The 144,179-nt window shown below is 40.6% G+C and overlaps 4 protein-coding genes across 4 annotated transcripts in view; 1 reads left to right on the top strand and 3 right to left on the bottom strand.

Annotated features, from left to right (window-relative positions):
• Window positions 1–30,857, top strand: part of LOC133419720 (1-phosphatidylinositol 4,5-bisphosphate phosphodiesterase delta-3-A-like) — a 46,253-nt gene extending 15,396 nt beyond the window's left edge. The window contains exons 4-16 of the mRNA XM_061709121.1: window positions 6,148–6,376; window positions 7,695–7,824; window positions 12,391–12,616; window positions 13,582–13,783; window positions 15,073–15,217; window positions 15,914–16,066; window positions 20,431–20,550; window positions 20,661–20,811; window positions 22,017–22,133; window positions 22,243–22,421; window positions 25,374–25,509; window positions 26,586–26,735; window positions 30,598–30,857. Coding sequence (XP_061565105.1) covers window positions 6,148–6,376; window positions 7,695–7,824; window positions 12,391–12,616; window positions 13,582–13,783; window positions 15,073–15,217; window positions 15,914–16,066; window positions 20,431–20,550; window positions 20,661–20,811; window positions 22,017–22,133; window positions 22,243–22,421; window positions 25,374–25,509; window positions 26,586–26,735; window positions 30,598–30,857 — 2,198 coding nt within the window. The remainder of the gene's footprint in view (window positions 1–6,147; window positions 6,377–7,694; window positions 7,825–12,390; window positions 12,617–13,581; window positions 13,784–15,072; window positions 15,218–15,913; window positions 16,067–20,430; window positions 20,551–20,660; window positions 20,812–22,016; window positions 22,134–22,242; window positions 22,422–25,373; window positions 25,510–26,585; window positions 26,736–30,597) is intronic.
• A 5,477-nt stretch (window positions 30,858–36,334) lies between these two features.
• On the bottom strand, window positions 36,335–85,557 carry LOC133419852 (ribosome biogenesis protein BMS1 homolog). Its single transcript, XM_061709314.1, has 21 exons — window positions 85,311–85,557; window positions 84,162–84,352; window positions 64,665–64,744; window positions 64,236–64,424; window positions 62,805–62,947; window positions 62,141–62,262; window positions 61,837–62,030; window positions 61,110–61,252; window positions 54,115–54,605; window positions 52,814–53,070; window positions 50,503–50,584; window positions 50,323–50,405; window positions 50,030–50,218; window positions 47,701–47,889; window positions 46,884–47,064; window positions 45,107–45,165; window positions 44,833–44,955; window positions 44,472–44,619; window positions 38,923–39,098; window positions 38,122–38,283; window positions 36,335–36,617 (listed from the first exon to the last, which is right to left on the bottom strand). Exons 1-21 carry the CDS (start codon window positions 85,481–85,483, stop codon window positions 36,393–36,395), a joined length of 3,600 nt encoding a protein of 1,199 aa, XP_061565298.1. The 5' UTR covers window positions 85,484–85,557; the 3' UTR covers window positions 36,335–36,392.
• Window positions 85,558–104,998: 19,441 nt separating this feature from the next.
• On the bottom strand, window positions 104,999–117,587 carry LOC133419719 (muscarinic acetylcholine receptor M3-like). The gene is given in 8 exon segments (XM_061709120.1): window positions 104,999–105,019; window positions 106,280–106,609; window positions 106,611–106,664; window positions 108,783–108,793; window positions 108,864–109,375; window positions 113,290–113,585; window positions 114,771–114,916; window positions 117,584–117,587. Coding segments are annotated over 8 exon segments (1,374 nt in total).
• A 24,439-nt stretch (window positions 117,588–142,026) lies between these two features.
• ryr2a (ryanodine receptor 2a (cardiac)) overlaps window positions 142,027–144,179 on the bottom strand; it is a 267,704-nt gene continuing 265,551 nt past the window's right edge. The window contains 1 exon segment of the mRNA XM_061709313.1: window positions 142,027–142,151. Coding sequence (XP_061565297.1) covers window positions 142,056–142,151 — 96 coding nt within the window. The 3' untranslated portion in view covers window positions 142,027–142,055.

Raw genomic sequence — 144,179 nt, 5'->3', positions numbered from 1 at the left:
AGACATTAAGGTCTTCTTTAATATCTCACCGAGCCTCTTCATGCAGTTTTGATTTGATTTTTATAGACATTTTTATTGAGTCAGGACTAAATCAGGAGGAACCTTTTATCCTCATGTAGTGTTGTTTTTATCAGCCTGTTTCAGTTTCAGTTCTAGTTTTAGTCTTTGGGTCCAGCTGTCATTTTAGTTTTTATTAGTTTTAGTCACGTTTATTCTCCTTTTAGTCGTGTCAAGTTTCAGTCGACTAAAAGTCTGAGCATTTTAGTCTTATTTTAGTCAGAATTGTCCATTTTAGTCTAGTTTTTGTTTTTGTATTTAACATTTCGTCTGGTTTTGGTCAACGTTTAAATTTTGTGCATACCCCGACTGTCAAAGTCACATTTTATGAATCCCAACACCTATGTCTACATTCTGACCAAAAACTATTGGTCTCCTCTTTAATTCAATTCAATTCAATTTTATTTATATAGCGTCTAATACAACAGAGTTGTCTCTAGACGCTTTACAGAGACCCATACCCAGAACATGACCCCCGAGCAGATATTACATAAACAATGGCAGGTAAAAAACTCCCCTAGTGGGAGAAAAACCTTAAGCCAAACAGTGGCAAGGAAAAACTCCCCTTTAGGAGGGAAGAAACCTTGAGCAGGACCAGGCTCATCAGGGGGGACCCTCCTGCCGAGGGCCAGACTGGTGGGTCAGGGACGGCAACAGCACAGCAGGCAGGTGGAAGCAGCAACGGGATGACCGGGGGTGGGGACCGCAGGCCAGCACACAGCTCCCGAAGCTCCGGCCCAATCAGCAAGTCCCAGGTTGGGGTGCAGGGTCAGGAAAAGACTTGTGCTCCGTAATGCAAGCTACAAGCCACCCATGGCCACCTGCAGGACAAAAGAGAGAAAAGGGAGGAGAAGGGGGGGGCAGCAACGGGATGACCAGGGGTGGGGACCGCAGGCCAGCACACAGCTCCCGAAGCTCCGGCCCAATCAGCAAGTCCCAGGTTGGGGTGCAGGGTCAGGGAAAGACTTGTGCTCCGTAATGCAAGCTACAAGCCACCCACGACCACCTGCAGGTTCCGGTGTCCGGCAAAGGATGCTGCAACATGGACAAAAGAGAGAAAAGGGAGGAGAAGGGGGGGCCAGCACAAGAAACTACAGGAGCGACTCTGACACACTAAAGTTTACACTACCTAGAGATTTACCAACACCAGCTAGAGGTTTACTAAACACTAACTATAGGCTTTACTAAACAGAAAGGTTTTAAGTTTAGTTTTAAAGGTGGAGGTGGAGTCAGCCTCCTTAACCCAGATTGGAAGTTGGTTCCAAAGTAATGGTGCCTGATAGCAGAACGCCCGCCCTCCAAATCTACATTTAGATACTCTAGGAACTACGAGTAAACCTGCACTCTGAGAACGGAGAGCTCTGACAGGAACATAAGGCACTATCAGGTCTTGCAAATAATGCGGAGCTAAGCCGTTTTGGGCTTTATACGCAAGTAATAAAATTTTAAATTGGATTCTGAATTTTACGGGTAACCAATGGAGCGACGCTAACACTGGAGAGACGTGGTCTCTCCTGCTAATTCCTGTCAGTACTCGTGCTGCTGCATTTTGGATCAGCTGGAGCCTATTCAGCAAATTACTTGGACATCCTGCTAACAACACATTACAGTAATCTAGTCTAGAAGATACAAACGCATGAACTAGTTTTTCTGCATCACTCTGTGAGAGGATTTTCCTAATCTTTGCAATATTACGGAGATGGAAAAAGGCTATTTTACAAACCTGATTGACATATGGTTTAAACGACAAATCCTGATCGAAAATAACACCAAGATTTCTCACAGTTGCACTGGAAGCCATCGCAACACCATCTAATCCCTTCCTAAGATGCTCTGGACCAAGAATGATAACCTCTGTTTTATCTGAATTTAGAAGCAGGAAATTTCTGGACATCCAGTCCTTGATGTCCCTAAGACATGCCTGAAGTTTAACTAACGGTTCTGTTTCATCCGGCTTCATAGACAAATAGAGCTGCGTATCATCAGCATAACAATGAAAGTGTATGCCGTGATTCTGGATTATACTTCCCAACGGCTGCATGTATAAACTGAACAAGATTGGCCCTAGCACTGAACCCTGCGGAACACCATAACAGACCCTTGACTGTTCTGAAGAAACCTCATGTACATGAACAAACTGGAACCTGTCAGATAGATATGATTTAAACCAACATAGAGCTGTCCCTTTAATCCCAACAACATGCTCTAACCTGTGCAGTAAAATGCCATGATCTATAGTGTCAAAAGCAGCACTGAGGTCCAGTAGAACCAGTATGGACACTAATCCCTTATCTGAGGCCATAAGGAGGTCATTCGTGACTCGAACAAGTGCTGTCTCTGTGCTATGATGCATTCTGAACCCTGACTGAAAGACTTCAAACAGATCATTTCTATACAAATAGTCACATAACTGGCTTGAAACTGCCTTTTCCAGAATTTTAGACACAAATGGAAGGTTGGAAATTGGTCTATAATTAGCTAAGGTGTCCGGGTCAAGAGAAGGTTTTTTAAGTAAAGGTTTAATTACTGCGACTTTGAAAACCTGTGGTACATATCCTAAACTTAGGGATAGGTTAATTTGGTCCAGTATTGTCGTACCAATAAGAGAAAAAACATGTTTGAATAGACGAGTCGGGATGGGGTCTAACATACATGTGGTTGACTTAGCTCTATTAACGAGTGAGGTCAGCTCAGGGAGGTCTATAGGATCAAAACAGTCTAGAGACAAGTCAGAGCCTAGGGAAGTCGCTAAAGCTGAAGAAACACCTACAACCGGCTGGTTGATTTCTTCTCTAATTCTCGCGATTTTACTGTTGAAGAAGCCCATAAAGTCCTCACTACTGAGAGCTGCAGGAATGCACGGCTCAACAGAGTTGTGACTCTTTGTCAGCCTGGCTACAGTGCTGAACAGAAAACGTGGGTTACTTTTGTTATCCTCTATCAGCGTTGAATAATAAGCTGTTCTGGCTTTGCGAATGGCTTTTTTATATACTATTAGAATATCTTTCCATTCACGATGAGAGTCTACAGACCTACAAGAGTACCACTTTCTTTCCATTTTACGCACGTTTTGTTTCAACATGCGGATATCTGAATTATACCAGGGAGTTAAGCTCCTGTGGCTAGAAACCCTCCTTTTCAAAGGAGCAACTTCATCTAAAGCTGAATGCAACAAATCAGCAGTGTTACTAGCAAGGAAATCAACATCTGCAGAGGTAGAACCCAGGTCACTGGCCTCGACTACATCACTATTTCGCACTGTCGTAAGATAAGCAATGGCCTCCCTAAATTTAACAATAACTTCATCAGACAAACATCTGCTAAAATAATACCTCCTATTTTGCACTTCAACATCAACAAAATTAAATTCAAACGTTATTAAGTAATGGTCGGATAAAAGGGAGTTTACAGGTGACACCAACAGACCATCAGTTTCAACACCGTAGGTGAGAACGAGATCGAGAGTATGATTAAAACAGTGCGTCGGTTTATCCACTTTTTGTGAGATACCCATTGATTCTAGAAGAGAATCGAAGGCTAATTTAAGATTATCGCTTTCAACATCCATATGAATGTTAAAATCACCCACTATGATGAATTTATCTGTGCTGATCAATAATCCAGAAAGGAAATCTGAAAATTCAGACAAAAACTCCAGATACGCACCAGCAGGGGGCCGGTACACTACCACTAACACAACTGGCTTCTCTGATTTCCGGCTCGGAAATTTCAGACCAAGCATGAGGCTTTCAAATGTATTATAGTTGCACTTGGGTTCAATTTTTGTTTGGAGACCGGAGTTATAAATTGCTGCGACTCCTCCGCCTCGGCCCGTGCTTCTAGGAATGTGATGATTAAAGTAGCCGGGCGGAGTTGATTCATTCAAACTAACATACTCTTCCTCCTGTAACCATGTTTCTGTTAAGCAGAAAATATCACTCCTGCTCTCTGTAATTATATCATTTACTAACAGAGACTTAGAGCTTAATGATCGTATATTTAGTAGTCCGCATCTAATTTTTCGGTCTGTAATTGGTACCAAATGTGCATTGGTTTTAATTTTTACAAGGTTATCTTGGTTAACGCCTCTATAACGCTGCACCTGGTGAACTTTTGGAGGGCGGGGAACTGCAACCACTTCTATTTTGCTAGGCACCTGGCCAGAGTCGCCAATATCATGTAATCCTACAGTTTTAGAGTCGCTAATTACATAATGCAATCCTACAGTTTTGTTGGCAGGCGTTGGTCCTTGAGAAGCAACAGATGTGTCGCTGAGCCCTTTAAGACTACCCTTCCTCCGAACCGTCACCCAGCTGCCCTGCCTGGCCGGCTGCCGGGGAGCTGCAGGGGAGCGGTTACGCTCAGCTGCTACGGGCCGGTCCGCAGAGGATTCTATCGGACTATGGTCTAGTTGGCCAAACCGGACCTCTAACTGACTAAGCCTCGCCTCCAGCCCTGTTAAACTACAGCTCTGCATCCTGGCCTGGACCCTGCATTGTCAGGGGGAGTGTCTAATAACATTGGCCAGATTTCTAGACATAAGAGCTGCACCATCCCGGGTGGGATGAATGCCGTCCCTTCTAATCAGACCGGGCTTTCCCCAGAATGTCTCCCAGTTGTCAATAAAGTCCACGTCGTTTTCTGAACACCACTGAGACAACCAGCGGCGGAGCGAGAGCATGCGACTAAACATGTCATCGCTGGTCAGATTGGGGAGGGGGCCAGAAAAACCTACGGAGTCTGACATGGTTTTGGCGAAGTTACACACCGAGACAATATTCATTCTGGTTACTTCCGACTGGCGAAGACGGGAGTCATTAGCTCCGACATTGATGATAACTTTACCATATTTACGATTACCCTTTGCCAGTAGCTTCAAATTTGCTTCTATGTCGCCCGCTCTGGCCCCCGGGATGCACCTAACTAAGGTCTCTGGAGTCGGCTTCACATGTCTGACTATGGAGTCTCCAATCACCAGGGTCGGTTTCTCAACAGATGTGTCGCTAAGTGGGGAAAATCTGTTAGACACATGAAGCGGGTGGTGGTGTTCCGTGAGCCCTTTAAGACTAGTCTTCCTCCGAACCGTCACCCAGCTGCCCTGCCTGGCCGGCTGCTCGGGAGCTGCAGGGGAGCGGTCTTTACGGTTTGGCCGTGAGCTCGAGTTACAAATAAAAATCCAGGTTATTTTTTTACGGCTTCTCCCACTCTAGAAACAGACACCCGCACTCTAGATTTGACAAAAAAGTGATTTCCAGTCCTCGCTTGAGTGCTCATATTTTGAAAAGTGTACATCTTAGTAAAAAACGGTTTGGAGTTTTGGAGAGAAGAGAAGTTTTCCTCCGTTTTGAAGTTTTAATCACATTTCTACGTGCAGGTATGAGAAAGTTAGGTGACTCAGAACATTTTTTTTTACCTCCTCCCACTTTGAATGGGTTTTTTTGGACTAACTTTGGTAGCCATGCACATTAGTGAAACCATCATTAACTCTGTGGAACAAGCGCCAAATTTTGCACAAAGTTTGTTCTAGTTCTACTTTTTCAAAAAAGCCTGTTAGCCACGCAAAAAAAACAATATGGCTGCCGTTTTCCAAAATGGCCGCCACAAAAGCCGTTTTTATGTGTTTTTTGACCTCACAACGTATTTTATTATATTATATTTTATTTATTAAGCATTATGAGCTTGTAGATCGGCGATCATCATAAACAATTTTTATAAATGTGTTTTTTTTTAGATTTTAATCCGGTTAAAATTTAGAAACTTCATTTCTGATCGATTTGCAACAGAAAACAGATAATATTAGTCAAAATTGGCGCACCATCTTGAAAACTGGAAGCCATATTTAATTTGTATTGACATCATAGAATTTGTTTTGCCAAAACACACGATACAGATTAAAATATGTTCAGCAATTCAAGTTCTACACCGACAACCTTGTTTTAGTTTCATAAGACCGCCATCTTGAAAAATGGCCGCCATCTTGGATTTTCAGGCGGCTAACAGGCTTTTCTGCATATGTAGGTACTAGGAAATGTTCATGCAAAATTTGGTGGTTCTGGTTCTGACCCTGTTCTGGTTCTGGTTCTGTTCCAGTCTCGGTCACCGAGGTCCAGTGCGTGCGCGAGGGCTGCCAGTCGGAGACGTTCCGGAAGATGTCGGGTTCGGTTCCGGAGAACCGCTGCCTCACCGTGGTCTTCAAGGGGGCCCGGAAGTCCCTGGACCTGGTCCTGCAGAACCAGGACGAGGCCCAGACCTGGACCCGCGGGATCCGGACCCTGCAGGACCGGGTCAGCAACATGACGCAGACGGAGAAGCTGGACCAGTATCCTTCAGAGGCTAATGGGGCTAACGGGGGGGCTAACAGGAAACAGGTAACAGATGAAAATAGACGTCGTCTGAATTCCAACCTAAAAACTAGAATAATTTCCTCGCAGAATTTTCAAGAGTGCCGGGGGGGGGGGGGGGGGGGGGCTGCTTCCCATTTGTGTACATTGCTGCATTTTTCAGTCTCCATTTTTGAGGCTTTAGTGACTGAGTCATGTGACCAGTTCTGGCTGAATGAGTCAGCAGCTGAGCTCTGGTTGCCCCGGCAAAAAGAACCTCGACTTCAGAACCTTCCGGTTTGGCTGTGAGAAAAACCCAGATTTTGGATTCTGACAAGGTCTCAAATAACTCCGATTTGTGATCAAACCGTAGCTCGTAGCAGAAAAACTAAAACATTGTGAGAGACACAGAACCCGGCAGATTCTGACAATCTTAATTTTATTCAGATATTCCTTAAAATGAGTGAGTAAGCTCAGTGCGAAGACAGAGTGAGATTCTTTTGAAGAAAACGTTTGATTACATTACAGTCAATGGAGACTGAGACAGGTATTGGCGCCGCTTTACCTTGTTTTTGTATTTAACATTTCGTCTGGTTTTGGTCAACGTTTAAATTTTGTGCATACCCCGCCTGTCAAAGTCACATTTTATGAATCCCAACACCTATGTCTACATTCTGGCCAAAAATTATTGGTCTCCTTTTTACAGTTTGGCCGTGAGCTCGAATTACAAATAAAAATTCAGGTTATTTTTACTGTTTCTCGCTCTCTAGCAACCGACACCCGCACTCTAGATTTGACGAAAAAGTGATTTCCAGTCCTCGCTTGTGTGCTCATATTTTGAAAAGTTTACATCTTAGGAAAAAACTGTTTGGTGTTTTGGAGAGAAGAGAAGCTTTCCTCCGTTTTGAAGTTTGAATGACATTTATACATGCAGGTATGAGAAAGCTAGGTGACTCAGAAAAAAGGTGAATTTTGTTTTTTCCCATCCACTTTCAATGGGTTTTTTGGCCGTTTTTTTTGAATAACTTTGGGAAAAATGGGAATTTCAACACCAAAAGTCATAGCACACTATTCCCGATCGAGCCGCACGTGTTGATATATGATTTGCCTGGGTCCTCCGAAATCTGTAGGAGGAGTAGCGAACTGAAATTTGGCCGGAAAATGAAAAATAAAAAACACGCAGGGTAACAATAGATGTACCCGTGGCACTAACTAGTATCTAGTACTAGTACCAGTATTAGTACTAGTTCTAGCACTGGTACCATTAGCTCTGGTCCCATCCATTGTCCAGTTCTGTTTCCTTAGCCGCTATGCTAGCTGGATCCAGGCCTACCTGAGCCGGGCCGACCAGAACCACGACGACAAGATGAGCTACGAGGAAGTTCAGACGCTGCTGCAGATGATCAACGTGGACGTGAGCGATCAATACGCCCGCAGCCTCTTCCAGGTAACAAGTGATCAATACGCCCGCAGCCTCTTCCAGGTAACAATAATAATCAATGAGTGATCAATACGCCCGCAGCCTCTTCCAGGTAACAATAATAATCAATATGAGTGATCAATACGCCCGCAGCCTCTTCCAGGTAACAATAATAATCAATGAGTGATCAATACGCCTGCAGCCTCTTCCAGGTAACAGTAATAATCAATATGAGCGATCAATACGCCCGCAGCCTCTTCCAGGTAACAGTAATAATCAATATGAGCGATCAATACGCCCGCAGCCTCTTCCAGGTAACAGTAATAATCAATATGAGCGATCAATACGCCCGCAGCCTATTCCAGGTAACAATAATCAATATCTGACTTTAGGAGCTCAACGGTGGGACGATAAAAACCCGGCGAGCCGTTTGTTTATGCCGACTTGAGCCCGAGCTAGCTGGTTAGCAGGGTAGCAGGGCTGGTTAGCATGTTAGCAGGGCTGGTTATCAGGTTAGCAGGGCTGGTTAGCAGGGTAGCAGGGCTGGTTAGCATGTTAGCAGGGCTGGTTAGCAGGGTAGCAGGGCTGGTTAGCAGGTAGCTGGGCTGGTTAGCAGGTTAGCAGGGCTGGTTAGCATGTTAGCAGGGCTGGTTAGCAGGTTAGCAGGGCTGGTTAGCAGGGTAGCAGGGCTGGTTAGTATGTTAGCTGGGCTGGTTAGCAGGGTAGCAGGGCTGGTTAGCAGGGTAGCAGGGCTGGTTAGCATGTTAGCAGGGCTGGTTAGCAGGTTAGCAGGGCTGGTTAGCAGGGTAGCAGGGCTGGTTAGCAGGGTAGCAGGGCTGGTTAGCAGGGTAGCAGGGCTGGTTAGCAGGTTAGCAGGGCTGGTTAGCAGGGTAGCAGGGTTGGTTAGCAGGGTAGCAGGGCTGGTTAGCAGGTTAGCAGGGCTGGTTAGCAGGGTAGCAGGGTTGGTTAGCAGGTTAGCAGGGCTGGTTAGCAGGTTAGCAGGGCTGGTTAGCAGGGTAGCAGGGCTGGTTAGCAGGTTAGCAGGGCTGGTTAGCATGTTAGCAGGGCTGGTTAGCATGTTAGCAGGGCTGGTTAGCAGGTTAGCAGGGCTGGTTAGCAGGTAGCTGGGCTGGTTAGCAGGTTAGCAGGGCTGGTTAGCAGGGTAGCAGGGCTGGTTAGCAGGTTAGCAGGGCTGGTTAGCAGGGCTGGTTAGCATGTTAGCAGGGCTGGTTAGCAGGTTAGCAGGGCTGGTTAGCAGGGCTGGTTAGCATGTTAGCAGGGCTGGTTAGCAGGTTAGCAGGGCTGGTTAGCAGGGTAGCAGGGCTGGTTAGCAGGGTAGCAGGGCTGGTTAGCAGGGTAGCAGGGTTGTAACGAGCTAGCTCTGGTTTCACCTTTAACATCCAGGTGTTTCCGTTTCAAACCGGCCCGGTTGCACAGGTGCCTGATATTATCGGGTGTTAGCTCATGCTAGCTATCAAAAAGGAAAGAACCAGTTAACGAGTCCAACTCCGTATGAAGGGGTGGAGTCTAAGCTGAACATGTGATCTCCCAGGGCAGGGACAGTTCAGGGGGGCCGGGGCCGGGGCCTTCCTTCCTGCTGGGCCGTTCTGGACCTGGACCCAGTTCTGGACCCAGACCCAGGATGCCTGAGGTCCAAAACACAAGTGATTCATTAACTAAAAGAATCCAAAACAAAACCAGGAGCCAGAATTTGACAAAACCAGAAACAAGAAACCAGAAACGTGATGGTGGAAACAGAACGGACCAGTAGGGAGGACGAGACACAGGACCAGAGAGACACGGGTGGAACAATCAGACAGGAACGAGGGAAAACGAAGGACACAGACTTTCAAAATAAAACAGGAAAAGACGGAGCTCCGTTGCCACGGTGACGGAGCTCCGTGGTGTTAGCTAGCTCAGGGGTTCTTAACCTTTCTGACCTTGGGGCCCAATTTTTTCAGTACAGAGTGGCCCGGGGCCCGTTAAATATTAACACTGTATAGCAGGGGTATTCAACTTTAAGGAGGTCCATTTAGAGATAATTTACTCAAGCGAAGGTCCAGAACATCATAATAAATATAAATATATATATATATATATATATATATATATATATATATATATATATATATATATATATATATATTCAAGTAGCCTCATAGTTGTATCAACATCTGCATCTGACTGTTATATTAAAAAAGTACATATTTGCCCATTAACATGTTTAACTTCAATTACACATATTTTTTTCTCTTAAAAATAAAATAGATTTTATTTTATTTTTCAAATGCTATCTTATTTTATTTCTTTACCAGCAGTTTGAATTTCCCCTTTTCTTTGTTAATTGTCTCAACACATTTTTATACTAAATTAATATAAATACATCTTAACAATTGAACAGTTTTGCAGTTTTTCTTTCTTCCCCTCTTATAATCTTATGCCCCCACTTTCTGTCGTTCAGTGAGAGAATTGAGCTCTAACTTCTCCTGTCAGGACTTTAAATCTGGGCTGGATGGTGTCAGGTTCTCATATGCATGTGGAGGTGCTCATTGATGAGCCTGAAACGATATTTAGTTTTATTTAGCTTCTCATCTCTGTAAGAGTCAAGCTAATTACTTACTAAGTAACTTACTAAGTTTTATTTACATTAATAAATTGTCAGGATTTCATCCGAGCCTGATCAGCTAAAACGGGCAGAACCCGCAGCTCTCTGGCCGCTGCAGCCGTGTCACTTTCCGATGCTTTTGCAAGCCCGAACAACAGTCCAGTCCAGCAGACACATCTACATCTACCATCCTTCAGCAGTAACGACGGAGCCGCCCGAGCGGCACCGACCTCCCCGGCCGCGGGGACGCGTCAGGATAAATGATCACGCCGCGCTCGCTCGCTCTGGGCGCAGACCCAAGTAATCGATCCCTGATCCTGGCGGATCTAAACCTACTCTGTGCAAAATGAAGGATTTTCTCTATAAATACACACCATTTCTCTTACTATTACACGTACAGCTAGCTGAGTGTCTTCTTCTCCTCATTTGGTCGGGAGTTGTTATGCAGTCCCGCGGCCCCGGCGGCCCACACGTACAAAACTGAATTTTTTTTGGCGGCCCACTAGATGGCGCTCGCGGCCCAAGTGTGGGCCGCGGCCCTATGGTTAAGAATCACTGAGCTGGCTTGTTGTAGAAACCATCCTGTGGAACAGAAGCTGGAGCCTGGAGCGCCAGACCAGAGAAACAATACATCTGGTTGCTATGACGACCAGAGTCCAGGATAAACAATAAATCTGGCTGTTATGAAGTTCTGATAAACACGAGTCTCGGCCGCGGGACAGAATTATGGGATGCAGATCGGCTCTGGTTGGTTTGAGGACAGAAGTGTTTAGATCCGTCGTCCTAGGGAGTTTAAAATACCGTCTGTCCTTTAACTCTGGATGGAAACGCCTGATGGAAACGGATCTGCTGAAAATAGATTGTCTCTCTGTCTTTATACATGCTAATCTAATGCTAATCTAATGCTAATTCAGCCCAGATCGTCAGATAAACGTGTAAAACCGAGGTTTTTCCACAACAGAAGACCAAACGGTTGTAAAAATCTAATCAGGTTTGTAAGTAAAGTGAAACTAAATCCAGCTGAAACTCTCCATCGCTCGGTTCTCAGCTTCCAAATGTTGAGAAGGAACGATGTTCGTGAAATGTTAGAAGCTTTATCGTCCCGTTTCTTAGCTGTTGCAGGTCTGAAATAGAAACGGGTGTAGATGAACCAGCAGGAAAAGATGATAAACCTGATCTGTGACTGAAGTTTACGGAAGAGAATCAGGGCCAGTAAAAATAAAACAATATTTCAGAGGGGAAGATTTGCTTTCATTGTGCACTTTGAAATGTCAAGAAAAAAGTTGAAATGTCGAGAATAAAGTTGAAATTTCGAGAATAAAAGTCCAAATGTCGAGATTACTTCAACATTAATCTCAAAATTTCGCCTTTTTTCTCGACATTTCAACTTTTTTCTCGCAATGCATAATGAAAAAGAAATCTTCCTCCTCTAAACTATTATTTTATTTTCCTCTAAACTATTATTTTATTTTATTTATAGAAGGTTAAACTTAGGTTAATTCTAACATTAATCTCAACATTTCGACTTTTTTCTCAACATTTTTGACTTTTTTCTTAACATTTTGACTTTTTTCTCAAAGTGCATAATGAAAAGAAACTCTTCCTCCTCTAAACTATTATTTTATGTTATTTATTTTGTATTATTTGATGTTATTTCCAGAAGTGCGACCGCTCTTGCGACGGCTCTAAACTATTATTTTATATTTTTATTATATTATTTTATAGAAGTGTGACTGCTCTTGCGACGGCTCTAAACTATTATTTTATATTTTTATTTTATTTCCAGAAGTGCGACCGCTCTTGCGACGGTTCTAAACTATTATTTTATATTTTTATTTTATTTCCAGAAGTGCGACCTCTCTTGCGACGGCTCTAAACTATTATTTTGTATTTTTATAATTTTATGTTATTTCCAGAAGTGCGACGGCTCTTGCGACGGCTCTAAACTATTATTTTATATTTTATATTTTTATTGTTTTATTTTATAGAAGTGCGACCGCTCCTGCGACGGCCGCCTGGACCACGAGGAGATCGAGGTTTTCTGCCGGGAGTTGCTACGGCGACCGGAGCTGGATAGCATCTTCCTGCGCTACTCGGCTAACGGCTGCGTCCTGTCCACGCTGGACCTGCGGGACTTCCTGTTGGACCAGGACGAGGACGCGTCGGGGACGCACGCCGAGAGCCTGGTGCTAAGCTACGAGCTAAACCCCTGGGGTAGGTCACCTAGCCTAGCCTAGCGCTAAGCTACGAGCTAAACCCCTGGGGTAGGTCACCTAGCCTAGCCTGGTGCTAAGCTACGAGCTAAACCCCTGGGGTAGGTCACCTAGCCTAGCCTAGCTTAGCCTGGTGCTAAGCTACGAGCTAAACCCCTGGGGTAGGTCACCTAGCCTAGCCTAGCCTAGCCTCAGCTACGAGCTAAACCCCTGGGGTAGGTCACCTAGCCTAGCCTAGCCTAGCCTGGTGCTAAGCTACGAGTTAAACCCCTGGGGTAGGTCACCTAGCCTAGCCTAGCCTGGTGCTAAGCTACGAATTAAACCCCTGGGGTAGGTCACCTAGCCTAGCCTAGCCTAGCCTGGTGCTAAGCTACGAGCTAAACCCCTGGGGTAGGTTAGCTAACCTAACTAGCTAGCTAGGTTTCAGGTAGAACATTCCTCTCTGTTCTGCTCTAACGGCGACAATCTTTGTCTCCATATTTTGTCTCCAGCCCAGCAGAACCGGCTCATGACTAGGCTAGGCTAGGCTAGGCTAGGTTAGGTTCCTCCCTGTTTTGAGCTAAATGTTGGTGTTTTTGTCTCCAGCCCAGCAGAACCGGCTCATGACTAGGCTAGGCTAGGCTAGGCTAGGCTAGGCTAGGTTCCTCCCTGTTCTGAGCTAAATGTTGGTGTTTTTGTCTCCAGCCCAGCAGAACCGGCTCATGACTCGGCTAGGCTAGGCTAGGCTAGGCTAGGTTCCTCCCTGTTCTGAGCTAAATGTCGGTGTTTTTGTCTCCAGCCCAGCAGAACCGGCTCATGACTAGGCTAGGCTAGGCTAGGCTAGGCTAGGTTCCTCCCTGTTTTGAGCTAAATGTTGGTGTTTTTGTCTCCAGCCCAGCAGAACCGGCTCATGACTAGGCTAGGCTAGGCTAGGCTAGGCTAGGTTCCTCCCTGTTCTGAGCTAAATGTTGTTGTTTTTGTCTCCAGCCCAGCAGAACCGGCTCATGACGCCCAACGGCTTCACCATGTACATGCTGTCCAAGGAGAACCTGGTCCTGGACCCGGACCAGAACCGGGTCCACCAGGACATGAGCCGCCCGCTAGCCGACTATTACGTCTCCTCGTCCCACAACACGTACCTGAGCGGAGACCAGCTAACGGGGGCTAGCAGCACCGAGCCGTACATACGGTAAGACCTGGTCCTGGTCCAGGTCTCTGGGGGGACCAGGGGGACCGGGACTAGGACCGGGGTTAGGGGGCACCAGGGGGACCAGCTAACGGGGGCTAGCAGCACCGAGCCTTATATACGGTAAGTCCTGGACCAGGACCTGGTTCTGGACAAAAAAACAAAAAACGCACGCACGAAAAAAATGTTGAGAAAAAAGTTGAAAGTTTGAGAAAAAAGTTGAGAAAAAAGTTGAAAGTTTGACAAAAAAGTTGAGAAAAAAGTTGAAATGTCGAGAAAAAAGTAGAAATTTTGAGAAAAAAGTTGAGAAAAAAGTTGAAATTTTGAGAAAAAAGTTGAGAAAAAAGTTGAAATTTTGAGAAAAAAGTTGAGAAAAAAAGGGAGAAAAAAACACATCTTCACACTGAGTATAATGCAGTGCATACAGTGCACCCGGCACGGTGCATCCAAGTGATCGCCGCGGCTTCGTGGCGCTCGAAACCCGGAGACTGCGTTGAGAAGGGGGGCCGAGGAAGGCGTGAGGGAGGTGTGTTATCAGTAAGTGTGTGTAGCGGTAAGTCTGTGAAACTTTGCCCCAGAGCTGCTCTCAGCCAACGTCCTTGATGTTATCAGACGGCTCGGTCAGTTCTGAAAGCAGTCCACATATATTCCTGAGAGGGGAGGGCTGGTGGGGGCAGTCACCTTGTTTACATTCCACCAGGGAGATTGTGACCAGAGCGATCGGCCAAACTGCCCTGTCAAGGTCAGATTATAGAATCAACAATTATATTGAAAACAGACAGACTCAGTAATTTTCCGTCTGCCTTCAGTCTCTGGTTCATCAATGGAGACTCCAATCAGACAAATTTGTGAACAATTCCCGCCAAGCCGAGCTTCCAACTTCTCCAGGGTCTTCTCCATCTTACCAATGAGCTCAAAGACGCCGCCAGCCTGAGATTCTGTTCCAGAATCACATCCAGCTTACGGCTTTGCTCCCCCAGCGTTAAAGTCTGAGTGTTGATCACCTTGCTTGATCCTTCAGCCACGTCCGGCAGCTCTGAAAGAGCCAGAACAGCTGTCGACGACTTACGCGTTTGTCGGTAGACCAGGAATCCCCCTCCTCCGATCAAGAGAAATCCTGCTATCATAAATCCAATTATGAAGCATCTTCAACATCCTCGACAGACAGAATCACCAAACACAACGGTTTCCAGTATTTGTAGGAATCCATTGTGTATCCAGCAAAAAAGGGTTGTGGGGTCAGTTAGCAGGTTAGCAGGACGACCCCTGACCTCCTGACCTCTGACCCCCAGGGCTCTGAGCCGCGGCTGCCGCTGCGTGGAGCTGGACTGCTGGGACGGAGACGCAGGAGAACCGGTGATTTACCACGGACACACGCTGACGTCCAAGGTTCCCCTGAAGGACGTCCTGGAGACGATAGACACGTACGCCTTCAAGGTAACGGCTAACTGCTAACTAACCCAGTACGCCTTTAAGGTGAGCTAACCGCTAACTGCTAACTAACCCAGTATGCCTTCTCTGTGAGCTAACGGCTTACCGCTAACCAACCCTGCTAACATGATAACATCGAAATGTCCAAAAAAAGTCCAAATGTTGATATTAATAAGGAAAGGAAAAAGGAAGAAAAAACAGAGAAAAATGCACGCACGAAAAAACGCACGAACGCACGAAAGAACGCACGCACGCACAAAAAAACTCACGCACGCACAAAAAAACGCACGAACGCACGAAAGAACGCACGTACGCACGAAAAAACACGCACGGAAAAACGCAGGAAAGAACGCACGCACGCTCGCACGAAAAAACGCACGCACGCACGAAAAAACACACGAACCCACGAAAAAACGCACGCACGAAAAAATGCACGCACAAAAAAACACACGCACGCACAAAAAAACGGACGCACGCACGAAGAAATGCACGCACGAAAAAACGCACGAACGCACGAAAGAATGCACGCACAAAAAAACGCACGCACGCACGAAAAAACGTACGCACGCACAAAAAACGTTCTGGTTCTCCAGGGTTAGGGTTCTGCTGGTCTGGGTGGTCCTGGTCCTGGTCCTGGTCCTGGTCCTGACCTCTGACCCCTGACCCCTGACCTCTGACCTCTGACCCCTGACCTCTCCACAGGCCTCTCCCTACCCCCTGATCCTGTCCCTGGAGAACCACTGCTCGCTGCAGCAGCAGGAGGTTCTGGCCCGACACCTGAGGTCCGTCCTGGGGGAGAAACTGCTGCTGGAACCGCTGGAGGAGCAGGACTCTCGCTGGCTGCCCTCTCCTCAGGTAACTCACCTGGACACACCTGTACACACCTGTACGACCCAGGTAACACTCACCTGTACTCACTTGGAGGAGCAGGACTCTCGCTGGCTGCCCTCTCCTCAGGTAACTCACCTGGACACACCTGTACACACCTGTACACACCTGTACGACCCAGGTAACTCACCTGGACACACCTGTACACACCTGTACACACCTGTACGACCCAGGTAACTCACCTGGACACACCTGTACACACCTGTACACACCTGTACGACCCAGGTAACTCACCTGGACACACCTGTACACACCTGTACGACCCAGGTAACACTCACCTGTACTCACTTGGAGGAGCAGGACTCTCGCTGGCTGCCCTCTCCTCAGGTAACTCACCTGGACACACCTGTACAGGTTACACTCACCTGTACACACCTGTACACACAGGTACAGGTAACTCACCTGGACACACCTGTACAGGTAACACTCACCTGTACAGGTAACACTCACCTGTACAGGTACAGGTAACACTCACCTGTACTCACAGGTGATAACTGCAGCGTCCTCATACAGAACCCTGTGGAACTCCTTCCTCCATTATTATTATTATTGATTATTATTGGTGATTATTGATGATTATTGATTATTATTGGTGATTATTGATGATTATTGGTGATTATTGGTGATTATTGATGATTATTGATGATTATTATTGATTATTGATGATTATTGATGATTATTGATGATTATTGGTGATTATTGATGATTATTGAAGATTATTGATGATTATTGATTATTATTATTATTGATTATTATTGGTGATTATTGATGATTATTGATGATTATTGATTATTATTGATGATTATTGGTGATTATTGATGATTATTGATGATTGGTCATTATTGATGATTATTGTTGATTATTGATGATTATTGATTATTATTGATTATTGGTGATTATTGATGATTATTGATTATTATTGATGATTATTGGTGATTATTGATGATTATTGGTGATTATTGGTGATTATTGATGATTATTGATGATTGGTCATTATTGATGATTATTGTTGATTATTGATGATTATTGATTATTGGTGATTATTGATGATTATGGATTATTGGTCATTATTGATGATTATTGGTGATTATTGATGATTATTGATGATTATTGATTATTGGTCATTATTGATGATTATTGGTCATTATTGATGATTATTGGTGATTATTGATGATTATTGGTGATTATTGATGAATATTGATTATTATTGATGATTATTGAAGATTATTGATTATTATTATTATTATTATTATTATTGGTGATTATTGATTATTATTGATGATTATTGGTGATTATTGATGATTATTGATTATTGATGATTACTGATTATTATTGGTGATTATTGATTATTATTGGTGATTATTGATGATTATTGATTATTATTGATGATTGGTGATTATTGATGATTATTGATGATTATTGGTGATTATTGATGATTATTGATTATTACTGGTGGTTATTGATGATTATTGATGATTATTGATGATTATTGATTATTGATGATTATTGATTATTATTGGTGATTATTGGTGATTATTGATGATTATTGATGATTATTGATGATTACTGGTGATTATTGATGATTATTGATTATTGATGATTATTGATTTTTATTGGTGATTATTGGTGATTATTGATGATTATTGTTGATTATTGATGATTATTGGTGATTATTGATGATTATTGATGATTATTGGTGATTATCGATGATTATTGGTGATTATTGGTGATTATTGATGATTATTGGTGATTATTGATGATTATTGATTATTATTGGTGATTATTGATGATTATTGATTATTATTGGTGATTATTGATGATTATTGATGATTATTGATTATTATTGGTGATTATTGATGATTATTGGTGATTATTGATGATTATTGATGATTATTGATTATTATTGATGATTATTGATGATTATTGTTGATTATTGGTGATTATTGATGATTATCGATGATTATTGGTGATTATTGATGATTATTGATGATTATTGATTATTGGTCATTATTGATGATTATTGGTCATTATTGATGATTATTGGTGATTATTGATGATTATTGGTGATTATTGATGAATATTGATTATTATTGATGATTATTGAAGATTATTGATTATTATTATTATTATTATTATTATTGGTGATTATTGATTATTATTGATGATTATTGGTGATTATTGATGATTATTGATTATTGATGATTACTGATTATTATTGGTGATTATTGATTATTATTGGTGATTATTGATGATTATTGATTATTATTGATGATTGGTGATTATTGATGATTATTGATGATTATTGGTGATTATTGATGATTATTGATTATTACTGGTGGTTATTGATGATTATTGATGATTATTGATGATTATTGATTATTGATGATTATTGATTATTATTGGTGATTATTGGTGATTATTGATGATTATTGATGATTATTGATGATTACTGGTGATTATTGATGATTATTGATTATTGATGATTATTGATTTTTATTGGTGATTATTGGTGATTATTGATGATTATTGTTGATTATTGATGATTATTGGTGATTATTGATGATTATTGATGATTATTGGTGATTATCGATGATTATTGGTGATTATTGGTGATTATTGATGATTATTGGTGATTATTGATGATTATTGATTATTATTGGTGATTATTGATGATTATTGATTATTATTGGTGATTATTGATGATTATTGATGATTATTGATTATTATTGGTGATTATTGGTGAGTATTGATTATTATTGGTGATTATTGATGATTATTGTTGATTGTTGATTATTATTGATGATTATTGATGATTATTGTTGATTATTGGTGATTATTGATGATTATCGATGATTATTGGTGATTATTGGTGATTATTGATGATTATTGGTGATTATTGATTATTATTGATTATTATTAGTAATTATTGATGATTATTGATGATTATTGATTATTATTGGTGATTATTGATGATTATTGATTATTATTGGTGATTATTGGTGATTATTGATTATTATTGGTGATTATTGGTGATTATTGGTGATTGTTGATGATTATTGATGATTATTGGTGATTATTGATGATTATTGGTGATTATTGATTATTATTGATTATTATTGATTATTATTGGTGATTATTGATTATTATTGATTATTATTGATTATTATTGGTGATTATTGATTATTATTGATTATTATTGATGATTATTGATTATTATTGATGATTATTGGTGATTATTGATTATTATTGATGATTATTGATGATTATTGGTGATTATTGATTAATATTATTGATTATTTTTGATTATTATTGATGATTATTGATTATTATTGATGGTTATTGGTGATTATTGATTATTATTGATTATTATTGATGATTATTGGTGATTATTGATTATTGTTGATGATTATTGATGATTATTGGTGATTATTGATTATTATTGATGGTTATTGGTGATTATTGATTATTATTGATTATTATTGATGATTATTGGTGATTATTGATTATTATTGATGATTATTGATGATTATTGGTGATTATTGATTATTATTGATGGTTATTGGTGATTATTGATTATTATTGATGATTATTGGTGATTATTGATTATTATTGATTATTATTGATTATTATTGGTGATTAATGATGATTATTGATGATTATTGATGATTATTGATTATTATTGATTATTATTGATTATTATTGATGATTATTGGTGATTATTGATTATTATTGGTGAGTATTGATGATTATTGGCTCCTGACTTGCTGTTAGACTCGGTTTCTTGAGCTTTAGGCCCTGACGTTTCGTGAGGAGACTTATATTCTTATCCCTCCTCCTTTTAACAGCAGTGTTTCAAATATTTTAAATAGTTTAACACGTTTATGGAGGAAGTTCAGATGATCTAGTTCTCCTGTGAAGCTGCTGAGACGAACATGAGGAATGTCGGGTTGATTTCAGTCAGTGACTCATCTCTCTCTCATTTATAACAGAACAAGAGCTTTATATATAAGTCTTTATATCTTTATATGTCTGTTTCTGGGGGTGTCAGGACCTGACACAGATTTATCTTGTGTATATTTAGTTTATTTATGTATTATATTTATTGTCTCTCCAGGACCTGATAGAGATTAATCTTGTGTATATTTAGTTAGTTAGTTTATTTATGTATTATATTTCTTTGTCTCTCCAGGACCTGATGGAGGTTTATCTTGTGTATATTTAGTTAATTTATTTATGTATTATATTTATTTGTCTCTCCAGGACCTGAAGGAGGTTAATCTTGTGTATATTTAGTTAGTTTATTGATGTATTTATTACATTTGTCTCTCCAGGACCTGAAGGGGAAGATCCTGATCAAGGGGAAGAAGAAGACGGAGGAGTTTCATCCGTCCAGCTCTGAGGACCTGAGTTCTGATGATGAGGAGGGACGGGAGAGGAGACCCCCCAAGGAGGTAGGTGGGGGGGGGGCTGGTCCTGGTCCTGGTCCAGGTCCTGGTCCAGGTCCTGGTCCTGGTTCTGGATCTGGTTCTGGTTCTAACCCTGGTTCTGCCCCCCCCCCCAGGGCCCCCCCGGTCTGAGTCCGGCCCTGTCAGACCTGGTCTTCTACACCCGCTCCGTCGCCTTCAAGAGTTTCCAGGAAGCAGCTCGGAGACCGGCGGCCGACATGTGCTCCTTTTCTGAGAGCCGAGCTCTACGATTGGTCCGGGACCAAGGTAGGAGGGGGGGCTATGGGGAGGGGCTGGGCCTTAGGGAGGACCATGTTGTTGTGCGTTTGTGCGTTTTTTCGTGCGTTTTCCCTGCGTTCGAGCGTTTTTTCGTGCATTTTTTCGTGCGTTTTTTCGTGCGTTTTTGCCTGCGTCCGTGCGTTTTTTCATGCGTTTTTGCGTGCGTTTTTTCGTGCGTTCGAGCGTTTTTTCGTGCGTTTTCTCGTGCGTTCGGGCATTTCTTTGTGCGTTTTTCCGTGCGTGCATGCGTTTTGCGTGCGTTTTTTCGTGTGTTTTTGCCTGCGTTCGTGCGTTTTTTAGTGCGTTTTTTAGTGCGTTTTTTCGTGCGTTTTTGCCTGCGTTTTTGCCTGCGTTTGAGCGTTTTTTTATGCGTTTTTCCTGCGTTCGTGCGTTTTTTCGTGCGTTCGTGCGTTTTTTCGTGCGTTTGTGAGTTTTTTTGTGCGTTTGTGCGTCTTTTCTTGCATTTCTTCGTGCGTTTTTCCGTGCGTGCATGCGTTTTGCGTGCGCTTTTTCGTGCGTTTTTTCGTGCGTTTTCCCTGCGTTCGAGCGTTTTTTCGTGCATTTTTTCGTGCGTTTTTTCGTGCGTTTTTGCCTGCGTTCGTGCGTTTTTTCGTGCGTCCGTGCGTTTTTTCGTGCATTTTTGCGTGCATTTTTGCGTGCGTTTTTTCGTGCGTTCGAGCGTTTTTTCGTGCGTTTTCTCGTGCGTTCGTGCATTTCTTTGTGCGTTTTTTCGTGCGTGCATGCGTTTTGCGTGCGTTTTTGCCTGCGTTCGTGCGTTTTTTCGTGCGTTTTTTCGTGCGTTTTTGCCTGCGTTTTTGCCTGCGTTTTTGCCTGCGTTCGAGCGTTTTTTTATGCGTTTTTCCTGCGTTCGTGCGTTTTTTCGTGCGTTTGTGAGTTTTTTTGTGCGTTTGTGCGTCTTTTTCTTGCATTTCTTCGTGCGTATTTTCGTGCGTGCATGCGTTTTGCGTGCGCTTTTTCGTGCGTTTTTGCCTGCGTTTTTGCCTGCGTTCGTGCGTTTTTTAGTGCGTTTTTTCGTGCGTTCGTGCGCTTTTTCCTCAAAATTTCGACTTTTTCCTCAAAATTTCTACTTTTTTCTCGACTTTTTCCTCTACTTTTTTCTTCACCTCTTCCTCACCTCTTCTTCACCTCTTCTTCACCTCCTCCCATCTCACCGTTCTCTTCTCCGTTTTCAGGGCTGAACTTTGTTCGCCACAACAGCAGCCACCTGAGCCGGATCTACCCGTCGGGCCAGCGGCTGCAGTCGTCCAACTACAACCCTGTGGACATGTGGAACGCCGGCTGCCAGATCGGTGAGTGTCCTGGTCCTGGTCCAGTCCTGGACCAGGACCAGGGTCCGGGACCCAGACCTGGACCCTAACCCTGGTCCCAGACTCTAACCCTAAACCTCCTCCCCCTCAGTGGCCCTGAACTTCCAGACCCCCGGGGAGCAGATGGACCTGAACCAGGGCCGGTTCCTGCAGAACGGCGGGTGCGGCTACGTGCTAAAGCCCCCCTTCATGCGGGGGCCCGAGACCCGCTTCAACCCCGAGAACGTGGGGGGGGGGCCGGGCCACGCCCCGGTGCTGCTCACAGTCCGAGTAAGTGAGAGGGGGGACCGGTACACTACCGCTAACAGAACTAGCAGGGATCCGGTACACTACTGCTAACAAAACTAGCAGGGATCCGGTACACTACTGCTAACAAAACTAGCAGGGGGCCGGTACACTACCACTAACAAAACTAGCAGGGATCCGGTACACTACCACTAACAGAACTAGCAGGGATCCGGTACACTATCACTAACAGAACTAGCAGGGATCCGGTACACTACCACTAACAAAACTAGCAGGGGGCCGGTACACTACCACTAACAGAACTAGCAGGGATCCGGTACACTACCACTAACAAAACTAGCAGGGATCCGGTACACTACCACTAACAGAACTAGCAGGGATCCGGTACACTACCGCTAACAGAACTAGCAGGGATCCGGTACACAACCGCTAACAAAACTAGCAGGGGGCCGGTACACTACCACTAACAAAACTAGCAGGGATCCGGTACACTACCTCTAACAAAACTAGCAGGGGGCCGGTACACTACCGCTAACAAAACTAGCAGGGGGGCGGTACACTACCACTAACAGAACTAGCAGGGATCCGGTACACTACCGCTAACAAAACTAGCAGGGATTCAGTACACTACCACTAACAGAACTAGCAGGGATCCGGTACACTACCACTAACAAAACTAGCAGGGATCCGGTACACTACCACTAACAAAACTAGCAGGGATCCGGTACATTACCACTAACAAAACTAGCAGGGATCCGGTACACTACCACTAACAAAACTAGCAGGGATCCAGTACACTACCACTAACAGAACTAGCAGGGATCCGGTACACTACCACTAACAGAACTAGCAGGGATCCGGTACACTAGCGCTAACATAACTAGCAGGGATCCGGTACACTACCACTAACAGAACTAGCAGGGATCCGGTACACTACCACTAACAGAACTAGCAGGGATCCGGTACACTACCACTAACAGAACTAGCAGGGATCCGGTACACTAGCGCTAACATAACTAGCAGGGATCCGGTACACTACCACTAACAGAACTAGCAGGGATCCGGTACACTACCACTAACAGAACTAGCAGGGATCCGGTACACTACCACTAACAAAACTAGCAGGGATCCGGTACACTACCACTAACAAAACTAGCAGGGGGCCGGTACACTACCACTAACAAAACTAGCAGGGATCCGGTACACTACCGCTAACAAAACTAGCAGGGGGCCGGTACACTACCACTAACAAAACTAGCAGGGATCCGGTACACTACCACTAACAGAACTAGCAGGGATCCGGTACACTACCACTAACAGAACTAGCAGGGATCCGGTACACTACCACTAACAAAACTAGCAGGGGGCCGGTACACTACCACTAACAGAACTAGCAGGGATCCGGTACACTACCGCTAACAGAACTAGCAGGGATCCGGTACACAACCGCTAACAAAACTAGCAGGGGGCCGGTACACTACCACTAACAAAACTAGCAGGGATCCGGTACACTACCTCTAACAAAACTAGCAGGGGGCCGGTACACTACCGCTAACAAAACTAGCAGGGGGGCGGTACACTACCACTAACAGAACTAGCAGGGATCCGGTACACTACCGCTAACAAAACTAGCAGGGATTCAGTACACTACCACTAACAGAACTAGCAGGGATCCGGTACACTACCACTAACAAAACTAGCAGGGATCCGGTACACTACCACTAACAAAACTAGCAGGGATCCGGTACACTACCACTAACAGAACTAGCAGGGATCCGGTACACTACCGCTAACAGAACTAGCAGGGATCCGGTACACAACCGCTAACAAAACTAGCAGGGGGCCGGTACACTACCACTAACAAAACTAGCAGGGATCCGGTACACTACCTCTAACAAAACTAGCAGGGGGCCGGTACACTACCGCTAACAAAACTAGCAGGGGGGCGGTACACTACCACTAACAGAACTAGCAGGGATCCGGTACACTACCGCTAACAAAACTAGCAGGGATTCAGTACACTACCACTAACAGAACTAGCAGGGATCCGGTACACTACCACTAACAAAACTAGCAGGGATCCGGTACACTACCACTAACAAAACTAGCAGGGATCCGGTACATTACCACTAACAAAACTAGCAGGGATCCGGTACACTACCACTAACAAAACTAGCAGGGATCCAGTACACTACCACTAACAGAACTAGCAGGGATCCGGTACACTACCACTAACAGAACTAGCAGGGATCCGGTACACTAGCGCTAACATAACTAGCAGGGATCCGGTACACTACCACTAACAGAACTAGCAGGGATCCGGTACACTACCACTAACAGAACTAGCAGGGATCCGGTACACTACCACTAACAGAACTAGCAGGGATCCGGTACACTAGCGCTAACATAACTAGCAGGGATCCGGTACACTACCACTAACAGAACTAGCAGGGATCCGGTACACTACCACTAACAGAACTAGCAGGGATCCGGTACACTACCACTAACAAAACTAGCAGGGATCCGGTACACTACCACTAACAAAACTAGCAGGGGGCCGGTACACTACCACTAACAAAACTAGCAGGGATCCGGTACACTACCGCTAACAAAACTAGCAGGGGGCCGGTACACTACCACTAACAAAACTAGCAGGGATCCGGTACACTACCACTAACAGAACTAGCAGGGATCCGGTACACTACCACTAACAGAACTAGCAGGGATCCGGTACACTACCACTAACAAAACTAGCAGGGGGCCGGTACACTACCACTAACAAAACTAGCAGGGATCTGGTACACTACCACTAACATACCTGCCCCCCCAGGTGATCTCGGCCCAGCAGCTAACAGCTAACAGCTAACAGCTAACATTCCCCCCCAGGTGATCTCGGCCCAGCAGCTAACAGCTAACTCCCCCCCCCCTCTCCAGGTGATCTCAGCCCAGCAGCTAACAGCTAACATTCCCCCCCAGGTGATCTCGGCCCAGCAGCTGCCCCGCCCCCCCTGGGACAAGCCCAGCTCCATCGTGGATCCCCAGGTCTGGGTGGAGATTCACGGCGTTGCCATGGACAACGCTAGGAAGAAGACGCCCTACGTGGACAACAACGGTACGTACTTCCTGCTTCCTGGTTCCCGCCCCCCTGCTCTGTGGGCGGGGCGTCGCCATGACGACGTGTCTCTGGTTCAGGGGCGTCAGTTGGGTATAAGATACGGCAGCCGCCACACTTTGGCTTCAGGGGAAAATGTAAATGTTTGTTTTTTAAATAAATTGATGGATTTACTCTGTGTCTATTTGTATTGATTATTCTATTATTTAATACATATAAAATAACTACAAATGCAAGTCAAAACAACTTAATGGATTTCACTAGGTATTATCTAGGTATTGTACCCCCCTCATATCTTGAAATGTGATGTCCCAGCGTCCCTGAAGACAGTGGTCGCTATCAATCTGGTTTTTAGCGCTCTGGAGTTACTAACTTACAAAAATGAAAAGGAAGCAGACAACCACGCAATTTTTTTTTCCGTCAAAAAAAGACAGCAAGTGGTGGTCCAATGTTGCCCCGGTAGTGGAGGGAGTCGGGCTATTAACGAGGCTGTTAGCCTGTTAGCCGCTCCATGTCCACGTGATATTGTTGCTATGACATAATGAATGTAGTGAACAGAATTAGTTAAATTGCGTTTATCAGCTATTTCCTCTCTCTAACTGCCGCTTGCTGTCCGTGGTGCAGAAAACAGATGCGTTTTATTGCGTAAAGGTGCATTGGCTGAATTGATCAACCCGTTGTTAAAGTGTAGTGTTCATAGTTAGCAGGATGTGAGTGAGACTGCATTTGAAAAAGTTAAAATTTTCTTGACCACACAGATCAGCTACATAGACTTCTGTGATGAGTTTACTGGGCATGTTGGTATGATGATATGATGGTTGATACTGTAGTTCAGTTCTGAGACTCGTAACCTTGTAGTACCTTAGCTTTGACTGAATTGACGCCACTGCTCTGGTTGGTTGAGGCGTCGCCGTGACGACGTGTCTCTGGTTGTTCCAGGTTTCAACCCCCGCTGGGACTGCAGCTTCACCTTCACCGTGTCTGGTTCCTGGGTTAGGGTTAGACTGGTTAGGGTTAGGCGTGTCTCTGGTTGGTTGTGGGGCGTCGTCATGACGACAGTTCTCTGGTTGTTCCAGGTTTCAACCCCCGCTGGGACTGCAGCTTCACCTTCACCGTCCAGTCCCCGGCGCTGGCGCTGGTCCGGTTCGTGGTGGAGGATCACGACTTCACCTCCAGAGACGACTTCCTGGGACAGTTCACGCTGCCGCTGGGCTGCCTGCGCTCAGGTAACCGTGGAAACCAACCCCCCCGCCCCCCCACACACACACACACACACACACACACACACACACACACACACACACACACACACACACACACACACACACACACACACCAACACACCTGCTCAGGTAACCATGGAAACCATGGAAACACCAAACACCCCTGTCATTACCCGATTTGAGTCACGCATGCGCAGTCACGTCCAACATCGTCGGCCATCTTGGAAAGCAACATACGGCAACACCACTTGGACAAACTACAGTTACGTCACCAGACTTGATAGTCAAGATCTAAACACACACTTGTTTTGATACACACTACTCACAATAAGTTAGGGATATTAATATTTACATGATTGCCTTTCCTAATTACTCATAGAACGAGTAATCTTCCATTTGTCAGCTTTTCCCAAACTGGGATGAAACTTTCTGGATTCCATGTAGGCATGGAGCTGATGGAAAAAATGAAAGTCGCTCATTTTAATCAATAATCGGGTAATGACAACACTCTCTACTTCTCCACTGACTGACTGATTTCCTGCTGAAATGCACAGCGAAAAGTGGCGCATGCGCGGTAGCGACTCACGTCGTGTAATGACAGTTTGTCCAAGTGGTGTTGCCGTATGTTGCTTTCCAAGATGGCCGACGATGTTGACTTTTTGAACAGCAAATTCAACTTTTACACAGAAAAACTAAATCAACAAAAGCTAAACCAGCGGATCCCCCGACTCTAACCTTCAAACTCTAAACTGCCACTTTAATAAGTCTCTATATTTAATTGATTTACCAGGAAACGGCATCAATACCTGAATTTTAGAGATGAACCAAGTGTTGCCAACTAGTGGCTGTTGGAGGAACTGCAGCTCAAAAATGATGAAAACCGAGTTAAAACGCCGAGACGCTGTTTTTCCTGACTGTCAAAGGTTATAAACGACTAAAACCACCAAAGATCCAGTTTTCAGGCCGACTAGTCGTCATTTCAGGAGTTACGTCGTTGATTAACGAGTAATTAACGAGTAAATGCAGGTTCTGGAGGAGCAGTCCAACCCGGAGCTCCAGATACCGCTCGTAAAGTTTGAAGAAAGACTTTTTCAACACCAAATTAAATTTTTATACAGAAAATAATGACAGTACGTCTGAAACAAATGATTATAACAATCTATTGGAGAGAAAAGGCCTGTTATTTAGCCTCATTAAACCATCATGTTGAAGTTTCATCCTAACTTTAACCTGCCGATCTTCACACACTTTTATACTCATTGGAGAAACTACGTTTCTACATTTTCTCTTATTTTCTTCCCTTTTCTTTCTCACCGGTATTTTTATGGGCATGCCAAGTAGTGGCATGACCATATTGCAATCGCCCAGAATGGCCCAAAGGGCAATGTTGCTAGCATTTTGCTAACAAGCTAAAGTCGCAAAAGTCCCACTGCGCACCAGCGGGTGTACAGCATGACCCTGCTCTGATGTGGAAAAAAAAAATCCCCAAAAACTAAAACACGGCCGGAAAAACGAGGAAAAACATGAAAATGAAGGCGATATATTAGTATACAGAAAAGGTTTCCCTTTTCTTATTCTTATTCCGCACTTTTTTTTGTCCGTTAATGCGGCCCGAACCGCAATGTGCACCCATGCATGGCATACATCGTTGGATGCGTCTCCATCGTGAATCGATGGGCATTACTTTTCTCCGTAATAGGGGTTACCGTGGCAACGCTAGTTGCCAAAAAGCAAAAAAAAAGGCGAAAATTCAGACGCTTATTGCTCGGCCAAACTTTATCGTAGAGACATCGCTCAAACTTTCAAACACTCAGCCCGATTGTCCCTAACCGACCGTACAACCTTATTATGCCAAGTATTACAGTTTTTGTGATATTGAACTTTCTTTTTTTTTTTTTTTTTCCGTTTGACTTTGGACGCTTGTTGCTAGGCAACAGGTTATCGTAGAGACATCGTACAAATGTTTCCCGACTCGGCACGCTGTGGACTTCAACATACTCAAATTTCATGAAGCTGCAATTTAAGGAAATTTTGTGTCAAAATCCAGGCCAAATGGCCCCATTCATTCGGATGGAGTTTTTTACCATGGTGAAAAAAAAACCTATCCGTTAACGTAGCCTGAACTGGAACGTGCACCCATACATGGCATACATCGTTGGATGCGTCTCCATCATGCCTCGATGGGCATTACTTTTCTCCGTAATAGGGGTTACCGTGGCAACGCTAGTTGCCAAAAAGCAAAAAAAAAGGCGAAAATTCAGACGCTTATTGCTCGGCCGAACTTTATCGTAGAGACATCATTCAAACTTTCAAACACTCGGCCCGATTGTCCCTAACCGACCGTACAACCTTATTATGCCAATTATTACAGTTTTTGTGATATTGACCTTTCATTTATTTTTTTTTTCCGTTTGACTTTGGACGCTTGTTGCTAGGCAACAGATTATCGTAGAAACATCGTACAAATGTTCCCTAACTCGGCACGCTGTGGACTTCAACATATTCAAATTTCATGAAGCTGGGATTTAAGGAAATTTTATGTCAAAATCCAGGCCAAATGGCCCCATTCATTCGGATGGAGTTTTTTACCATGGTGAAAAAAAAACCTATCCGTTAACGTAGCCTGAACCGGAACATGCACCCATACATGGCATACATCGTTGGATGCGTCTCCATCGTTCCTCGATGGGCATTACTTTTCTCAGTAAAAAGTGTTACCGTGGCAACGCTAGACGCCGAAAAGCAAAAAAAAAGGCGAAAATTCGAATGCTTATTGCTCGGCCGAACTTTATCGTAGAGACATTGTTGAAACTTTCAAACACTCGGCCCGATTGGCAGTAACGGCCCCTACAACCTCATTATGCTAATTACTACAGTTTTCGCGATATTGACCTTTCATTTTTTTTTTTTTTCTGTTTGAATTTGGACGCTTGTTGCTAGGCAACAGGTTCTCGTAGAGACATCGTACAAATGTCCCCTGACTCGGCACGCTGTGGACTTCAACATACTCAAATTTCATGAAGCTGGGATTTAAGGAAATTTTATGTCAAAATCCATGCCAAATGACCCCATTCATTCGGATGGGGTTTTTTACCATGGTGAAAAAAAACCTATCCGTTAACGTAGCCTGAACCGGAACATGCACCCATGCACGGCATACATCGTTAGATGCGTCTCCATCGTTCCTCGATGGGCATTACTATTCTCAGTCAAAAGCGTTACCGTGGCAACGCTAGATGCCAAAAAGCGCGTCCCATTAATAACTATTGGGAGCACAGGAATGAATGAAATACAACCGTAAACACCTCAAACTGACATAGAACCACCCTAAACAACCACTACAGCCCCAAACCAAAGCAGCGAGAGGGGACGAATGGGCGGTAGGGCATGCCCATATCAAAATTTCCAGAAATTTTCTAGTTACTTTTATTCTTAACTTTGTCCTGGGGAGTTAAGTTCAGCATTTAAAGATCTCTGTCTCCCTCTAGTGGTGAGATGGTGTAACGTCTAGACCTGGATGGAAGACCAACACTTTTTCACTTATTTCAATGATCTCTGACCTGCAGGTTGATGTTGAGGATGATTGACAGGTGTAACTGTGACCTCTAGGTTATTTAGGATGATTGACAGCTGTGATTGACAGGTGTATCTCTGACCTCTGACCTCCAGGTTATGATAATGAATGACAGGTCTATATTTAACCTTTAACCTCCAGGTTGATTGACAGCTGTGACCTCTGACCTCCAGGTTAATGTTGAGGATGATTGACAGGTGTATCTCTGACCTCAGGGTTATGATAATGATTGACAGGTCTATATTTAACCTCCAGGATGATTGACAGGTGTGTTTAACCTCTGACCTCCAGGTTACCGTCACGTGCGTCTCCTGAACCAGGACGGGTCCAGTTTGTCTCCGTCCTCCCTGTTCGTCCACCTGAAGGTGACGCCGGCCCAGACCGGCCCGTCCAGGTCCCCGGGTCCAGGACCAGCTCGGTCCCCCGGTCCAGGACCAGCCAGAACCACAGAGACCCGGTCCCCCGGTCCGGGTCCAGCTCGGTCCCCCGGTCCGGGTCCAGCCAAGTCCCCAGTCAAGTTTCCAGCCAAGTCCCTCAACAAGAAACCCTGATCCAGGTCCGGCCTCAGCTGCCTGGCGGGTCCCCCGTCTCCATCCGGACCCCGGGTCCAGGTCCAGGTCCCATAACTTTCACAATAAGAGTCCCAGGAACCGTGCATATACCTGTAAACATCTGTAAACATCTGTAAACCCGCCGGGTCACCGGACCGGCTCCGTCCAGAGAATCAGGACAAATACAGGAATTATCTAGAGTGTTCAACATATTAAACCTCAGAATCCAGTAATTATATTTTCATCAGTTTTGTTGCATGAGAGGAAGATTTAGTTCCTTCTAAAAGGTTCTGCCTCTTTACAAACGTCTCTGAAGTTTTATTTAAGTATTATTTAAGTATTTAAACCAGAACTGGACCAGGACAGAAACCATCCCAGAGGATTCTGGGAATCTTTAATAACCAGTATTTTACAATATCGACCACATGTGGAGTTTTTATTATTATTATTATTATTATTATTATTATTTGTATTTTTTAAAGCAGTTTTACTACAGAATAATGTTTTCTTCTTAAACCTGCAGGTTTAACGCTGAATCAGGTCCAGTTAACGGACCGAGCTGTAACTTTAACTTTAACTAAAACCAGCTCATGTTTCTGATCCGTCCTGCTGGATTATCTTTATTAATATAAATCGTCCTGCTGGATTATCTTTATTAATATAAATTATATATATTTATTCTTTCTTTTAATCAGGAAACTGAGACCAAAACTCGTGAAGAAGAACCAGAGTTTTTATCATCAAATCTGCTGCCTTTTATTAATAATAGTATTATTTTTGTTATTATTATTATTATCATTTTTATTTTTATGGTGGTTTAGTTTACCGAGCTGTACGTGTTTGTTGTGGTTGTTGTTGTAGAACCTGATCCTCCCTGGTTACCACGGTTACCATGGTAACCGTGGTTACTGTGGTAACCGTGGTTACTGAGTTTCCAAAGCTGCTGTTCTTCATATTGAGGTTTCTGATGAAAAAGGTGAAGGTTTTCCTGAAACTTTCCTGCTGAAACATCCAGTTTCTGAAGCTGAAACACCTTTTTATCACGTTTTTATCACGTTTTATCATGATTTTATCATGTTTTATCATGATTTATCACGATCATCGTGATAAAAACATTTTTTATCACGTTTTTATCTTGCTTTATCATGGTTTTATCACGTTTTTATCCCGATCATCGTGATAAAAACGTTTTTTATCACGTTTTTATCATGCTTTATCATGGTTTTATCACGTTTTTATCCCGATCATCATGATAAAAACGTTTTTATCCCATTTTTATCAGGGGGATCGAAGGAAAACAGACTCTTAAAGGTTTTAAGGAGCCGTAGAAAAACTTCCTGGATGTTCAGAAACACCAGAACGTCAGCGTTGCCGTGGAAACCACTGAGGACGATCCGGAGGAAAATCATCTCCATCATGTGATGGTTGCTAGGCAACAACCGTGACGATGACATCATCACCTCATAAAGGATATTAAACGGTTTTTAGGTCTTAAAATGCTGACGCATGTTTTTTATTCTATTTGCATTCTATTTTATTTGTATTAATAGTCTTTATTAGCTTTAAAGTGCACGAGCTGAACCGTCTCCAACCTCACGATGAATATTAATTTATAAAATACAATCAAATATGCAAAATTTGCATTTATTTTATTAAGTTTTATTAAGGTGAGAGAAGCGACGACGACTTCTAAACCACGACTTTAAAAAGAAAATGTTTAAACGTTTAAGTTAAAAAACTGCTCGGATTGACGATAAAAAGGAGTTGTTGAAATGTTGATGCATGTTTTTTATTCTATTTTATTTGTATTTATAGTCTTTATTAGCTTTAAAGTGCACGAGCTGAACCGACTCCAACCTCACGATGAATATTCATTTATAAAATACAATCAAATCTGTAAAACCAGCTGATCCAGATCAGACACGTTTTTACGCTGAAAACGTTTTATTATGTCAAACTTCTCTGGGGAAAACTTTAGTTTTTCAGCTTCTTCTTCTGCATAAACTGTATATTGTTGAAGTGTTGAGTATTTTGGTGCTGGAACTTCCTTTTCTCTGCTGTAAACGTATGAAGGCCAAAGTTTCAGGAGATTCCGGAGCTTTAAGAACTCCTGATTTGTTGATTTATGTTGATTTTGAACAGAATCTGTGCAGTTTTTTCTCCACCAGTTCCTTGAATTTGAGCTCATTTGTGTCTTTAAATAATTGTTTTTTTGTTGCTGCTTGTAATCAACTTTTTTTGGAGTAAGAATATTGGTTTGTCTTAAATGTTTGTCCCCAAACTTCTATAAAATATGTTATATATGGTTTTATTAAAGATTGATACGGGAGTTTTAGTGAGTTTAATGTTAGAATATTTTTACATTTATATTAAATTGCAACAGTTTTTGATATTTAGTTTTTTTAAGAAGTTGAGGCTTCCAGCAGTTTATGGTCAATAACTGAGAAATATCCAAGAAACGTATTAAAAAACACTCTTTCCACGCACGAAAAAATGCACGCACTTTTCAGCTTTTTTCGCGTTTTTTCGTGCTTTTTTTCGTGCGTGCATGCGTTCTTTCCTGCACGAAAAAACGCACGCACGCACGCACGCACGCACGAAAAAACGCAAACTTCCACATTATCTATAGTGATTTGTACACTTTGATTAATAGGTCGATTTCCAAAAATATTACATTTAGTTTTACTTATATTTAATAACTTATTCACACCAAACCACCTTTGTATTTGTTTAAGTTCAGTTTCTACTGTATTTAGGAGTTTTCTAGGAGTTTTCCTGAATCTCCTGAACTTTCTCCTCCACGTTCTGGTCTCTGTAAACTTAAAACGCCAAATAAATAAACCGGAATTGTTGATACCGTGTTTTGTCGTCTCTCTTAAAAACAAATAAGGAGAAATACATTTCAAATATATTATTTACAGCAGCTTTGACGTGCAGAACTATCAGACTTTCATAATAAAATATAAATATATGGATCCAGAAAGTCTGGGATTTTTATCAAATGGATTAAATCACTGACTCATTACGGCCCAAAAATCCACCTTTGTTAAGCGGTGGATCCTGTCAGCTTTATTAATATGTCTTAGCTTTATTAATGTTGTGCAACTCAAGAGGGGCTTTAGCTGATCCAGTTATCGAAGGGTTATTCATAATTTTATTAATAATAATTAATAATTAATAAAGTCGACTATTTATCAAATTGAATGACCAATATGATAAATAAAATCCTCGGGGCACCACCCTGGTCCTTAAGCAGGGAAATGATAACTTTTACAGCAGAATATCAGTCTCAGAAATTAAGGTTTATGCCTAATACAGTAATTGAAGGGGGAGATTCGAGCGCTGAGCTCTGTCTAACAAACCAATTGTGACCAAAATTTATATGAAACAACAGAAACCACTCATTAAAAATCAATCAGAATTTATTTACATACGGGTATCAAACCAGATGTAAATAAATACCCAAATAAATCCTGATGGCACACTACGTTATTATAAAACCATTAATTAACTAGAAAAACATCAATAGAAATGAAATGAAAGTTAAATGCACGGAATGAAAAAGAAATCAAAGCAATAATAAAGATGATAAAGAACACAATAATGATAATGTACAGTAATACGCATACAGTAATCTCATTAAACATAAGTTCAGCTTTTACACCGTTCTAACTGACTGATCGCCCAAACACAACCTCACGTCTCCTCTGGATTCTGGATCTGAGCTGCGGGTTCTGTCGGGGGTTCCAGTCCGATGCGGCCTCGTTCCTCTCGGCTTTCAGTCCCAGCAGTCTCTCGTCTCTCTCTCTTCTCCCGCGATCCCGCCCTGGTCAACGGAGCCTATCACGGCATCTCGGTGCGCGCGGGGTCCGGTCCACTCGTCGGCTGATGAGCGCCCGGGCCTCACGGACACAGGTGGCTGGGTGCTCCTCGGGCTGAGCTGGCAGACTGACCGGAGGATCAGGCCCTCCTCGGGAGAGAACTAAGAGCGGAGAGAGAAATTAGAAAGGAGAGAAAGTCGGGAGTGCAGTGCGCTCCGTGGTAACGGGTCTTACGCTCCGCCGGACACTCCAGGCTCGAAGCGGCTTCCCCCCCCCGTCCCGTCGCAGCGCTCAGGAATAAATGGGTAGATGCGGCCGCGGCTGCCTCGGTCGGCAGGCACGTCTTGTCCGGTCCGCTGTCTGAGGGAGAGAGCGAGCACTGGGCAGGAACGGGAGTTTGAGCTCCGCGGGCTGCGTGACGTCACCAGCCCCTGGCCAGCGATTGGGTGCTCGCCGCTTTTGGGCTTGCGGGCGGTTTTACTGTGAGGGACAGTTCCCCCCCTTCAGGACTCGCCGGACTGGTTTCCTGGGGGCTCCACTGCGTCTGAACCCCCCTGGTGTCGTAACCCCAGGGAGTCTGTTCTCTGGTCCCTTTGCGTTGGCTTTTCCTTTGTTCCTCCAGGAAAACCTGCTGATTTTGTGGGGCTGCACTGTGTCCGACCCCCCCCTGGTGTCGTAACCCCAGGGAGTCTGTTCTCTGGTCCCTTTGCGTTGTCTTTTCCTTTGTTCCCCTCTCAGGTCTGGCAGGAACCCTGCTGGGTTTGTGGGGGCTATACTGTGTCTGACCCCCCCCCAGGTGTCGTAAACCCCAGGGAGTCTGTTCTCTGGTCCCTTTGCGTTGTCTTTTCCTTTGTTCCCCCCTCAGGTCTGGTAGGAACCCTGCTGGGTTTGTGGGGGCTATACTGTGTCTGACCCTCCCAGGAGTCGTAAACCCCAGGGAGTCTGTTCTCTGGTCTGGAGCCATGCAGCGGGGGTCATAAACTTTGGCTTGGCTTCGGCCCTTTACTTGGTCCAAGAGCCGGAAATGTTCACCCAATATCACATATGTTATGAATTCATAATCATATGGACGGTGGTCCAACATTAATATGTTATAGCTTTATTATTATATTATAGCTTTATTACTATGTCATAGCTTTATTAATATGTCATCCCTTTATTAATATGTCTTAACTCAGCGGTCGGCAAGCCAAAATGTTTTAGATCCATATTGGACCAAAAACAAAACAAATATGTTGGAGCCGCAAAAAATGAAAAGTCTTGTATCAGAATTAGAATGAAGACAAATGGCGAAAGGCGAAATGTTGAGATTAATGTTGAAGTACAATTTAGAGAAAAAAGTCGAAATGTCGAGAAAAAAGTCGAAATGTCGAGAAAAAAGTCGAAATGTTGAGAAAAAAGATGGGAAAAATGGAAGGATGGAAGTGTTTCCTGTTATATTGCTGTACTACTGTTGTATCTTGTGAGGGGGTAACCGAGCAACAGCGGCCTCCACAGAGCTCCACAACAACCAGACAACTTTAGAAGTCAGACTTTTATTAACATTAGTTCCAAACATCACCATTTCCAGGTAGAAAAACAATAAAAACACTCGTACAGTCCAGTTCCCCCTGGTGGGGTTGGTTCCCGGTCCAGGTTCCCGGTGGGGAGTCCCGGTGGTGGGGTTGGTTCCCGGTCCCGGGTCCTAGTCCTCCGGCCCCCCCACTGGGGGCCCCTAATCGTCCTGCCCCCCCTTCAGGCTGGACCTCTGCTTCCTCTGCTCCGCCTGCCCTTTGACCCGGAACAGCTTCTTCCGGATCTCCTTCTCCCTCCTCATCCGCTCCTCCGCCTGCTGCTGCTTCTGCTGCAGGAACAGCTTGTGCTGCGACCGATGCTGCGCCTGCAGCTTCTTCTTCCGCTGGTTGTGGACGGTGCTGAGAGCCTGCAGCAGCGCCGCCACCTGGTGGACGGGAGGGGAACCACACGGTTAACACGCTGGTTGGCGCACCCATGCACGAAAAAACTAACGCACGCACGAAAAAACGCAGGCGTGAAAAAACGAACGAAAGCACGGAAAAACGCACGCACGCACGGAAAAACGCACGCACGCAAGAACGCGCGCACCACGAAAGAACGCACGCACGCGCAAAAGAACGCACGCACGAAAGAACGCACGCACGAAAACAAGCACGAAAGAACGCACCCACGCACGCACGAAAACACGCACGAAAGAACGCACGCACGCACGCACGCACGAACGAAAGAATGCACGGACGAAAACACGCACGAAAGAACGCACCCACGCACGCACGAAAACACGCACAAAAGAACGCACGCACGAAAACACGCACGAAAGAACACACCCACGCACGAAAGAACGCACGCGCAAAAAGAACGCACGCACGAAAGAACGCATGCACGAAAGAACGCACGCGCAAAAGAACGCACGCGCAAAAGAACGCACGCACGAAAGAACGCACGCACGCGCAAAAGAACGCACGCACGAAAAACACGCACGAAAGAACACACCCACGCACGAACGCACGCACGAAATACCGCACGCACGCACAAAAGAACGCACGCACAAAAGAACGCACGCACAAAAGAACGCACGCACGCACAAAAGAACGCACGCACAAAAGAACGCACGCACGCACGAACGCACGAAAGAACGCACGCACGCACGCACGCACGCACGCACGCACGCACGCACACACAAAATCACCGGGGGTCTCTGCAGGAAGGTTCTAGGTTCTAGTCCAGGTCCAGGTTCTCACCTTCCTCTCGTGCGGTTCCCGGATCACCGGGGGTCTCTGCAGGTCCCGGGTCTAGTTCTAGGTCTAGGTTCTAGTCTAGGTCTAGGTTCTAGTCCAGGTCTAGGTTTCACGCACGCACGAAAACACGCATGAAAGAACACACCCACGCATGAAAGAACACACGCACGAAAGAACGCACGCACGAAAGAACGCACGCACGAAAGAACGCACGCACGAAAGAACGCACGCACGAAAGAACGCACGCACGAAAGAACGCACGCACGAAAGAAAGAACGCACGCACGAAAGAAAGAACGCACGCACGAAAGAACGCACGCGCAAAAAGAACGCACGCACGAAAGAACGCACGCACGAAAGAACGCACGCACGAAAGAAAGAACGCACGCACGAAAACACGCACGAAAGAACGCACGCACGCACGCACGCACAAAAGAACGCACGCACGCACAAAAGAACGCACGCACGCACAAAAGAACGCACGCACGCATGCGCGAAAGAACGCACGCACGCACAAAAGAACGCACGCACGCACAAAAGAACGCACGCACGCACAAAAGAACGCACGCACGCACAAAAGAACGCACGCACAAAAAAATGCACGAAAGAATGCACGTGCGCACGCACGCACAAAATCACCGGGGGTCTCTGCAGGAAGGTTCTAGGTTCTAGTCCAGGTCCAGGTTCTCACCTTCCTCTCGTGCGGTTCCCGGATCACCCGGGGTCTCTGCAGGTCCCGGGTCGGGCCCTCCTTCTTCTGCTGCTGCTTGGGTTTGCTCTTGAAGGGCAGGGCCTTCTGCAGGTGGTTGGGGATGTGGAGCCGGTTGAAGGTCCGCGGGGCCCGGGCGATCGGCTGGAGGAGAGAGAGAAGAACATGATCAGAACCAACCCTCCAGACCAGACCAGGTCTGGACCAGACCGACCCGGACCAGCCGGTTGAAGGTCCGCGGGGCCCGGGCGATCGGCTGGAGGGAGAGAGACAAAAATATAAACTTCATCCTTCCTAAACCTGGCCTAAATCTGGACGATCGGCTGGAACAGAGACAAAAAAAATTCAAAAAATGTTATTACTTGCGTATAAAGCCCAAAACGGCTCAGCTCCGCAGTATTTACAAGACCTGATAGAGCCTTATGTTCCTGGCAGAGCTCTAACGGGCTTTTCTGCATAAGTAGCTACTAGGCAATGTTCATGCTAAATTTGGTGCTTGTCTCACAAAGTGAACGATTCTCCTGAAAACCTGAATTCATTTCCCTCACTAGAAAGAAATTAGCTCAATTAAAGTAGAATATAATATTAATAATATTATTAATTAATAATTATTAATTAATAATATTAAAGTATAATATGTTTTATAGTTTCTTTATGAAATGCGCATTTTTTGCGCTAAAGGGTCAAAGTGTAACAATGATTCTAACTGTCCCGGAGGGTTAATAACCCCAAACAATGACCAGAACCGGACCAGACCAGAACCAGACCGGGACCAGGACTCACCTTGTACAGAGAGTCCGTGTTGGGCCGGTTCCGGACCCCCAGGTCCTGCTTCAGCTGGCCCAGAGTCCTCATGCCGGACCAGCCGTCCTTCTGACCCGCCGGCAGCAGCAGAGACGTGACCGGGTTGTAGAGCTGCGGTACCGAGACCGGGAACCAGGACCGGAGGAAGACAATATCTACAGAACCAGATAGAACACTGTTAGAACCAGAACCAGAACCGGGAACCAGGACCGGAGGAACACGATGTCTGGGGGAATAAAGAACTGTTAGAACCAGAACCAGTACCGGGAACCAGGACCGGAGGAACACGATGTCTGGGGGAATAAAGAACTGTTAGAACCAGAACCAGTACCGGGAACCAGGACCGGAGGAAGATAATATCTGCAGAACCAGAGAACTGTTAGAACCAGAACCAGGAACCTTCCTGAACATATTTACTGGATGTAAATCATAAATGAAACACGCTGATTGATAATAAAAACCTCTAAGTGATGCAAAGTTTCGTTGCCCATTATTTAACACTTTAATTTCTAATCGCTGAGTAGAATAATTATTGATTGACTGATTGGTTCCACAGATGAGAAGCAGCCAGACAGACGACTGAACCCAAAGCCTAATAATCTTCAGCTCCTCTGTAACCTTTTTGATATTTATCAATAAAATCAGAGTTGGTGGACGTTTGATCCCACATTCATCAATATTCACCAATATTTATCAAGATTAATCAATATTCACCAATATTCACCAATATTCACCAATATTTACCAATATTTACCAATATTCACCAATATGTATCAATATTCACCAATATTCACCAATATTTATCAATATTCACCAATATTTACCAATATTCGTCAATATTCACCAATATTCACCAATATTCACCAATATGTATCAATATTCACCAATATGTATCAATATTCACCAAGATTCATCAATATTCAACAATATTCATCAATATTCAACAATATTCATCAATATTTACCAATATTTACCAATATTCGTCAATATTCGTCAATATTCAACAATATTCACCAATATTCATCAATATTCACCAATATTCACCAATATTCACCAATATTCATCAATATTCACCAATATTCACCAATATGTATCAATATTCACCAATATTCACCAATATTCACCAATATGTATCAATATTCATCAATATTCACCAATATTCACCAATATTCACCAATATTCACCAATATTCATCAATATTCACCAATATTCACCAATATGTATCAATATTCACCAATATTCACCAATATTCACCAATATTCATCAATATTCACCAATATTCACCAATATTCATCAATATTCATCAATATTCACCAATATTCATCAAGATTCACCAATATTCACCAATATGTATCAATATTCACCAATATTCACCAATATGTATCAATATTCACCAATATTCACCAATATGTATCAATATTCACCAATATGTATCAATATTCACCAATATGTATCAATATTCACCAATATTCACCAATATTCACCAATATTCACCAATATTCACCAAGATTCACCAATATTCACCAATATTCACCAAGATTCATCAATATTCACCAATATTCACCAATATTCACCAATATTCACCAATATTCACCAATATTCACCAATATGTATCAATATTCACCAATATTCACCAATATGTATCAATATTCACCAATATTCACCAATATGTATCAATATTCACCAATATTCATCAATATTCATCAATATTCACCAATATTCATCAAGATTCACCAATATTCACCAATATGTATCAATATTCACCAATATTCACCAATATGTATCAATATTCACCAATATGTATCAATATTCACCAATATGTATCAATATTCACCAATATTCACCAATATTCACCAATATTCACCAAGATTCATCAATATTCACCAATATTCACCAATATTCACCAAGATTCACCAAGATTCATCAATATTCACCAATATTCACCAATATTCACCAAGATTCATCAATATTCACCAAGATTCATCAATATTCACCAAGATTCACCAATATTCACCAAGATTCATCAATATTCACCAATATTCACCAATATTCACCAATATTCACCAATATTCACCAAGATGCATCAATATTCACCAATATTCACCAATATTCACCAATATTTACCAATATGTATCAATATTCACCAATATGTATCAATATTTACCAATATTCATCAATATTCACCAATATGTATCAATATTCACCAATATTCATCAATATTCATCAATATTCACCAATATGTATCAATATTCACCAATATTCATCAATATTCATCAATATTCACCAATATTCACCAATATTCACCAATATGTATCAATATTCACCAAGATTCATCAATATTCACCAATATTCACCAAGATTCATCAATATTCACCAAGATTCACCAATATTCACCAATATTCACCAATATTCACCAAGATGCATCAATATTCACCAATATTCACCAATATTCACCAATATGTATCAATATTCACCAATATTCACCAATATTCACCAATATGTATCAATATTCACCAATATTCACCAATATTCATCAATATTCATCAAGATTCACCAATATTCACCAATATTCACCAATATGTATCAATATTCATCAAGATTCACCAATATTCACCAATATGTATCAATATTCATCAAGATTCACCAATATGTATCAATATTCACCAATATTCACCAATATTCACCAATATGTATCAATATTCATCAATATTCACCAATATTCACCAATATGTATCAATATTCACCAATATTCACCAATATGTATCAATATTCACCAATATGTATCAATATTCACCAATATTCACCAATATTCACCAATATGTATCAATATTCACCAATATTCACCAATATTCACCAATATTCATCAATATTCACCAATATTCATCAATATTCACCAATATGTATCAATATTCACCAATATTCACCAATATGTATCAATATTCATCAATATTCACCAATATTCACCAATATTCATCAATATTCACCAAGATTCACCAATATGTATCAATATTCACCAATATTCACCAATATGTATCAATATTCACCAATATTCACCAATATTCACCAATATGTATCAATATTCACCAATATTCACCAATATTCATCAATATTCACCAATATTCATCAAGATTCACCAATATTCACCAATATGTATCAATATTCACCAATATTCACCAATATTCACCAATATGTATCAATATTCACCAATATGTATCAATATTCACCAATATGTATCAATATTCACCAATATTCACCAATATTCACCAATATTCACCAAGATTCATCAATATTCACCAAGATTCACCAATATTCACCAATATTCACCAATATTCACCAAGATGCATCAATATTCACCAATATTCACCAATATTCACCAATATGTATCAATATTCACCAATATTCACCAATATGTATCAATATTCACCAATATTCACCAATATTCATCAAGATTCACCAATATTCACCAATATGTATCAATATTCATCAAGATTCACCAATATTCACCAATATGTATCAATATTCACCAATATTCACCAATATGTATCAATATTCACCAATATTCACCAATATTCATCAAGATTCACCAATATTCACCAATATGTATCAATATTCATCAAGATTCACCAATATTCACCAATATGTATCAATATTCACCAATATTCACCAATATGTATCAATATTCACCAATATTCAACAATATTCACCAATATTCATCAATATTCACCAATATTCATCAATATTCACCAATATGTATCAATATTCACCAATATTCACCAATATGTATCAATATTCATCAATATTCACCAATATTCACCAATATTCATCAATATTCACCAATATGTATCAATATTCACCAATATTCACCAATATGTATCAATATTCACCAATATTCACCAATATTCACCAATATGTATCAATATTCACCAATATTCACCAATATTCATCAATATTCACCAATATTCATCAAGATTCACCAATATTCACCAATATGTATCAATATTCACCAATATTCACCAATATTCACCAATATGTATCAATATTCATCAATATTCACCAATATTCACCAATATGTATCAATATTCACCAATATGTATCAATATTCACCAATATGTATCAATATTCACCAATATTCACCAATATTCACCAATATTCACCAAGATTCATCAATATTCACCAAGATTCATCAATATTCACCAAGATTCACCAAGATTCACCAAGATTCATCAATATTCATCAATATTCACCAAGATTCATCAATATTCACCAAGATGCATCAATATTCACCAATATCCATCAATACAGGGCTTGGTCGTCTTGACGTCATCACTTGGCGGAGCCGCCATGTTGGAAGCTACATTAGCTACATTAGCTAGCTTAGCTGCTCCTCGGACCGCTGTAACAGACGAGCTCCCTCTTCGTTGTGTCTGACTTCTAATAGTTACTCTCCGTTATTATTTTTCTAGTTAAAAGCACACGTGTAGCATGCTGCTACAAACAAAGTGCTAACAGTTGCTAGAACGGAGCGCAGCTTAGCTTTGACCAGATAACCGTGTTCCCGCCGTTTTACAGCTTTATGATCTGAAACTCCTGCAGCCAAACATTTGTGAATGGATGAATGAGACTCTAACGACTAATAACTACGGAACTGCTCCCAAGTGTAGCGCTCACACCGCTAACGAGCTAGCCTAAGACGTGGGTTGTGCAGAACTGCAGCAGTTAGTCCTCATCGGAGCTCCACTCTTTAGCAGGGATTTCATTCGGATCCAAACCGTTAATAATCATTATTTTCTCCATATTCCGCTCCCTGGCTTCCTTGTTTAAGGTTCCCGGTAAATTCCAGTTCCTTTCCGGCATTTTAACATTTTTTTTTTAACGTTCCGTCTGTTAGCTTGCTGCTACCACACTGCTGTTTGTTTACAGTCACGAGGCTGCCAACATGGCCGCCGCGTCCCAGAATGCACCTTGGTGACGAGCCCTTTTCGTCAACATTCATCAATATTCCAAATCTGTTCAGATTCTCGCCAGCACACTAGGGGATTGTGGGTAATAATCAGAGGGGATTGTGGGTAATAATCAGAGGGGATTGTGGGTAATAATCAGAGGGGACTGTGGGTAATAATCAGAGAGGATTGTGGGTAATAATCAGAGACGATTGTGGGTAATAATCAGAGACGATTGTGGGTAATAATCAGAGAGGATTGTGGGTAATAATCAGAGAGGATTGTGGGTAATAATCAGAGAGGATTGTGGGTAATAATCAGAGGGGATTGTGGGTAATAATCAGAGGGGATTGTGGGTAATAATCAGAGAGGATTGTGGGTAATAATCAGAGAGGATTGTGGGTAATCAGAGAGGATTGTGGGTAATAATCAGAGGGGATTGTGGGTAATAATCAGAGGGGATTGTGGGTAATCAGAGGGGATTGTGGGTAATAATCAGAGAGGATTCTGGGTACTAATCAGAGAGGATTGTGGGTACTAATCAGAGAGGATTGTGGGTAATAATCAGAGGGGATTCTGGGTACTCACCGCTCATCAGCAGCCGGTCCTCAAACGTGGCCCGGTACGACCCCGGGGGGGTCCGGAGGGCCTTCTTGATCTGACCTCTGACCCCCGACACCGTCCTCACCGACGCTCCTTCAAACTTAGCTACTTCCAGCTCAGAGTGGAACATTCCCTGGAGAGAGAGAGGGGGGTTAGGGTTAGACCTGGACCTGGACCTGGTCTGGACCTGGGGGTTAGACCTGGACCTGGACCTGGTCTGGACCTGGGGGTTAGACCTGGACCTGGACCTGGGGGTTAGACCTGGACCTGGACCTGGACCAGGGGGGTCTGGGAGGTCTAGGGGGTCTAGGAGGACCAGCAAGATCCAGTTCAGACCAGTTCCTACCTTAACAAAGCAGGTGTTCTTGAAGATCTTGTCCGGATACCCGACCAGCTTCAGCTTCTTCACGATGGTGACGGACTTGTCCAGGTCCAGGACCACGCCGGTGGCCGCGATCCGGAAGTTGGACTGGGGGGACAGAGGAAGACCTGTTACAGGGACCCTGGAACCCCTGCAGACCCTGTTCTAGACCTGCAGGTGTGCTGGTCTAGAACAGGGTCTGCAGGTAGACCTGCAGGTCCAGAAGGGGGTCCAGCAACCGCCGGCCCTGGGGACTCACCTTGACTCCGTGGACGGTCTGCAGAGCCAGGAACCCGGTTCCCTGGGGGGTGATGGGACCTGCAGAGACAGGACAGATCACTGTAGAGGGACCGGCGAACCACCAGGAACCACCAGGAACCACCAGGAACCACCAGGAACCACCAGGACACCAGATAAACGTCTGGTTCTTCTTCCGCCTCTCTGCGTGCGTTTTTTCGTGCGTGCATGCGTTTTGCGTGCGTTTTGCGTGCATTTTGCGTTTGTTCGTGCGTTCGTGCGTTTTCCGTGCGTTTTTGCGTGCGTGCGTTTTGCGTGCGTTCGTGCGTTTTTTCGAGCATTTTTTGCACGCGTTTTGCGTGCGTTTTTTTGGGCGTTTTTGCGTGCGTGCGTTCGTTTTTGCGTGCATTTTGCGTTTGTTTGTGCGTTTTTGCGTGCGTTTTCCGTGCGTTTTTGCATGCGTGCGTTTTCCGTGCGTTTTGCGTGCGTTCGTTTTTGCATGCGTTTTGCGTGCGTTCTGCGTGCGTGCGTGCGTTTTGCATGCGGGCGGGCGTGCGTTTTGCGTGCGTTCGTGCGTTTTTCCGAGCATTTTTTGCACGCGTTTTGCGTGCGTTTTTTTGGGCGTTTTTGCGTGCGTGCGTGCGTTCGTTTTGCGTGCGTGCGTTCGTTTTTGCGTGCATTTTGCGTTTGTTCGTGCGTTTTTGCGTGCGTTTTCCGTGCGTTTTTGCATGCGTGCGTTTTTGCGTGCGTGCGTTTTTCGTGCGTTTTTCGTGCGTTTTTGCGTGCGTTTTGCGTGCGTTCGTTTTTGCATGCGTTTTGCGTGCGTTCGTTTTTGCATGCGTTTTGCGTGCGTTCTGCGTGCGTGCGTGCGTTTTGCATGCGGGCGGGCGTGCGTTTTGCGTGCGTTCTGCGTGCGTTCATTCTTTCGTGCGTTTTCGACATTTCCACTTTTTTCTCAAAATTTCCACTTTTTTTCCTCATGTCATCATGTCAACCAGGTCCCCGAGGAACCACCAGGAACAAGATAAACGTCTGGTTCTTCTTCCGGCTCTCGGTGAAGGCGGAGGCTTTTCTGCTCCTCTCCCTTCTCTATCTTCCCTGCTGCTGCTTTTGTCCTGTCTCGTCTTCAGAGTCTCTTCTTTTCACTCCTCCCAAATTCTACAATCATGGAATTGATTAACTGGTCTCTCAGCACAATTGACCAAATTTTTGCGACGAGAAGTCAGGGGGTAAGGTTGGTGATTGGTGATTCTGTCTGTCGAGGACGTTGAAGATGCTTCATAATTGGATTTATGATAGCGGGATTTCTCCTAATCGGAGGAGGGGATTCCTGGTGTACCGACAAACGCGTAAGTCGTCGACATTGATGAACCAGAGACTGAAGGCAGACGGAAAATTACTGGAGTCTGCCTGTTTTCTTTTCAATACACATATTGATTCTATAATCTGACCTTGACAGGGCGGTTTGGCCGATCGCTCTGGTCACAATCTCCCTGGTGGAATGTAAAGTCACAATCTCCCTGGTGGAATGTAAAGTCACAATCTCCCTGGTGGAATGTAAACAAGGTGACTCTGCCCCCACTAACCCTCCCCTCTCAGGAACATCTGTGGACCTGTTTCAGAACTGACCGAGCCGTCTGATAACATCAAGGGCCCCGGCCCCCCGGGCCCCCTCTTACCCCAGATGGAGGCCCCCTGGCCCCCCCTGGGCCCCCAGGGCCCCCCGGCCCCCCCAGGACCGGTTCTTACCCCAGATGGAGGCCCCCTGGCCCCCCGGCCCCCCCAGGAACAGTTCTTACCCCAGATGGAGGCCCCACAGTGCATGTGCAGGGGCGAGTACTTGAGCAGCCGGTTCCGGCCGTTGTGGTCCTGGATGTGGAACAGCGGGACCGTCTGGAACCGTCTCCAGCCCAGAGACAGAATCAGGGGGTCCCGGGTCTTCAGGGTCCGCGGGTACCAGCGGTGCTTCTTCAGACGCATCTGGAACAGAACGGTTACCACGGTTACCACAGTTACCACGGTACCAGCGGTGCTTCTTCAGACGCAACTGCAACGGTCGGAGGTTTGGTTGGAGTCGGTGACGACACGAAGAACCAGGGGTACCAGGGGCCACAGCAGCAGGTTACCGCGGCTGTGTGTACATTTGTTTTCCTTTTTTTATTATTATTTGTATTAATTTTTATTTTTTCAATTTATTTTTCTTTTAATATTTTTTTAAATTGTATTTATTGTCTTATTTTATTTGGTTTTATTTCATTTATTTTTAAATTGTTTTTAATTAATTATTTATTTTATCTTTTCAATTTTATTTTATTATTATTTTATTGTATTACTTTTATTTTTTTTTTATGTCTGAATGAGTGGGTACATGATGGCGGATTTATTCTATTCGGATTTAAAATCGGAATAAACCAGCCACTTACTTGGGAATTAAGTTAAATTCAGAATTAGGTGTTTACATGGTAATTTTTACTTAATTTAAATCGGATTTAATTTTAATTCTGAATTAAAGAGGAATTAAACTTCCCATGTAAACTCATTCTCTGGTTACCGTGGCTACGCCCCTCCCCCCCAGGTAGCCCCCTCACCCCCAGGTAGCCCAGGTAGCCCCCTCACCTGCAGGTAGCCCACGTTGCCCTCGCTGCAGCCCAGGCCCCCGAGGATTATGGGATAGCGCGGGTCGAAGCGGCTGACGAACTCGCAGGGCAGCGCGGGAATCTCCACCCGGACGTACATGCCGGCTCTGAAACCCTCGTACTGGACCCGGATCTCGTCGTCCAGGCCCTGGAACTCCACCCGGTTGATCTGGGGGAGGAGGGGGGGGGGGGGGGGCAGGGGGAGAGGGGTCAGAGGTCAGGGGTCAACGGTCAACACTCACATAGACACTCAGGGACGGCTTCTTTCCCAAAGCTGGGAACTTTCTCAACCAATAAGCTCCTCGTACTGGGCAATATTCTTTCACTCAATCATATGAATTATTATTCTCTCATTCACTCATAGTGTATATTTATATTTCCTGTTTCTTATTTTATTTTTTACACAGTTTTTACATGTGTGCACTTCTAAACTCTGACGTGGCTGAAGGGATCAGTATGGAGCTAGAACAGTCTCACAAGTCACAAATCCACAGAACGATTCTCACGTGTGTAGGACAAGATACACGGGAGGAGAGGAGATCGGTAAAGAAAACAGCGCAATCGGAGAATTGTCCCACGCATTTGTGGATCATTTCGTCCCGTGCATTCGTGGATCGGCGTGTGCATTCGTGGATCTTGTTCTGTGCATTTGCGGATCGGCGTGTGCATTTGCGGATCGGCGTGTGCATTTGTGGATCGGCGTGTGCATTTGTGGATCGGCGTGTGCATTTGTGGATCGGCGTGTGCATTTGTGGATCGGCGTGTGCATTTGTGGATCGGTGTGTGCATTTGTGGATCGGTGTGTGCATTTGTGGATCGGCGTGTGCAGAAAACATCCGTTTGATGGGGATATTCCGTTACGTTTACATGACCCAATATTCAGGTTTAAAGCAGTAACCCAGGGCTCATACTGGGGTTTTAAAAACCTGAATATGAGCAAATTCTGGTTATTCAAAGGGGTTATTGGTGTTTACATGGCCGTGGAACCGGGTTATTGATCATATTCAGGTTATTGGTGTTTACATGGCCGTGGAACCGGGTTATTGATCATATTCAGGTTTTAAAAGGTTATTGATGCTGGAAACACAGTCACTGTCATCCTCCCTGGAGGAATAAAAACAAGACGCTCTGCTCCCACTAGCCGACACACACACACCTGGGCCCCGCCCCCTCCCCAAGCCTCTCCCCAGGCCCCGCCCCCTCCCTAAGCCCTGCCTCCTAGGGCTGCACGATTCTGGACAAAATGAGAATCACGATTTTTTTGCTTAGAATTGAGATCACGATTCTCTCACGATTTTTTTCCAATATAAAATATATTGCACTTATTACTTTAACTTTGCAACAGCTGAACAAAAATATAATAAAAATAAACATCTCTTGTCTTCTTTACACAAACCTTTGAATAATTTAAACAATAATAACAATTTTGAACAATATTTGTTCCTCCCTGAGTTGAACACCCTTTCAGAAAGGGGACTTGTAACAGATCCTGTAGTTCTGAGGCAACAAATTATTCCTCTGGCTGCTTTTTGCTGTAACAGCTGACATTGAACATAAAAACAATAAACATCTCTCTTGTCTTTAAATAATTTTAACAATAACAATTTTAACAATATTTATGTGCAATATGTGTCAGGTGATGAGAAAGGTAGATGTTTCTCCAAATGTAATCCACAATCATTAACAAAATATAACAAACATGACAACATGATAGTTGAGCATGACAGGACTACAACAACCTAGAACATAGGCCTAGTCCTTTTTTATGCAGCCATCTTTAAAAAAAAAAAAAAAAAAAAAAAAAAAAAAAATTAAATCGTCGTCATTTGGAAATGAGATCGCGTTCAAGCATGAATCGAGATCGCGATTTTTTAACGATTAATCGTGCAGCCCTACTGCCTCCCTAAGCCCCGCCCCCTCACCTGGGCCTGCTTCTGCAGCTCCTCCTTCAGGCCCCGCCCCCTCCTCCCTAAGCCCCGCCCCCTCACCTGGGCCTGCTTCTGCAGCTCCTCCTTCAGGCCCCGCCCCCTCCTCCCTAAGCCCCGCCCCCTCACCTGGGCCTGCTTCTGCAGCTCCTCCTTCAGGCCCCGCCCCCTGTCTAAGCCCCGCCCCCTCACCTGGGCCTGCTTCTGCAGCTCCTCCTTCAGGCCCCGCCCCCTCCCTAAGCCCCGCCCCCTCACCTGGGCCTGCTTCTGCAGCTCCTCCTTCAGGCCCCGCCCCCTCCTCCCTAAGCCCCGCCCCCTCACCTGGGCCTGCTTCTGCAGCTCCTCCTTCAGGCCCCGCCCACTGTCTAAGCCCCGCCCCCTCACCTGGGCCTGCTTCTGCAGCTCCTCCTTCAGGTCATCAAAGTACGTGGCGTCCTTGTCGTCGTCGTCGTACTCGGAGTCGAAGCGCTGCTTCAGCCGCCGCTTCTTCTCCAGACGCTTGTTCTTCAGGAGCTCGTCGTCGTCCAGCCTCACCGGGGGGGACTCCTCATCTTCATCATCATCATCCTCCTCCTCCTCCTCATCATCCTCACCGCCCTGCTGCTCAGAGAGAGAATATTTGAGTGGGTAGGTCAGTCGGTCGGTCGGTAGATATTCTCCTCCACCAGAGTTCCTACCTCCCGGTCCTTCGGCCCCCCCTGGTTCTTGTTTTTGTGAACTTCTCCAGTCTCCAGGTCTTCAAAGTCCCCGAACATCTCGTCTGTCGGAGCAGGAGGAGAATCGTTACCGTGGTGACCAACGACCGTTACCGTGGTGATCCAACCCCCCCCAGACCCCTCAGACGGTCCAGTCCTCACCGTCCTCCTGCAGCAGCGTAGCGGCGTCTCGATCTTCCTCCCACTTCCCCGTCACAAAGCAGTCCCTGATGGAGGACAGAGTCTGGAACAGAGGGTTGGAGTTAGACCTGGACCTGGACCTGGTACTGGTCCTGGTCTGGACCAGATTTAGGCCACGTTTCCACGTAGCCGGGTATTTACAGAAACAGATATTTCCCCCTCTCCGTTTATAAAAATACCATCATTTCCAGGAACCTGCATAAATATCTGTTAAGGTGCTATGAGCAGCCAAACCTACAGGGGGCAGTGTAACGAGAAGATAAAGTCATGCTAGCCAATCAGAATCCTGGAAAAAACATCAACAAATGACACGAGTAACTTCCAGTTACTTCCAAGATGAACCAGAGTCTTTGGTTTGGAGTGACAGAGAAGTGGAGTTACTTTTAACATTTCGACTTTTTTCTCAACATTTCAATGTCAACTCTTTTCTCAAAATTCAGACTCTTTTCTCAAAATGTCAACTCTTTTCTCAAAATGTCAACTCTTTTCTCAACATTCCAACTCTTTTCTCAAAATTCCAACTCTTTTCTCAAAATTCCAACTCTTTTCTCAAAATTCCAACTCTTTTCTCAAAATTCCAACTCTTTTCTCAAAATTCTCAACATTTCGACTTTCTTTCGCAAAATTCCGACTCTTTTCTCAAAATTCAGACTCTTTTCTCAAAATGTCAACTCTTTTCTCAAAATGTCAACTCTTTTCTCAACATTCCGACTCTTTTCTCAAAATGTCAACTCTTCTCAAAATGTCAACTCTTCTCAAAATGTCAACTCTTTTCTCAAAATGTCAACTCTTTTCTCAAAATGTCAACTCTTTTCTCAACATTCCGACTCTTTTCTCAAAATGTCAACTCTTCTCAAAATTCCAACTCTTTTCTCAAAATTCCAACTCTTTTCTCAAAATTCCGACTCTTTTCTCAAAATTCCGACTCTTTTCTCAAAATTCCGACTCTTTTCTCAAAATTCCAACTCTTTTCTCAAAATTCCAACTCTTTTCTCAAAATTCCAACTCTTTTCTCAAAATTCCAACTCTTTTCTCAAAATTTCAACTCTTCTCTAAAAAATTTCGACTCTTTTCTCAAAATTCCAACTCTTTTCTCAAATTTCTCAACATTTCGACTTTCTTTCGCAAAATTCCGACTCTTTTCTCAAAATTCAGACTCTTTTCTCAAAATGTCAACTCTTTTCTCAAAATGTCAACTCTTTTCTCAACATTCCGACTCTTTTCTCAAAATGTCAACTCTTCTCAAAATGTCAACTCTTCTCAAAATGTCAACTCTTTTCTCAAAATGTCAACTCTTTTCTCAAAATGTCAACTCTTTTCTCAACATTCCGACTCTTTTCTCAAAATGTCAACTCTTCTCAAAATGTCAACTCTTCTCAAAATGTCAACTCTTTTCTCAAAATTCCAACTCTTTTCTCAAAATTCCAACTCTTTTCTCAAAATTCCAACTCTTTTCTCAAAATTCCAACTCTTTTCTCAAAATTCCAACTCTTTTCTCAAAATTCCAACTCTTTTCTCAAAATTCCAACTCTTTTCTCAAAATGTCAACTCTTTTCTCAAAATGTCAACTCTTTTCTCAAAATGTCAACTCTTTTCTCAAAATGTCAACTCTTCTCAAAATGTCGACTCTTCTCAAAATGTCGACTCTTTTCTCAACATTCCGACTCTTTTCTCAACATTCCGACTCTTTTCTCAACATTCCGACTCTTTTCTCAACATTCCGACTCTTTTCTCAACATTCCGACTCTTCTCTCAACATTCCGACTCTTCTCTCAACATTCCGACTCTTCTCTCAACATTCCGACTCTTCTCTCAACATTCCGACTCTTCTCTCAACATTCCGACTCTTCTCTCAACATTCCGACTCTTCTCTCAACATTCCGACTCTTCTCTCAACATTCCGACTCTTCTCTCAACATTCCGACTCTTCTCTCAACATTCCGACTCTTCTCTCAACATTCCGACTCTTCTCTCAAAATTCCGACTCTTCTCTCAAAATTCCGACTCTTCTCTCAAAATTCCGACTCTTTTTCTCAAAATTCGACTTTCAACTCCAGGTTCCTACCTCCTCCAGGTCCCAGTCCCGTCCCCCCTCGGTGGGGAACCTGGACCTGAACCTGGTCTAGGACCAGATCCAGGTCCAGGTTCCTACCTCCTCCAGGTCCCAGTCCCGTCCCCCCTCGGTGGGGAACCTGGACCTGAACCTGGTCTAGGACCAGGTTCAGGTCCAGGTTCAGGTCCCTGAGGACCAGTTCCAGGTCCAGGTTCCTACCTCCTCCAGGTCCCAGTCCCGTCCCCCCTCGTTGAGGAACCTGGAACAGTCCAGTCCGTTGGTCTGGAGGATCCGGGTCTTCTGGGGCCGGCTGACCCGGAACAGCCCGCCCAGCTCTTCCTCATCCTCCTCTTCCTCCTGCTGGGTGCTGGAAACGGAACCGTAGACCAGTTTCTTCAGGTTGGGCGTGGCCTCCTGTTGCCGTAGAAACACGTCCTGGGCCTTTTGTTGGAGCCCGTCCTTCCACCGGAGAAGTCCTGCGGAGACAGGAAGTGAGGGAGAGACAGGAAGTGAGGGTGAGACAGGAAGTGAGGGTGGGACAGGAAGTGAGGGAGAGACAGGAAGTAAGGGAGAGACAGGAAGTGAGGGAGAGACAGGAAGTAAGGGAGAGACAGGAAGTGAGGGAGAGACAGGAAGTGAGGGAGAGACAGGAAGTAAGGGAGAGACAGGAAGTGAGGGTGGGACAGGAAGTGAGGGTGAGACAGGAAGTGAGGGTGGGACAGGAAGTGAGGGAGAGACAGGAAGTAAGGGAGAGACAGGAAGTGAGGGAGAGACAGGAAGTAAGGGAGAGACAGGAAGTGAGGGAGAGACAGGAAGTGAGGGAGAGACAGGAAGTAAGGGAGAGACAGGAAGTAAGGGAGAGACAGGAAGTGAGGGAGAGACAGGAAGTGAGGGAGAGACAGGAAGTAAGGGAGAGACAGGAAGTAAGGGTGAGACAGGAAGTGAGGGTGAGCCGGAACCGTCACCATGGCAACACTCTGGTTCCCGGCAACCAATCAGGAGTTTTCGGGTTTCCTCGGATTTGTTCCAAACGAGCAACGAAACCTGAGATTAGCAGGCGTTTCCTTTAGATTAGGGATGCCCAGATACCGATACTGGTATCGGTATCGATACTGCTCTCATAAACTCGTACTCGCAAAAATCCTCCGATACCAGCACCGATACTTCCTTGTTGTTGTTACTGATTAGTGACTCTAGGGGGAGACGTTGAGCTGCGGTTTGTATAGTTATTCTACTCATTTTATTTAATTTTATTGAATTAATCTGTTGCAAATCAAACCTGTCTTCCAATTCATTGCATTATTAATTTTTAGCCTAGTTGTTTTTGTGGTAGAAGTATTGTATCTGTACTCTGTATCGGCAAGTACACAAATTAAAATACTCGTACTCTAAAAAAATGGTATCGGGTCATCGCTAGTTCCAACCAGGAGTGTTAGGAAAAACATCAATATCAACATTTAGGTCAAAAGTGAAAGTCAAACCGCTCGACACTCAGGAACCGGAAGGATTTGAAGACTCACCCTGCTCTTCTTCTTCTTCACTCTCCTTTTGTTGTGGTTCCTCCATCTCTTCTTCTTCTTCTTCTTCTTCTCCACTCTCTTCCTCGTCTTCAGAACTGTTTCCAGAGTCTCCTTCCTCCGCCTCCTCCTCCTCCTCTTCCTCTTCACTCTTTTCCAGATCGTCCTCGCTGTCGGCGAAGGCTGGAATCTCAGCGACGGCGTCGTTCTGCTGCAGCTTCTGTTTCTTCTTCGCTGGTGTCGTCTTTTCACACTCAGCTCTCGTCTTTGAGAGAAACGCTGACAAGTCCTCGTCCTCTTCCTCGTCAGCCGCGTCACTGTCGTGATCCTCCCTGTCGTCCTCCTCTTCCTCTCCGTCGTCTTCCTCTTCCTCACTGCCTTCGTCATCTTCATCACTGCCTTCATCCTCCTCTTCCTCGGCGAACACCACCTTCCTTCTCTCTCGGTTGGTGTTGGGATCAAAAACCAGTTCCTCCCGACGTCCGTCCAGTTCTCTGGAACACAAACCAGAACCGAGAGGGATTAGAACCTTCAGATCCACCGACTTTTTTCTCAACTTTTTTCTCAAAATTTTAACGATTCTTTTGACATTTTGACATTTTTCTCAAACTTTTGACTATTTTATCAAAATTTAGCTTTTTCTCAAAATTTTGACTTTTTTCTCGACATTTCGACTTTTTTTTCAACCTTTTTCTCAAAATTTCGACTTTTTTCTCAAAATTTCCACTTTTTTTCCTCGCCTTTTTTCTAAAAATTTCAACTTTTTTCTCAAAATTTTGACTTATTTCTCGACTTTGCTCAAAATTTTGACTTATTTCTCGACTTTTCTCAAAATTTTGACTTATTTCTCGACTTTTCTCAAAATTTTGACTTTTTTCTCGACTTTTTTCTCAAAATTTCAACCAAAGATGCACCTTTCCCCGACGCCTCTAAAGGACGCACTTTTCCCCAACGCCTCTAAAGGACGCACCTTTCCCCAACGCCTCTAAAGGACGCACCTTTCCCCAACGCCTCTAGAAGACGCACCTTTCCCCGACGCCTCTAAAGGACGCACCTTTCCCCGACGCCTCTAAAGGACGCACCTTTCCCCGACGCCTCTAAAGGACGCACCTTTCCCCAACGCCTCTAAAGAATGCACCTTTCCCCAACGCCTCTAAAGGACGCACCTTTCCCCGACGCCTCTAAAGGACGCACCTTTCCCCGACGCCTCTAAAGGACGCACCTTTCCCCGACGCCTCTAAAGGACGCACCTTTCCCCAACGCCTCTAAAGGACGCACCTTTCCCCAACGCCTCTAAAGGACGCACCTTTCCCCAACGCCTCTAAAGGACGCACCTTTCCCCAACGCCTCTAAAGGACGCACCTTTCCCCAACGCTTCTAAAGGACGCACCTTTCCCCAACGCCTCTCGAGGACGGACCTTTCCCCAACGCCTCTAAAGGACGCACCTTTCCCCGACGCCTCTAAAGGACGCACCTTTCCCCAACGCCTCTAAAGGACGCACCTTTCCCCGACGCCTCTAAAGGACACACCTTTCCCCGACGCCTCTAGAGGACGCACCTTTCCCCGACGCCTCTAAAGGACGCACCTTTCCCCAACGCCTCTCGAGGACGCACCTTTCCCCGACGCCTCTAAAGGACGCACCTTTCCCCGACGCCTCTCGAGGACGCACCTTTCCCCACCGCCTCTAGAGGACGCACCTTTCCCCACCGCCTCTCGAGGACGCACCTTTCCCCAACGCCTCTAAAGGACGCACCTTTCCCCAACGCCTCTAAAGGACGCACCTTTCCCCACCACCTCTCGAGGACGCACCTTTCCCCGACGCCTCTAGAGGACGCACCTTTCCCCAACGCCTCTCGAGGACGCACCTTTCCCCAACGCCTCTAAAGGACGCACCTTTCCCCGACGCCTCTAAAGGACGCACCTTTCCCCAACGCCTCTAAAGGACGCACCTTTCCCCAACGCTTCTAAAGGACGCACCTTTCCCCAACGCCTCTCGAGGACGCACCTTTCCCCAACGCCTCTAAAGGACGCACCTTTCCCCAAAGCCTCTAAAGGACGCACCTTTCCCCAAAGCCTCTAAAGGACGCACCTTTCCCCAACGCCTCTCGAGGACGCACCTTTCCCCGACGCCTCTAAAGGACGCACCTTTCCCCGACGCCTCTCGAGGACGCACCTTTCCCCGACGCCTCTAGAGGACGCACCTTTCCCCACCGCCTCTAGAGGACGCACCTTTCCCCACCGCCTCTCGAGGACGCACCTTTCCCCAACGCCTCTAAAGGACGCACCTTTCCCCAACGCCTCTAAAGGACGCACCTTTCCCCACCACCTCTCGAGGACGCAACTTTCCCCAACGCCTCTAAAGGACGCACCTTTCCCCAACGCCTCTAAAGGACGCACCTTTCCCCAAAGCCTCTAAAGGACGCACCTTTCCCCAACGCCTCTAAAGGACGCACCTTTCCCCAACGCCTCTCGAGGACGCACCTTTCCCCGACGCCTCTAAAGGACGCACCTTTCCCCGACGCCTCTCGAGGACGCACCTTTCCCCGACGCCTCTAGAGGACGCACCTTTCCCCACCGCCTCTAGAGGACGCACCTTTCCCCACCGCCTCTCGAGGACGCACCTTTCCCCAACGCCTCTAAAGGACGCACCTTTCCCCAACGCCTCTAAAGGACGCACCTTTCCCCACCACCTCTCGAGGACGCACCTTTCCCCGACGCCTCTAGAGCCGTGATTCCCAACCCCCGGTCCCCGGACCGGTACCGGTCCGTAGAGCCGTTACTACTGGGCCGTGGAATGGCTTGTGTTCCGATCATAATTAGGGCTGCAACGACGTTGTCGACAAAAAGCGATAATCAAAATTGTCGGCAATTGTCACCAGACGGTTTTTTCCCAATGGAGTGAGGCATCTCACTTCACTTCCCCTCATACAATCTCTGCCCAGAGCCGCGTGTCAGCGCAGCTTTTTTTTGTTTTTTTTCTCTTTTTTGCGTCTCCCCGCACCAGACGACTTCGCTCACTGATCAATACTGCAGATGCTGATCAATGATGAGCAGGGGTCCGTTTCACAAAGCAGGTTTAGTGAAAACTCGGAGTCTGTTAACCCTGAAATGAGGGAAACTGAGTTTTCCGTTTCACAAAGGGAGGTAACTCAAACCAGAGAAAGAGAGGTAACTCTAGCCTGTTTCACAAAGAGAGGTAACTTAAGCTCTCGGTCAGTTACCGTAGTAACAGACTCTCTGAACCTAACCTGGACCAGGTTTATATCAATGAACCTCGAGTTTCTCTGCGTCTCCGCCTCTTTCAGAGCCGCACGCACATTTGATTTCCTCATTCATTCAGTCAGCAGGCGAGTTTTGGCGAAGTTCTGCCGTCTGTCATTAAAAACAGAGTCAGTATTTTAGAAGTCCATTGTCACGAACACGGCATGTCCTTTTGATGAAGACACAATTGATGAAGGTGCAGAATTAATGCGCAGAGAATTAAATATTCGTCGGGATATGGTTATCAGACCACGTAATACATGTACATTACAGTACATAGTCTCATTACAGGCAAAGCAATATGTGTTAATCCTTTATTTGTTATAATTTTGATGATTGAATTGTTTAATGATTTCATAATATATTCAAATTTTTTGAGATTTTTTATTTGGGGTTTCATAAACTGTGAGCCATAATCACCAAAATTATAACAAAGGCTTGAAATATCTCACTTTGCATGTAGTGGGAAATAATATTTGTTTTCACCTTAAGTTGAACTTACGAATGAAGTTTTGCAATATATTCACATTTTCCGACCTCCACCTGTATATTATTACATGAATAAATAAGAGCATAATACAGGGGTCTCCAACTCCGGTCCTGGAAAGACCTATCCAGCATGTTTTAGGTGTCTCCCTGCATGAATGACAGCAGCAAAGTTGAATAAAATATCTATTTTTCATTGAAGTACCCATCTTTCTCGTGTTTATTATCATTTGCCACACAAATAAAGCAACCTCATACTAAATTTAAGAAAACAATTTTTGCATTTTTTTGTCATATAATTTCATCCAAAACTTGTCGAAATGTGTTTCTTTGAGTGGCAGCCCTGTCATGGCTTGGCGGACAATAAGTTCTGGTACCTGACCGGACTGAACAGCGCCATGCACAGGTGCTGTATGCAGGTTAGGTTCAGTCTGCTGCAGAGATGAGCGGACCTCAGCAAACCTCCATGAGCCGTTTCTTTACTAGTTGTTCGAGTAAAAGAAATAGTGATGAACAAGTGGAAAATCCTACCAAAAAGAAAAGCAAAAGCTTTAATCGCAAGTACGACATTATGTATATAAAATACGGATTTGTTGCAACGGGCGATTTGGAGGCGCCAAACACACTTTGTATTTTATGTGGAGAAACGCTCGCCAACGAAGCAAAAGAAGCCATCCAAGCTTCAAAGAAACTTAAATACAAAACATCCTTCTCTCAAAGACAAACCAGTGGAAGGAAAAAACGTGAGTTACATTTGCAGAAGCAAGTTTTAAAGGCCACAACATCAGCTAACGTCGCTGATGATAGCCTGCATTTTAAAATGCATTGTTTTTTTCTAAAATGTTTATTAAAATTGACATAAATTGTCAACCGGTCCCTGAGCTTTTTGTTTATACTTCTGCTGGTCCTTGGCACAAAAAAGGTTGGGAACCCCTGCTCTAGAGGACGCACCTTTCCCCAACGCCTCTCGAGGACGCACCTTTCCCCAACGCCTCTAAAGGACGCACCTTTCCCCGACGCCTCTAAAGGACGCACCTTTCCCCAACGCCTCTAAAGGACGCACCTTTCCCCAACGCTTCTAAAGGACGCACCTTTCCCCAACGCCTCTCGAGGACGCACCTTTCCCCAACGCCTCTAAAGGACGCACCTTTCCCCAACGCCTCTAAAGGACGCACCTTTCCCCAAAGCCTCTAAAGGACGCACCTTTCCCCAAAGCCTCTAAAGGACGCACCTTTCCCCGACGCCTCTAAAGGACACACCTTTCCCCAACGCCTCTCGAGGACGCACCTTTCCCCGACGCCTCTAAAGGACGCACCTTTCCCCGACGCCTCTCGAGGACGCACCTTTCCCCGACACCTCTAGAGGACGCACCTTTCCCCACCGCCTCTAGAGGACGCACCTTTCACCTACCGCCTCTCGAGGACGCACCTTTCCCCAACGCCTCTAAAGGACGCACCTTTCCCCAACGCCTCTAAAGGACGCACCTTTCCCCGACGCCTCTAAAGGACGCACCTTTCCCCGACGCCTCTAAAGGACGCACCTTTCCCCGACGCCTCTAAAAGACGCACCTTTCCCCGACGCCTCTAAAGGACGCACCTTTCCCCAACGCCTCTAAAGGACGCACCTTTCCCCGACGCCTCTAAAGGACACACCTTTCCCCGACGCCTCTAGAGGACGCACCTTTCCCCGACGCCTCTAAAGGACACACCTTTCCCCAACGCCTCTCGAGGACGCACCTTTCCCCAACGCCTCTAAAGGACGCACCTTTCCCCAACGCCTCTAAAGGACGCACCTTTCCCAGACGCCTCTAAAGGACACACCTTTCCCCAACGCCTCTAAAGGACGCACCTTTCCCCAACGCCTCTAAAGGACGCACCTTTCCCCACCGCCTCTAAAGGACGCACCTTTCCCCAACGCCTCTAAAGGACGCACCTTTCCCCAACGCCTCTAAAGGACGCACCTTTCCCCAACGCCTCTAAAGGACGCACCTTTCCCCAACGCCTCTAAAGGACGCACCTTTCCCCAACGCCTCTAAAGGACGCACCTTTCCCCAACGCCTCTAAAGGACGCACCTTTCCCCACCGCCTCTAAAGGACGCACCTTTCCCCACCGCCTCTAAAGGACGCACCTTTCCCCAACGCCTCTAAAGGACGCACCTTTCCCCAACGCCTCTAAAGGACGCACCTTTCCCCAACGCCTCTAAAGGACGCACCTTTCCCCACCACCTCTAAAGGACGCACCTTTCCCCAACGCCTCTAAAGGACGCACCTTTCCCCGACGCCTCTAAAGGACGCACCTTTCCCCAACGCCTCTAAAGGACGCACCTTTCCCCAACGCTTCTAAAGGACGCACCTTTCCCCAACGCCTCTCGAGGACGCACCTTTCCCCAACGCCTCTAAAGGACGCACCTTCCCCCAACGCCTTTAAAGGACGCACCTTTCCCCAAAGCCTCTAAAGGACGCACCTTTCCCCAAAGCCTCTAAAGGACGCACCTTTCCCCAACGCCTCTAAAGGACGCACCTTTCCCCAACGCCTCTAAAGGACGCACCTTTCCCCGACGCCTCTAAAGGACGCACCTTTCCCCGACGCCTCTAAAGGACGCACCTTTCCCCAACGCCTCTAAAGGACGCACCTTTCCCCGACGCCTCTAAAGGACGCATCTTTCCCCCGACGCCTCTCGAGGACGCACCTTTCCCCAACGCCTCTAAAGGACGCACCTTTCCCCAACGCCTCTAGAAGACGCACCTTTCCCCAACGCCTCTAGAGGACGCACCTTTCCCCAACGCCTCTAGAGGACGCACCTTTCCCCGACGCCTCTAAAGGACGCAGCTTTCCCCAACGCCTCTAAAGGACGCACCTTTCCCCGACGCCTCTGAAGGACGCACCTTTCCCCGACGCCTCTAAAGGACGCACCTTTCCCCAGCGCCTCTAAAGGAAGCACCTTTCCCCAGTGCCTCTCGAGGACGCACCTTTCCCCAACGCCTCTAAAGGACGCACCTTTCCCCGACGCCTCTAAAGGACGCACCTTTCCCCAGCGCCTCTAAAGGACGCACCTTTCCCCAGTGCCTCTCGAGGACGCACCTTTCCCCAACGCCTCTAAAGGACGCACCTTTCCCCAAGGCCTCTAATGGACGCACCTTTCCCCAACGCCTCTAAAGGACGCACCTTTCCCCAACGCTTCTAAGTCAAGAAATAACCTGAGTCCTGAACTCTCCGGTGAGGAACCAATCAAACACCGACTGCTTCTCACCCGGTCTGCTGGTCGACGTCCGCCGGGTCCAGCGAGGCCGAGCCGCTGAACAGAGACACCTTGCTGGCGGCCATCTTGGCGTCCAGAGTGGCGTGAGTGTCGATGAGAGACTGGACGAGCTCGGTGGAGGGTCGGACCTCCTCCTGCACCAGAACCACAAAGCTCAGTTACTTAAACTAGTGATGCACCGATTGTTTTTTTCTTCGAAAATCCTAAATCACATTTATTTGATTTAGGCAATGGTGAAAAAAGTCAAAATGTCGAGAAAAAAGGAGAAATGTCGAGAAAAAAAGTCAAAATTTTGTGAAAAAAGACCAAATCTTGTGAAAAAAGTCGAAATGTCGAGAAAAAGTCAAAATTTTGTGAAAAAAGTCGAAATGTCGAGAAAAAGTCAAAATGTCGAGAAAAAAGTCGAAATGTCGAGAAAAAAAGTCAAAATTTTGTGAAAAAAGTCAAAATTTTGTGAAAAAAGTTGAAATGTCGAGAAAAAAAGTCAAAATTTTGTGAAAAAAAGTCGAAATGTTGAGAAAAAAAGTCAAAATGTCGAGAAAAGAAGTCAAAATTTTGTGAAAAAAGTCAAAATTTTGTGAAAAAAGTCAAAATTTTGTGAAAAAAGTCAAATTTTTGTGAAAAAAGTCAAAATGTCGAGAAAAATTTTCAAAATGTTGTGAAAAAAAAAGTCGAAATGTCGAGAAAAAAAGTCAAAATTTCGTGAAAAAAGTCGTACCTGCTGCTGGTGGACGTGGCTGGCCGGGACGTCGATGTAAACGGCGTCTTTGTCGTACACGACCCCGCCCACGCCGGCCATCGGCGCGTACAGCAGACGCTCCTTCTCGTTCAGAGCTCTCTTCTTCTGAGCGTCCGGCAGGGAGCACGGGTCCGGCAGGAAGTTCACGTCGGCCACCTGGAAGTCCCCGACGCCTGCAGACGAGACGGAGGGACGTTGGGACGGAGGAACGGAGACGTCTGGTCGTCCTGACCCGCAGCAGAAACCTACGATGTACCTGGGACTTGTTAACTCGGACTCGTACCTGGGATATGAACCTGGCCCTTGTTCTTCAGGTTTGTCCCTCTCAGGTAGCCGTACAGGGAAACCGTCCGGTCACACTTTGGTTCCGTCCGGAGCTTCTCTGGGTCCGTCAGGTCCTCCATCCTAAAGACAAATAATAAATAAATAACTTTATTAATCCTCCATCCTGCAGAGACGTTCAGTTACTGAGGATTCAGGACCCGGTTTCACATCAGAACTGCAACATCTAACGTCCTCACATTCATCTGAAATCTTGTCAAGACCTACAGACCGCCGCGACTCACCGGTCCACGTAGGGAACAAGTGACCGTTACGACTCACCGGTCCACGTAGGGAACAAGTGACCGTTACGACTCACCGGTCCACTTAGGGAACAAGTGACCGTTACGACTCACCGGTCCACGTAGGGAACAAGTGACCGTTACGACTCACCGGTCCACGTAGGGAACAAGTGACCGTTACGACTCACCGGTCCACGTAGGGAACAAGTGACCGTTACGACTCACCGGTCCACGTAGGGAACAAGTGACCGTTACGACTCACTGGTCCACCAGCACGTAGGGGTGATTAATAAAGATTAATAAAGATTAAATAATTACCTGTCCACCAGCACGTAGGGGTGCAAGCTCTAAATAAAGATTAATTATATATATATTATAACTCACCGGTCCACCAGCACATAAGGGTGCGAGCCCTGCCACACCAGAGGACGGAACTTCATGACGGAGATGAAGCGGCCGAGGTTTTTCACCTCCTGCGTCTGGTACTCGCCGTAGACCATCCCCGACAGGTAGAAGAGCTTAGCCCCCTACAGGTGAGACACAAGGAGGGTTCAGGTGCAGTCAGGTGCAAACACAAGGTGCATTCTTCCGGCTCTCAACGAAGGCGGACGCTTTTTCTGCTCTCTCCCTTATCTATCTGCTACAGCTTGTTGTCTCGTCTTCAGAGTCTCTCTTTTTCACTCCTCCCAAACTCTACAATCATGGAATTGATTAACTGGTCTCTCAGCACAATTGACCAAATTTTTGCAACCAGAAGTCAGGGGGTAAGGGAGCCCTCCTGCCCCGATGGGACATTTACTGCTGGATGCACAATGGATTCCTACAAATACTGGAAACCTTTGTGTCTCAAGATCCTGTCTGTCGAGGACGTTGAAGATGCTTCATAATTGGATTTATGATAGCAGGATTTCTCTTGATCGGAGGAGGGGGATTCCTGGTCTACCGACAAACGCGTAAGTCGTTGACAGCTGTTCTGGCTCTTTCAGAGCTGCCGACGTGGCTGAAGGATCAAGCAAGGTGATCAACACTCAGACTTTAACGCTGGGGGAGCAAAGCCGTAAGCTGGATGTGATTCTTGAACAGAATCGCAGGCTGGCGGCGTCTTTGAGCTCATTGGTAAGATGGAAAAGACCTTGGAGAAGTTGGAAGCTCGGCTTGGTGGGAATTGATCACAAATTCCTCTGTTTGGAGTCGCCATTGATGAACCAGAGACTGAAGGCAGACGGAAATTTACTGGAGTCTGCCTGTTTTCAATATAATTGTTGATTCTATAATCTGACATTGACAGAGCGGTCTCAGGCCGATCGCTCCTGGTCACAATCTCTCTGGTGGAATGTAAACAAGGTGACTCTGCCCCCACTAGCCCTCCCCTCTCAGGAACATCTGTGGACCTGTTTCAGAACTGACCGAGCCGTCTGATAACATCAAGGACATTGGCTGAGAGCAGCTCTGGGCGAAGTTCACGGACTCATCGCTACACACACACTTACTGAAAAACACACACACCTCCCTCAACTTGAACGCCCCCCCCCCCCCTCCCTATCTCAGTGTTACCTTTGGAAAAACAGGCGCACAATACCATCGTGTCGCCGCCGGTGTATCCGAAGTCAAAAACAGTTTTCTAAGCTGACCTAATAAACCTGATTCTGATTCACACGCATTCCGGCGACTCCAAACACGACAAGTAAATTCAGCAGGAACTTCCAAACAGATTTTACAAGCAAACCGGTTCCAGGGTAGGAACAACTCTAGAAGAACCGGTTCTCCACGTTACCTGGTACACCTCGGTCCAGAACCGGTGCTTCAGGTTCTTACCTGGTACACCTCGGTCCAGAACCGGTGCTTCAGGTTCTTCTTGGTCTTCCTCAGGGTCTTGTTGTTCCTGAAAGAGTCCAGGTGGGTCAGAACCCCCATGATCCGGGGGAACCCGTGGACCTGGCAGATGTTCAGGAACTCAAACGTCTCCATCTCGAAGCCGAAGCTGGCGTCAATCAGCATCAGCACCTGCAGGTGAACGGATTAATTAATGAAGGGATGAATGGATGATGAAGAACCCAGCAGATGAAGCTGGCGTCGATCAGCATCAGCACCTGCAGGTGAACGGATTAATTAATGAAGGGATGAGACGACGATGGCGTCCATCAGCATCAGCACCTGCAGGACCGAGCAGACGGCGTCTCAGGGACCGGAGGGGGCGGGGTTTATGGGGCGGGGTTTAGTGGGAGGGGCGGGGCTTAGACTCACCAGGTCGGCCACCTTGGCCAGGTCGATCATGGTGTTGATGTCGTTGTTACATTCCATGAAGGTCAGACGCCTCTTCTTACCTGAGAGACAAACGAGTCACGAGTCATTCACTACGCTGATGATACATGTTTATACGTGTAAATGTCATTCACTACGCCGATGATACATGTTTATAAACATCATTCACTACGCCGATGATACATGTTTATACGTGTAAATGTCATTCACTACACCGATGATACATGTTTATACGTGTAAATGTCATTCACTACGCTGATGATACATGTTTATATGTAAATGTCATTCACTACGCTGATGATACATGTTTATACGTGTAAATGTCATTCACTACGCCGATGATACATGTTTATATGTAAATGTCATTCACTACGCTGATGATACATGTTTATATGTAAATGTCATTCACTACGCTGATGATACATGTTTATACGTGTAAATGTCATTCACTACGCTGATGATACATGTTTATATGTAAATGTCATTCACTACGCTGATGATACATGTTTATATGTGTAAATGTCATTCACTACGCTGATGATACATGTTTATATGTAAATGTCATTCACTACGCTGATGATACATGTTTATATGTGTAAATGTCATTCACTACGCCGACGATACATGTTTATACGTGTAAATGTCATTCACTACGCTGATGATACATGTTTATACGTGTAAATGTCATTCACTACGCTGATGATACATGTTTATACGTGTAAATGTCATTCACTACGCCGATGATACATGTTTATACGTGTAAATGTCATTCACTACGCTGATGATACATGTTTATACGTGTAAATGTCATTCACTACGCTGATGATACATGTTTATACGTGTAAATGTCATTCACTACGCCGATGATACATGTTTATACGTGTAAATGTCATTCACTACGCTGATGATACATGTTTATACGTGTAAATGTCATTCACTACGCTGATGATACATGTTTATACGTGTAAATGTCATTCACTACGCTGATGATACATGTTTATATGTAAATGTCATTCACTACGCTGATGATACATGTTTATATGTGTAAATGTCATTCACTACGCTGATGATACATGTTTATATGTAAATGTCATTCACTACGCTGATGATACATGTTTATATGTGTAAATGTCATTCACTACGCCGACGATACATGTTTATACGTGTAAATGTCATTCACTACGCTGATGATACATGTTTATACGTGTAAATGTCATTCACTACGCCGATGATACATGTTTATACGTGTAAATGTCATTCACTACGCTGATGATACATGTTTATACGTGTAAATGTCATTCACTACGCTGATGATACATGTTTATATGTAAATGTCATTCACTACGCCGATGATACATGTTTATACGTGTAAATGTCATTCACTACGCCGATTATACATGTTTATACGTGTAAATGTCATTCACTACGCCGATACATGTTTATATGTAAATGTCATTCACTACGCTGATGATACATGTTTATATGTAAATGTCATTCACTACGCTGATGATACATGTTTATATGTGTAAATGTCATTCACTACGCTGATGATACATGTTTATATGTAAATGTCATTCACTACGCTGATGATACATGTTTATATGTGTAAATGTCATTCACTACGCCGACGATACATGTTTATACGTGTAAATGTCATTCACTACGCTGATGATACATGTTTATACGTGTAAATGTCATTCACTACGCTGATGATACATGTTTATACGTGTAAATGTCATTCACTACGCTGATGATACATGTTTATATGTAAATGTCATTCACTACGCTGATGATACATGTTTATATGTGTAAATGTCATTCACTACGCTGATGATACATGTTTATATGTAAATGTCATTCACTACGCTGATGATACATGTTTATATGTGTAAATGTCATTCACTACGCCGACGATACATGTTTATACGTGTAAATGTCATTCACTACGCTGATGATACATGTTTATACGTGTAAATGTCATTCACTACGCTGATGATACATGTTTATACGTGTAAATGTCATTCACTACGCCGATGATACATGTTTATACGTGTAAATGTCATTCACTACGCTGATGATACATGTTTATACGTGTAAATGTCATTCACTACGCTGATGATACATGTTTATACGTGTAAATGTCATTCACTACGCCGATGATACATGTTTATACGTGTAAATGTCATTCACTACGCTGATGATACATGTTTATACGTGTAAATGTCATTCACTACGCTGATGATACATGTTTATACGTGTAAATGTCATTCACTACGCTGATGATACATGTTTATATGTAAATGTCATTCACTACGCTGATGATACATGTTTATATGTGTAAATGTCATTCACTACGCTGATGATACATGTTTATATGTAAATGTCATTCACTACGCTGATGATACATGTTTATATGTGTAAATGTCATTCACTACGCCGACGATACATGTTTATACGTGTAAATGTCATTCACTACGCTGATGATACATGTTTATACGTGTAAATGTCATTCACTACGCCGATGATACATGTTTATACGTGTAAATGTCATTCACTACGCTGATGATACATGTTTATACGTGTAAATGTCATTCACTACGCTGATGATACATGTTTATATGTAAATGTCATTCACTACGCCGATGATACATGTTTATACGTGTAAATGTCATTCACTACGCCGATTATACATGTTTATACGTGTAAATGTCATTCACTACGCCGATACATGTTTATATGTAAATGTCATTCACTACGCTGATGATACATGTTTATATGTAAATGTCATTCACTACGCTGATGATACATGTTTATATGTGTAAATGTCATTCACTACGCTGATGATACATGTTTATATGTAAATGTCATTCACTACGCTGATGATACATGTTTATATGTGTAAATGTCATTCACTACGCCGACGATACATGTTTATACGTGTAAATGTCATTCACTACGCTGATGATACATGTTTATACGTGTAAATGTCATTCACTACGCTGATGATACATGTTTATACGTGTAAATGTCATTCACTACGCCGATGATACATGTTTATACGTGTAAATGTCATTCACTACGCTGATGATACATGTTTATACGTGTAAATGTCATTCACTACGCTGATGATACATGTTTATATGTAAATGTCATTCACTACGCCGATGATACATGTTTATACGTGTAAATGTCATTCACTACGCCGATTATACATGTTTATACGTGTAAATGTCATTCACTACGCCGATGACACATGTTTCTACGTGTAAATGTCATTCACTACGCCGATGATACATGTTTATACGTGTAAATGTCATTCACTACGCTGATACATGTTTATACGTGTAAATGTCATTCACTACGCTGATGATACATGTTTATACGTAAATGTCATTCACTACGCCGATGATACATGTTTATACGTGTAAATGTCATTCACTACGCTGATACATGTTTATACGTGTAAATGTCATTCACTACGCTGATACATGTTTATACGTGTAAATGTCATTCACTACGCTGATGATACATGTTTATATGTAAATGTCATTCACTACGCCGATGATACATGTTTATACGTGTAAATGTCATTCACTACGCCGATGATACATGTTTATACGTGTAAATGTCATTCACTACGCCGATGATACATGTTAATACGTGTAAATGTCATTCACTACGCCGATGATACATGTTTATATGTAAATGTCATTCACTACGCCGATGATACATGTTTATATGTAAATGTCATTCACTACGCTGATGATACACGTTTATACGTGTAAATGTCATTCACTACGCGATGATACATGTTTATACGTGTAAATGTCATTCACTACGCTGATGATACATGTTTATATGTAAATGTCATTCACTACGCCGATGATACATGTTTATATGTAAATGTCATTCACTACGCTGATGATACATGTTTATATGTAAATGTCATTCACTACGCTGATGATACATGTTTATACGTGTAAATGTCATTCACTACACCGATGATACATGTTTATACGTGTAAATGTCATTCACTACGCCGATGATACATGTTTCTACGTGTAAATGTCATTCACTACGCCGATGATACATGTTTATACGTGTAAATGTCATTCACTACGCTGATGATACATGTTTATATGTAAATGTCATTCACTACGCTGATGATACATGTTTATAAGTAAATGTCATTCACTACGCTGATTATACATGTTTATACGTGTAAATGTCATTCACTACGCCGATGATACATGTTTATACGTGTAAATGTCATTCACTACGCTGATGATACATGTTTATACGTGTAAATGTCATTCACTACGCTGATGATACATGTTTATACGTGTAAATGTCATTCACTACGCCGATGATACATGTTTATACGTGTAAATGTCATTCACTACGCCGATGATACATGTTTATACGTGTAAATGTCATTCACTACGCCGATGATACATGTTTATACGTGTAAATGTCATTCACTACGCTGATGATACATGTTTATACGTGTAAATGTCATTCACTACGCCGACGATACATGTTTATACGTGTAAATGTCATTCACTACGCTGATGATACATGTTTATACGTGTAAATGTCATTCACTACGCTGATGATACATGTTTATACGTGTAAATGTCATTCACTACGCCGATGATACATGTTTATACGTGTAAATGTCATTCACTACACCGATGATACATGTTTATACGTGTAAATGTCATTCACTACGCCGATGATACATGTTTATACGTGTAAATGTCATTCACTACGCCGATGACACGTGTTTATACGTGTAAATGTCATTCACTACGCCGATACATGTTTATATGTAAATGTCATTCACTACGCTGATGATACATGTTTATACGTGTAAATGTTATTCACTACGCCGATGATACATGTTTATACGTGTAAATGTCATTCACTACGCCGATGATACATGTTTATACGTGTAAATGTCATTCACTACGCCGATGATACATGTTTATACGTGTAAATGTCATTCACTACGCTGATGATACATGTTTATATGTAAATGTCATTCACTACGCCGATGATACATGTTTATACGTGTAAATGTCATTCACTACGCTGATGATACATGTTTATATGTAAATGTCATTCACTACGCCGATGATACATGTTTATACGTGCAAATGTCATTCACTACGCCGATTATACATGTTTATACGTGTAAATGTCATTCACTACGCCGATGATACATGTTTCTACGTGTAAATGTCATTCACTACGCCGATGATACATGTTTATACGTGTAAATGTCATTCACTACGCTGATACATGTTTATACGTGTAAATGTCATTCACTACGCTGATGATACATGTTTATACGTAAATGTCATTCACTACGCCGATGATACATGTTTATACGTGTAAATGTCATTCACTACGCTGATACATGTTTATACGTGTAAATGTCATTCACTACGCTGATACATGTTTATACGTGTAAATGTCATTCACTACGCCGATGATACATGTTTATATGTAAATGTCATTCACTACGCCGATGATACATGTTTATACGTGTAAATGTCATTCACTACGCCGATGATACATGTTTATACGTGTAAATGTCATTCACTACGCCGATGATACATGTTAATACGTGTAAATGTCATTCACTACGCCGATGATACATGTTTATATGTAAATGTCATTCACTACGCCGATGATACATGTTTATATGTAAATGTCATTCACTACGCTGATGATACACGTTTATACGTGTAAATGTCATTCACTACGCGATGATACATGTTTATACGTGTAAATGTCATTCACTACGCTGATGATACATGTTTATATGTAAATGTCATTCACTACGCCGATGATACATGTTTATATGTAAATGTCATTCACTACGCTGATGATACATGTTTATATGTAAATGTCATTCACTACGCCGATGATACATGTTTATACGTGTAAATGTCATTCACTACACCGATGATACATGTTTATACGTGTAAATGTCATTCACTACGCCGATGATACATGTTTCTACGTGTAAATGTCATTCACTACGCCGATGATACATGTTTATACGTGTAAATGTAATTCACTACGCTGATGATACATGTTTATATGTAAATATCATTCACTACGCTGATGATACATGTTTATAAGTAAATGTCATTCACTACGCTGATTATACATGTTTATACGTGTAAATGTCATTCACTACGCCGATGATACATGTTTATACGTGTAAATGTCATTCACTACGCTGATGATACATGTTTATACGTGTAAATGTCATTCACTACACCGATGATACATGTTTATACGTGTAAATGTCATTCACTACGCCGATGATACATGTTTATACGTGTAAATGTCATTCACTACGCCGATGATACATGTTTATACGTGTAAATGTCATTCACTACGCCGATGATACATGTTTATACGTGTAAATGTCATTCACTACGCCGATGATACATGTTTATACGTGTAAATGTCATTCACTACGCCGACGATACATGTTTATACGTGTAAATGTCATTCACTACGCTGACGATACATGTTTATACGTGTAAATGTCATTCACTACGCTGATGATACATGTTTATACGTGTAAATGTCATTCACTACGCCGATGATACATGTTTATACGTGTAAATGTCATTCACTACGCCGATGATACATGTTTATACGTGTAAATGTCATTCACTACGCCGATGATACATGTTTATACGTGTAAATGTCATTCACTACGCCGATGACACGTGTTTATACGTGTAAATGTCATTCACTACGCCGATACATGTTTATATGTAAATGTCATTCACTACACCGATGATACATGTTTATACGTGTAAATGTTATTCACTACGCCGATGATACATGTTTATACGTGTAAATGTCATTCACTACGCCGATGATAAATGTTTATACGTGTAAATGTCATTCACTACGCCGATGATACATGTTTATACGTGTAAATGTCATTCACTACGCCGATGATACATGTTTATACGTGTAAATGTCATTCACTACGCCGATGATACATGTTTATACGTGTAAATGTCATTCACTACGCCGATGATACATGTTTATACGTGTAAATGTAATTCACTACGCCGATGATACATGTTTATACGTGTAAATGTCATTCACTACGCCGATGATACATGTTTATACGTGTAAATGTCATTCACTACGCCGATGATACATGTTTATACGTGTAAATGTCATTCACTACGCCGATGATACATGTTTATACGTGTAAATGTCATTCACTACGCCGATGATACATGTTTATACGTGTAAATGTCATTCACTACGCCGATGATACATGTTTATACGTGTAAATGTCATTCACTACGCCGATGATACATGTTTATACATGTAAATGTCATTCACTACGCCGATGATACATGTTTATACGCGTAAATGTCATTCACTACGCCGATGATACATGTTTATACGTGTAAATGTCATTCACTACGCTGATGATACATGTTTATACGTGTAAATGTCATTCACTACGCCGATGATACAGTATACGTGTAAATGTCATTCACTACGCCGATGATACATGTTTATACGTGTAAATGTCATTCACTACGCCGATGATACATGTTTATACGTGTAAATGTCATTCACTACGCCGATGATACATGTTTATACGTGTAAATGTCATTCACTACGCCGATGACACGTGTTTATACGTGTAAATGTCATTCACTACGCCGATACATGTTTATATGTAAATGTCATTCACTACGCTGATGATACATGTTTATACGTGTAAATGTTATTCACTACGCCGATGATACATGTTTATACGTGTAAATGTCATTCACTACGCCGATGATACATGTTTATACGTGTAAATGTCATTCACTACGCCGATGATACATGTTTATACATGTAAATGTCATTCACTACGCTGATGATACATGTTTATACGTGTAAATGTCATTCACTACGCCGACGATACATGTTTATATGTAAATGTCATTCACTACGCTGATGATACATGTTTATACGTGTAAATGTCATTCACTACGCTGATGATACATGTTTATACGTGTAAATGTCATTCACTACGCCGATGATACATGTTTATACGTTTATATGTCATTCACTACGCTGATGATACATGTTTATAGGTGTAAATGTCATTCACTACGCCGATGATACATGTTTATACGTTTATACGTCATTCACTACGCCGATGATACATGTACGTGTAAATGTCATTCACTACGCCGATGATACATGTTTATACGTGTAAATGTCATTCACTACGCCGATGATACATGTTTATACGTGTAAATGTCATTCACTACGCCGATGATACATGTTTATACGTGTAAATGTCATTCACTACGCCGATGATACATGTTTATACGTGTAAATGTCATTCACTACGCCGATGATACATGTTTATACGTGTAAATGTCATTCACTACGCCGATGATACATGTTTATACGTGTAAATGTCATTCACTACGCCGATGACACGTGTTTATACGTGTAAATGTCATTCACTACGCCGATACATGTTTATATGTAAATGTCATTCACTACGCTGATGATACATGTTTATACGTGTAAATGTTATTCACTACGCCGATGATACATGTTTATACGTGTAAATGTCATTCACTACGCCGATGATACATGTTTATACGTGTAAATGTCATTCACTACGCCGATGATACATGTTTATACATGTAAATGTCATTCACTACGCTGATGATACATGTTTATACGTGTAAATGTCATTCACTACGCCGACGATACATGTTTATATGTAAATGTCATTCACTACGCTGATGATACATGTTTATACGTGTAAATGTCATTCACTACGCTGATGATACATGTTTATACGTGTAAATGTCATTCACTACGCCGATGATACATGTTTATACGTTTATATGTCATTCACTACGCTGATACATGTTTATAGGTGTAAATGTCATTCACTACGCCGATGATACATGTTTATACGTTTATACGTCATTCACTACGCCGATGATACATGTACGTGTAAATGTCATTCACTACGCCGATGATACATGTTTATACGTGTAAATGTCATTCACTACGCCGATGATACATGTTTATACGTGTAAATGTCATTCACTACGCCGATGATACATGTTTATACGTGTAAATGTCATTCACTACGCTGATGATACATGTTTATACGTGTAAATGTCATTCACTACGCTGATGATACATGTTTATACGTGTAAATGTCATTCACTACGCCGATGATACATGTTTATACGTGTAAATGTCATTCACTACGCTGATGATACATGTTTATACGTGTAAATGTCATTCACTACGCCGATGACACGTGTTTATACGTGTAAATGTCATTCACTACGCCGATACATGTTTATATGTAAATGTCATTCACTACGCTGATGATACATGTTTATACGTGTAAATGTTATTCACTACGCCGATGATACATGTTTATACGTGTAAATGTCATTCACTACGCCGATGATACATGTTTATACGTGTAAATGTCATTCACTACGCCGATGATACATGTTTATACATGTAAATGTCATTCACTACGCTGATGATACATGTTTATACGTGTAAATGTCATTCACTACGCCGACGATACATGTTTATATGTAAATGTCATTCACTACGCTGATGATACATGTTTATACGTGTAAATGTCATTCACTACGCTGATGATACATGTTTATACGTGTAAATGTCATTCACTACGCCGATGATACATGTTTATACGTTTATATGTCATTCACTACGCTGATGATACATGTTTATAGGTGTAAATGTCATTCACTACGCCGATGATACATGTTTATACGTTTATACGTCATTCACTACGCCGATGATACATGTACGTGTAAATGTCATTCACTACGCCGATGATACATGTTTATACGTGTAAATGTCATTCACTACGCCGATGATACATGTTTATACGTGTAAATGTCATTCACTACGCCGATGATACATGTTTATACGTGTAAATGTCATTCACTACGCCGATGATACATGTTTATACGTGTAAATGTCATTCACTACGCCGATGATACATGTTTATACGTGTAAATGTCATTCACTACGCCGATGATACATGTTTATACGTGTAAATGTCATTCACTACGCCGATGACACGTGTTTATACGTGTAAATGTCATTCACTACGCCGATACATGTTTATATGTAAATGTCATTCACTACGCTGATGATACATGTTTATACGTGTAAATGTTATTCACTACGCCGATGATACATGTTTATACGTGTAAATGTCATTCACTACGCCGATGATACATGTTTATACGTGTAAATGTCATTCACTACGCCGATGATACATGTTTATACATGTAAATGTCATTCACTACGCTGATGATACATGTTTATACGTGTAAATGTCATTCACTACGCCGACGATACATGTTTATATGTAAATGTCATTCACTACGCTGATGATACATGTTTATACGTGTAAATGTCATTCACTACGCTGATGATACATGTTTATACGTTTATATGTCATTCACTACGCTGATGATACATGTTTATAGGTGTAAATGTCATTCACTACGCCGATGATACATGTTTATACGTTTATACGTCATTCACTACGCCGATGATACATGTACGTGTAAATGTCATTCACTACGCCGATGATACATGTTTATACGTGTAAATGTCATTCACTACGCCGATGATACATGTTTATACGTGTAAATGTCATTCACTACGCCGATGATACATGTTTATACGTGTAAATGTCATTCACTACGCTGATGATACATGTTTATACGTGTAAATGTCATTCACTACGCTGATGATACATGTTTATACGTGTAAATGTCATTCACTACGCCGATGATACATGTTTATACGTGTAAATGTCATTCACTACGCTGATGATACATGTTTATACGTGTAAATGTCATTCACTACGCTGATGATACATGTTTATACGTGTAAATGTCATTCACTACGCTGATGATACATGTTTATATGTAAATGTCATTCACTACGCTGATGATACATGTTTATATGTGTAAATGTCATTCACTACGCTGATGATACATGTTTATATGTAAATGTCATTCACTACGCTGATGATACATGTTTATATGTGTAAATGTCATTCACTACGCCGACGATACATGTTTATACGTGTAAATGTCATTCACTACGCTGATGATACATGTTTATACGTGTAAATGTCATTCACTACGCTGATGATACATGTTTATACGTGTAAATGTCATTCACTACGCCGATGATACATGTTTATACGTGTAAATGTCATTCACTACGCTGATGATACATGTTTATACGTGTAAATGTCATTCACTACGCTGATGATACATGTTTATATGTAAATGTCATTCACTACGCCGATGATACATGTTTATACGTGTAAATGTCATTCACTACGCCGATTATACATGTTTATACGTGTAAATGTCATTCACTACGCCGATGACACATGTTTCTACGTGTAAATGTCATTCACTACGCCGATGATACATGTTTATACGTGTAAATGTCATTCACTACGCTGATACATGTTTATACGTGTAAATGTCATTCACTACGCTGATGATACATGTTTATACGTAAATGTCATTCACTACGCCGATGATACATGTTTATACGTGTAAATGTCATTCACTACGCTGATACATGTTTATACGTGTAAATGTCATTCACTACGCTGATACATGTTTATACGTGTAAATGTCATTCACTACGCCGATGATACATGTTTATATGTAAATGTCATTCACTACGCCGATGATACATGTTTATACGTGTAAATGTCATTCACTACGCCGATGATACATGTTTATACGTGTAAATGTCATTCACTACGCCGATGATACATGTTAATACGTGTAAATGTCATTCACTACGCCGATGATACATGTTTATATGTAAATGTCATTCACTACGCCGATGATACATGTTTATATGTAAATGTCATTCACTACGCTGATGATACACGTTTATACGTGTAAATGTCATTCACTACGCGATGATACATGTTTATACGTGTAAATGTCATTCACTACGCTGATGATACATGTTTATATGTAAATGTCATTCACTACGCCGATGATACATGTTTATATGTAAATGTCATTCACTACGCTGATGATACATGTTTATATGTAAATGTCATTCACTACGCCGATGATACATGTTTATACGTGTAAATGTCATTCACTACACCGATGATACATGTTTATACGTGTAAATGTCATTCACTACGCCGATCATACATGTTTCTACGTGTAAATGTCATTCACTACGCCGATGATACATGTTTATACGTGTAAATGTAATTCACTACGCTGATGATACATGTTTATATGTAAATATCATTCACTACGCTGATGATACATGTTTATAAGTAAATGTCATTCACTACGCTGATTATACATGTTTATACGTGTAAATGTCATTCACTACGCCGATGATACATGTTTATACGTGTAAATGTCATTCACTACGCTGATGATACATGTTTATACGTGTAAATGTCATTCACTACGCCGATGATACATGTTTATACGTGTAAATGTCATTCACTACGCCGATGATACATGTTTATACGTGTAAATGTCATTCACTACGCCGATGATACATGTTTATACGTGTAAATGTCATTCACTACGCCGATGATACATGTTTATACGTGTAAATGTCATTCACTACGCCGATGATACATGTTTATACGTGTAAATGTCATTCACTACGCCGACGATACATGTTTATACGTGTAAATGTCATTCACTACGCTGATGATACATGTTTATACGTGTAAATGTCATTCACTACGCTGATGATACATGTTTATACGTGTAAATGTCATTCACTACGCCGATGATACATGTTTATACGTGTAAATGTCATTCACTACGCCGATGATACATGTTTATACGTGTAAATGTCATTCACTACGCCGATGATACATGTTTATACGTGTAAATGTCATTCACTACGCCGATGACACGTGTTTATACGTGTAAATGTCATTCACTACGCCGATACATGTTTATATGTAAATGTCATTCACTACGCTGATGATACATGTTTATACGTGTAAATGTTATTCACTACGCCGATGATACATGTTTATACGTGTAAATGTCATTCACTACGCCGATGATAAATGTTTATACGTGTAAATGTCATTCACTACGCCGATGATACATGTTTATACGTGTAAATGTCATTCACTACGCCGATGATACATGTTTATACGTGTAAATGTCATTCACTACGCCGATGATACATGTTTATACGTGTAAATGTCATTCACTACGCCGATGATACATGTTTATACGTGTAAATGTCATTCACTACGCCGATGATACATGTTTATACGTGTAAATGTCATTCACTACGCCGATGATACATGTTTATACGTGTAAATGTCATTCACTACGCCGATGATACATGTTTATACGTGTAAATGTAATTCACTACGCCGATGATACATGTTTATACGTGTAAATGTAATTCACTACGCCGATGATACATGTTTATACGTGTAAATGTCATTCACTACGCTGATGATACATGTTTATACGTGTAAATGTCATTCACTACGCCGATGATACAGTATACGTGTAAATGTCATTCACTACGCCGATGATACATGTTTATACGTGTAAATGTCATTTACTACGCCGATGATACATGTTTATACGTGTAAATGTCATTCACTACGCCGATGATACATGTTTATACGTGTAAATGTCATTCACTACGCTGATGATACATGTTTATACGTGTAAATGTCATTCACTACGCTGATACATGTTTATACGTGTAAATGTCATTCACTACGCTGATGATACATGTTTATACGTGTAAATGTCATTCACTACGCTGATGATACATGTTTATACGTGTAAATGTCATTCACTACGCTGATGATACATGTTTATACGTGTAAATGTCATTCACTACGCTGATACATGTTTATACATGTAAATGTCATTCACTACGCCGATGATACATGTTTATACGTGTAAATGTCATTCACTACGCCGGTGATACATGTTTATACGTGTAAATGTCATTCACTATGACGACGATACATGTTTATACGTGTAAATGTCATTCACTACGCCGATGATACATGTTTATACGTGTAAATGTCATTCACTACGCCGATGATACATGTTTATACGTGTAAATGTCATTCACTACGCCGATGATACATGTTTATACGTGTAAATGTCATTCACTACGCCGATGATACATGTTTATACGTGTAAATGTCATTCACTACGCTGATGATACATGTTTATACGTGTAAATGTCATTCACTACGCCGATGATACATGTTTATACGTGTAAATGTCATTCACTACGACGACGATACATGTTTATACGTGTAAATGTCATTCACTACGCCGACGATACACGTTTATATGTAAATGTCATTCACTACGCTGATGATACATGTTTATACGTGTAAATGTCATTCACTACGCCGATGATACATGTTTATACGTGTAAATGTCATTCACTACGCTGATGATACATGTTTATACGTGTAAATGTCATTCACTACGCTGATGATACAGGTTTATACGTGTAAATGTCATTCACTACGCTGATGATACATGTTTATACGTGTAAATGTCATTCACTACGCTGATGATACATGTTTATACGTGTAAATGTCATTCACTACGCCGATGATACATGTTTATACGTGTAAATGTCATTCACTACGCCGATACATGTTTATATGTAAATGTCATTCACTACGCTGATGATACATGTTTATACGTGTAAATGTTATTCACTACGCCGATGATACATGTTTATACGTGTAAATGTCATTCACTACGCCGATGATAAATGTTTATACGTGTAAATGTCATTCACTACGCCGATGATACATGTTTATACGTGTAAATGTCATTCACTACGCCGATGATACATGTTTATACGTGTAAATGTCATTCACTACGCCGATGATACATGTTTATACGTGTAAATGTCATTCACTACGCCGATGATACATGTTTATACGTGTAAATGTCATTCACTACGCCGATGATACATGTTTATACGTGTAAATGTCATTCACTACGCCGATGATACATGTTTATACGTGTAAATGTCATTCACTACGCTGATGATACATGTTTATACGTGTAAATGTCATTCACTACGCCGATGATACATGTTTATACGTGTAAATGTCATTCACTACGCCGATGATACATGTTTATACGTGTAAATGTCATTCACTACGCCGATGATACATGTTTATACGTGTAAATGTCATTCACTACGCCGATGATACATGTTTATACGTGTAAATGTCATTCACTACGCCGATGATACATGTTTATACGTGTAAATGTCATTCACTACGCCGATGATACATGTTTATACGTGTAAATGTCATTCACTACGCCGATGATACATGTTTATACATGTAAATGTCATTCACTACGCCGATGATACATGTTTATACGCGTAAATGTCATTCACTACGCCGATGATACATGTTTATACGCGTAAATGTCATTCACTACGCCGATGATACATGTTTATACGTGTAAATGTCATTCACTACGCTGATGATACATGTTTATACGTGTAAATGTCATTCACTACGCTGATGATACATGTTTATACGTGTAAATGTCATTCACTACGCCGATGATACAGTATACGTGTAAATGTCATTCACTACGCCGATGATACATGTTTATACGTGTAAATGTCATTTACTACGCCGATGATACATGTTTATACGTGTAAATGTCATTCACTACGCCGATGATACATGTTTATACGTGTAAATGTCATTCACTACGCTGATGATACATGTTTATACGTGTAAATGTCATTCACTACGCTGATACATGTTTATACGTGTAAATGTCATTCACTACGCTGATGATACATGTTTATACGTGTAAATGTCATTCACTACGCTGATGATACATGTTTATACGTGTAAATGTCATTCACTACGCTGATACATGTTTATACGTGTAAATGTCATTCACTACGCCGATGATACATGTTTATACGTGTAAATGTCATTCACTACGCCGGTGATACATGTTTATACGTGTAAATGTCATTCACTATGACGACGATACATGTTTATACGTGTAAATGTCATTCACTACGCCGATGATACATGTTTATACGTGTAAATGTCATTCACTACGCCGATGATACATGTTTATACGTGTAAATGTCATTCACTACGCCGATGATACATGTTTATACGTGTAAATGTCATTCACTACGCCGATGATACATGTTTATACGTGTAAATGTCATTCACTACGCTGATGATACATGTTTATACGTGTAAATGTCATTCACTACGCCGATGATACATGTTTATACGTGTAAATGTCATTCACTACGACGACGATACATGTTTATACGTGTAAATGTCATTCACTACGCCGACGATACACGTTTATATGTAAATGTCATTCACTACGCTGATGATACATGTTTATACGTGTAAATGTCATTCACTACGCCGATGATACATGTTTATACGTGTAAATGTCATTCACTACGCTGATGATACATGTTTATACGTGTAAATGTCATTCACTACGCTGATGATACAGGTTTATACGTGTAAATGTCATTCACTACGCTGATGATACATGTTTATACGTGTAAATGTCATTCACTACGCTGATGATACATGTTTATACGTGTAAATGTCATTCACTACGCCGATGATACATGTTTATACGTGTAAATGTCATTCACTACGCCGATGATACGTTTATACGTGTAAATGTCATTCACTACGCCGATGATACATGTTTATATGTAAATGTCATTCACTACGCTGATGATACATGTTTAAAAGTAAATGTCATTCACTACGCTGATGATACATGTTTATACGTGTAAATGTCATTCACTACGCCGATGATACATGTTTATACGTGTAAATGTCATTCACTACGCCGATGATACATGTTTATACGTGTAAATGTCATTCACTACGCTGATTATACATGTTTATACGTGTAAATGTCATTCACTACGCCGATGATACATGTTTATACGTGTAAATGTCATTCACTACGGCGATGATACATGTTTATACGTGTAAATGTCATTCACTACGCTGATGATACATGTTTATACGTGTAAATGTCATTCACTACGCTGATGATACATGTTTATACGTGTAAATGTCATTCACTACGCCGATGATACATGTTTATACGTGTAAATGTCATTCACTACGCCGATGATACAGGTTTATACGTGTAAATGTCATTCACTACGCTGATGATACATGTTTATACGTGTAAATGTCATTCACTACGCCGATGATACATGTTTATATGTAAATGTCATTCACTACGCCGATGATACATGTTTATATGTAGATGTCATTCACTACGCTGATGATACATGTTTATACGTGTAAATGTCATTCACTACGCCGATGATACATGTTTATATGTAAATGTCATTCACTACGCCGATGATACATGTTTATATGTAAATGTCATTCACTACGCTGATGATACATGTTTATATGTAAATGTCATTCACTACGCCGATGATACATGTTTATATGTAAATGTCATTCACTACGCTGATGATACATGTTTATATGTAAATGTCATTCACTACGCCGATGATACATGTTTATACGTGTAAATGTCATTCACTACACCGATGATACAGGTTTATACGTGTAAATGTCATTCACTACGCCGATGATACATGTTTATATGTAAATGTCATTCACTATGCTGATGATACATGTTTATACGTGTAAATGTCATTCACTACACCGATGATACATGTTTATACGTGTAAATGTCATTCACTACGCTGATGATACATGTTTATACGTGTAAATGTCATTCACTACGCTGATGATACATGTTTATACGTGTAAATGTCATTCACTACGCTGATGATACATGTTTATACGTGTAAATGTCATTCACTACGCTGATGATACATGTTTATACGTGTAAATGTCATTCACTACGCCGATGATACATGTTTATATGTAAATGTCATTCACTACGCTGATGATACATGTTTATACGTGTAAATGTCATTCACTACGCTGATGATACATGTTTATACGTGTAAATGTCATTCACTACGCCGATGATACATGTTAATACGTGTAAATGTCATTCACTACGCCGATGATACATGTTTATATGTAAATGTCATTCACTACGCCGATGATACATGTTTATATGTAAATGTCATTCACTACGCCGATGATACATGTTTATACGTGTAAATGTCATTCACTACGCTGATGATACATGTTTATACGTGTAAATGTCATTCACTACGCTGATGATACATGTTTATACGTGTAAATGTCATTCACTACGCTGATGATACATGTTTATACGTGTAAATGTCATTCACTACGCTGATGATACATGTTTATACGTGTAAATGTCATTCACTACGCCGATGATACATGTTTATACGTGTAAATGTCATTCACTACGCTGATGATACATGTTTATACGTGTAAATGTCATTCACTACGCCGATGATACATGTTTATACGTGTAAATGTCATTCACTACGACGACGATACATGTAGATACTTGTATCTGGTCTCACAGGTACATGTAACTCAATCTGGTGCAGGGCTGGTTATGGTTTATAGTTCTACCCTGGTCTAGTCCAGGTCCAGATCCAGATCCACTTTTTTCTCGACATTTCAACGATTTTCTCGACTTTTTTTTTTTAATTTCGATAATTTTCTCAACTTTCTCAAAATTTTGACTTTTTTCAACTTTTTTCTCAAAATTTCGAGTCTACCCTGGTCTAGTCCTGGTCCAGGTTTAGATTGTGGTCCTGGTCCAGGTCCACGTTCTGGTCCAGGACGTGGACCAGGTCCTGGTCTTCCTGGTTTATGGGTCTGGTCTAGGTCTACCCTGGTCTGGTTCAGGTCTAGGTCTAGTCCAGGACCTGGTCCAGGTCCTGGTCCTAGTCTACTCTAGTCCACCCACCTGAGACGATGGTGACGGGTCCACAGATGTCTCCAGGTCTGGGCCTGGTTGTGGTTTATGGGTCTGGTCTAGGTCTACTCTAGTCCGGTTCAGGACCAGGACCTGGTTCTGGTCCAGGTCCTGGTCCAGGTCCACCCACCTGAGACGATGGTGACGGGTCCACAGATGTCTCCAGGTCTGGGCCTGGTTGTGGTTTATGGGTCTGGTCTAGGTCTACTCTAGTCCGGTTCAGGTCTAGTCTGGTCCTGGTCTAGGTCCTGGTCCTAGTCCTAGTCTACTCTAGTCCACCCACCTGAGACGATGGTGACGGGTCCACAGATGTCCCCAGGTCTGGGTCTGGTTGTGGTTTATGGGTCTGGTCTAGGTCTAGTTCAGGTCCAGGTTCTGGTCCAGGTTCTGGTCCAGGACCTGGTTCTGGTTCAGGTCCAGGTCTTCCACCCACCTGAGACGATGGTGACGGGTCCACAGATGTCCCCGAGCTTCTGGCGGGTGAAGTTCTTGATGAGGGCCCGGATCAGGGTGGTCTTGCCGACCTTGGGGGGTCCGACCACGACCACCACCACCGGGGGGGGTTCCAGGGGGGTCCGGTCCACCAGGGGGACGTGGTGCTTCTTGGTCTTCAGGTCCTGGGCCCTGAAGAGTCCAGAGAACCGTCAGTATGAATGAATGAATGAATGAATCAATGAATGAATGAATGTAGTGATGCACCGATTGTTCGGTAACCGAAATTGTTCGGCCCAAAATGGCAAAAAACCACTTTGGGTGTTCGGTGGAATAAGTGGGAAAAATACTAACAATTAATAACGGCGTTGTAAAATAAGGAAATAGACTGGCCGCTCCGTCCCGTAACGGTTGCACCACAAACATAAATCGTTGGCCAACCAAAAAGTAACCACATAAGAATTTTACCAACATTCACCAGGAGGTGGAACCAAAACAACATAATGCTGGGAAATTAAAACATTTAATTTTTTATGTTCAATAAATATTTTCTAGTAACGGGTTAGTCCGGTTCAGCCCAACATGTTACTAAATACCACGTTTATTATTTCTGTCATTGTTTTTGCTGTAAATTACATTTTAGTCTTTTATTTAGCAAAATAATCAGAAGATTATTTCAGATAACATTTATCTGATTTAATACTTAGAACTTTTTTGGAGAATACGACTTCTTCTCTTTTTTCTTCTTAAGACTGAACTTGAAAAAAAATGACACTTAAGAAGATTTTTTTTCTTAAGAATGTTTTGTGAATCCGGCCCCAGGATTCTGGTTCAAGGGGTTCTGGTTCCGACTTTTTTCTCCACATTTCGACTTTTTTCTCGAGATTGAACTTCAACATTAATCTCGACATTTCTTTTTTCTGGAAGTGCATTATGAATAAATAAATCTCCCCCCAGTTATAACTAATATAGAAACATGCAGCATGTGTTTCCTTCATTCTAAGGCTTATACAAGACTTTTCATGTTTTGCGGCTCCAGACATATTCGTTTTTTGTGTTTTTGGTCCAATATGGATCTAAAACATTTTGGGTTGCCGACCGCTGATCTAGGGATTCTAGATCTGGGGGTTCTGGTTCTGGTTCCGCTCACCTGTGGAAGGTCTTGGCCATCTTGACGGCCGACTGGACGGCGAAGGCCTTGGGGTTCCGTCGTCGTTCATCGTCCTCCGCCGCGATGCCCAACTTCTTCTTCTTCTTCTCGGCCTTGGGCCCGCTGTGTTTCTGCTGGTGCTGCTTCTGCTTCTTCTGGTGCTTGGAGTCCATGATGGAGCCGGGGCGGGGGTCACCTGTTCACCGGTTATCCTGGGTCACCCGTTCACCGGTTATCCTGGTTCACCTGTCCAACCTGGAGCAGAAACCAGACCCGTCAGATCCGCCCCCTCATCCATGTGATAATCAATAATCACACAAAAACTTCACTTTCAAACTTCAATCATTCCAACTAAAATTCAAGCACTTTTCAGGCCTTGAAAACACAACATTGAAATTCAAGCACTTTCAAGGATTTCAAGCCCCAGTAGGAACCTGGACCTGCAAACGTGACGTAAACAACAACACTGCAGTCACGTGGTTACGTTAAAAACGAACATTTAAACACTAAAAACAGACATTTAAACATTAAAAACAGACATTTAAACATTAAAAACAGACATTTAACGTTAAAAACAGACATTTAAACATTAAAAACAGACATTTAACGTTAAAAACAGACATTTAAACGTTAAAAACAGACATTTAAACGTTAAAAACAGACATTTAAACGTTAAAAACAGACATTTAAACGTTAAAAACAGACATTTAAACATTAAAAACAGACATTTAAACGTTAAAAACAGACATTTAAACATTAAAAACAGACATTTAAACATTAAAAACAGACATTTAAACATTAAAAACAGACATTTAAACATTAGAAACAAACATTTAAACGTTAAAAACAGACATTTAAACGTTAAAAACAGACATTTAAACGTTAAAAACAGACATTTAAACGTTAAAAACAGACATTTAAACATTAAAAACAGACATTTAAACATTAAAAACAGACATTTAAACGTTAAAAACAGACATTTAAACATTAAAAACAGACATTTAAACATTAAAAACAGACATTTAAACGTTAAAAACAGACATTTAAACATTAGAAACAAACATTTAAACGTTAAAAACAGACATTTAAACATTGAAAACAGACATTTAAACATTAGAAACAAACATTTAAACATTAGAAACAAACATTTAAACGTTAAAAACAAACATTTAAACGTTAAAAACAGACATTTAAACGTTAAAAACAAACATTTAAACGTTAAAAACAAACATTTAAACATTAGAAACAAACATTTAAACGTTAAAAACAAACATTTAAACGTTAAAAACAAACATTTAAACGTTAAAAACAGACATTTAAACGTTAAAAACAAACATTTAAACATTAGAAACAAACATTTAAACGTTAAAAACAAACATTAAAAACAAACATTTAAATATTAGAAAATAACATTTAAACATTAGAAACAAACAGACTCAAAAACACCTACTATCCCTGGGCTATTAGACTGTTAAATAATACAGAATATAACAGAACAGGTGTATTTTCTGAATGAGACTGGTGTTTGCGTGACAGTTTGTTTCACTTTACCAGATATTGGCCGGGTTTCCCAGATCAGTTAAGTAGTTCTTAACAGCGAAAGACTTCTTTCAAACCTTCTTAAGGAGCCTGTGAAAGAAAATTGCGTTTCCCAGAGTTGCTCTTAGCTTAAGTATCTCTTTCATTAAGAAGGAAATGAAAGATGCTGCTGACCCAGTCTTTACAACCATCTTAGTGAACAAAGACTCACAAATCCAGCCGCGTCAGGCAAATCAATATCACACCAAGCAATGACATATTAAAACAATGTCCCCCGCACAAATTGTGATCTATTTTATACTTTAGATTTATATTGTTTAGCATTCATTGGTGACAGCACAGGGGGGAAAAAAAGAAAAATAAGGAATAACAAGTGTGTTCCTGTATATGCTTTTACGCACAAATAAAACGATCATCATGAATATCATTTATTTGATGATTTGGCTGCTATACAGCATATTCTCGCTGCAAATCAACCGCGTCGCCGTGCGTGAAGCAGAACAGTTTTTATGAACGCATTCGTGCGTCAGCACTTCAGTCCTCTGGACGTGCTGTCGGACCGGGCTGTCCAGGCAGCCGGGACACCGATCCTGCCCGAGCCCGAGCGCATCTATGTGATGACAGGGAAGCAGCAGCTGAAGAACGGGATCCTTTGATGAATCGTTCATTACAGTCTCAAATATAATCAATGGTGTCGGTTTATATTAAAGAATCTTTTTGCCCAGAAGAAAAAAGAGCGAAGACAACGACCCATAACTATTTTCTTCTCTTGAAAAAACCCACCTGCGGGATGCAGCAGCATCAGAAGAGCAGGAATACGTGCGTGGCGGGGATGATCTCTGCAATCTGAAGCCCTCTATAATTGTAAAAAGAATTTCACTTATCACGGGTTCTTTTTGGAACATAACCCCTGCGAAAAACCAGGGATTGCTGTAATTCCACGTTGCGATTTGCGAAACTCGCCTTCTCTTGGCTCATGTTTTTGAACGCACACACCCGCCCACCACGTTTCCTCCGGGTTTCTGCGTGTGGGGAAAAAAAGCCTCACTGTAGCCAGAAATAACGGAGTAACGCACCGTTTGGATGAAAAAGGGTCATTGAATTATATTTATCATCTTAATTCTTCATTATAACGCACAGGCAGCAGGAATTAGTGCGTTGGTAGCAGTGCTGCGTGTGAAAATGCGCTGATAGTGATCGGTGATCGATTTGCCTGGCATCGATTGATTTGGTTTCAGAACTGGACAGCTGCTCCAAAGAGCTTCTGAAAGAGCGAAACTAAAGAACGGTGTTAAGAAGTCATCTGGGAAACACCCGTATCTTAGGGTTCTCTCTTAAGTGAAACCTTCTTTGAACCTCTCTTAAATCCTTAAGAGAGGTCGGATCTGGGAAACCCGGCCATTGTTTGTATTGCTTTTATGTTTTTATACTTATTTATTCCTCTTATTTTTGTTTCCTTTGCACTTTGGTGGAAACATCCTAACCAATGTCGTAATCTGAGCACAATGACAATAAAGTGTCTCAAAATTTTTTTGGCAAGAAATTAGAAATTGTCTATCTTTAAAAATGAATGACATTCCAAATTTACAAATCGTTAACATTATTTTTTATATAAATACTATTGACAAATCAGTGTCCTTCTTAGTTAATGTCATTCTCTTACTGGCTAAATAAATATCACATACATTGTTGTAAGTGGAGAAAAATGAAGCTTCTTTCCATTTTTTTATAAATGATTTCAAAAGTTTTTTTGTTTCTTTAAAAAATATTAAGTCAGATAACTCTGCAAAAAAATTAGTAACCGATATATCAGAGTATCTTTTATTTTAAGTCTCTTTCTGAAATGTCGATGCTATTTGATTTAAAATGTCTTACTGTTCCTTTGTTTTAACTTTACTTGTATCTTATTTTTGTTTATATCTCTCTTGTTCATAAAACCTCCAGGATGTTCTTTTTTCTTATATTTCCTCTACTAGCAGTTTTGTATAAAGTGTGTTTTTCTTGTTTAAAAATTCTGTTCAATAAATTAAAAAAATGACAATAAAGTTTATTCTATTTAAACATTAAAAACAGACATTTAAACGTTAAAAACAGACATTTAAATGTTAAAAACAGACATTTAAACGTTAAAAACAGACATTTGAACATTAAAAACAGACATTTGAACATTAAAAACAGACATTTAAATGTTAAAAACAGACATTTGAAGATTAAAAACAGACATTTGAAGATTAAAAACAGACATTTAAACATTAAAAACAGACATTTAAACATTAAAAACAGACATTTAAACATTAAAAACAGACATTTGACCATTTGAACCACGTGTTTCTACATAAATCCAGACCACGTGACCAAAACAGAAGGATAAAACATCATGATCTGATGACGTCATCAGCGGGACCGGGCCGGTTCTTACCTGAGACCAGAACCAGAACCAGAACCAGGACTTTAGAAAGTCTTTGGACTTTAAAAACCTGCAGATAAAGAAGTAAATCCAGCAGCAGCTGATCCAGCGTGTTGCTACGGGACCGGGACGTGCGGCAGCTTGTGGGTCCGGGTGGAACCGGAACGGAGAGAGAAGTTCCGCTTCCGGGTTCCGGGGGTTTGTGCGCATGCGCCCTGTGTGTCCGCGGTGTTTTTATTTGTTTATTTATTTTCTCATTAAATTTACAAAAAAAACAAGGCACATTATTAATAATTATTATTAATAATAATTATTATTAATTCCAGAAAAACATTTTTATCAGAGAAACTGAGACCAATGAGTAAAACAAGACAAAGAAAATACACAGAAAAAGTGAAAAAAGAAATAGAATAGAATAGAATATATTTCCTCTTCATCAGGTGGAGGTACTAGAATCCTCTCTTCTTCTTCATCATCATCATCATCATCATCATCATCATCATCATCATCATCATCAGGTGAAGGTTTAGACCATAGACATATATACATAGACGCCGCATTGACTGACGCTTCCTATTGGGGCCGACGTCGGGCGTGGCCGCCATCTTGGATCGGTGGCGCTTTGACTCCAGTGCGTTCACTTCTATTGAGGAAGGAGGTGTATGCATAAGTAAAATAACTATAACTCACTTAATTTTCAACCGATTTTCACGCGGTTTGCTTTGTTACAAACGGCAGACATGTAGTTATGATACAGGATGCTTGATGTACGTTAAAAATGCAGGCTTTCATGCTAAAATACGTTCTGCAGGTAGTCACACTACTGGTTATGCCATTCAGGTATACATACTGTATATATATATATATATATATATATATATATACAGTATATATATATTGTGCCACAATAAATACGATGACTGCAAATACAATCTTCCAGGATATAATCGGATGTAACAGTGAATCACATCTTTCATGACAAGGCAGTTAAAAGACTAATTTTAAAATCACCCACACAAGTGATAACAAATTATCCTGACATCTGTGACTAAGTTTCATGTTAAAATGTGTTTATATATGTGTGTATACACACACACATATATAAATATATAAGTATATATATATATATATATATATATATATATATATATATATATATATATATATATATATATATATATATATATATGCGTTCGTGCGTTTTTTGGTGCGTTTTTGCGTTTTTTCTTCTGTTTTTGCTTTTTTTCGTGCGTTCGTGCGTTTTTGCGTGCGTTCGTTTTGCGTGCATTTTTTCGTGCGTTCGTGCGTTTTTTTGTGCGTTTTTTCGTGCGTTTTTTCGTGCGTGCGTTTTTTTTGTGCGTTTTTTTGTGCCTTCGTGCGTGCGTGCGTGCGTTCGTGCGTGCGTGCGTTCGTGCATTCGTGCGTGCGTTCGTGCGTGCGTTCGTGCGTGCGTTCGTGCGTTTTTGCGTGCGTTCGTTTTGCGTGCGTTTTTTCGTGCGTTTTTCCATGCGTTTTTTGCGTGCGTTCGTACGAAAAAACGCACGAAAAAACGTTTTTTCGTACGTTTTTTCGTGCGTTTTTGCGTTTTTTTCGTGCGTTTTTGCCTACGTTTTTTCGTGCGTTTTTTTCGTGCGTTTTTTCGTGCGTTTTTGCGTTTCTTCGTACGTTTTTTCGTACGATTTTTCGGACGTTTTTTCGTAAGTTTTTTCATGCGTTTTCGTGCGTTTTTTCTTGCGTTTTTTCTTGCGTTTTTTTCTTGCGTTTTTTCGCGCGTTTTTTCGTGCGTTTTTGCATTTTTTCTTCCGTTTTTGCGGTTTTTTCGTGCGTTTTTGCGTTTTTTCGTACGATTTTTCGTACGATTTTTCGTACATTTTTTTTCACGCGTTTTTCGTACGATTTTTTGGGCATTTTTTCAGTCCCTCATACTGGTCTCAGTCTCTCATACTGGTCTCAGTCTCTCATACTGGTCTCAGTCTCTCATACTGGTCTCAGTCTCTCATACTGGTCTCAGTCTCTCATACTGGTCTCAGTCCCTCATACTGGTCTCAGTCTCTCATACTGGTCTCTCATACTGGTCTCAGTCTCTCATACTGGTCTCAGTCTCTCATACTGGTCTCTCATACTGGTCTCAGTCTCTCATACTGGTCTCAGTCTCTCATACTGGTCTCTCATACTGGTCTCAGTCTCTCATACTGGTCTCAGTCTCTCATACTGGTCTCTCATACTGGTCTCAGTCTCTCATACTGGTCTCAGTCTCTCATACTGGTCTCAGTCTCTCATACTGGTCTCAGTCTCTCATACTGGTCTCAGTCTCTCATACTGGTCTCAGTCTCTCATACTGGTCTCAGTCTCTCATACTGGTCTCTCATACTGGTCTCTCATACTGGTCTCAGTCCCTCATACTGGTCTCAGTCTCTCATACTGGTCTCAGTCTCTCATACTGGTCTCAGTCTCTCATACTGGTCTCAGTCTCTCATACTGGTCTCAGTCTCTCATACTGGTCTCAGTCTCTCATACTGGTCTCAGTCTCTCATACTGGTCTCAGTCTCTCATACTGGTCTCAGTCTCTCATACTGGTCTCAGTCCCTCATACTGGTCTCAGTCTCTCTTTTTTCTTCTGTTTTTGCGTGCGTTTTTTCGTGCGTTTTTTCGTGCGTTTTTTCGTGCGTTTTTTTTTTGTGTTTTTTTTTGCGTTTTTTCGTGCGTTCGTGCGTTTTTCCATGCGTTTTTGCGTGCGTTCGTACGTTTTTGCGTTTTTTCGTGCGTTTTTGCGTTTTTTTCGTGCGTTTTTTCGTGCGTTTGTACGTTTTTGCGTTTTTTCGTGCGTTTTTGCGTTTTTTTCGTGCGTTTTTTCGTGCGTTTTTGCGTACATTTTTTCGTACGTTTTTCGTACGATTTTTCGTGCGTTTTTTCGTGCGTTTTTTTCGTGCATTTTTTCGTGCGTTTTTGCGTTTCTTCGTACGTTTTTTCGTACGTTTTTTCTTGCGTTTTTTCGCGCATTTTTTCGTGCGTTTTTTCGTGCGTTTTTGCGTTTTTTCGTACGATTTTTCGTACGTTTTTTCGTACGATTTTTCGTACGTTTTTTCGTACGTATTTTCGTGCGATTTTTCGGGCGTTTTTTCAGTCTCTCATACTGGTCTCAGTCTCTCATACTGGTCTCAGTCTCTCATACTGGTCTCAGTCTCTCATACTGGTCTCAGTCTCTCATACTGGTCTCAGTCTCTCATACTGGTCTCAGTCTCTCATACTGGTCTCAGTCTCTCATACTGGTCTCAGTCTCTCATACTGGTCTCAGTCTCTCATACTGGTCTCAGTCTCTCATACTGGTCTCAGTCTCTCATACTGGTCTCTCATACTGGTCTCAGTCTCTCATACTGGTCTCAGTCTCTCATACTGGTCTCTCATACTGGTCTCAGTCTCTCATACTGGTCTCTCATACTGGTCTCAGTCTCTCATACTGGTCTCTCATACTGGTCTCAGTCTCTCATACTGGTCTCTCATACTGGTCTCAGTCTCTCATACTGGTCTCAGTCTCTCATACTGGTCTCAGTGTCTCATTTTTGCGTACGTTTTTTCGTGCGTTTTTTTCGTGCGTTTTTTCGTGCGTTTTTGCATTTCTTCGTACGTTTTTTCGTACGATTTTTCGGGCGTTTTTTCGTAAGTTTTTTCATGCGTTTTCGTGCGTTTTTTCGTGCGTTTTTTCTTGCGTTTTTTCGCGCGTTTTTTCGTGCGTTTTTGCGTTTTTTCTTCTGTTTTTGCGTTTTTTTTCGTGCGTTTTTGCGTTTTTTCGTACGATTTTTCGGGCGTTTTTTCGTACGATTTTTCGGGCGTTTTTTCGTAAGTTTTTTCGTGCGTTTTTTCGTGCGTTTTTTCTTGCGTTTTTTCGTGCGTTTTTTCTTGCGTTTTTTCGCGCGTTTTTTCGTGCGTTTTTGCGTTTTTTCTTCTGTTTTTGCGTTTTTTTTTCGTGCGTTTTTGCGTTTTTTCGTGCGTTTTTTCTTGCGTTTTTTCGCGCGTTTTTTCGTGCGTTTTTGCGTTTTTTCTTCTGTTTTTGCGTTTTTTTTTCGTGCGTTTTTGCGTTTTTCGTACGATTTTTCGTACGTTTTTTCGTACGTTTTTTAGTACGTATTTTCATGCGTTTTTCGTACGATTTTTCTGGCATTTTTTCAGGCGTTTTTCGTACGATTTTTCGGGCGTTTTTTCAGTCTCTCATACTGGTCTCAGTCTCTCATACTGGTCTCAGTCTCTCATACTGGTCTCAGTCTCTCATACTGGTCTCAGTCTCTCATACTGGTCTCAGTCTCTCATACTGGTCTCAGTCTCTCATACTGGTCTCAGTCTCTCATACTGGTCTCTCATACTGGTCTCAGTCTCTCATACTGGTCTCAGTCTCTCATACTGGTCTCTCATACTGGTCTCAGTCTCTCATACTGGTCTCAGTCTCTCATACTGGTCTCAGTCTCTCATACTGGTCTCAGTCTCTCATACTGGTCTCAGTCTCTCATACTGGTCTCAGTCTCTCATACTGGTCTCTCATACTGGTCTCAGTCTCTCATACTGGTCTCAGTCCCTCATACTGGTCTCAGTCTCTCATACTGGTCTCAGTCCCTCATACTGGTCTCTCATACTGGTCTCAGTCTCTCATACTGGTCTCTCATACTGGTCTCAGTCTCTCATACTGGTCTCTCATACTGGTCTCAGTCTCTCATACTGGTCTCAGTCCCTCATACTGGTCTCAGTCTCTCATACTGGTCTCAGTCTCTCATACTGGTCTCTCATACTGGTCTCAGTCTCTCATACTGGTCTCAGTCTCTCATACTGGTCTCAGTCTCTCATACTGGTCTCAGTCTCTCATACTGGTCTCAGTCTCTCATACTGGTCTCAGTCTCTCATACTGGTCTCAGTCTCTCATACTGGTCTCAGTCTCTCATACTGGTCTCAGTCTCTCATACTGGTCTCAGTCTCTCATACTGGTCTCAGTCTCTCATACTGGTCTCTCATACTGGTCTCAGTCTCTCATACTGGTCTCTCATACTGGTCTCAGTCTCTCATACTGGTCTCTCATACTGGTCTCAGTCTCTCATACTGGTCTCTCATACTGGTCTCAGTCTCTCATACTGGTCTCAGTCTCTCATACTGGTCTCAGTGTCTCATTTTTGCGTACGTTTTTTCGTGCGTTTTTTTCGTGCGTTTTTTCGTGCGTTTTTGCATTTCTTCGTACGTTTTTTCGTACGATTTTTCGGGCGTTTTTTCGTAAGTTTTTTCATGCGTTTTCGTGCGTTTTTTCGTGCGTTTTTTCTTGCGTTTTTTCGCGCGTTTTTTCGTGCGTTTTTGCGTTTTTTCTTCTGTTTTTGCGTTTTTTTTCGTGCGTTTTTGCGTTTTTTCGTACGATTTTTCGGGCGTTTTTTCGTACGATTTTTCGGGCGTTTTTTCGTAAGTTTTTTCGTGCGTTTTTTCGTGCGTTTTTTCTTGCGTTTTTTCGTGCGTTTTTTCTTGCGTTTTTTCGCGCGTTTTTTCGTGCGTTTTTGCGTTTTTTCTTCTGTTTTTGCGTTTTTTTTTCGTGCGTTTTTGCGTTTTTTCGTGCGTTTTTTCTTGCGTTTTTTCGCGCGTTTTTTCGTGCGTTTTTGCGTTTTTTCTTCTGTTTTTGCGTTTTTTTTTCGTGCGTTTTTGCGTTTTTCGTACGATTTTTCGTACGTTTTTTCGTACGTTTTTTAGTACGTATTTTCATGCGTTTTTCGTACGATTTTTCTGGCATTTTTTCAGGCGTTTTTCGTACGATTTTTCGGGCGTTTTTTCAGTCTCTCATACTGGTCTCAGTCTCTCATACTGGTCTCAGTCTCTCATACTGGTCTCAGTCTCTCATACTGGTCTCAGTCTCTCATACTGGTCTCAGTCTCTCATACTGGTCTCAGTCTCTCATACTGGTCTCAGTCTCTCATACTGGTCTCTCATACTGGTCTCAGTCTCTCATACTGGTCTCAGTCTCTCATACTGGTCTCAGTCTCTCATACTGGTCTCAGTCTCTCATACTGGTCTCAGTCTCTCATACTGGTCTCAGTCTCTCATACTGGTCTCTCATACTGGTCTCAGTCTCTCATACTGGTCTCAGTCCCTCATACTGGTCTCAGTCTCTCATACTGGTCTCAGTCCCTCATACTGGTCTCTCATACTGGTCTCAGTCTCTCATACTGGTCTCTCATACTGGTCTCAGTCTCTCATACTGGTCTCTCATACTGGTCTCAGTCTCTCATACTGGTCTCAGTCCCTCATACTGGTCTCAGTCTCTCATACTGGTCTCAGTCTCTCATACTGGTCTCTCATACTGGTCTCAGTCCCTCATACTGGTCTCTCATACTGGTCTCAGTCCCTCATACTGGTCTCTCATACTGGTCTCAGTCTCTCATACTGGTCTCTCATACTGGTCTCAGTCTCTCATACTGGTCTCAGTCTCTCATACTGGTCTCTCATACTGGTCTCTCATACTGGTCTCAGTCTCTCATACTGGTCTCAGTCTCTCATACTGGTCTCAGTCTCTCATACTGGTCTCAGTCTCTCATACTGGTCTCAGTCTCTCATACTGGTCTCAGTCTCTCATACTGGTCTCTCATACTGGTCTCAGTCTCTCATACTGGTCTCAGTCTCTCATACTGGTCTCAGTCTCTCATACTGGTCTCAGTCTCTCATACTGGTCTCAGTCTCTCATACTGGTCTCTCATACTGGTCTCAGTCTCTCATACTGGTCTCTCATACTGGTCTCAGTCTCTCATACTGGTCTCTCATACTGGTCTCAGTCTCTCATACTGGTCTCAGTCTCTCATACTGGTCTCAGTGTCTCATTTTTGCGTACGTTTTTTCGTGCGTTTTTTTCGTGCGTTTTTTCGTGCGTTTTTGCATTTCTTCGTACGTTTTTTCGTACGATTTTTCGGGCGTTTTTTCGTAAGTTTTTTCATGCGTTTTCGTGCGTTTTTTCGTGCGTTTTTTCTTGCGTTTTTTCGCGCGTTTTTTCGTGCGTTTTTGCGTTTTTTCTTCTGTTTTTGCGTTTTTTTTCGTGCGTTTTTGCGTTTTTTCGTACGATTTTTCGGGCGTTTTTTCGTACGATTTTTCGGGCGTTTTTTCGTAAGTTTTTTCGTGCGTTTTTTCGTGCGTTTTTTCTTGCGTTTTTTCGTGCGTTTTTTCTTGCGTTTTTTCGCGCGTTTTTTCGTGCGTTTTTGCGTTTTTTCTTCTGTTTTTGCGTTTTTTTTTCGTGCGTTTTTGCGTTTTTTCGTGCGTTTTTTCTTGCGTTTTTTCGCGCGTTTTTTCGTGCGTTTTTGCGTTTTTTCTTCTGTTTTTGCGTTTTTTTTTCGTGCGTTTTTGCGTTTTTCGTACGATTTTTCGTACGTTTTTTCGTACGTTTTTTAGTACGTATTTTCATGCGTTTTTCGTACGATTTTTCTGGCATTTTTTCAGGCGTTTTTCGTACGATTTTTCGGGCGTTTTTTCAGTCTCTCATACTGGTCTCAGTCTCTCATACTGGTCTCAGTCTCTCATACTGGTCTCAGTCTCTCATACTGGTCTCAGTCTCTCATACTGGTCTCAGTCTCTCATACTGGTCTCAGTCTCTCATACTGGTCTCAGTCTCTCATACTGGTCTCTCATACTGGTCTCAGTCTCTCATACTGGTCTCAGTCTCTCATACTGGTCTCAGTCTCTCATACTGGTCTCAGTCTCTCATACTGGTCTCAGTCTCTCATACTGGTCTCAGTCTCTCATACTGGTCTCTCATACTGGTCTCAGTCTCTCATACTGGTCTCAGTCCCTCATACTGGTCTCAGTCTCTCATACTGGTCTCAGTCCCTCATACTGGTCTCTCATACTGGTCTCAGTCTCTCATACTGGTCTCTCATACTGGTCTCAGTCTCTCATACTGGTCTCTCATACTGGTCTCAGTCTCTCATACTGGTCTCAGTCCCTCATACTGGTCTCAGTCTCTCATACTGGTCTCAGTCTCTCATACTGGTCTCTCATACTGGTCTCAGTCTCTCATACTGGTCTCAGTCTCTCATACTGGTCTCAGTCTCTCATACTGGTCTCAGTCTCTCATACTGGTCTCAGTCTCTCATACTGGTCTCAGTCTCTCATACTGGTCTCAGTCTCTCATACTGGTCTCAGTCTCTCATACTGGTCTCAGTCTCTCATACTGGTCTCAGTCTCTCATACTGGTCTCAGTCTCTCATACTGGTCTCAGTCTCTCATACTGGTCTCTCATACTGGTCTCAGTCTCTCATACTGGTCTCTCATACTGGTCTCAGTCTCTCATACTGGTCTCTCATACTGGTCTCAGTCTCTCATACTGGTCTCAGTCTCTCATACTGGTCTCAGTGTCTCATTTTTGCGTACGTTTTTTCGTGCGTTTTTTTCGTGCGTTTTTTCGTGCGTTTTTGCATTTCTTCGTACGTTTTTTCGTACGATTTTTCGGGCGTTTTTTCGTAAGTTTTTTCATGCGTTTTCGTGCGTTTTTTCGTGCGTTTTTTCTTGCGTTTTTTCGCGCGTTTTTTCGTGCGTTTTTGCGTTTTTTCTTCTGTTTTTGCGTTTTTTTTCGTGCGTTTTTGCGTTTTTTCGTACGATTTTTCGGGCGTTTTTTCGTACGATTTTTCGGGCGTTTTTTCGTAAGTTTTTTCGTGCGTTTTTTCGTGCGTTTTTTCTTGCGTTTTTTCGTGCGTTTTTTCTTGCGTTTTTTCGCGCGTTTTTTCGTGCGTTTTTGCGTTTTTTCTTCTGTTTTTGCGTTTTTTTTTCGTGCGTTTTTGCGTTTTTTCGTGCGTTTTTTCTTGCGTTTTTTCGCGCGTTTTTTCGTGCGTTTTTGCGTTTTTTCTTCTGTTTTTGCGTTTTTTTTTCGTGCGTTTTTGCGTTTTTCGTACGATTTTTCGTACGTTTTTTCGTACGTTTTTTAGTACGTATTTTCATGCGTTTTTCGTACGATTTTTCTGGCATTTTTTCAGGCGTTTTTCGTACGATTTTTCGGGCGTTTTTTCAGTCTCTCATACTGGTCTCAGTCTCTCATACTGGTCTCAGTCTCTCATACTGGTCTCAGTCTCTCATACTGGTCTCAGTCTCTCATACTGGTCTCAGTCTCTCATACTGGTCTCAGTCTCTCATACTGGTCTCAGTCTCTCATACTGGTCTCAGTCTCTCATACTGGTCTCTCATACTGGTCTCAGTCTCTCATACTGGTCTCAGTCTCTCATACTGGTCTCAGTCTCTCATACTGGTCTCAGTCTCTCATACTGGTCTCAGTCTCTCATACTGGTCTCAGTCCCTCATACTGGTCTCTCATACTGGTCTCAGTCTCTCATACTGGTCTCAGTCTCTCATACTGGTCTCAGTCTCTCATACTGGTCTCAGTCCCTCATACTGGTCTCTCATACTGGTCTCAGTCTCTCATACTGGTCTCAGTCTCTCATACTGGTCTCAGTCCCTCATACTGGTCTCTCATACTGGTCTCAGTCTCTCATACTGGTCTCAGTCTCTCATACTGGTCTCAGTCTCTCATACTGGTCTCAGTCTCTCATACTGGTCTCTCATACTGGTCTCAGTCTCTCATACTGGTCTCAGTCCCTCATACTGGTCTCAGTCTCTCATACTGGTCTCAGTCCCTCATACTGGTCTCTCATACTGGTCTCTCATACTGGTCTCAGTCCCTCATACTGGTCTCAGTCTCTCATACTGGTCTCAGTCTCTCATACTGGTCTCTCATACTGGTCTCAGTCTCTCATACTGGTCTCAGTCTCTCATACTGGTCTCAGTCTCTCATACTGGTCTCAGTCCCTCATACTGGTCTCTCATACTGGTCTCAGTCCCTCATACTGGTCTCTCATACTGGTCTCAGTCCCTCATACTGGTCTCAGTCTCTCATACTGGTCTCAGTCTCTCATACTGGTCTCAGTCTCTCATACTGGTCTCAGTCTCTCATACTGGTCTCAGTCTCTCATACTGGTCTCTCATACTGGTCTCAGTCTCTCATACTGGTCTCTCATACTGGTCTCTCATACTGGTCTCAGTCTCTCATACTGGTCTCTCATACTGGTCTCAGTCCCTCATACTGGTCTCAGTCTCTCATACTGGTCTCAGTCTCTCATACTGGTCTCAGTCTCTCATACTGGTCTCTCATACTGGTCTCAGTCTCTCATACTGGTCTCAGTCTCTCATACTGGTCTCAGTCTCTCATACTGGTCTCAGTCTCTCATACTGGTCTCAGTCTCTCATACTGGTCTCTCATACTGGTCTCTCATACTGGTCTCAGTCTCTCATACTGGTCTCTCATACTGGTCTCAGTCTCTCATACTGGTCTCTCATACTGGTCTCAGTCTCTCATACTGGTCTCTCATACTGGTCTCAGTCTCTCATACTGGTCTCAGTCTCTCATACTGGTCTCAGTCTCTCATACTGGTCTCTCATACTGGTCTCAGTCTCTCATACTGGTCTCTCATACTGGTCTCAGTCCCTCATACTGGTCTCAGTCTCTCATACTGGTCTCTCATACTGGTCTCAGTCTCTCATACTGGTCTCAGTCTCTCATACTGGTCTCAGTCCCTCATACTGGTCTCAGTCTCTCATACTGGTCTCAGTCTCTCATACTTCACCTTTTTTCCCCTTTTTTTCCTTCTTTTTTCCTTTTTTTCGCCTTTTTTCCCCCTTTTTTCCTTCTTTTTTTCCTTTTTTTCCGCCTTTTTTTCCTTCTTTTTTCCTTTTTTTTCGCCTTTTTTCGCCTTTTTTCCCCCTTTTTCCTTCTTTTTTTCCTTTTTTTCCGCCTTTTTTTCCTTCTTTTTTCCTTTTTTTTCGCCTTTTTTCGCCTTTTTTCCTTATTTTTTCACCTTTTTTTCGCATTTTTTTCGCCTTTTTTTCCTTCTTTTTTTCACCTTTTTTTCACATTTTTTCCCGCCATTTTTTCCCTTCTTTTCTCCTTTTTTTCACCTTTTTTTCCTTCTTTTTTCCTTTTTTTTCGCCTTTTTTTCGCCTTTTTTCCCCCTTTTTTTCCTTCTTTTTTTCCTTTTTTTCGCCTTTTTTCCCCCTTTTTTTCCTTCTTTTTTTCCTTTTTTTCGCCTTTTTTCCCCCTTTTTTTCCTTCTTTATTTCCTTTTTTCCGCCTTTTTTCCCCCTTTTTTCCTTCTTTTTTCCTTTTTTTTCGCCTTTTTTTCGCCTTTTTTTCACATTTTTTTCTGCCTTTTTTCCTTTTTTTCCGACTCAGTCTCTCATACTGGTCTCAGTCTCTCATACTGGTCTCTCATACTGGTCTCAGTCTCTCATACTGGTCTCAGTCCCTCATACTGGTCTCAGTCTCTCATACTGGTCTCTCATACTGGTCTCAGTCTCTCATACTGGTCTCAGTCTCTCATACTGGTCTCTCATACTGGTCTCAGTCCCTCATACTGGTCTCAGTCTCTCATACTGGTCTCTCATACTGGTCTCAGTCCCTCATACTGGTCTCTCATACTGGTCTCAGTCCCTCATACTGGTCTCTCATACTGGTCTCAGTCCCTCATACTGGTCTCAGTCTCTCATACTGGTCTCTCATACTGGTCTCAGTCCCTCATACTGGTCTCAGTCTCTCATACTGGTCTCAGTCTCTCATACTGGTCTCAGTCTCTCATACTGGTCTCAGTCTCTCATACTGGTCTCAGTCTCTCATACTGGTCTCAGTCCCTCATACTGGTCTCAGTCTCTCATACTGGTCTCAGTCTCTCATACTGGTCTCAGTCTCTCATACTGGTCTCAGTCTCTCATACTGGTCTCAGTCTCTCATACTGGTCTCAGTCTCTCATACTGGTCTCTCATACTGGTCTCTCATACTGGTCTCTCATACTGGTCTCAGTCTCTCATACTGGTCTCTCATACTGGTCTCAGTCTCTCATACTGGTCTCAGTCTCTCATACTGGTCTCTCATACTGGTCTCAGTCTCTCATACTGGTCTCAGTCTCTCATACTGGTCTCTCATACTGGTCTCAGTCTCTCATACTGGTCTCAGTCTCTCATACTGGTCCCTCATACTGGTCTCAGTCTCTCATACTGGTCTCAGTCTCTCATACTGGTCTCAGTCTCTCATACTGGTCTCAGTCTCTCATACTGGTCTCAGTCTCTCATACTGGTCTCAGTCTCTCATACTGGTCTCAGTCTCTCATACTGGTCTCCTCAGATGAACCAGGTTGTGATCTGAGCGCCCCAGCGGGGGCAGGGGGAGGTGAAGGTGAAGAGGTTTATGCGTCCTTGGTATTCACATATTCGGTACATTAAGTCCAGTGTTCTATTGTCTTTGGTGTGGCAATTAACATATTGTGTGAAAAAGGAATAAATAAATGATAGATAGATAGATAGATAGATAGATAGATAGATAGATAGATAGATAGATAGATAGATAGATAGATAGATAGATAGATAGATAGATAGATAGATAGATAGATAGATAGATAGATAGATAGAATGAATGAATGAATGAATGAATGAATGAATGAATGAATGAATAAATACATACATACATACATACATGAATGCATAAATACATAAATGAATGAATAAATACATAAATGAATGAATGAATGAATGAATGAATGAATAAATAAATAAATAAATAAATAAATAAATAAATAAATAAATAAATAAATAAATAAATAAATAAATAAATAAATAAATAAATAAATTAATTAATTAATTAATTAATTAATTAATTAATTAATTAATTAATTAATAAATTAATTAATTAATTAATTAATTAATTTATTAATTTATTAATAAATTAATTAATAAATAAATAAATTAATTAATAAATTAATTAATAAATAAATAAATAAATGAATGAATGTTAATTAATGACTGTGTTATATTTTAATGAATTACTGTGTTATATTTTAATTAATGAATTACTGTGTTGTATTTTAATGAATTACTGTGTTATATTTTAATTAATTAATTACTGTGTTATATTTTATTTAATGAATTACTGTGTTGTATTTTAATGAATTACTGTGTTATATTTTAATGAATTACTGTGTTATATTTTAATGAATTACTGTGTTATATTTTAATTAATTACTGTTATATTTTAATTAATTAATTAATTACTGTGTTATATTTTAATGAATTACTGTGTTATATTTTAATTAATTACTTTGTTATATTTTAATGAATTACTAAGTTATATTTTAATTGATTACTGTGTTATATTTTAATGAATTACTGTGTTATATTTTTATTAATGACTGTGTTACATTTTAATTAATTAGCGTGTTATATTTTAATTAATTACTTGTTATATTTTAATTAATGACTGTGTTATATTTTAATGAATTACTGTGTTATATTTTAATTAATTACTGTGTAATATTTTAATTAATTACTGTGTTATACTTTGCAGTAAACACAGACCAGTTGATTATAGTCTTATTAAGTACAGATCCTTTCAGTCCAACAGACTGAACCACAAACTGTAGAAGTGAGTGTTCTGATGTCCAGGGACAGAGATACTCGCTGCATGAACTGCAGAACTGTCAGCTTCTTAAGGTGGACAGACTTTTAGACCGGAAAGATTTAGTGGGGTGTCGTCTGCATAAAAGGACATTCATCATTTATTACATACATTCTCTGCTCAGCAAGACTTTAATCTGCAGCCGTGCAGCGATCATTGAATGATTCATCTGGAACACAAGTTCAAAAAGTTGAAATGTCGAAAAAAAAGTCCAAACGTCGAGATTAAAAAGGAAAGGAAAAAGGAAGAAAAAAAGAGAAAAAAAGGAAAAAAAGAAGAAGAAAAAGAAAAAAAAAGAAGAAAAAAATAGAAAAAAGGAAAAAAAGAGAAAAAAAGAGAAAAAAAGAAGAAAAAAAAGGTCAAACATGTTTGAAAAAGCTCCAGGAGCCACTAGGGCGGCGCTAAAGAGCCGCGAGTTGCTGATCCCTGGGCTATAATTAACAATAAAATCATTATTTAACGAGGAAAACAAAGGGCTATGAATCTAAGCTAGGATATAAGTAAACAAAAAATCACTCTTTTTTTATATATATTTTATTTTTATATTTTCAATCACAAAAAGAGAGCTATACTGTACATAGAACACAAAACCCCCACAACTCAACTTCCAAAAATAAATAAGTCTGTTAAAGTCCAAACACACACAAACATATTTCCTATTTCCTAGTGCTATAATCACGCCAAATATTCTAACCACAAATTCTACCAGATAGTACTACTATATCTGTCACATCAATGACTCTGAAATAATAATTAAATAGTTAAATAGTATTCCTAATCCTTACTTCATGATGAACAGGACTGATCAAAAAAAAAGAAAAAAAGTAGGAAACACTTAATGTTATTGTTTTCTTATCCTAAGTTGGGGCTGGTCCGTTAAAGAACCAAAATGATATCCAAAAACCCTTAAAACAAAACAGAAACAGAAAAAATCACTCTTGAACGAGGAATAGACAAAACTATGAATCTAAGGTGAAAGTAAATCCGTACAACGAATCCACTGGTTTCTCTACAGATTTACTTTATTATTATTATTAGCGCCACAGGGCTTCACTCCTCCACTGCTATTACATATTATTATATTATATTATATTATACTGATATTATATTATATATCATATATTATATTATATATTATATTAATAAAAGATTTTAATTTTATTTTAGTTGTTTTTATTCACTTAGTTGTTTTTTTTATTTTTTATTTTTATTTTTTATTATTATTAATTTATGTTATCTGTGAAAGGGGCAGATCAGATAAGATTCTTCTTCTTTCTGCTCCCTTTTCATTCATAAGTTAGGAACATTTGTATTTGTGTTTGTATTAAATTGTTTAGTTTTTTGAATGAAATAAAGAATAAAATGAAATGAATGAAATGAAAATTATATTATATTATATTATATATCATATTATATTATACTTCTATTATATTTATTATATTATATTGTATTATATTATATTATACTTCTATTATATTACATAGCGGTGGAGGAGTGAAGCCACGAGGCGTCTATTGTTATCCTGCGTGTTTATTTTATTTTTTTATTATTCATTTTCCGGACAGATTTCGGTTCGCTACTCCTAACGATTTCAGAGGAGTCATATATCAAAACGTGCGGCTCGATGGGGAATAGTGTGCTATGACTTTTTTTCGTCCGTTTTTTTGTACGTTCTTTCGTGTGTGCGTGTTTTTTTTCATGCATTTTGGACATTTTGACTTTTTTCTCAACATTTCGACTTTTCTCTCAACATTTGTTTTTTTTTTCTTGATATTTCGCCTTTTTTCTCAACATTTCAAGTTTATTCACGAAATTTCGACTTTTTTCTCAAAATTTTTATTTTTTTCTTAAAATTTCGACTAGTTTTTTTATTATTCATTTTCCGGACATTTCTCGGTTCGCTACTCCCCCTACAGATTTCAGAGGACCCAGGCGAATCATATATATATATATATATATATATATATATATATATATATATATATATATATTGGTGTTGAAATTCCCATTTTTCCCAAAGTTATTCCCAACAAACCAGCCAAAAAACCTCATTCAAAGAGGAGGTAAAAAAAAAATTCACCTTTTTTCTTAGTCACCTAACTTTCCCATACCTGCACGTGGAAATGTCATTCAAACTTCAAAACGGAGGAAAACCTCTCTTCTCTGCAAAACACCAAACAGTTTTTTCCTAAGATGTAAACTTTTCAAAATATGAGCACTCAAGCGAGGACTGGAAATCACTTTTTCGTCAAATCTAGAGTGCGGGTGTCTGTTGCTAGAGTGGCAGAAACAGTAAAAAAATAACCTGAATTTTTATTTGTAACTCGAGCTCACGGCCAAACCGTAAAAAGGAGACAAATAGATTTTGGTCAGAATGTAGACATAGGTGTTGGGATTCATAAAATGTGACTTTGACAGGCGGGGTATGCACTAAATTTAAACGGGGGGGGCTAAAGCGGCAACAATTCCTGCCTCGGTCTCCATTCACTGTAATGTAATCAAACGTTTCCTTCAAAAGAATCTCACTCTGTCTTCACACTGACCTTACTCACTCATTTTAAGGAATATCTGAATAAAATTAAGATTGTCAGAATCTGCCGGGTTCTGTGTCTCTCACGATGTTTTTGTTTTTCTGCAACGAGCTACGGTTTGATCACAAATCTGAGTTATTTGAGACCTTGTCAGAAGCCAAAATCTGGGTTTTTTCACACACACACACACACACACACACACAGTAAATAACCATCAGTAAATGCCATAACTTGAATAGTTTGACATAAAGAGTCGTGGGTGGTGTCATCACACTCGGTTTTGAGTCCTTCACCTTAATTAGTGCAAATTAGCCCCGCCCCTTCTTCTGATTGGTCGATATTTGATGGTCCCTATTTTCTGCAATAACTTTTGAAAGGTTTGATATAGGGAATGTCATCAAAATCGCAATCATCCGGCAGTAGTCCCGTGGCACTTCAACATTTCCAGGGAATTTTGTTTCTAGTTAGGAAGTGCTCAGGCCCTATTGTATCTGTGGGAATTTTTTTATTTAATTTTTCTTCTTTCTTTCTTCCGACTAAATTAGGGTCTTTTTTCCCCCTAAACTTAAACAAAAGTCTCTTGGCGTCATGCCCGAAACCGAACAGGAAGTCGGCCATTTTGAATTAATCGTGTCACTTTGGCGCAATTTATGCCATTCCTTCGGCAGTTAATTCAGCCCGAACCGTAACGTGCACCCAAGTGTGTTATACATCAAAATGTGCGTCTCCATCCTCCAACACCATGCATTACTTTTCTCAGTCAAAAGCGTTACCGTGGCGACGCTAGACGCCAAAAAGTGCGCCCACCCTTCATCTGGTTCATTATTGATAGTTTCTACTTTCTACCGTAACTTTTGAATGGTTTGATACAGAAAGTCGTGGGTGTTTCATCCGCTAAATGTCCAGTTCTGAAGAATCTACATCAAGTCATACAAGCTTCCACTGCAGCCTGAACCTGCACCAGGGTGGAGGAACGTTCATCGCTGCTGCAGCTTTAATTTTACTAACTATTTCCTCTGCTGGCGAAGCTGCGTCTGGTTCTTCCTCCGGTTCCAGCGGCAGGTCAGGATGTCCCTGAACGTGGAGCGGAAGGTCTTGTTGCAGAGAGCGTAGCACATGGGGTTGACGGTGCTGTTGACGTAGCACAGCCAGTAGCCTAGCGCCCACAGCGTCTCGGGGACGCAGTCGCGGCAGAAAGTGTTGACCAGAACCATGATGTTGTACGGCAGCCACGTCATCACGAACGCCAGCAGGATCGCGCTCAGCGTCTGCGCCGCCTTCTTGTCGTTGGACTTCTTCTCGTTCTTGGACGAGTTTTTGGCGTCTTTAGCCGTCGCGGCGGCTAACGGCGGCGGCTGGTCGCAGCCGGACGCGTCGCTGTTCATTCCTCTTTTAACCAGCGACGCTTTACCTTTCCTTTTCAGCTTTAGCCAAGACTTCTTATGAGCTAAAGACAAGATACAAGAAATAATGAATTGAATTGAAGAAGGAAATATTGTAAATAAATATAAAGCACTATAACTATAAAAACGATAAAGTATATTATCAAAGACATTCTAGAATGTGGTTGTTACCATGGTAACAACGGCAGGAAGTGCTGCTGTTACCATGGTAACAACTCCGTGTGTCTCTGAGTAGTACGTCCCAATTAGTGCATAAACACTACTGATATTTACTCAAAAGTGTGCCAAACTCAAGTATACTTTTTGAGTACACTGCAAAAAATCTTAAATCTTCATTTTTAGTAAAAAAAAATCTCATTACACTTAAAACAAGACTCATTACCAGAAAAATAACTTATTTGACAATTTTCACCTGTTTCAAGTAATTTTCACTTGAAATAAGTAGAAAAATCTGCCAGTGGAACCAGATTTTTTTACTTGTAATGAGAAGATAAATCTTGTTCCACTGGCAGATTTTTCTACTTATTTCAAGTGAAAATTTACTTGAAACAGGTAAAAATTGTCAAATAACAAGTTATTTTTCTGGCAATGACTCTTGTTTTAAGTGTAATTACATTTTTTGACTAAAAATGAGACATTTTAACTAGAAATAAGACAAATATTCCTGGGAAGATTTTGACTTTTTGCAGTGTATATACTGTTTATTGTGGCATTTCGGATGCACCAATTATGTTTTATTGCTATTATCTTTTTTGTATGTGGGAACCGGGGAGGGTGGGATATATGTGGAGTTGTTTGTCTTAAAAATATTGAAAAATCTTAAATCCTTAAAGAAAACCAACTAGTTTTGTCAGGAAAACAATAGTTTCCAACCTGTTGGAGGGTTGGATTCCCCTGCACCGTCGTTCTCTTCCTGGTTCCCTGAAACCTTCTGGTTTAGCTCGCTGCTACTGCTACTGCTACTGCAGCTGTTACCATGGTAACAGCTGCTACTGCAGCTTTGGGAGCTGGTTTGTCGAACCATGGCCGTGGAATTCCTCTGATTGGCCGACCCTTTCCCGCTCTTTTTCTCTTGATTCTGGTTCTGGTTCTGGTTTCTCGACATTTCGACTTTTTTCACCAAATTTTAACTTTTTTCTCAACATTTTGACTTTTTTCTCAAGATTGTACTTCAACGTTAATCTCGACATTTTGACTTTTTCTCGACATTTCAACTTTTTTCTCGACATTTCAACTTTTTCTCGACATTTTGACTTTTTTATCGACATTTTGACTTTTTTAGCGACATTTCGACTTTTTCCTCGAGATTTCCACTTTTTTCCCAAAGTGCATAATAAAAAAATAAATCTCCCCCCAGTTGTAACTAATATAGAAACATGCAGCATGTGTTTCTTCATTCTAATTCTGATACAATTAGGTCCAATATGGATCTAAAACATTTTGGGTTGCCGACCGCTGCTCTAGGGGAATCCACAATAATGTTATGAAAAAAAAACAACTATTTTTGTCAGGAAAACAATAGTTTCCAACCTGTTGGAGGGTTGGATTCCCCTGCACCGTCGTTCTCTTCCTGGTTCCCTGAAACCTTCTGGTTTAGCTCGCTGCTACTGCAGCTTTGGGAGCTGGTTTGTCGAACCATGGCCGTGGAATTCCTCTGATTGGCCGCACCTTTCCCGCTCTTTTTCTCCTGGTTCTGGTTCTGGTTCTGGTTTCTCGACATTTCGACTTTTTTCACCAAATTTTAACTTTTTTCTCAACATTTTGACTTTTTTCTCAAGATTGTACTTCAACGTTAATCTCAACATTTCAACTTTTTCCTCGACATTTCAACTTTTTGTCGACATTTTGACTTTTTTATTGACATTTCGACTTTTTCTCGACATTTCAACTTTTTGTCGACATTTTGACTTTTTTCTCGAAATTTCGACTTTTTTCTCGACATTTCGACTTTTTCCTCGAGATTTCCACTTTTTTCCCAAAGTGCATAATAAAAAAATAAATCTCCCCCCCAGTTGTAACTAATATAGAAACATGCAGCATGTGTTTCTTCATTCTAATTCTGATACAATTAGGTCCAATATGGCTCTAAAACATTTTGGGTTGCCGAACCCTGCTCTAGGGGAATCCGCAATAATGTTATGAAAAAAAACCAACTATTTTTGTCAGGAAAACAAAAGTTTCCAACCTGTTGGAGGGTTGGATTCCCCTGCACCGTCGTTCTCTTCCTGGTTCCCTGAAACCTTCTGGTTTAGCTCGCTGCTACTGCAGCTTTGGGAGCTGGTTTGTCGAACCATGGCCGTGGAATTCCTCTGATTGGCCGACCCTTTCCCACTCTTTTTCTCCTGGTTCTGGTTCTGGTTCTGCGTTGGGTTGGCCGCCCCCGAGCCCCTCAGGCTCTGCACGTCCTTGGCCCGTTTCTGGGTCTCCTGGTAGATCTTCCAGAACAGCACGGCCATGATGGAGACGGGCAGGTAGAAGGCGGCGATGGCGGTGCAGAAGGTGATGACGGGCTCCGACAGGAACTGGATGTAGCACTCGTTGGGCTGCACCGTCCGCTCGCCCACGATGAACTGCCAGAACAAGATGGCCGGAGCCCAGAGCACGAAGGACACGGACCAGGCCAGGCCGATCATCGTCATCGCTCGCTTGGTCGTACGCTTGGCCCGGTAGGACAACGGCCGCATCACAGAGAAATACCTGGGAGGACGAGGAGAAAGGAAGTGACAATATACATAAAAGTATGAGCATGTAGGAGAAGTCAGGGGGTAAGGGAGCCCTCCTGCCCCCATGGGACAATTTTTGCTGGATACACAATGGATTCCTGGAAACATTGGAGTCCGCTGTGTTTGGTGATTCTGTCTGTCGAGGACGTTGAAGATGCTTCATAATTGGATTTATGATAGCAGGATTTCTCTTGATCGGAGGAGGGGGATTCCTGGTCTACCGACAAACGCGTAAGTGGTCGACAGCTGTTCTGGCTCTTTCAGAGCTGCCGGACGTGGCTGAAGGATCAAGCAAGGTGATCAACACTCAGACTTTAACGCTGGGGGAGCAAAGCGTAAGCTGGATGTGATTCTTGAACAGAATCTCAGGCTGGCGGCGTCTTTGAGCTCATTGGTAAGATGGAGAAGACCTTGGAGAAGTTGGAAGCTCGGGTCTTGCAAATAATGCGGAGCTAAGCCGTTTTGGGCTTTATACGCAAGTAATACAATTTTAAATTGGATTCTGAATTTTACGGGTAACCAATGGAGCGACGCTAACACTGGAGAGACGTGGTCTCTCCTGCTGATTCCTGTCAGTACTCGTGCTGCTGCATTCTGGATCAGCTGGAGCCTATTCAGCAAATTACTTGGACATCCTGCTAACAACACATTACAGTAATCTAGTCTAGAAGATACAAACGCATGAACTAGTTTTTCTGCATCACTCTGCGAGAGGATTTTCCTAATCTTTGCAATATTACGGAGATGGAAAAACGCTATTTTACAAACCTGATTAACATATGGTTTAAATGACGTGCGTGCGTGCGTTCTTTCGTGCGTGCGTTTTTCCGTGCGTTCTTTCGTGCATTTTTGCGTGCGTGCGTTTTTACGTGCGTGCGTTCGTGTGTTTTTTTGTGCGTGCGTGCGCAAACTAAAAAATTAAAAACTAAACTAACTAACCTAAACTAGTTAAACTAAAGTAAAGTAAACTAAACTAAACTAACCTAACTAAACTAAAATAAACTAAACTAACTAAACTAAACTAACCTAACTAAACGAACTAAACTAAACTAAACTAAACAAACTAAACTAACTAACCTAAACTAACTAAACTAACCTAACTAAACTAAAATAAACTAACTAAACTAACCTAAACTAAAATAAACTAAACTAACTAAACTAAACTAACCTAAACTAAAATAAACTAAACTAAACTAAACTAAACTAACTAAACTAAACTAAACTAACTAAACTAAACTAAACTAAACTAACTAAACTAAAATAAACTAACTAAACTAAAATAAACTAAACTAACTAAACTAAACTAAACTAAACTAACCTAACTAAAATAAACTAAACTAACTAAACTAAAATAAACTAAACTAACTAAACTAAACTAACCTAACTAAACTAACTAAACTAACTAAACTAAACTAACTAAACTAAACTAACCTAACTAAACTAAAACTAAACTACTAAACTAAACTAAACTAAACTAAACTAAACTAACTAAACTAAACTAAACTAACTAAACTAAACTAAACTAAACTAAACTACTAAACTAAACTAAACTAAACTAACTAAACTAAACTAAACTAACTAAACTAACCTAAACTAACTAAACTAACCTAACTAAACTAAAATAATCTAAACTAAACTAAACTAACCTAAACTAAACTAAACTAACTAAACTAACCTAACTAAACTAACTAAACTAAACTAAACTAACCTAAACTAACTAAACTAACCTAAACTAACCTAACTAAACTAAACTAACCTAAACTAAACTAAACTAACTAAACTAACCTAACTAAACTAACTAAACTAAACTAAACTAAACTAAACTAAACTAACCTAACTAAACTAACTAAACTAACCTAACTAAACTAAACTAACCTAAACTAACTAAACTAACCTAAACTAACTAAACTAACTAAACTAAACTAACCTAAACTAACTAAACTAAACTAACTAAACTAAACTAACTAAACTAACTAAACTAACCTAAACTAACTAAACTAACTAAACTAAACTAACTAAACTAACTAAACTAACTAAACTAACTAAACTAACCTAAACTAACTAAACTAACTAAACTAACTAAACTAACCTAAACTAACTAAACTAACCTAAACTAACTAAACTAACCTAAACTAACTAAACTAACCTAAACTAACTAAACTAAACTAAACTAACTAAACTAACCTAAACTAAACTAACTAAACTAAACTAAAATAATCTAAACTAAACTAAACTAAACTAAACTAATCTAAACTAAACTAACTAAACTAAACTAAACTAACTAAACTAACTAAACTAAACTAAACTAAACTAAACTAAACTAAACTAACCTAACTAAACTAACTAAACTAACCTAACTAAACTAAACTAACCTAAACTAACTAAACTAACCTAAACTAACTAAACTAACTAAACTAAACTAACCTAAACTAACTAAACTAAACTAACTAAACTAAACTAACTAAACTAACTAAACTAACCTAAACTAACTAAACTAACTAAACTAAACTAACTAAACTAACTAAACTAACTAAACTAACTAAACTAACCTAAACTAACTAAACTAACTAAACTAACTAAACTAACCTAAACTAACTAAACTAACCTAAACTAACTAAACTAACCTAAACTAACTAAACTAACCTAAACTAACTAAACTAAACTAAACTAACTAAACTAACCTAAACTAACTAAACTAACCTAAACTAACTAAACTAACCTAAACTAACTAAACTAAACTAAACTAACCTAAACTAACTAAACTAAACTAAACTAACTAAACTAACCTAAACTAAACTAACTAAACTAAACTAAAATAATCTAAACTAAACTAAACTAAACTAACTAAACTAAACTAAACTAACCTAAACTAACTAAACTAACCTAACTAAACTAAACTAATCTAAACTAAACTAACTAAACTAAACTAAACTAAACTAACTAAACTAACCTAAACTAAACTAACTAAACTAACTAAACTAAACTAACCTAACTAAACTAACCTAACCTAAACTAAACTAAACTAAACTAACCTAACTAAACTAACCTAAACTAACCTAACTAAACTAAACTAACCTAACTAAACTAAACTAACTAAACTAAACTAAACTAACCTAAACTAACCTAAACTAAACTAAACTAAACTAACTAAACTAAACTAACCTAACTAAACTAAACTAAACTAACTAAACTAACCTAAACTAAACTAACTAAACTAACCTAAACTAAACTAACCAAACTAACCTAAACTAAACTAAACTAACTAAACTAAACTAAAATAATCTAAACTAAACTAAACTAAACTAAACTAACTAAACTAAACTAAACTAACCTAACTAAACTAAACTAACCTAAACTAAACTAACTAACCTAAACTAAACTAAACTAAACTAAACTAAACTAAACTAACCTAAACTAACTAAACTAACTAAGCTAACCTAAACTAAACTAAACTAAACTAAACTAAACTAAACTAACTAAACTAACCTAAACTAAACTAAACTAACTAAACTAACCTAAACTAAACTAAACTAAACTAAACTAACTAAACTAACCTAAACTAAACTAAACTAAACTAAACTAACTAAACTAACCTAAACTAAACTAACCTAACTAAACTAACTAAACTAAACTAACCTAACTAAACTAACTAAACTAACCTAAACTAAACTAAACTAACCTAACTAAACTAACTAAACTAACCTAAACTAAACTAAACTAAACTAACTAAACTAACCTAAACTAAACTAAACTAACCTAACTAAACTAAAATAATCTAAACTAAACTAAAGTAAACTAAACTAAACTAAACTAACTAACCTAACCTAAACTAAACTAACCTAAAATAAACTAAACTAAACTAACCTAAACTAACTAAACTAAACTAACCTGTCAAAGCTGATGACCAGCAGGTTCATGACCGACGCGTTGCTAGCCACGTAGTCGATGGTCAACCACAGGTCACACACCAGCGGCCCCAGCGCCCACTGGTCCATGATGATGTACGTCGTGTACAGATTCATGGACAACGTTCCGATCGTCAGGTCGGCGAACGCCAGGCTCAGCAGGTAGTAGTTGTTCACCGTCTTCAGAGCCTTGTTGATCCGGAACGACAGGAAAACCAGGACGTTCCCGACGACGGTGACCAGAGACAGAGACCCGGTGAAGAGGACGATGACGACGACCTGGAGGACGAAAGAGAAACGTTTCAGGACAATTCACTGCAAAAACTCCAAATCTTACCAGGAATATTTGTCTTATTTCTAGTTAAAATGTCTAATTTTTAGTCAAAAAAAATAACTTATTTGACAATTTTCACCTGTTTCAAGTACATTTTCACTTGAAATAAGTAGGAAAATCTGCCAGTGGGACAAGATTTATCTTCTCATTACAAGCAAAAAAGTCACCTGCGCGGCGAGCCCCGCCAGGCCCGGGTATCCCGCCCCACCTATCCCAGGCCGGCGAGGGAACGCGGGTGATGTGGGACCCCCTCCCGCCCCTGGTGTTGAGTGCATGTGATTAATGCCATAAAAACAGGGAGGGGGAGGGCCAAGTATCGATTTGACACCGACCCCCCCGTCCCGAACTACGTGTCCTTGTCAAATGTATTTATTAAGTGTTGAATGTGCAGTGTCTATTTTGCTGTTAAAACCGTGAGGCGGGGAGTGCCGGGCCACGCGGGACGGTGCCCCCCACGACCCGGACCCCCCGCCCTTCGCCTATGTGCGTATGAATCGTGTAGGGGGGGAAGGAGGGGGAGCGGAGGCCGAAGCCAGGAAGCAGGACCAGCAAAGCCGGCCCTGATAAGACACCCGCGTCCCCCCACCGGCCATCCAGTAGACGGGGGCCGGCCCTCCGAGCCGGGCCAGGGCCCCACCGTACCTCCAAGGGCGCCCCCGGCGCCGCCGGAGCCCCCAGACGGAGGGGGAAACGGTCCAACATCCCCCCATTCATACTGACAACATAAGACATAGACACCTGGGAATGGTGCCGCCCCGCCGCCGCGCCCGCCCGCGCACCCCCCGGTCAGGGGAGGCCTCCTTCTTCTTCTTATTTTTATTCTTATTATTATTCTAAACAATGTAATGATGTTAAGGATATTAACAACGTTTACCTGCCAGACCGTGTGTCGTCCTAACGAGTTATTATTAATAATTAATAATATTAATAACGTTTACCTGCCAGACCGTGTGTCGTCCTAACGAGTTATTATTAATAATTAATAATATTAATAACGTTTACCTGCCAGACCGTGTGTCGTCCTAATGAGTTATTATTAATAATTAATAATATTAATAATATTTACCTGCCAGACCGTGTGTCGTCCTAACGAGTTATTATTAATAATTAATAATATTAATAATATTTACCTGCCAGACCGTGTGTCGTCCTAACGGATCAAACTCCGTCGTCGGGAGAATCAACGTCCCGTTAAACGAGGAGTCGGTGAAGTTTAAACTAAAATCGTTTTTCGTCCGACCGTCCAGAAACACGGACGAATCCTCGGAAGAGTTTCCTGAAAACACGTGAAGAAAAATGTTTTAAATCGATTGAAAAACATAAATATAACAATACATATCTCTTCCTTATTCCTAGTGCAGGCTCTTAATGTTAGAATGATCTTATATTGTTTTATATTAAATATTCTGGCAGAGACAGGGAAGGATTAATTTGGTTTGTAGGTTGTTATTGTTAGTAGGGCTGGGCGGTACGGACTAAAAAAATGTATCACGACAATTTCTGGCATTTATCCTGATAACGATAAAAATGTCTTCCTTCCTTCCTTCCTTCCTTCCTTCCTTCCTTCCTTCCTTCCTTCCTTCCTTCCTTCCTTCCTTCCTTCCTTCCTTCCTTCCTTCCTTCTTTACTCCCTTCCTTCCTTCCTTCCTTCCTTCCTTCCTTCCTTCCTTCTTTACTCCCTTCCTTCCTTCCTTCCTTCCTTCCTTCCTTCCTTCCTTCCTTCCTTCCTTCCTTCCTTCCTTCCTTCTTTACTCCCTTCCTTCCTTCCTTCCTTCCTTCCTTCCTTCCTTCCTTCCTTCTTTACTCCCTTCCTTCCTTCCTTCCTTCCTTCCTTCCTTCCTTCCTTCCTTCCTTCCTTCCTTCCTTCCTTCCTTCCTTCCTTCCTTCCTTCCTTCCTTCCTTCCTTCCTTTCATCCTTCCTTCCTTCTTTACTCCCTTCCTTCCTTCCTTCCTTCCTTCCTTCCTTCCATCCTTCCTTCCTTCTTTACTCCCTTCCTTCCTTCCTTCCTTCCTTCCTTCCTTCCTTCTTTACTCCCTTCCTTCCTTCCTTCCTTCCTTCCTTCCATCCTTCCTTCCTTCCTTCCTTCCTTCCTTCCTTCCTTCCTTCCTTCTTTACTCCCTTCCTTCCTTCCTTCCTTCCTTCCTTCCTTCCTTCCTTCCTTCCTTCCTTCCTTCCTTCCTTCCATCCTTCCTTCCTTCTTTACTCCCTTCCTTCCTTCCTTCCTTCCTTCCTTCCTTCCTTCCTTCCTTCCTTCCTTCTTTACTCCCTTCCTTCCTTCCTTCCTTCCTTCCTTCCTTCCTTCCTTCCTTCCTTCCTTCCTTCCTTCCTTCCTTCCTTCCTTCTTTACTCCCTTCCTTCCTTCCTTCCTTCCTTCCTTCCTTCCTTCCTTCCTTCCTTCCTTCCTTCCTTCTTTACTCCCTTCATTCCTTCCTTCCTTCCTTCCTTCCTTCCTTCCTTCCTTCCTTCTTTACTCCCTTCATTCCTTCCTTCCTTCCTTCCTTCCTTCCTTCCTTCCTTCCTTCCTTCCTTCCTTCCTTCCTTCCTTCCATCCTTCCTTCCTTCTTTACTCCCTTCATTCCTTCCTTCCTTCCTTCCTTCCTTCCTTCCTTCTTTACTCCCTTCCTTCCTTCCTTCCTTCCTTCCTTCCTTCCTTCCTTCCTTCCTTCCTTCCTTCCTTCCTTCCTTCCTTCCTTCCTTCCTTCCATCCTTCCTTCCTTCTTTACTCCCTTCCTTCCTTCCTTCCTTCTTTACTCCCTTCCTTCCTTCCTTCCTTCCTTCCTTCCTTCCTTCCTTCCTTCCTTCCTTCCTTCCTTCCTTCCTTCCTTCCTTCCTTCCATCCTTCCTTCCTTCTTTACTCCCTTCCTTCCTTCCTTCCTTCTTTACTCCCTTCCTTCCTTCCTTCCTTCCTTCCTTCCTTCCTTCCTTCCTTCCTTCCTTCCTTCCTTCCTTCCTTCCTTCCATCCTTCCTTCCTTCTTTACTCCCTTCCTTCCTTCCTTCCTTCCTTCCTTCCTTCCTTCCTTCCTTCCTTCCTTCCTTCCTTCCTTCCTTCCTTCCTTCTTTACTCCCTTCCTTCCTTCCTTCCTTCCTTCCTTCCTTCCTTCCTTCCTTCCTTCCTTCCTTCCTTCCTTCCTTCCTTCCTTTACCATTGCGGTAAATCGTGAACGTAAAATATCGCCCATTCCTAATTGTTATTATTTTTTCATAATGTTTAATTTTTTTTTAACATTTTCTACACCCTGTACATGCTCTGATTATATATATATATATATATATATATATATATATATATATATATATATATATATATATATATATATATATATATACATATATATATATATATATATATATGTATATATATATATATATATATATATATATATATATATGTACATGCTCTGATCAACACGCCCACGCTTATTCAAAATCTCTGTAATTAGCATTCAGCATTTACACCTTTGTTACACTGAGAAAACTTCAATAAAAAAGATCTTGAATTAATAAAAACCTACATATAATTAAAAAAAAAGAAACAAAAGCTTTGTCCATATATGTGTATATATATATTTATGTATATATATATATATATATATATATATATATATATATATATATATAATTGTTCTGGTATATCATTTATTATTTATAATGCTCAGGTATAATATTGTAATGAAGTGCTGTAATATTTTTTTAATGTAATAACTATATTGTTTTGATAAAGTAAAGCTTGCTGATATATTTTAATTTTTTTATTTTTCTACGTTGTATTAGAGTAAAATTGAAATAGAAACAAGGTTAGAACCTCATACGTTTTTACTCCCTTCCCCTTTCGGGCTTGAAGGTTTATTTCTTTTTCTGATGTTTTGTGTAATATATGTAATATAATAGTTTTTTGTTTCTATAATTATTTTATAATTGAAATAAAGATGTCAGTATCGTACCCATGACGACGGCGTCGCTGCTCCGGGTTCCCGTAAAGAGACGGCAGAACGTTGAAGATCCGAATTGATCGACTGATGATGATCAATGTTTCTCTGCAGGATAGAAAGATCATTTTTAGTTTCTAGAATGAAGGATGAGCATTTTAAGCTTGACTTACTAAAGAAAAAGATCCTTATACTGTTTCTGTTGGGATGTGACACTTGTGACCACCAGGGGGCGACATTCACCCACAGCTGTGGTGGTTTTATTGTGATTTTCTGGAATTACAAAAACAAAACTGTCATCCATTCTGGATTCATTACAAATCAACTGAAATATTACAAGCCTTTTATTATTTTAATATTGCTGATCATGGCTTACAGTTTAAGAAAACCCAAATATCCTATCTCAAAAAATCTTAATCTTAAACTGTAAATGAATTTGTAATGAATCCAGAATGGATGACATTTTTGTTTTTTTAATTGCATTGAAGAAAATAAAGGACTTTATCACAATATTCTGTATATATATATATATATATATATATATATATATATATATATATATATATGTATATATATATATATATATATATATATATATATATATATATATATATATTTTTTTTTTCTCTTCTTCTTTTTATTTTCATTTATTTATTATTGATTAGTATCGTTTGGTTTTGTTTTCACTGCTGTTTCATGTTCGAAATAACATTTCAATTCAATTCATTTCAATTCAAACATGCTGTTCTTCTAAAAATGAGAGCAGTTTTAAAGAAAAACTCGATAAAACTGGAAAATGTTCTTCCATTAATTCAGAATAATCTTGCCTGGTTTAGAAACTCTGTCTGAACTATATTTATATATTTATATATTTATACACAGTCTAGTATAGAAACTGTCTGATTTATATTTATATATTTATATATTTATACACAGTCTAGTATAGAAACTCTGTCTGAATTATATTTATATATTTATACACAGTCTAGTATAGAAACTCTGTCTGAATTATATTTATATATTTATATATTTATACACAGTCTAGTATAGAAACTCTGTCTGAATTATATTTATATATTTATACACAGTCTAGTATAGAAACTCTGAATTATATTTATATATTTATACACAGTCTAGTATAGAAACTGTCTGAATTATATTTATATATTTATATATTTATACACAGTCTAGTATAGAAACTCTTAATTATATTTATATATTTATACACAGAAACATCAGGAGATCAGGTGGTTTGGCGACCCCTGGTGGGGCCGCGGAGGAACTGCAGGGGGTCCAACAACTTAACAAGAAATAAAGGAGATTTTAATCAAAATCATTTGTGAGAGTTAAAAAAAATAAAATCCCTTTAATATCTTTTTTGGTGGAAAAAAAAAAACAAAAGAAAAAAATGAAAAAAAAAACTTTCATTTATTTTTTTTGGTGAAGAAAAAAAAAGAAAATTAAAAAACACTTTAATTTCTTTTTTGTGAAAAAAGGAAGAAAATGGAAAAAAAACGTTTAATTTCTTTTTTTGGTGAAGAAAAAAAAACCTTTTTTGGGGGGTGAAGAAAAAAAAGAAATAGGGAAAATGAAAAAAATTTTTAATTTATTTTTGGGGGGGAAGAAAAAATAGAAAGATGAAAAAACGAACCGTAATTTTACCGACATTTTAACTAGAAATAAGACAAATATTCTTGTTAAGATTTAGAGTTTTTGCAGAGCAGGTCGTTGTCACAAATATTCCATATTTCTATCCATCTCTTTTTAATATTAGTTCTTAATCTACGTCCATCTCTTTTTAATATTAGTTCTTAATTGACGTCCATCTCTTTTTAATATTAGTTCTTACTGTCGTCGTCTCAAACACAAGTTTTATTTCTTTTATTTGGAACAAATCAGTTTCTGCTTTAAAGGAAAATAAAACACTTTTCTGCTCTACTTTGTCATGGAATTATTATATATATTTATATTGAAGTATTATATTTAATATTTGTTGGTTCATAAGAGTCAGATCTATTAATTATCCTTAAAGCTTTTCTGTGATAAGAAAATAGTAGAAAAAAAGAGAAAAAAGGAACAAAAAGATAAAAAAAGAAGAAAAAAGGCAAAAAAAAAAGAGAAAAAGGAACAAAAAGATAAAAAAATAGAAAAAAGGCAAAAAAAGAAAAAAAGAAAAAGAAGGAAAAAAGGAACAAAAAGAGAAAAAAGAAGAAAAAAAGAGAAAAGGGGGAAAAAAGAAATAAAACAGTTTTCTGCTCTACTATGTCATGGAATTTTAGAGTATTATATTTAATAAAGAGATTATTTGTTGGTTCATAAGAGTCACATCTATTAATTATCCGTAAAGCTTTTCTGGAATAAGAAAATAGAGTTTGTATTAGTTTTATAGGTAAGTTAGGTAATAATAATAAGGTTAAGTAAATCCTATAAGTCACGTCTGGAACTAGGAGTGAGTTAAAAGTACAAAATCTAAAAGGATATCATTAGTTTTACATAATATAGCTGGGGTTTTAGACATTTTTGATTTTACACTATTTAAAAAGAAAAAAAGAAGAAAAAAAAACGAAAATTAAAAAAAGAAAAAAAGAAGAAAAATAGAAAAAAGAAAAATAAATAAAAAAAGGAAAACATTAAAAAAGAAGAAAAAAAAGGAAAAAAATAAATAAAATAATAATAGTCAGATCTATTAATTATCCTTAAAACTCTTTTGTGTAATAATAAAATAGGGTTTGTAATAGTTTCCTGGGTGTTTTACCGCAAACCTGCACAATAATCACGTCTGGAACTAGGAGTGAGTTAAACAAAGAAAGAAAGAAAATAAAAAAGAGAAAAAAAGGAAAAAAAAAAAAAGGAAAAAAAAGGGAAAAAATAAAATAAAATAATAATAGTCAGATCTATTAATTATCCTTAAAGATTTTCTGTAATAATAAAATAGTTTGTATTTGTTTTATAGGGAAGTAATAACTATAAGTCACGTATGAAACTATGAGTGAGTTAAACATCAAAAAGATATTAGTTTTACTTAATAAAGCTGGGGTTTTAGACATTTTTCCTTTTACACTATTTAAAAAGAAGAAAAGAAAAAAGAAAAAGAAAAAGAGAAAAAAAGGGAAAAAAATAAATAAAATAATAATAGTCAGATCTATTAATTATCCTTAAAACTCTTTTGTGTAATAATAAAATAGGGTTTGTATTTGGTGTTTTACCCCAAACCTGCACAATAATCACGTTTGGAACTAGGAGTGAGTTAAACATCAAAAATAAATACTTAGTTTTACTTCATTTATGGCTGCGTTCTGTGTGTTTATTCCTGTAAATGATAATCTGAGAGTAAAAGTTTGTACTCACCAGAGTTGACGGAGAGTCCGGAGTGTCGTTTCTGTTGAAGCTTCTCGTCTAATGAGAGGATTATTCTGCTGATTATTCATGTGAGCATTAATCTGCTCATTATTCTGCAGGTTTGTGATGGAAACTCCAGCTGCAGAACCGACTGACAGTCACATATTAACATGTTAAACTCCAGCTGCAGAACCGACTGACAGTCACATATTAACACGTTAAACTCCAGCTGCAGAACCGACTGACATATTAACATGTTAAACTCCAGCTGCAGAACTCACTGACAGTCACATATTAACATGTTAAACTCCAGCTGCAGAACCCACTGACATATTAACACGTTAAACTCCAGCTGCAGAACCCACTGACATATTAACACGTTAAACTCCAGCTGCAGAACCGACTGACAGTCACATATTAACATGTTAAACTCCAGCTGCAGAACCGACTGACAGTCACATATTAACATGTTAAACTCCAGCTGCAGAACCCACTGACATATTAACACGTTAAACTCCAGCTGCAGAACCGACTGACAGTCACATATTAACATGTTAAACTCCAGCTGCAGAACCGACTGACATATTAACATGTTAAACTCCAGCTGCAGAACCGACTGACAGTCACATATTAACATGTTAAACTCCAGCTGCAGAACCCACTGACAGTCACATATTAACATGTTAAACTCCAGCTGCAGAACCGACTGACATATTAACATGTTAAACTCCAGCTGCAGAACCGACTGACAGTCACATATTAACATGTTAAACTCCAGCTGCAGAACCGACTGACAGTCACATATTAACACGTTAAACTCCAGCTGCAGAACCGACTGACATATTAACACGTTAAACTCCAGCTGCAGAACCCACTGACATATTAACACGTTAAACTCCAGCTGCAGAACCGACTGACAGTCACATATTAACATGTTAAACTCCAGCTGCAGAACCGACTGACATATTAACACGTTAAACTCCAGCTGCAGAACCCACTGACATATTAACACGTTAAACTCCAGCTGCAGAACCGACTGACAGTCACATATTAACATGTTAAACTCCAGCTGCAGAACCCACTGACATATTAACATGTTAAACTCCAGCTGCAGAACCGACTGACATATTAACATGTTAAACTCCAGCTGCAGAACCGACTGACATATTAACACGTTAAACTCCAGCTGCAGAACCGACTGACAGTCACATATTAACACGTTAAACTCCAGCTGCAGAACCGACTGACATATTAACACGTTAAACTCCAGCTGCAGAACCGACTGACAGTCACATATTAACATGTTAAACTCCAGCTGCAGAACCGACTGACCGTCACATATTAACATGTTAAACTCCAGCTGCAGAACCGACTGACAGTCACATATTAACATGTTAAACTCCAGCTGCAGAACCGACTGACAGTCACATATTAACATGTTAAACTCCAGCTGCAGAACCGACTGACCGTCACATATTAACATGTTAAACTCCAGCTGCAGAACCGACTGACATATTAACACGTTAAACTCCAGCTGCAGAACCGACTGACAGTCACATATTAACACGTTAAACTCCAGCTGCAGAACCGACTGACAGTCACATATTAACACGTTAAACTCCAGCTGCAGAACCGACTGACATATTAACACGTTAAACTCCAGCTGCAGAACCGACTGACATATTAACACGTTAAACTCCAGCTGCAGAACCCACTGACATATTAACACGTTAAACTCCAGCTGCAGAACCGACTGACATATTAACACGTTAAACTCCAGCTGCAGAACCGACTGACATATTAACATGTTAAACTCCAGCTGCAGAACCGACTGACAGTCACATATTAACATGTTAAACTCCAGCTGCAGAACCGACTGACAGTCACATATTAACATGTTAAACTCCAGCTGCAGAACCGACTGACATATTAACATGTTAAACTCCAGCTGCAGAACCGACTGACATATTAACACGTTAAACTCCAGCTGCAGAACCCACTGACATATTAACATGTTAAACTCCAGCTGCAGAACCCACTGACATATTAACATGTTAAACTCCAGCTGCAGAACCGACTGACATATTAACATGTTAAACTCCAGCTGCAGAACCGACTGACAGTCACATATTAACACGTTAAACTCCAGCTGCAGAACCCACTGACATATTAACATGTTAAACTCCAGCTGCAGAACCCACTGACATATTAACATGTTAAACTCCAGCTGCAGAACCGACTGACATATTAACATGTTAAACTCCAGCTGCAGAACCGACTGACAGTCACATATTAACATGTTAAACTCCAGCTGCAGAACCGACTGACAGTCACATATTAACATGTTAAACTCCAGCTGCAGAACCGACTGACAGTCACATATTAACATGTTAAACTCCAGCTGCAGAACCCACTGACATATTAACACGTTAAACTCCAGCTGCAGAACCGACTGACAGTCACATATTAACACGTTAAACTCCAGCTGCAGAACCGACTGACATATTAACATGTTAAACTCCAGCTGCAGAACCGACTGAGTCACATATTAACACGTTAAACTCCAGCTGCAGAACCGACTGACATATTAACATGTTAAACTCCAGCTGCAGAACCGACTGACATATTAACACGTTAAACTCCAGCTGCAGAACCCACTGACATATTAACATGTTAAACTCCAGCTGCAGAACCCACTGACATATTAACATGTTAAACTCCAGCTGCAGAACCGACTGACATATTAACATGTTAAACTCCAGCTGCAGAACCGACTGACAGTCACATATTAACACGTTAAACTCCAGCTGCAGAACCCACTGACATATTAACATGTTAAACTCCAGCTGCAGAACCCACTGACATATTAACATGTTAAACTCCAGCTGCAGAACCGACTGACATATTAACATGTTAAACTCCAGCTGCAGAACCGACTGACAGTCACATATTAACATGTTAAACTCCAGCTGCAGAACCGACTGACAGTCACATATTAACATGTTAAACTCCAGCTGCAGAACCGACTGACAGTCACATATTAACATGTTAAACTCCAGCTGCAGAACCCACTGACATATTAACACGTTAAACTCCAGCTGCAGAACCGACTGACAGTCACATATTAACACGTTAAACTCCAGCTGCAGAACCGACTGACATATTAACATGTTAAACTCCAGCTGCAGAACCGACTGAGTCACATATTAACACGTTAAACTCCAGCTGCAGAACCGACTGACATATTAACATGTTAAACTCCAGCTGCAGAACCGACTGACATATTAACACGTTAAACTCCAGCTGCAGAACCCACTGACATATTAACATGTTAAACTCCAGCTGCAGAACCCACTGACATATTAACATGTTAAACTCCAGCTGCAGAACCGACTGACATATTAACATGTTAAACTCCAGCTGCAGAACCGACTGACAGTCACATATTAACACGTTAAACTCCAGCTGCAGAACCCACTGACATATTAACATGTTAAACTCCAGCTGCAGAACCCACTGACATATTAACATGTTAAACTCCAGCTGCAGAACCGACTGAGTCACATATTAACACGTTAAACTCCAGCTGCAGAACCGACTGACAGTCACATATTAACATGTTAAACTCCAGCTGCAGAACCCACTGACATATTAACATGTTAAACTCCAGCTGCAGAACCGACTGACAGTCACATATTAACACGTTAAACTCCAGCTGCAGAACCGACTGACAGTCACATATTAACATGTTAAACTCCAGCTGCAGAACCGACTGACATATTAACACGTTAAACTCCAGCTGCAGAACCGACTGACATATTAACACGTTAAACTCCAGCTGCAGAACCCACTGACATATTAACACGTTAAACTCCAGCTGCAGAACCGACTGACATATTAACACGTTAAACTCCAGCTGCAGAACCGACTGACATATTAACATGTTAAACTCCAGCTGCAGAACCGACTGACATATTAACACGTTAAACTCCAGCTGCAGAACCGACTGACAGTCACATATTAACACTTTATAAGAGTCAGACACAAAAACTACAGTCACATATTAACACGTTAGAAACTCACAATCTTACAGGAAGATTTGTCTTATTTCTAGTTCAAATGTCTCATTTTTAGTCAGAAAAATCTCATTACACTTAAAACAAGAATCATTACTGGAAAAAACAACAATTTTCACCTGTTTCAAGTAGATTTTCACTTGAAATAAGTAGAAAAATCTGCCAGTGGAACAAGATTTTTTTGCTTGTAATGAGAAGATAAATCTTTTTCTACTTATTTTAAGTGAAAATTTACTTGAAACAGATTTACAATTGTCAAATAAAACAATAAAACAAAATTTTGTCGACATTTCGACTTTTTTCACTAAATTTTAAGAAAAAAGTTGAAATGTCGTTGGAAAAAACAACAATTTTCACCTGTTTCAAGTAGATTTTCACTTAAAATAGTAGAAAAATCTGCCGGTGGAACAAGATTTTTTGCTTGTAATGAGAAGATAAATCTTGTTCCACTGGCAGATTTTTCTGGTAATTCCTGGTAAGATTTGAAGTTTTTGCAGTGAATTACTTTTTAAATTCAGTAACTCGATTACCAAACGATGCGTTACTCCGTTATTTCTCCGTTATTTCTCTGTTATTTCTCCGTTATTTCTCCGTTATTTCTCCGTTATTTCTCCGTTATTTCTCCGTTATTTCTCCGTTATTTCTCCGTTATTTCTCCGTTATTTCTCCGTTATTTCTCTGTTATTTCTCCGTTATTTCTCCGTTATTTGTCCGTTACTTCTCCGTTATTTCTGCAGCTACAGTGAAGCTTCTTTTCCCCGAGAAACCGGAGGAAACAGAGTTTATTCAGAAACATGACGGTCACGAGACAAAAACTCTAAATCTTACAGGAATATTTAGTCCAAAACAATCTTGTTCCACTGGCAGATTTTTCTACTTATTTTAAGTGAAAATCTACTTGAAACAGGTGAAAATTGTTGTTTTTTTCCAGTAATGAGTCTTGTTTTAAGTGGAATGAGATTTTTCTGACTAAAAATGAGACATTTTAACTAGAAATAAGACAAATATTCCTGGTAAGGCCGATCCATCGATCGTACTTGGTGAAAAAACTACTCGAGTACTGAGTAACTGTTGAGTAACGTCTGATTTATTTTTTTAACACAACCATTCAAACAGACAAAAGTACAAAATAATCATCTTCAGGCAAATTAAATCAATAAAATAATAAAATAAATTAAAATTGATACAAATTTTAAAATTGCTTAAATTAAAATAATCTTAAATTAAATTCAAATAAAAGGCAAATAAAACAGTTTTCTGCTTTAGGTCATGGAATTTTAGAGTATTATATTTAATAAAGAGATTATTTGTTGGTTCATAATAGTCAGATCTATAAATTATCCTTAAAGCTTTTCTGGAATAAGAAAAAAGAAGAAAAAAGAAGAAAAAAAGAGAAAAAAGGAAGAAAAAGATAAAAAAAAATAAGAAAAAAGGCAAAAAGAAGGAAAAAATAAACAAAAAGAGAAAAAAAGAAGAAAAAAATGGACAAAAAAAGGAAAAAAATTAAAAAGAAAAAAAGGAAAGAAAAATTAAAAAAAGAAGGAAAAAAGAAACAATAAATAAATTTAAAAAAGAGAAAAAAATTAAAAAAAATAAAGAATAAAATCATAATAGTCACATCTATTAATCCTTAAATATCCTTAAAGCTCTTCTTTTGTAATAAGAAACTAGGGTTTTTATTAGTTTTTATCAAGTACTTTGATATATAATAAAATAAATAAAATAATAACAGAATAAAAAAATAAATTAAGCACAAGTAGCACAAAATTTCCATCCTTTGTACTTTTCTTTTTTAACCAGAACTAGAACAAACATGAACTCATAGAAACTCTGTGTGTGTTTGAGTCTGTGTAAATGTGACAAAACATGTAAAAACTAACATTTAGTCTGTGCAAATGTGACAAAACATGCAAAAACTAACATTTAGTCTGTGTAAATGTGACAAAACATGCAAAAACTAACATTTAGTCTGTGTAAATGTGACAAAACATGCAAAAACTAACATTTAGTCTGTGTAAATGTGATAAAACATGCAAAAACTAACATTTAGTCTGTGTAAATGTGATAAAACATGCAAAAACTAACGTTTAGTCTGTGTAAATGTGATAAAACATGCACAAAAAAACATTTAGTCTGTGTAAATGTGATAAAACATGCAAAAACTAACATTTAGTCTGTGTAAATGTGACAAAACATGCAAAAACTAACGTTTAGTCTGTGTAAATGTGATAAAACATGCAAAAACTAACATTTAGTCTGTGTAAATGTGATAAAACATGCAAAAACTAACATTTAGTCTGTGTAAATGTGATAAAACATGCAAAAACTAACATTTAGTCTGTGTAAATGTGACAAAACATGCAAAAACTAACATTTAGTCTGTGTAAATGTGATAAAACATGCAAAAACTAACATTTAGTCTGTGTAAATGTGATAAAACATGCAAAAACTAACGTTTAGTCTGTGTAAATGTGATAAAACATGCACAAAAAAACATTTAGTCTGTGTAAATGTGATAAAACATGCAAAAACTAACATTTAGTCTGTGTAAATGTGACAAAACATGCAAAAACTAACATTTAGTCTGTGTAAATGTGACAAAACATGCAAAAACTAACATTTAGTCTGTGTAAATGTGACAAAACATGCAAAAACTAACATTTAGTCTGTGTAAATGTGACAAAACATGTAAAAACAAACATTTAGTCTGTGTAAATGTGATAAAACATGCAAAAACTAACGTTTAGTCTGTGTAAATGTGACAAAACATGCAAAAAAACTAACATTTAGTCTGTGTAAATGTGACAAAACATGCAAAAACAAACATTTAGTCTGTGTAAATGTGACAAAACATGCAAAAAAACTAACATTTAGTCTGTGTAAATGTGACAAAACATGCAAGAACTAACATTTAGTCTGTGTAAATGTGATAAAACATGCAAGAACTAACATTTAGTCTGTGTAAATGTGATAAAACATGCAAAAACTAACATTTAGTCTGTGTAAATGTGACAAAACATGCAAAAACTAACATTTAGTCTGTGTAAATGTGATAAAACATGCAAAAACTAACATTTAGTCTGTGCAAATGTGACAAAACATGCAAAAACTAACATTTAATCTGTGTAAATGTGATAAAACATGCAAAAACTAACGTTTAGTCTGTGTAAATGTGATAAAACATGCAAAAACTAACATTTAGTCTGTGTAAATGTGATAAAACATGCAAAAACTAACGTTTAGTCTGTGTAAATGTGACAAAACATGCAAAAACTAACATTTAGTCTGTGTAAATGTGATAAAACATGCAAAAACAAACATTTAGTCTGTGTAAATGTGATAAAACATGCAAAAACTAACATTTAGTCTGTGTAAATGTGACAAAACATGCAAAAACTAACATTTAGTCTGTGTAAATGTGATAAAACATGCAAAAACTAACATTTATACCAAAGAATCACCAGTGATTCATGAGATTGACGCGTACGTGGATAAAAGGATAAAAGAAAAGTAACAGCTCAACGTTCCTAATGTAGCGGAGGAAGAGGAACAGTTTCTTCTTCACAAATCTACTCAAGTAAAAGTAAAAAGTATAGTGATTCAAAACTACTCCTAAAAGTACAACATTTACCAAAACTTACTCAAGTAAATGTAACAGAGTAAAAGTAACTGGTTACTACCAACTCTGGTGACGGCCCGGTGAGGAAGGAAGGAAGGAAGGAAGGAAGGAAGGAAGGAAGGAAGGAAGGAAGGAAGGAAGGAAGGAAGGAAGGAAGGAAGGAAGGAAGGAAGGAAGGAAGGAAGGAAGGAAGGAAGGAAGGAAGGATGGATGGATGGATGGATGGATATCACCCCCGGGGGTTAGACGTCTTGTCTCTGTTTCCATTTCAGGTCCAGTTTGGTCTGGATCTCCGTCCTTGACGTTTGTTCAGCAGGACAGGGTTGTGTCGTCGTCAGTTACAATAGAATAAAATAGAACAAAACAGAACAGAATAGAATAAAATAAAATAGAATAGAATAGAATAAAATAGTATAGAATAGAATAGAATAAAATAGAATAAAATAGTATAGAATAGAATAAAATAGAATAGAATAGAATAAAATAGAATAAAATAGAATAGAATAAAATAGTATAGAATAGAATAAAATAGAATAGAATAGAATAAAATAGAATAAAATAGAATAGAATAAAATAGTATAGAATAAAATAGAATAAAATAGTATAGAATAGAATAAAATAGTATAGAATAGAATAAAATAGAATAGAATAGAATAGAATAAAATAGTATAGAATAGAATAAAATAGAATAGAATAGAATAAAATAGAATAGAATAGAATATAATAGAATAGAATAGAATAAAATAGAATAAAATAGTATAGAATAGAATAGAATAGAATAAAATAGAATAGTATAGAATAGAATAAAATAGAATAAAATAGTATAGAATAGAATAAAATAGAATAAAATAGAATAGAATAAAATAAAATAAAATAGAATAGAATAGTATAGAATAGAATAGAATAGTATAGAATAGAATAGAATAGAATAGAATAAAATAGAATAGAATAGAATAGAATAGAATAGAATAAAATAGAATAGAATAGAATAGAATAGAATAAAATAGAATAGAATAGAATAGAATAAAATAGAATAGAATAGTATAGAATAGAATAAAATAGTATAGAATAGAATAGAATAAAAAATAGAATAGTATAGAATAGTATAGAATAGAATAGAATAAAATATAATAGAATAAAATAGAATAGAATAGAATAGAATAGTATAAAATAGAATAGAATAGAATAAAATAGAATAGTATAGAATAGAATAGAATAGAATAGAATAGAATAGTATAGAATAGAATAGAATAGAATAGAATAGAATAGAATAAAAAATAGAATAGTATAGAATAGAATAGAATAGAATAGAATCAAAAATAGAATAGTATAGAATAGAATAGAATAGAATAGAATAGAATAGTATAGAATAGAATAGAATAGAATAGAATAGAATAGAATAAAAAATAGAATAGTATAGAATAGTATAGAATAGAATAGAATAGAATAAAATAGAATAGTATAGAATAGAATAGAATAGAATAGAATAGAATAGAATAAAAAATAGAATAGTATAGAATAGAATAGAATAGAATAGAATAGAATAGAATAAAAAATAGAATAGTATAGAATAGAATAGAATAGAATAGAATAGAATACTTTATTGTCAGTGTACCTGGTACAGTGAGATTTAAAGCAGCATCACTTCTCCAGTGCAAGACAAATAAGAACAATAGTGCAAACTATAAGAATATAAGAATTATAAATAATATAAAAAATATAAAAAAGGTTAAGGTGCATTTGAATAGTGAACCTGAGATTGTATTTACAGATGATCGTATATATTTACTCTTGTAGTGGATTATTGCACAGATAGTCCGGTAGAAGTATTGCTCGGTAATAACAGTAAGGAAGACATTCACATGTTGTTCAGGTTATGGCTTTGGGGAAAAAGCTATTTTTAAGTCTGTTAGGTTTTGACCTGATGACTCTGTAGCGTAGCGTAGCGTTCTGCTGGAACAGTCAAGAGGGGCCGTCCTGCAGCTCTCAGAGCTAAATAAGGACCTGTCCATCGTCCGTCTGTCCTGCAGAAGCTGCTCGACCGTATTTCATGATACGCACTCCCTTTCAGACGTCTGGAGCGGCTGCTGGTGAAACATTACAACTAGTGAGGGAAATTAAGTCAGGCTTTTAGGAGAATCGTTCACTTTGTGAAACAAGCACCACATTTTGCATGAACATTTCCTAGTACCTACTTATGCAGAAAAGCCCGTTAGCCACCTGAAAATCCAATATGGCGGCCGTTTGGTCTTATGAAAGCTAAAACAAGGTTGTCAGTGTAGAACTTGAACTGCTGAACATATTTTAATGATCTCTTTATCCAAATGCTTGTGTTTTGGCAAAACAAATTCTATGATGTCAATACAAATTAAATATGGCTTCCAGTTTTCAAGATGGTGCGCCAATTTTGACTAATATTATCTGTTTTCTGTTACAATTCGATCAGAAATTAAGGTTCTAAATTTTAACCGGATTAAAATCTAAAAAAAAAAAAAAACATTTATAAAAAATGTTTATGATGATCGCCGATCTACAAGCTCATAATGCGATGTGACACGTTGTGAGCTTGTAGATCTGCTGTTTTCACTATTTTGGGTCCCGGTCTTCAAATTTATCTTTTGGGTCAGGGTCAAAAAAGTTTGGGAACCACTGAAAGTGCTTACAGTGTCACAGTCTGGCCTGGGTGTGGGTGTGTCTAGTTCTGCTCCCTGCCTGTAAAGTGTGAACACCTGCATACAATCACTGGCAATCATGCCAGCAGTATTTAAGCCCCAGTCTCACACCAGTCTTTGCCAGATTTCCTTGTGTGTGTACTCCCATTCAGTTACCACGGTAAAACATACCATGGACAAAATCAGAGATACTATTAAATACCTGAATCCAGATCAGGTCCCTGTCATAACTGCAGATCAACCAATTGTATGGCGAAGATCAATTTGTTATGTTTGGGGGTCTCCACATAGAGATGGCTGCCTTGAGATCTCTTGGTACCCTGCTCCAGGACAGTGGGTGGAGCTCTTGTAGAGGCGGGCATGGCTTCTTCTGGAACAGCAGAGTCCTTTCTTTCTGCTTCACATGTGAAAAAAACCCGGCAAGCAAGGTGAAATTTAAAATTTAAAATGTTATTACTTGCGTATAAAGCCCAAAACAGCTTAGCTCTGCAGTATTTGCAAGACCTGATAGTGCCTTATGTTCCTGGCAGAGCTCTCCGCTCTCAGAGTGCAGGTTTACTCGTAGTTCCTAGAGTATCTAAATGTAGATTTGGAGGGCGGGCATTCTGCTATCAGACACCATTACTATGGAACCAACTTCCAATCTGGGTTAAGGAGGCTGACACCACCTCCACCTTTAAAACTTAACTTAAAACCTTTCTGTTTAGTAAAGCCTATAGTTAGTGTTTAGTAAACCTCTAGCTGGTGTTGGTAAATCTCTAGGTAGTGTAAACTCTAGTGTGTTAGAGTCAGTAGTCATAGTTGCAGCTATAGAACAAAACTATAATAGTTAGTCTCAAATATAGCTTGGTGGTAGATATGCTGCTATAGGCTTATGCTGCAGGGGGCACCGACATGATCCGCTGGGCGGTGCCTCTCACCCTTCTTCTCCTCTCCTCTTCCCTTCCTCTCTTCTCCATTACCATTTTTATTTATTATAAATATCTCATAGCTATCGTTTTTGTCGACCGTTCCTGTAGTTTCTTGTGCTGGCCCCCCTTTTTTCTCTTTTGTGCATGTTTGCAGGCCGGAGCCTCGGGAGCTGCGTGCTGGCCTGCCGTTTTGGCCTCCAGCAATTGTGATGATTAGAAAAAATGTGATACAGAAATGGGAGGGGGGGGGCTATAATTTGATGCCAAAACAATCAAAATCTAATTATATAATCACAATCCAGGTCAAAAACCATATAAACTGTCTTTTGCCTGCAGCCATTTTGGAAAATGGCAGCCATATTGTTGTTTTATTTGCATTGCTAATGGAGGAGGGGGTGGGGGGTCCCAAGATTATAGTCTGATGTCAGAATAATCAAAATTGGATTTTCCAATCACATTCCAGGTCAAAAAACATATAAAGACGGCTTTTGTGGCAACCATTTTGGAAAACGGCAGCCATATTGTTTTTTTTGCGTGGCTAACGGGCTTTTTTGAAAAAGTAGAACTAGAACAAACTTTGTGCAAAATGTGGCGCTTGTCTCACAAAGTGAACGATCGTTTCACTAATGTGCCTGGCTAAACACAACTAGAAACTATACTGGAACATACATTTTTTTAATGTAATTTTTCATTACATATTACTACATATACATAGAATAGAATAGAATACACTTTATTGTCATTGTGCTCAGGTTACAACGACATTGGTTAGGATGTTCCCACCAAAGTGAAAAGGAAACAAAAATAAGAGGAATAAATAAATATGAAAAGCACAGTATAAAAACATAAAAGCAATAAAAACAATGTCTGGTAAAGTGAAACAAACTGTGATGCAAACATCAGTCTCATTCAGAAAAAACACCTGTTCTGTTCTGTTATGCTATGCTATGCTATGCTATGTTATGTTATGCTATGTTATGCTATGCTATGTATTGTTATGTTATGCTAGGCTATGTTATGTTATGCTATGTATTGTTATGCTATGCTATGCTAGGCTATGTTATATTATGCTATGCTATGCTATGTTATGCTATGCTAGGCTATGTTATGTTCTGTTATGCTATGCTATGTTATGTTATGCTATGTTATGTATTTTTATGCTATGTTATGTTGTGCTATGCTATGTTATGCTATGCTATGCTATGTTATGTTATGCTATGTTATGTTATGCTATGCTATGCTATGCTATGTTATGCTATGTTATGTTATGCTATGCTATGTTATGCTATGTTGTTATGCTATGTTATGCTATGCTATGTTATGTTATGCTATGTTATGCTATGTTATGCTATGCTATGTTATGCTGTTATGTTATGCTATGCTATGTTATGCTATGTTATGTTATGCTTTGCTATGTTATGTTATGCTATGTTATGCTATGCTATGTTATGTTATGTTATGTTCTGATCTGGGGTTTATTCCAAGAAGGAGGTTTACTGGCTAAACTGGGTATGTTAACTCAGGGTAAATGGTAAACCTGCATGGGATTTCCGTTCCAAAATGGTCAGGTTAAGTAATTTACCATGGTAACATAGGCTCTGAACCTAACCTGGTAGGGGGGAGGTTTTATGCCGGTTTTGTACAGGTTTTGTTCAGATAACCCAGTTATGTTCGGGTATTTAAGCTCAAGTTCAGGAGGGCTGCTGATTGTTACACATAAGCCCAAATTGTCCGTGTAATTCACCGTGAGAGGGTGATAAGACCACGATATGACATTTTATCTTTCCCCGATGAGTATTTGCGAGAGCGCTACCGTTTTTCAGCAGAATCCCTGATTTATTTGAGTAACCTTCTCCATCCATACACTGTAAACTCTAATAAGTTCACAGAACTCAAAAAGTTTTTGTAACCGATTACCCAAAAATATTTTAGTGATATTTTTAAATGTTTTAAGTTTATATAAAATAAAAATTACACTTACAGTTGCCTTAAATTATCTTAATATTATCTTTAAAAGAAGTAATATTCCACAACTTATAGTCTGTGGGAAATATACTCAAAATTAATTCTAAAATCAAATACTGATGCCAGCCCACTACACATATAATCAGCTAATAATGTTAGAAAAAATGAAAGCGACACCACTGTTACAATTCAACCATTTTTAACGTTTAACGTTTGCAATGTATAAATTGCAAACATTGCAAAGTGTGCCTTGCGCTAAAACGCTTCATGCACAACTTTATTTGTTTTCCTGGCCACAAACCTACGAGGGTCATTAACACCTTGTCCTAACTGCATGCGAGCGTCCGACTGTCGCGTCGCACTGCGTGGCATCGGACGCGCTCTGTCCTGAAACACTGAACGCGTTATCGGCCCCACGTTCTACCACGTTCTTTTGATTGACAGCTGAGACTCGCCTTTTAAAAGGCTGATTTATGGTTCCGCGTTACACCAACGCAGACCCTACGGTGTAGGGTACGCGGCGCACTCACCAAATGGTGCGTGCGCCGCGTACCCTACGCCGTAGACTACGCCGTCGATTTTACGCGGAACCATAAATCAGCCTTTATTCACCGCACCACCCGCCCGTGCGCTCCTGAAAGAAACTCCTAAAATTACTCCTAAAAGAGTAAAGAGACAAGTAAAAGATGGTGGTTACCTATGCTGCTATAGGCCTATGCTGCAGGGGGGCACCGACATGATCCGCTGGGCGGTGCCTCTCACCCTTTTTTTTCCCTGCCTCTCTTCTCCATTACCATTTTTTTTTTTTTATTTATTATAAATATCTCATAGCTATCATTTTTGTCCATCGTTCCTGTAGTTTCTTGTGCCGGTCCCCCTTTTTTCTCTTTTGTGTATGTTTGCAGGCTGGAGCCTCAGGAGCTGCGTTCTGGCCTGTGTTCCCGGCCCCCCCCCCCATCCCCGGTCATCCCGTTGCTGCTTCCACCTGCCTACGTGGATGTCTGCTGTTGCTGCTTCCGCCTGCCTGCACCCCCCCCCACCTCTGGTCATCCCGTTGCTGCTTCCACCTGCCTGCTGTGCTGTTGCCGTCCCTGACCCACCAGTCTGGCCCTCGGCAGGAGGGTCCCCCCTGATGAGCCTGGTCCTGCTCAAGGTTTCTTCCCTCCTAAAGGGGAGTTTTTCTTGCCACTGTTTGGCTTAAGGTTTTTCTCCCACTAGGGGAGTTTTTACCTGCCATTGTTTATGTAATAACTGCTCGGGGGTTTATGTTTATGTTTATGTTCATGTTCTGGATCTCTGGAAAGCGTCTAGAGACATCTGTTGTATTAGACGCTATATAAATAAAATTGAATTGAATTGAATTGTAATCTTCCTACGTTTGTACTTTCTAAACAGAAAACAAGCTTATTATTCGGTGAACAATTAGGCCTAATAACGACGTGTGGTGACGCAATCAAACAGTGAACAGCGTGGAGTGAGCGGCGTGTGGTGTTAATGCAGCAAACATGCCAGATCATTACTTGGATGTGGGGAAAAGCAGAGGACACGAGAAATGATCCAGGCTGAGTTGGATTTGGGAAACCGCTTGATGGAGACGGTGACGGGACACAGCGCAGCAGATCGGGAGAGAGCGCAGAGAAAAGGGCCCTCTTCTCTTTTTTCTGATCAAATGCATCCGAAATAGACAAACAAGCGATCAATGATGGGGATATTCCGTTTGGCGTTTACATGACCCAATATTCAGTTTTAAAAGCAGTAACCCAGGGCTCATATTCAGGTTTTTATAAACCGGAATATGAGCAAATTCTGGTTATTCAAAGGGGTTATTGGTGTTTACATGGCCGTGTAACCGGGTTATTGATCATATTCGGGTTTTAAAAGGTTTATTGATGCTGGAAACACAGTCCGATAGTAGCAACGCTGTTTTTTCCTGGCGTCCAATCCGACGGCAGCATAAACAGCTCAAAACGCTGCTGGAAAGTCCCACGATTGCTGTCCACGTTTCCCTCCAGTTACAGTCAAAGTCTCGACCCAAACCTTCACTCCGGGTTCCAAGTGTCGTTCATGTTTCAATGAAGAGGATCTTCTTCTGAACCAAGAGCTTTTATTATTTATTATTCTCCCACGTCTCCAACACCTGACAGGAAGTGACCACTTATTCGTCTAGTCTTCCTAAATAAGATTACTGACCTGCTATAGCTCCCTCTGCTGGACGCCTGCTGTATTACAGGCGATTTATTACACAGCTCCCCCTGCTGGACGCCTGCTGTATTACAGCTGATTTATTACATATCACCTTCATAAGATTACTGACGTGCTCTATAGCTGACCTTTTTCTCAACATTTCCACTTTTTTTCTCAACATTTAAACTTTTTTTTCGAAGTGCATAATAAAAAAAAGTCGAAATGTTGAGACAAAAAGGCGAAATTTCAACTTTATTCACAAAATTTTGACTTTTTTCTCAACATTTCGACTTTTTTCTCGAAGTGCATAATGAAAAAAAAGTAGAAATTTTTGTGAAAAAAGTAGAAATTTTCGTGAAAAAAGTAGAAATTTCGCCTTTTTTCTCAACATTTCAATTTTATTCACGAAATTTTGACTTTTTTCTCAAAATTGTACTTCAACATTAATCCCGACATTTCGACTTTTTTTCTCGACATTGACTTTTTTCTCGAAGTGCGTAATGAAAAAAAAAGTCGAAATTTCGTGAATAAAGTCAATATTTCGTCTTTTTTCTCAACATTTCCACTTTTTTCTCAACATTTCAACTTTATTCATGAAATCTGCTGGACGCCTGCTGTATTACAGCTGATTTATTACACAGCTCCCTCTGCTGGACGCCTGCTGTATTACAGCTGATTTATTACACAGCTCCCCCTGCTGGACGCCTGCTGTATTACAGCTGATTTATTACATACCTCCCTCTGCTGGACGCCTGCTGTATTACAGCTGATTTATTACATACCTCCCTCTGCTGGACGCCTGCTGTATTACAGCTGATTTATTACACAGCTCCCCCTGCTGGACGCCTGCTGTATTACAGCTGATTTATTACACAGCTCCCCCTGCTGGACGCCTGCTGTATTACAGCTGATTTATTACACAGCTCCCCCTGCTGGACGCCTGCTGTATTACAGCTGATTTATTACACAGCTCCCCCTGCTGGACGCCTGCTGTATTACAGCTGATTTATTACACAGCTCCCTCTGCTGGACGCCTGCTGTATTACAGCTGATTTATTACATACCTCCCTCTGCTGGACGCCTGCTGTATTACAGCTGATTTATTACACAGCTCCCTCTGCTGGACGCCTGCTGTATTACAGCTGATTTATTACACAGCTCCCCCTGCTGGACGCCTGCTGTATTACAGCTGATTTATTACACAGCTCCCTCTGCTGGACGGCTGCTGTATTACAGCTGATTTATTACAGCGTAAACACAGCTATGGAATTGTTGTAATCGGTGAAAAATAAGACGACTTTAATTCAAATTCAAAAATACTTTATTGATCCCCAAAGGGAAATTAATTCTCAATACTCAATAAGTATTATTAAGTTGAAAAAGTACTACATTTAACAAGTTTATAGATAAATCTTTATTTTTCCACATCATGCAGATCAATCCATTTATCAGTAATTCAGTTCCCCTTTAACATATTTTTGTCTTAGAAATTCCAAAAGTCTATATATATTTATATATATATATATATTTATGATGCAATACTCTGTGGCAAACCAAACATGTCCCTTTCAAACGTAAATATGAAAAATACTTATCTATACAAGAGCCAAACTCCATCCATTGATCTTTAATCTGAAATGGGATTACAATCGTTTTAAAGACAAAAAAGATGAAGGAAAAAAAACCAAAGGCATGACGGCGTAAAAGCAAATAACTTACATCGTTTGGTTGTAAACGTGACATCTATCATGCTGTCATTCGCACATGCACTCCCACGCGCCGACTCTGCGTTTTATTCTCGCTGACTCAGCGTTTTATTCTCGCTGACTCAGCGTTTTATTCTCGCCGACTCGGCGTTTTATTCTCGCTGACTCAGCGTTTTATTCTCGCTGAGTCAGCGTTTTATTCTCGCTGACTCGGCGTTTTATTCCCGTGCCCCTGGTACCCGTTTAAAACGGAGCGGGTTCAGTTTCTCGCTTCAAAAAACCTAAAAACCGACCGTTCTGACGGTTAGCAATCTGAGAAACGCCAAAAAACACGGATCTGGATCCGTTTATCTCACAAACAGATCCGATTCTAATCCTAGAGAAACAAAAATAAGACGACGACTAAAGTGCCGGTTGAAAACAACAACGTTGCAGAACGGAGAGCTGGAAAGAAGTTGTTGTTTTAAGCGTAAAAAAAGCTTAAGTGAGAGTTTCCTGCTTATTAGCGCAGGCGTGGCCTCACAGATTAGCGTGTTAGCTCGGCGTTTATAGATCACCACGTTGGTTCTTCATCGTAGCGTTAGCGTTAGCTCGGAACAGAACGGTAACCGTTTCCTGTTCTGGAAGAAAAGTGGGCGGAGCCTCGTTTACCCCGAACCCGAACAAACGAGCCCGTTACAAACTTTACCATCGTTTCAGTCAAACCTGCTAAAACTCACAATCTTACCGGGAATATGTGTCTTATTTCTAGTTAAAATGTCTCATTTTTAGTCCAAAAATCTCATTACACTTAAAACAAGAGTCTTTAACCGAAAAATAACTGGTTATTTGACAATTTTCACCTGTTTCAAGTAAATTTTCACTTGAAATAAGTAGAAAAATCTGCCAGTGGGACAAGATTTATCTTCTTATTACAAGCAAAAAAATCTTGTTCCACTGGCAGATTTTTCTACTTATTTTAAGATCTACTTTTTTTCCAACGACATTTGGACTTTTTTTCTCTAAATTTTGAGAAAAATGTGGAGAAAAAAGTTGAAATTTTGAGAAAAAAGTCCAAATGTCGAAAAAAAAAGTCAAAATGTCGAGAAAAAAAGCCGAAATTTGAAATGTCGACAAAATTTTGTTTTATTTGACAATTTTCACCTGTTTCAAGTAAATTTACAAGATTTCAAGATTCTTTTGCTTGTAATGAGAAGATAAATCTTGTTCCACTGGCAGATTTTTCTACTTATTTTAAGTGAAAATCTACTTGAAACAGGTGAAAATTGTTGTTTTTTCCAGTGATGAGTCTTGTTTTTGACTAAAAATTAGACATTTTAACTAGAAATAAAACAAACATTCCTGGTAAGATTTGGAGTTTTTGCAGTGAATAAAATCAACAGAAAGTAAATATTCGGCTACGACGCTAAAGTGAAGCGATTGGTTTATTTTCTTAAACTTCGTGTGGCTTTTGCTCGAGCTAAAAACAAATGGTGCGTAAATAAAACTTAGATGATATAAAATACAGTTGTTAAGTGAGAATAACCAAACATGAGGCAGCTGTGGTAAAAGGAAACTTACAATCAAGTCCTAAACACGTAAATACAGTAAAGTCTCGGCAGATTCATTAATAAACATGCAATGGCTTTTTCTCTCAAACTTCTTCTCACTCCTTTATGACATTTATACAAAAACAGCAACGTTGTTATTAATGATATTGCATAAGATTATCCACCAGTTCAGTTCAGAATAAACCAGAACAGAATCCTCCACGAGTCGAATGGTCGGTACGGACGGAGGATTCTTTGGGCCAAAATTAAATAAATAAATACATCATTTTTAATTAATTAATTAAATGATTCAATCATTAATTAAAATTGGAATTAAATATGTCATTCATTAATTAAATGTCTCATTAATTAATTAAAATGGGATTGAAATATGACATTAATTAATTAATTAATTAATTAATTAATTAATTAATTAATTAATTAATTAATTAATTAATTAATTAATTAATTAATTAATTAATTAATTAATTAATTAATTAATTAATAATTAATTAATTAATTACAATTGGAATTAAATGTCATTAATTGATTAAATGTGTCATTTATTAAAATTGGAATGAAATATGTAATTCATTAATTAAAATACAATTAATTTTAAGTAAAAACATATATTTAATTATTTCAGTATTTCATCATATTTAATTCTAATTGTAATTAATTAAAGACACATTTAATTAATTAGTGATATATTTCATTCCCATTTTAATTCATTAATGATGTATTTATTTAATTTTGTACTAAAAATCCTCCGTATTTCCACGTCCATCACAGTCTCTGATCGTCTTCGTCTGATCCTTTTCCTTCAACGTTCCTCTGTATTTTTTTGCATGAGAAAGTTATTATTTCTGCAGGACGAGATGAAGGAAGAATCCGGAGCTTTAACCTTTAACGTGCCAGCGGTTAAATATCATACAACGTTTCCTATTATGTACAGAGTCTGAAAAGTGTGCTAAAGTTTAACGGAGAGGTAACTCTGCGCTGGAGGAAACGTCCCGTTGTTCCGGTCGTTACTTTTGTTCCGTAGAGTTTAAGGGACATGTTGATCCTCACGTTGGGAAGTTCTGGAGAGTAAAAGTTCTGGAGAGTAAAAGTTCTGGAGAGTAAAAGTTCTGGAGAGTAAAAGTTCTGGAGAGTAAAAGTTCTGGAGAGTAAAAGTTCTGGAGAGTAAAAGTTCTGGAGAGTAAAAGTTCTGGAGAGGGTTTGAGGTCCATGATGAGGTTAAGGTGTGAAAGAGTCCGTTTCCTCCGTGAAGATTTCAAATCAGCTGATCCGGATTTCAAATCAGCTGATCCTGATTTCAAATCAGCTGATCCTCTCCTGATTTCAGATCAGCTGATCCTGATTTCAGATCAGCTGATCCTGATCTCAGATCAGCTGATCCTGATTTCAGATCAGCTGATCCTCTCCTGATCTCAGATCAGCTGATCCTGATCTCAGATCAGCTGATCCTGATTTCAGATCAGCTGATCCTGATTTCAGATCAGCTGATCCTCTCCTGATTTCAGATCAGCTGATCCTGATTTCAGATCAGCTGATCCTGATCTCAGATCAGCTGATCCTCTCCTGATTTCAGATCAGCTGATCCTGATTTCAGATCAGCTGATCCTGATTTCAGATCAGCTGATCCTCTCCTGATTTCAGATCAGCTGATCCTGATTTCAGATCAGCTGATCCTCTCCTGATTTCAGATCAGCTGATCCTGATTTCAGATCAGCTGATCCTGATCTCAGATCAGCTGATCCTGATCTCAGATCAGCTGATCCTGATCTCAGATCAGCTGATCCTCTCCTGATCTCAGATCAGCTGATCCTGATTTCAGATCAGCTGATCCTGATTTCAGATCAGCTGATCCTGATTTCAGATCAGCTGATCCTGATTTCAGATCAGCTGATCCTGATCTCAGATCAGCTGATCCTGATCTCAGATCAGCTGATCCTCTCCTGATCTCAGATCAGCTGATCCTGATCTCAGATCAGCTGATCCTGATCTCTGATCAGCTGATCCTGATTTCAGATCAGCTGATCCTGATCTCAGATCAGCTGATCCTGATCTCAGATCAGCTGATCCTGATCTCAGATCAGCTGATCCTGATCTCAGATCAGCTGATCCTGATCTCAGATCAGCTGATCCTCTCCTGATCTCAGATCAGCTGATCCTGATTTCAGATCAGCTGATCCTGATTTCAGATCAGCTGATCCTGATTTCAGATCAGCTGATCCTGATTTCAGATCAGCTGATCCTCTCCTGATTTCAGATCAGCTGATCCTGATTTCAGATCAGCTGATCCTGATCTCAGATCAGCTGATCCTCTCCTGATCTCAGATCAGCTGATCCTGATCTCAGATCAGCTGATCCTGATCTCTGATCAGCTGATCCTGATTTCAGATCAGCTGATCCTGATCTCAGATCAGCTGATCCTGATCTCAGATCAGCTGATCCTGATCTCAGATCAGCTGATCCTGATCTCAGATCAGCTGATCCTCGTACTGTTTCCTGAAACAGTCTCCGGCGGGGAAGAATTCCCAGCAGCGTTCCTGGTACATCTTCCACACGTACGACTCCTGGAAGAGAAAAAGTCACGTTTACAGTCGTTGTTGTTCCAGCTCAGTTTCTCCTGCAGAGAATTCATTCAATCCAACATTTAACATTTAACAAAACAATTCACCCCAAACAAACTCGTAAGAGATGAACGGACGCTAGCCAGAAGTAAAAGTACAACAAAAAAGTAACTATCCAAAGAAATTCTGAAGAAGAGTCAATGGCACTACAAGCTCGATTCGGCCCGGCTAAGTTGTTTACACGGTGTAGGGTTAGTTAGGGTTTTTAAAAATGTGTGTAATGGGAAATTTTGGTATAACATATATCCTATTTTTTGTCTTGTATGCTTTAAGACTGACTGATGCACAAATCCTGTTTTGTTGTTGTTATATAAAGAATAATTTAAAATCAAACTGAATATGTAAACTCCGGGCCGCTCGGTGGTGCAGTGGGTTAAGCAGCGGCTCATATACTGAGGCTACAGTCCTCCTGCAGCGGTCGCGGGTTCGAATCCAGCCCGCGCACCTTTGCTGCGTGTCTTCCCCGTTCTCTCTCTCTACCCCTTTCCAGTCTGCATCTCAATAAAGGGCCACTAGAGCCCAAAAAAACCTTTAAAAGAAAAAAAAGAAAAAGAATATGTAAACTCCATGTGCTGTTAACTAAATGTTTCTGTATGTAAAACTAATGTGCATTCCTCTGACTTTTTCACTGAGAGTACCATTCTGTACCAGACACAGATAAGAGAGGTGTTATGACCACCTGGCTCACGGTAGATCACAACAAGTAGGGAGACCACACAGGTAAACCATTTCAGGTATTTATTAAAAATAAGACCCTAAGGTACAAGGTAACTAAAGATAATAATGTGCAAAGTAACAAAAAACAACTAAGGGAAAAATGGTTGGCTGTTGTTGTCACAGGCAGGGAGGGAGAGAGAGTGGCAGCCCTGGAGCCCTCTCTTTAAATACCCTCCCAGGCAATCAGACCCAATCCTGTGCACCTGGATTGGACCCGACCTGAAAGGCAAAAATGAGGAAAGCACCAAGGCACCAGGAAAACAGCGCCTCCCCCACCACACAGGAGTAGGACAGCTATTCCCAATACAGAGATACATAACACCCCCCCCCTTAAAACAGAGGCCCCACACCATGGCCTCTGTAAATAAGGCTTTCAGTACTGCCTACACCAACAAAAAAAACATGACCCACTATTACCATTTACCAGTACTGGTGGTAACTAGTTTGACTATGTACACATAGAACTCATGGTCAATTGGAGGTCGGACTCCACCCTGCTGGTTCACCCCTACACACCTCCACCCACCACTGCCCAGCCACCCGCAACTCCTGGTACCGGGAGAGCATCTTTGAGGAAAGACAAGGTTAGATGGGTTATTGTGAAGAGCAACTGAAAGGGGAGGAACCGGCTCACTCCAACCCCTCGGGCGCACGTGACAACGCATCTGCTATTACGTTGTCCACACCACGTATGTGCCGGATGCTCAGGTTGTAAGGCTGTAGAAAAAGCGTCCACCTCATCAGCCGCTGGCTCGGACTCTGCAAAGAGTGAAGGAAGGTTAGGGGATTGTGGTCTTGTTGTTGCGTATGATCGTCGTCTAAAACATCATCCAATGGTCTGCACACCAGATGAAATAAAGGTAGTCCAACATAGACTGGTGTATGATCATCCAAGAACATCAAGAACCTGAACTGGTTCCTTCTGCTGGGCAGTTCAGACAAAATACCAGGTCGGAACCTGAACTTGTTATTTTGGCACCGGACGACAATGCGGGCACCGACGTACAGCTGCTCCACCTTGGGCCTGGTGTCGTAGGCAATGTGGTGTCCAGATACAACATACCTCCCATTTTCTTCCAAACTAACTTTGTACTTTACTTTCAACAAGTCCGGGACACACAAAGTCCGGGACACACAAAGTCCGGGACACACAAAGTCCGGGACACACAAAGTCCGGGACACACAAAGTCCGGGACACACAAAGTCCGGGACACCAAAAGTCCGGGACACCAAAAGTCCCTGTATGGCCGCCAC

This window comes from Cololabis saira, chromosome 19 (assembly GCF_033807715.1).
Source record: "Cololabis saira isolate AMF1-May2022 chromosome 19, fColSai1.1, whole genome shotgun sequence".
Classification (NCBI taxonomy): domain Eukaryota; kingdom Metazoa; phylum Chordata; class Actinopteri; order Beloniformes; family Belonidae; genus Cololabis; species Cololabis saira.
The sequence above is the reverse complement of the archived record's forward strand: the minus strand, read 5'-3'. Positions and strand labels throughout refer to the sequence as shown.

Coding starts and splice junctions, on each gene's coding strand:
- LOC133419852 (XM_061709314.1), bottom strand. CDS start 85,483: ATGGACTCCAAGCACCAGAAGAAGCAGAAGCAGCACCAGCAGAAACAC. Junction 84,353..85,310: donor ATGGCCAAGACCTTCCACAG/GTGAGCGGAACC, acceptor TGGACTCTTCAG/GGCCCAGGACCTGAAGACCA. Junction 36,618..38,121: donor GGGAACCGCACGAGAGGAAG/GTGAGAACCTGG, acceptor CCCGTCCACCAG/GTGGCGGCGCTGCTGCAGGC.